General features: G+C 39.0%; 1 protein-coding gene and 1 long non-coding RNA gene across 3 annotated transcripts; both read left to right on the forward strand.

Moving 5' to 3' along the window:
- Nucleotides 1-4,190: 4,190 nt before the first annotated feature.
- SLC36A4 (solute carrier family 36 member 4) lies at nucleotides 4,191-99,198 on the forward strand. Of its 2 annotated transcripts, none has more exons than XM_027677446.1 (11): nucleotides 4,191-4,269; nucleotides 13,660-13,783; nucleotides 14,542-14,632; nucleotides 15,670-15,758; nucleotides 17,067-17,162; nucleotides 18,712-18,796; nucleotides 29,373-29,600; nucleotides 30,360-30,458; nucleotides 46,335-46,504; nucleotides 52,097-52,266; nucleotides 97,366-99,198. In XM_027677446.1, the coding sequence occupies exons 1-11, from the start codon at nucleotides 4,242-4,244 to the stop codon at nucleotides 97,671-97,673; spliced, it is 1,488 nt and encodes a 495-aa protein (XP_027533247.1). In that variant the 5' UTR covers nucleotides 4,191-4,241; the 3' UTR covers nucleotides 97,674-99,198. The 2 variants fall into 2 exon arrangements, with proteins under 2 accessions (XP_027533247.1, XP_027533248.1); XM_027677447.1 differs by lacking the exon at nucleotides 4,191-4,269 and adding an exon at nucleotides 4,573-4,686.
- A 33,890-nt stretch (nucleotides 99,199-133,088) lies between these two features.
- Nucleotides 133,089-134,115, forward strand: LOC113964948. Its single transcript, XR_003533352.1, has 3 exons — nucleotides 133,089-133,585; nucleotides 133,704-133,765; nucleotides 133,886-134,115. It is a non-coding gene; the product is annotated as an uncharacterized LOC113964948 (long non-coding RNA).
- The last annotated feature ends 10,064 nt before the right edge of the window (nucleotides 134,116-144,179 follow it).

Here is a 144,179-nt window from a genome sequence, read left to right on the forward strand (position 1 = left end):
AGATATATACATGTTTTACATCACAGAATCATGGAATCACAGAATGGTTTGGGTTGGAAGGAGCCTTAAAGATCATTTTGTTCCAATCTCACTGCCATGGGCAGGGAAGTCACTCTGAACCACATTGCTGAGAGTCTTATCCAACCTGGCCTTGAACACTGCCAGGGACTGGGCATCCGTAGCTTCACTGGGCAACATGTTCCAGTGCCTCACCGCTCTCACAGTATATCTAACCTAAATATTCCCCCTTTCAGTTTGATCCCATGATGTTGAGTGATGAATTAACAGGAGGTATTGCTTTTTAATACCTAGATGAGCAATATGCTATCCAGGATCTAATGAAATGTGGATGCCATATTCATATTCAAGGTGATTTCAAAATGTGCTCTTAGAAATAAATTAGTGGTATAAATCTTAGAGGAATGCCAATAATTTGCCAGTCAGACAGAATTATAGTCTACAGGCAGATGGATGGCAACATAATTGAGGCCTACCAATGGCTCATTAAAACACTATGCAAAGTAGTACCTGAGTAAAAGTTAAAATACAAACTGTTATAAAAAGGAAGAGTGAAAAACACTCAGATGCAGGCAGAAGGGTTTTTAGTGGCTTTGTATGGCTGCAGGTCTGGTGCCCTTATATTGCCCTTATATGCAACTGAACATAGGAGATCTAGAAATTGCAGAGGAAGGGGAGAGAAATTATGAAAAGCAGGAAATGACATCCCTGTGAGGGGAGATTAAATAGACTAGGACTCTTCAGCCTGTGAAAGACATAGGAGAGAGAGTATGACAGTGATCTGGCAAGAATGACTTAGAGAAGATAAATGGAATAATTATTTTTATGTTACAAAACTAGAGGTTATCAGATGAATATCAGGTAGAATGCTCAAATGGCACAATTTTTTTTTTGTACAATGCATAATTAAAGTGTGGGACTCGCTGCCACTGGATGTTCTGGAAGCCAAATATAAAGCATTGCGAAAAAAAAAAAAAGATTCCATGAAGAAATGGAAGAAAAGTTCCTCAAGATGTGAGCAGCCCCCAAACTAAAGCTAGCTGGCATTTGTATGGAGGAATTGTATATTGAAACAGTAATTCTGTAAATTTACTCTGTTATTGTTTTTTTTCCCCAAAACAGTGTGGAAATAGATCTAGCAGAGCATCTATTCTAATAAGGGGGGTTTAGGTAGAAAAAAAAAAAATTCCAAAAATGGCCCTTAAAGATTTCAGGGTTAGCTTTTAATTAAAAAAGATTTAAAATGGAAGAAGCTATGTATTTTGCTCCATCTGGCCTTGTTCTGAATCAACAGAAACAACATGAGTTGAATCCATGATTTCTAAGAGGCAAGCTGTATATGCTATTCAGAATATGAAGCCTAGGGCAAATAGGCATTTGGTGTCTGCAATATTCATATCACGAAGTAATTTTGCATTGATGGATGGGTGTCTAGAATTTAACCAGATGTTTGCAGTAAAGCAAATCCTTCTATTCTTACCAAAGGAGAACAAAATGTATATTACAAAATCATTAATCTCTATCACATTATAGAATCTCCTATGTTTTTTGAATATTAATTGATCACCACTGGTTAGTCACATACTAGATATAATTTTTGGAGCATATTAGAAAAATATGTTTAAACACATAATAAACCTTCTCCTGGAGGAAGGAATTTTGATGCTAATAATGGCAAGTAGTAGAAACAAGTAGTTTTCCATTGAGTAGGATGTGAAATAAAGATGTATCACATCCTTAATGTCTCTTCAATGTCTATGTCTATCCTGAGATGCAATGACAAGGTGGAAGGAATGAACACTGTTAACTGAATACAAATTTTGAACATACACTAGTGTTCTTATATATTTTCCCGAACGAAGTTTGGCATTGCTAGAAACAATGTAGAATACACAATATGCACGAATACAAAGAAAATACATACACACTGCATAAAGGCTTGACACAAGCATTGTAATTAGTGAATCAGTTCCTTAAATCAATAACCTGCACTAACAGATTGCCTACTGAGAAGCCTTTTCCAAAATAAATTTGAGGAAACCACATAATAGCTCACTCACATGGCTCATTTTTTTAATGAAAGTCTGGAGGAGTATTGTATCCAGAATAAACATGAATTGGACAATTGAAAATTAATGTTTTCCACATTGGAATTTCTTCACTGTAGATAAACTAATTAATGATGTTTGTTTAAAGATGACTGAAGTTTCTGAAAAGTTTCAGATGATTCTTGCATTTCTCTTGTGTAGAAAAAAATTTTATCATACGTTCTTATTGCAAAAAAGAAAAGTTCTGTTTTAGGAAACCAGCAGTGGGAAACTTTATTACTTAAGTCAAATCAATCATATATATGGGCAGAATATTGATAGTTTTGATGCAGAAATACTGATACGCTATTCTGGGAGGAACTAGCATGAAAGATACATTAAAGGATGGGTGTCAGGTTAGTGGAAGTTCAGCCTCCAGATATTTGGAAATCACAATAGACTAAGCCTGCTAGGAGAAGGTTCTATCAAAAGGTGATCCTTTTAGGCTAGACAGTATATCTTCAGTTAAAAATCCTTCAGAGCACTGTGTCTTTCATTAAGATAGGACATCATCCCCCCTTCCAACAGCCCTGCTTTAGCGTCCTCAAACCATGAAATAAAAGCTTATGGAATTGTACAAGCTTTTGTTTTACAAGTCTAAAATGTTTAATTTCAGAGGAAAGGTTTAGAGAGTAAGAATTCCGAGTATCACTGCAGTGACCTGAAGCTCTGATTGTAGCTTTTATTACAGACTATGATTGAAATCTCTTTTAGCATCTTGATATATTTGATTTCCAAAGATTAAAAAAAATAATCTAAGAAATTACAAGAAATACTGCTTTCTTTTATTATGGATAGAAACACTTAATTATGAGAAAAGGATTTCTAAATCCACAGTGTTTTGAATTGTTTCACTATCTGCGTTTCCTTGATGTTTATTTTGCTTATTGGTGAAGCTGTTAAGAAATATTCTTATCTACAAGAGTGTGCAGAGGAGATGCAGTATTGCTGTGGAATCCACAAAAAGTGGAACGCCAGTTTCAGGGAGTGAGTAATTTGATATGAAATGATTAGTTAGAGATAACACTTCATATCATCCATCATTAACTATGATTCTCACAAATTTCATTTTGTGTCTGAAGCACTGCCCCTGCAAAGGCTGAGACAGCTGAGGCTGTTCATCCTGGAGAAGAGAAGGTTGCATGGAGACCTCATAGCAACCTTCCAGTATCTGAAAGAGGCCTACAGGGAGGCTGGAGAGGGACTCTTCGTCAGGAACTGTGGTGACAGGTCAAGGAGTAATGGGCACAAATTGAAAGAGGGGAAATTTAGGTTAGATATACAGGAGAAATTCTTTGCTGTGAAGGTGATGAGGCACTGGAAAACATTGCTCGGGGAGGTTTCGTGTGCCCTGTTCAAGGCCAGGTTGGATAAGGCCTTGAGCAACCTAGTCTAATGGGAGGTGTCCCTGCACATGGCAGTGGGGTTGGAAACGGATATCTTTAAGGTCTGTTTCAACTCCTTAACATTCTATGATTCTATGAGTCATTTCTTGTTTCGCAAAGGGAAAATAATTTTAACTTTTGAAGGTGATTGACCTTCAGGAGGTCAAACTGCAAATCATAGGCAAGCTGAGCTGTCGAGTTCTGCTCCACTCTTTGTTCCCACCCGATTTTAGTCTCTGCTGATTAATTATGGCTCTGTGCTTGCAGTGCCCCATGCAAAGCTGCTCTCCCCAGTCCTGCCGAGGGCGGCAGATGTGGCCAGCGTTTTATGGGGCTATCACACCTGGGGCTGCAGCAGAGCCAAGGAGCAATGCTAACTAACGATGCTGATAATATCAGAGTTCAAGAAGTGTCTGGACAGTGCTCTTAGTCATACGGGTTAGTTTTAGGTGGTCCCGCATGGAGCAGGGAGTTGCACTTGATGATCCTTATGGGTCCCTTCCAAACTGAGACACTCTGTATTTCTATGGGCACGTGCTGAAGTGGACACCGAGTCGCGGGGCTACTGCGGGATCAGGGCACCGAGAACAGACACAACCCGCACCGGGAGCCGGCACCTCCTGGCACCGCCTCCTTAGCCCCCGGCAGGCCCCGCCTGCCCGCTGCTCTCTTTGGTTCGCTCCCACGAGGCGCATGCGCCGCGCCGGTCGGCTCCACATCGGCGGAAGGGCGAGCGGAGCCCGGCGAGGCGATGGCCGGCGCGGGCAGGGACGAGCTGGGTGAGGCGAGGCTGGGCTGTGCGGACCGGCGGCGGCCGGAGCGGCTGAGGGGCGGCGGGATGGCGGCTGGCTGCGGGGCGTGGGGAGGGGGCGTGAGCGCCAAGATTGGCCGGCCAGCTCCCACCCCTCTCCACTCCAGCCGGGATGGTTCGGCCCACGGGGGATGCGCTGCGGCGCTCAGCGCACCGAGGCGGGCGGGGTGAACCATCCCACCTGGGGGAGGGGTGCGCTCTGTGCTGCCGCGTTTCCGCGGCGCCGGGGCCGGGGGAGCGGTGGTGAGGATGAGCACCCCGGAGCCGGATCGGCGGCACCTGGGGCCGGGCGGGCTGAGGGGGGTCTGCAGGGGTCGCTCCCTGAGGGCGTTAGTCGCACCTGGCTGGCGCTCGGTTTCTTTGGGAAGTCACAGCCTCCATAGAAGTACATGAAAACACGTTCTCTTTCATCTGTGATGGAGGATTGTGGGTTGCTTTAAGTCTGGGTGTGGGAGGGTACATCGATGTTTATCTCTTAGTTTTTCTCTCCGCAGATGGACGAGATAGCTCGTAGCAGGTGTAGCTATAAAGTGTAGCTGGGGCTGGACTGGGGTGGTTGAAAATCTCATCTCAGAGCTGTGTCCACAGAATCACAGAATAGGTGAGGTTGGGAACGACCACAGTAGGTCTCGTGGTCCAACCTCCCTGCTCAGGCAGGGTCGTCCTAGAGCACATGGCATAGAATTGCGTCCAGATGGTTCTGGAATATCTTAAGTAAGGAGACTCCGCAACCTCTCTGGGCAGTCTGCTCCAGTGATTGGTCACCTACACGGTGGAGAAGTTCTTCCTCACTTTCAGGTGGAACTTCCTGTGCATCAGTTTCTGCCCGCGGCCTCTTCCCCTATTGCTTGGAACCACCAAGAAGAGCCTGCCCTTATCTTGGCACCCCCCTTCACACCTTCAGATATTTATGCACATTAAGGAGGTCCCTTCTCAGTTGTCTCTTCTCAAGGCTGAACAGGCTCAGCTCCCTCAGCCTTTCCTCCTTAGAGAGATGTTCCAGTACCCTAATCATCCTTATTGCCCTCTGCTGGAAACCTGAAGATTACAGTTTCACTGTAATCTGAGGAATTCGTCCTGTCCAGTGGTAATGGTGGGAATTGGAAGACATGCTTCAAATTTTATTGTCCCCAAGGCTGCTCCATCTTGCATCGAGGGACTGCCACCTCCCAAGGAAAGGTGGCTGAAAGATATTTAAGCCTTTTTTTTCCCCCTAAGGTTACAGGTCTGGCAGTAGAAGCAGAATTTGTTTATGGGATTAACTGTTTAAAAATGCAGATCAACACCTGCTAAGAATTCTGAAGATTTTTACATAGTTTTGTCCTATTGAATACTTAATAAAGCGAAAGTCTTGCCAGTGTGTCTTCACTTGAGAGTGTGTTAATCGTAGAAATGTGTGGCTTGGTCTAGACAGGATAGAGGATTATTTAAGACTAGCATCTTTCCATATAAATGATCCATTGTGGGTTGGGGTTAAAGTGTGTAATAACTATGGAGACCTGTGCTTGTGTACACTTGGTTTAATAACTCTGTCCCATTTTATGAGCCTTCTGGATTTGACAGTTGTGATGCAAAAGCAAACAGTTCTTCATGCTTTTTGAGGGGCATTATTGACTTTCAACATTTACTTAGAAATAACGATTCTCATGATTAATAAATTCTACCACGAAGCTGAATAAATCTACTTTATTAAATTACAGTATGTAATGGAGACAGATAAATGACACAAGATAAATTTTCCAAAGAAAAATAAAGAGGGATTTAAATAACAGCATGAAGCATAAAGTTCTTGACAAGCAAACACAACAAAAACTAATGCTGTCTTTTACTATTCTGGAAAATATAATTATTAGTATTTAACAGGAACTTTTAAACCAGATGAGTTTTCCTTTTTAATTTTCAAACTGGAAAATGTGTTTTAGTTTGAGGGTTTTGTTTGTCTTTATGTCTCTCATATTCAATAAGAGTTGCTGTAGTGAAAGATAAAAAGGGAGCTGGCTTGTGTGTGGTGTATTGGGGTTATCTGTTGTTTCCTCCTTTAAGTAGGAAAATTTACAAATGTTTATTGCTCTGGACCAGTGTACCCCTGGCACTACCATCCATAGTCACTTTGTGTTGCTCCATAATTTCTTTGGAGGTTGTGGAAGCATGTGACTGAGTAATGTGGGAGATGATGTGTGCTTCATGGATAATGGTGGACTATACAGTTAGATGTCTTCTGGAGAAATGCTGGGAAGTTTGTTTGTAGGCTAAAGCTTGGGTAGTGGAGAAACAGGTACTTGTTTCTGTGGTTGAGGGAGTAACGGAGTGTTATTCTGAAAATAATTAGGGGCAATGTTTTCTTTGTAACTAAATTTGTCTTAAGAGTCCTGGTTCTGAATGCTGAATTAAAAAGCTTCTCCACAGTGTTGAGACAATAAATGGATCATTTGTGAACTGCAGTAGTTGCTGGGAACACCAAGCCTCTCCAGTTGTCACAGACGTGGTTGCTGCCGGACCTAAATGTGTTTTCTGTGTTACACTGTAGTGAAGTCTCCTTGGCTGTGTTTGCTGTTCACAGACTCAAGCACTAACCTTGTCCCATAAGGGCAGCTGGCCTTGGTTGGTGACACAAGCTCTGGGTATGCCCTCTGGATCATGAATATGGCTTTCTATAGCCTGTGGGAAAATATTAGCATAAAACCACATTTTAGGCTAGCATAAAGATGACGTGGTTCTGATTTTCTTTTATTCAACAGTCAAACCAGCTGCTTGTTAACTGGAATCTTTATCCCAGTTATGGAGGCCCTGGGTCACCCTCTATTTAATAAACAGATTTCACAGGACTGTGAATCTTGTACAGTGTTTCTGGCCCTGTGGGCATGTTCTTGTGTAGAAGCTGACCGTGCAGTGAAGTTATCTATGAGACGTCCTTTGCCTACTGCTTTTTGCCGAGCACTTAATACACATGTGAAGTGTTGCTCCAACAAGGTCTGTGTGTTCCTTCTTCCGTAAATGAGTAAAATCAGCTGATGTAAACAATGGTGGGCTATATTCTCTCCCCCAAATCTTTTTATGCTTATATATCAAATCAAGTTTATTGTTTGCTGACACTGACTTCAAAAACCTGAAGGAAAAATAACTAAGCTAACAAAAACCAGATCATATTGTTAAATTGGATTTGTAAAGGGGGTTTTAGATATGATTTGGCTGGGGCATGACCTTCTCCAAAGGAACAATAGAAGATTGTACTTGGCTTTGTTTTTAATATCTCCTCAATCTTTAACTTCTTGTGCAGCCCTGGCAAACTTTCATCCTTTTGGCACTGTTTCTTCTGTAAAATGAAAATGATGATCAGTTTTATCACTTGTGGTGCTGCATGGTTCAGTTAAATTTGAAAGTGTTAATTGCTTGAGCTGTATAGAAAAATTAACTAAAGTTCTTGGTGAAAAATTTGTTTCTTTACAGAATTTTGGAACCAAAGGATTGCTTCATTATGCTGTAAAAGCTTTAGAATTAAGTCCATTTAATAACAGTTCAAAATTTTTCTTGGTAATATGTCCATAAATGTTGTCAAGATGCTGGCAAATTCTAGGGGATAGAAAAGTACACTTGAAGATTCAAATCTGGAAATACTGGTCATAATGATTTAAACACTATAGGTTTAATTTCACTGTGTAACTGGTGGCTGATTAGTGATTGAAATTTGTCAGAGGTCTTTGAGGATACAGTGTTGACATTTATGCATGATTATAGTGTGAGGTGTAGCTGTAATGAATAAGTGAATTTATCTCTCCAGTGGTTTAAGGAATCAATTTAAACATTGCAGTGGTTAACTCTGGGAGAAGTTGAAATGCACTCTGTGTTGCCTTGCTTGATAGTAGCAGTACTTGCAGAGCTTTTTGGCACCCTGCTTGCATGGGTGTTCAAAGAAGAAAGCAGAAACAATGACAGATATTTAAATAATTGTTAAAGACAATCAGAAGGCAGCATTTGATCTGAAAAGATTTTTGTGGTGGTACAAGGAGAAAAGAAATTCGTATTAGCTGATTGAAATTAGCTGAAAATTGGCTGGTACTTAGGCTAAGTAAAAACAAAAGGGTGTGTAGAAGTGAATTTCCTCATTCTTAGTTGTGCTGAGTAATGATAATGCAGAATTTTCAGTGTCCGAGCACTGGATTGGATCATTCGTAGTGTGTTTGGATGCTGCCAGAACAGCTTGGAGGAGCATGGACCTAAGATTGGCTGAGGTATGCTCTGCACCAGGTGCTTTGTGAGAGCAGCTATACAACTTCATCTTTGATGCAAGTATGACATGTATATGCTGTTCTTGTAGCTGGAGTTTGAGATCTGATTTAAACTGCACATATTGGACCTTTGTAGGAAGGAATCAAAGTAAATGTGGGTATTCTGTACCAATTTTCTGGCAGTGACTGTGGACTTTCCAGAATAATTCATTTCAGGCTAGGTCCAAGTATGCAAAGCACCCATTCTTTGACCTTGTGAGCTCAAACTCTTGCTTAGTGTGCTCTGGGTCCATTAAATCTGGATGTTACACAAACCTGTATGTCACTGTGAGTATGGACTGTGCAGTGGGACACAGCCACAGTATTCCTTCCAGCAGCAGAGATCTCATCAAATAAAAACCCATGCTTAGAAAGTCTCATGACCCAAACCTCATTTTATGTCCCAGGACCTTTACTCTTAATGGATTCACATATTTTAGGCCAAAACTATTGATGCCTGCTCTGCTGGTGCTACGAAAAAAATCTAGGAGCCGTTTAGCTGGGGTGAGATAAGAAAGGGTTTAATTATGCCAAGGCAAATAGATGTTACACGGCGCGCGTGCCGGGCTGTGCCCGAGATGTTACATTTATAACAATATCTGGCCAATCCCAAGTGTGTCCATCCTCTAACTTTTGGTCTAGTCCACCCCCTGGCCCGCCTCCTGGAATTGGGTCGGGGGGCTTTTTGGGACCCCCTCTTCATCATTCTTCCTCATCTTCGGGGTACAGAGAGCAGTGTCACCCAGTTCCTTGACTCTGTCCTGCGGTTTAGGCCAAGGTACAGGCGTTCTCCAAACAAGACAGGCTTGCCTTGACAAGAGACAAAACATTTTCTACTGGATATGGGGGTAGGGTGATAGGGGGGTATGGAATGGGGTGAGATGATTAAGGAATGTATAAACTAAAGGGTACTATGGGGAGGAGGGAGAAAGGGTTTCTAAAATCTACTTCTATTACCTATAAAACTTATAAGGTAGAAAAATAAGAAAATCATTATGGGCTTAAGGCATCACTATACACCAGTCATGGGATGAAGAAGGAATAACAAGGAGAAGGGGGCAATTCAAAAGCATTTCTATGGCTAGAATAGAGACTAGATAGCTTTGTTGGAATATTTTATGTAATGCAGTATTTCAGGAGAACCTGTAGTAAGTATAGTTATCACAATGCGAGTTGATGCAGATTGCTGTTGCCTGTGTTTGAAAACTTGTCATAGAATTTATTCTCAAATGTGTTATTACATTAGAACAGGATCAGCAAATTGCCAACCTTAGTGTACAAACTGGAAACAGATATTCTGAGGTCTAGTTTAAGCAATTTCTGAGAACATGGGTGAATAGTTAACAGTAAGTTAGGTGATTATCGGAGCTGGGATAGTGATGACAATAACCCTCAGATGACTTGACAGCTTTAAGCATGGGCAGATGACTTTTCAGAAGAAAAATAGCTTGTCTTAGAAAAATTCTTTCTATTTAAAAGATGAGGGGAATGCTTGAGTATGTCTAAATCCATTCTTAAAGGACTACCTTTGTGATCAGAAGATGGGTCAGGAAGTTGGGAGAAAAGTAAAATGGGGTGTCTAAAAACTTCAGAGTCTTCTGAGTGTCATCTGGTTGCATGGTAAACAATGTAGATGTATGTATATATCAAATGTTCCAGTCTCAGGCTGTAATGGAAGAAGAAAATTTTACTTTTCTCCTTTGACTGAGCAGTTGCTGATAGTCACCAGAGCTATTGGTCCTAAGGGTCGTGCTGGTTCCCTCACACTGCTAAATAGGAATCTTAGTTGCTGCATGTTGTCATTGTTGTTTAGATTACAAAGAGGATCCTACAAAATGTGATGGAGACAAAACTGGAAAATATTTTTATTATTATTTCTTTTATATGTAGTTGAATCTCATGTGATCACAGACTTTGCACGCTTGTAGTTTGGCTTGTTCCTAATGAAAACACTTCAGATCCTAAGTTTAGAATCAATATTTTAAAGAATGAAAATGAGCCTAATCAATTGCCCACTGGGTGAAACTTCCAGGTCCCTCTGACCCCTGAGGGGACAAACTTTTACTCCAGAACTAGAGTGTGCAGATCTTTGTGAGCATCAAATGAACCCAGTAGGGACTCAGAGCTGAGAAAGGATGGTCATGGCATCCTCAAGAACTAGTCAGCACAATGTTGTGGGAGCAGAGGGAAGGAACTTTGCTGTCCTTCTTTTGATCAATTTATAGACTATATGCCATGTAGTGAAACATGTTTAAGTCTGTCTTGACTTCTATAATTAGAATATCACTGAGTATAAATTTGCTCTACAGTGTACTTGCTGGCTGAGTCTCTGACCTCTGATTTTTGCTCTTGACTAGTCATCTTTGCTTCTGTCAAGTGCTTTCATTACTGGCTTTCAACTTTACTGACATGAAATTCGGATGACCCTTTGGTTTTTTCAGGAGAGTTTGAGCTCTGCTTTTAATTTTAACGACTTGGATAAGCTGCCTTCTGCTTTGTAGGATTTTTACACTTGTTCTACAGTTTTTCTTTAGAAGTTCTTCTTACTTAGCATTGGCTTCAGTGCCCTGCTGGTGGGTTAGACATCTTTAAAGTTTCATAGAAACCTTAATGATTTGTTGAATGGCTGTGGTGGGTTGGCCCTGGCTGGATGCTGGGTGCCCAGAGAAGCCACTCTATCACTCCACTCCTCAGCAGGACTGGGGAGAGAAAATATAACAAAAGGCTCATGGGTTGAGATAAGGACAGGAGAGATCACTCACCAATTACTGTCATGGGCAAAACAGACTTGACTCGGGGAAATTAATTTAATTTCTTATCAGTCAAATCAGATAGGGTAATGAAAAATAAGAATAAATCTAAAAAAACCCGTTTTCCCCACCTTTCCCTTCTTCCCAGGTTCAACTTTACTCACAATTTCTCTACTTCCTTCCATCCAGCAGTGCAGGGAGATAGGGAGTGGGGACTGTGATCCATTCATCACGTTATCTCTCCTACTCCTTTCTCCTCAGGGGGAGGACTCCTCACACTCTTCCTCTGCTCCAATGGGGGTCCCTTCCCATGGGAGACAGTCTTCTGCAAACCTCTCCAGTGTGGATCCCCCATGGGATCCACAAGTTCTACCGGCAAACCTACTCCACCGTGGGCTCCTCTTTCCAAAAGGCCAGGAGCCTACTCCAGCACAGGCTTCCCCTGAGGTCACAGCCTCCTCCACTGTTGGGTCCTGCAGGGGCTGCAGGTCGATCTCTGCATCCCCATTGACCTCCCTGGGCTGCAGGGGCACAGCTGCCTCACCATGGTCTGCACCACAGGCTGCAGGGGAATCTCTGCTCCAGTGTCTGGAACACCTCCTCCCCCTCCTTCTTCACTGACCTTGGGGTCTGCAGGGCTGCTTCTCTCACATATTCTCACTCCTCTCTCCAGCTGTTGTTGCTCAGTAGTGTTTTCCCCTTCTTAACTGTTATTCCAGAGGTCCACTGTCACTGTTAGGCTCGGCCTTGGCCGTGGCGGGTCCATCTTGGAGCCGGCTGGCATTGGCTCTATTGACATCCAGCAGCTTCTCATAGAAGCCACCACTGCAGCCCCTTGCTACCAAAACCTTGCTACACAAACCCAATTCAGTGGCTACTTTTCAGTGCATTTTATATTTCCTGTTTGGTTTTGTGCACATATCTTGTTTTAATTAATTAAGTCTTAATTTTTATCAGATTGACCATAATGACTCCCCAAAATAAAACTTGTATTTGGCAAGTTCATATGCATTTAGGTACTTTAAAGATGTCAGTTGCCTGTACATTCTTTTAAATGTATCTGCAGGCTCACAGGTGTTGCAGATTTCACAGGTATTTCGTTAGAATCCATGTTTTTCTTACATCATAAGTAAGCTTAATATAGTTAAGGTATTTAGTGTTCATTCAATTTATGAAATATTTTTGCTTGCTGAATAGTGTTTTAATGTAGCTAATGTTTTAATGTATGTTTTAATGTAGCTAATGAATTTCATGGTATTCTTCAGTGTTTTCAGAGTTCTGTAAGCTACGTGGTAATTCGTTGTGCTCTTGCATACTTAGAATTCATTAAGCTTGGAAAAGACCTCTGAGATCACTGAGTCCATCTGTTACCCTAGCATCACTATGTTACTACTAAACCATATCCCTAAGTGTCACATTCACATGTCTTTTAAATACCTTCAGGGATGGTGACTCCACCACTTTCTTGGACAGCCTGTTCCAATGCCTGATAATGCTTTTAGTAGAAATATTCACTAATGTTTAAGTCACAGGGATTTCTCTCTTTTTTTGGTGGAAGTTATGAAAGTTGAGACTTATTTAACGTAGTTTATGAATGGATACTGTGGTAGGCAAGTGTAGGGTAAATGATCTTTTTGCTCTTGGCAGGATTTGCTTTACTTAACTGTAGTAATTTAAAAATGGTTATAATTTACTCAACATTAAACTGACATAAGCTGTTAGTTTTGCCTGAAAGGCGATTTTGTTCGCTGCTGACAGCTTGCTGTTGCTAGGTGGTGTTACTGGAAATTTATGTGAGTTTAAAAGGTTCATGAAATTGCATCTTTCAAAGCATGGAGCCTGATTCCTTTGTTTTGGTTCTTTCTCTATTGAATAGAGATATCTTCTGCGGTACCTGCCTTACCTATCCGTTTTAGGATGGGATGACTCTGGGGTGTGCTGTTGTTTACCACTGATAAGCATAGACTAAATGCTTAGTTTTGCAGTAGCTAACAGCGGGTAAGATAAATATCTTTTGTAACAATAGGTGACGTTTCTGTTTTGCTTTTTGTTGTATTAGCTTGCAAAAGGATCTAAACTATTGACATTTTCATGATAAAAAGTTGGTTTTCTTAATGAAAACCTGTGGTGTTTGGCCATAATAATAATGATAATAATGAGATGGTGTACCACTTTAAAGAGAGAGATTATCCTGTGCAAACTTGTCCTCTATGTATCTGCTTAAATCAGCATTATGGTTAGGAACACACGTAAACCTCATGGCATGGGAAGTTTGAGTCACGTTTTATGTCTGAACTCTAAGTTTGTTTCTAATGCTAATGTAGTGTTAATTCTGTTGTACAGGCATGGAAGTAATGAAGCCTTTAATTGATGAAGAAGACTCAGATGGCATCTCAGAAGAAGAGCATGAAAATAATTTCCTGCCAGTTAAAACACATTACCAGCTTGGCAATGAAGAAGGCATTACGTATGTGTTACTCTTAAGTATCAGCTTGTTTAAATTTGTTGTCTCTGTCTAATTTCTTATGAGCAGTTTACTGAACTGTGTATGGGTTTTCTTGCACCTGCAGAACAGTTTTGTGGTTTTGTGGTTGTACATCAGGACTTTACATAGTTCTGCCAAAAAGCAGCCCATTTTGAATAGTTTTTTTTGTTCTTTGGAAGCTAAGGATGTGGCCATAAAATATTCCGAGGTGCCTATTTGTAAAGTGACTGGATTACTCAAAATCCAAGCACTGTTTAAAAAAGATTTTGAGAAAACTCTGGAGATAATCTGTTTGTGAAAGTTTAATTAGAAGAGATGGCAAAGGTTTGGGTTTTGGTTTTCTTTTTTAATTTGTATAAAACTTTGGCTGTCAAACTTGTGATTTGCAGCTGGTAATTGTTTTGAATGTTATTGATTCTAAAATAGCGATAAACAGTGATAAAACTTGGTAATTTTGACTCTGAGGCAAAAGAATAATAGAATTGCACAGAAAATAACATTTCACAAACTGGAGTAAAGAACTGAATATCAGACTTGTATGTTCTATTTGAGAGTGCTCACATATAAAGATGAATAGGAATATTATTTGAATGTGCTGCACATACTTTAAAATAACTAGACCACCACAGTGAGTTGAAGCTCAAAATTTATCACTTTATTATTAAATGACAGAGGATGTGGTTTTACTTTTGTCCCCTGCCCTATCTCAGTCTACTTCTAATGTGATGTTTTATCCTCAGGTTTATACAAACACTTACCCACCTCCTCAAGGGAAACATTGGAACTGGGCTTCTTGGTCTTCCACTTGCAATAAAAAATGCTGGTATTGTGGTAAGAATTCAATTCTTTTTTCATACACTAGGAGAAATATCTAGACTGATTTACAGATATATATCCTGAAAAAGTAAAATCCCTATACTTCTTATTTGTTACTGCAATCTTAATAGAGTTGTGTTGATTTTCCTCTTTAGTCTGGTGAAATTAGTACTGAAGATTAAGATTTTTATTTTTTTTGAAAAAGGTACTACTTCACTCTGAGGACTTCATTGCAAGAGTTGTGTTTTTGCATAGCCGAAGTGTTTTTCTGGTCAAAACACAAACTTTGTAAAAAAAAAAAAAAGATATTTTGATTTACTCAGACTCCTATGGTCCTATGGTGTCTCATAGGAATTGTTACTATGTGGTTGTCTTTGTACACACTTCTCTAGAGGCAGATTGTATGTCCTAGGATGCATCATCAGCTTGTTAAATCAATCTCGTGTTTCTGCAGCAACAGGCTATAGCACAGGTTGTTTATACCGGGTAATTAACAATGCATTTCCTAGGGCAGGGTAAATTTACCCAAGTGAAATTTTCACCGTACAACTAAATAATCCTGTAATTCTATAGTACAGGATGTTCAGTTTAAGAGTGACAGTTACATGTGAAAAGCAGATTCCTTCTGTGAAAATTTCTGGTTAAACTTCTACTCTGAAACAAATGATTTAATTTGATAATTATCTATAGTTTGTAACTTTTGCTGTCATTACCACTTTAAACCGGTTCAAACCACTGTTTTGAATTGGACACTATATGCAGTCTACTCTCTTCACAAATTTTTTTTGGCAAATGAAGCGCTTAGAGGAGTGCAGTTCTTTGTGCCCATTTGGTACTTATAGCCATCTCTCAAGTAGTGAACGTAAAGTAAGGAATGCCATGAAACATCAGCAGTAACCCCCCCTCTGAGAGAGGGAAAAAATGCAGTTGCACAAAATTTTTTTTTTTGCTACAATGTGAATTTTTTTCATTTAGAGATTTTTCCCCAGAATATTTTTATGAGAAATTCTGTATATTTCCTATGTCCTCCCTCCTTTTTTTCTCCATACTAGGTTGGACCAATCAGCCTTGTGTTCATAGGAGTTATATCGGTTCACTGTATGCACATCTTGGTACGTTGCAGCCACTGTCTATGTCAGAGGTAAATGTGGAACTACTCGTTCAGTTGCTGAGTTTCAGTATTTTTTTCCTTAATTCACCTGTTCTGTTTGTGATTTTTGACCTACAGAATGTCCTGATGCTATAGCAGTTCCTTCTCTCAGTTTAGAATCTTCTAATTGTTGGAAACAACACTCAAATTTGTAGTGTGTACCTATAAATGATCGGTATGCTTTGTGCAACTCACTGAAAAAAAAAAATTGTTCTCTGTTCATATTCAAAATGAAATTGGTTTAGCGAGTTGCCCAGTACCCTGCTCCTTGCTAGCAAATAATAGGATCTTTCTCATTGCAGTTTTAATTGCTTATTTTCAGTCCATTGGTCCTTCTTTATATTCATAGCTTTCTTCATAGCTTCTGAATCTTCATAGCTTTGGAAAGTGTATAATTTATAAATAGCCACTTTATAAGTACTCTATAGGAATAAAAGATAAACTAAGATGTGTTGTCAATGCCTTCCATGATTATATGTGAGTTCTGTCTCTTTGAATTGTGACAACTTGATTCTTTGAACTTGTAGTGCTGAAAGACTGAGTTAAAATGAGCTAGTGAGCAGATAAACACTAAATACTCCTCCAAGTGAGTTGTACAATACTGGGGGGAAGCAGTTATTCAGAGTGATAGAGCTATTCAGACTGACAGAGTATTTTGATTAATAGTGACTTTTATTAAACATTTTTATCTTACTGTCAGGTGTTAAAAGAAAAGCAGTGAGAGAGTCTCATGTTTAAAAAGTGCAGTAAAGGTTTTAAACTGAATAGAATTGCAAAACTATTCATGCCCCCGTAGCTGGAAAATCTCTTACCAGATTCATATGACATTGTACTGTGAATGGACCCTGTCATTCGTGAATTCTTCACTTCTTCCACTGTAGTTTTGAATGATCTTTGAAGATGATCACTGAAATAAGATCATTGAATCAGTTGTCACTGCTTGTGCAGGAAGAGTTTTTGAAACCTGTTCAAATTCTTTGTGACTTTTAGATTTGAGATCAGTTTCTTAAGCTCATCTTATAAGTATCTGATTTTGGATTAATTTATAAAAGAACTTTGTTCTGTAAGGAACTTATTTAGTACTGTTGAAGTGGGGGAAGCAACATTGTGTTTAACGTGCTTGTTGAGTGCTAAATAATAACCTTTCCTGGAGTAAGGAAGCCTGAGCCATACCTCTGAAATTCAGCAGCAGTGGCATGTTGCCACTGGTGATAACTTGTTATAATTGTGGGAAACCAACAGCATTTTCAAGGTAGGGCATAGATTTTAGTAACTCCATTCTTAATTTTTTGATTTCAGGATGAAAAAGTCCTCACTGGGGTATAGTGATACAGTTAGTTATGCCATGGAATTGGGGCCTCTTGCTGCTCTTCAGAAACGAGCTTCTTGGGGCAGGTAAGTTTGAATTAGAATTTAATTGAATAAATTCATTATTAAAAATTAATGGTTTGACTTGGAATGATAGGAGAATTTCTTTTTACTAAGATGTTGCCTTCCTTAAGAATGATTTTTTGCAGTGTCATTTGTTATTTCCTGCTACCATCTAGTAGTGGTGACATGGGAGGATGTCTGTCTCTCTTAGGCATTTCAATTTTCAGGTCTGCAAGAGCTGTCAAGAAAAAGAATTCTGTTTAGTAATATAGGAAGAGATGTGTTATAACCAGAAATGCATTCTGTATTGTCTAATGTAGTGAAGTAGTTTAGGTTTTCATTCTCTTTTACCGGCATTCCCTGCATCAGAGTTCACTCTTTAAGCAGGTTGACACTGTAGATGTTAATTACTTTAATGCATTTATTCAGAAAGGAAGAAAAGAACTGCTTGGCTTCCTGTTTAAATATAACATACAAATAATGGATAAAATAGGTACTATTTTTGCAATAATGGCATGAAGATGTTAATAGCTTGTTGTCTCTGTTAAATACTTTATCCCTTTTTTAAAAAAGACCATTATATTTTTCTTTGCCATTTTTTGCTGTACAGCTGTTTGTGGAGTAGTGAAATTGTGAATAGTGGAATAAACATATTGCTCAACGTTAATTTAAAGTGGCTTTTACCTCACTTGTGGAAGAATTTTTTTTGTTCCTGTTACTTTCAAGGATGCAGCATCTTGCATCAGGGGTTTTGGCTATTACTTTGTTTCAAGTAAGCAAAAGGTGAGCTAGTTCTTTTAAGATCTTTTGTGATGACTTCATAGGAATGGAGAAGAACTCAATTAGAGGGAAAATTGAATTGTACTGATATATAATGACAATTCTCTATTGCACCTAAGAGTTACAAGCCACAAATGGCAATTGGATCTCCAGAGACACTGTACTGCAGCAAATCCATTCTCTGGGGCAGATCTCTGCTGTATGCTTAACTCTAGCAGAGCTTCATTACAGCATGTCTTCAGGCCACCATTGTGTATTACTTTTTTTCAAAAACAATCTGAACCATAGTTTAGTGTTTTTTCAGTAATATACAGTGTCTGAATGTGTATTTGGATACATTGACATAGACCTGCCTGGTAAGATGTGAAAATGTTATCTTGAATTGAGGCAACTTTCATGTCTTAGACTGCATATGAGACATTTCATCTCTGGACCTGGTGGAAAACTGCTGTGTTGGGGGCTAAAGGGTGCATCAAATATGTATGTCTATTGTTAACATTTGTACCACATTAAGTCCTTGAATTTCATTTTATGCCACTTTAAAATATGTTGAGTATCTTCTTTTTTTTTTGAGAAACTGATGCCTTCTTAGTGTTACTTTAAAAACCACACACACAAAACCCACCCTGTTTTGCCATAAGAGGAGCATGTATTGCAGTACTTGTGAAATTAATGTGGCATTTGAGTGTTGCATTTTGATTACTGTAAAAAGGAGCAGTAATTGCATGTTAGGTAGCAATGGGTTAATTATTTGGATCTTAAGTATAATGTATGTTTGTTTTTTCTTCCTCAGGTGTATTGTGGACTTTTTCTTAGTGATAACACAACTGGGATTTTGTGGTGTTTATGTTGTGTTCTTGGCAGAAAATGTGAAACAAGTGAGTAATGTTGCCATATGGAAGCAGTTATGGGTTTAGATTAATTTTTCCTCGCTTTTATTTCCTGTCCCGATAAAGCTTTTGGTAAATAGGAGCAATGTCCGAAGTGAACGGAATTCAGACCTTGTGAAAGTGTTTATTGCCTTCTGAATTGTTTGTTGAATTTAAAACTTAATTGTGGACATGAGAAAAAATAAGGATGAAACTGAATGAGGAGCCAGTTGTCCCTGAATTTTTTTTTCCCTTAGGCCTTCTGCTGACAGCCTTTTTTTCCCCCCAACTTCCTGGGCATATTTTACCCTTTTCATGTCACCGGAATATTTCTTTTGTTCCTGTTTAGTCACTTCCCTTCTCAGAATCCACTGTATGTAAACCAATCCTGATTTTTTATTCCTAAAAATGCCTGACATTGAAATTTCCGCTGCCTCCTCAGTAGTCAGTTCCAATGCTTTCTTATCTGTCAGACAGCTGCTTCTTTGTAGAAGCTTAAAATTTCTTATCAATGTTGCAAGTCCTTTATTTCATGTTCTAGCTCTAAGTAATTTATTCTTTTCAATTCGTGGATGCTGTTTATATTTTCGAATATTATTATCCTGTCTCCCCTCTATCTAATATCTAATAGAGGGGAGACGTGATAGAATCTGGTAACTGTTGTTGCTTTTCTGTGAACGCTTTGCAGTTGGTCACGTAGTTTACTTCAAGTTTTATCCCTGAAGTTGGTTAAATCAACTAAAAATTGCAAATTAGTCACTACAACTACAAATACCTATACACTTCTCCAGCAATCCCAAACCTTTCAGTAAAACTCATCTGTCCCTTTTCTTCCCCTCAACCATCCATCACTGACAAAAGGAAACAAAACCATGCCTATCACTTTCATGACAGCTGCTCCTGCTTTCATTCATGTGTTTTGTCTCTTGTTTTCCAGTCCTTCTAAGCTCTTTCTCTTAGGTGGAGATTCTTCTGTTGACAGGGTCCCTTGTGTATGTTGGTCATTCCCCTTTGCGCACTCAGCAGTTGCAGGCAGAAGTTTGTGTGTCTAAGCAGGTGGTCCATGGAAGGAAGGAAGGTTGGATGCTCAAACACAGGCACATTGAGCTTGTGATGCTCACTCCTCCACGGACTTTTTAAGACGCCTGGACTCCACCAATATGCTCTGCTGTGTTTCCTGCTTATGAGATGATGGTTAGTCACTTGACATAAAGCCAATGAGGATGAATCTGGGCCTAAGTCTGTACAAGCAGTGGTGAGGCTGCATCTTGAGTACTGGGCCTCTCACTTCAGGAAAGACATTGAAGTGCTGGAGCTTGTCCAGGGAAGGGCGACAGAGCTGGTGAAAGGTCTGGAGCACAAGTCTGATGAGGAGCAACTGAGGGAGATGGAGGTGTTTAGTCTGGAGAAAAGGAGGCTGAGGGTGAATCTTACCATTCTCTACAACTACCTGAAATGAGGTTGTAGTGAGGTGGGGGTTGGCTTCTTTTCACGGGCAGTTAATGACGGGATGAGTGGACATAGCCTCAAGCTTCACCAAGGGAGGTTCAGGTTGGACAACAGGAAGAATTTTTTTCATGGAAAGGATTGTTAAGCATTGAAATGGACTGCCCATGGAGGTGTTGGAGTTACCATCCCTGGAGTGTTCAAGAAGCGATCAGACGTGGCACTTAGTCCCGTGGTCTAGTTGACAAGGTGTGATTGGTCACAGATTGGACTTGATGATCTTGGCGGTCTTTTCCAACCCAAATAATTCTGTGATTCTGTGATTCTTTGTATGCTCCTATATTTAGAGGAGTGTGTGAGGAATAAGGTATGGCAGGTTACTGAGCATTAATCATCCATGTAGATTCTTATTCTGCCAGCAATGGAGAGCAGAGTAATACCACGGTAATTTGAACAGTCTGATTTAACTCCTTTCTTCTTATACAAAGTGATGATGACTACATCACAAAGGTCTGATGGTAGTTGGCCTAGTTCCCAACAGCACACCACAAACTCGTGAAATTTAGCATAGAGTGCTTGACCCCCATGCTTCCAGACTTCAGGTGGAATTCCATCAACCGCAGCTGCCTTGCCAATTTTCACCTGCTGTATGGCCTTAAGGGTTTCTCCTAAAGTGGGGGCAATATCTAATTCATTCTTCACTGATTGTTGTGTGATGTACTGAATTGCTGAGTCTTGAACTACACGGCTGGTACTGAAAACAGTCTGAAAGTGTTCAGACCATCGATTCAGAATGGAGGTTTTATTTGTCAGAAGTGTTTGACCATCAGCGCTGAGTAGAGGGCTTTGGACCTGGTATGTAGGCCCGTATGCTGTTTTCAAGGCCTCATAGAATCCTCTGTGATCACCCGTATCTGCGCATAATTGAGTTTTTTCGGCTAGATTGATCCACCACTTGTTCTGGATGGGAAGGCCCATACTAAGACCTTAAATCATCTTGTCCGGGAACTGCTTTATACTGACGTCGCCGCCCTCGTTGCCCACACAGAAGTAGCTCTGCAGCGTTTAACATCCTGCTTTGCAGATGCTGCTGAGCTTTTTGGGCTGGAAATCAGCTTAAAGACAGAAGTTCTCTATCAACCTGCACCTCAGGAAGTCTTCCATCATCCCCGTATCACCATTGGAGAATCAGTGCTCAAATCAGTCCAGCAGTTTAATTACCTAGGCAGCCTCATCTCCTCAGATGGTAAGACTGACGGAGAGATACACAACAGGTTAGCAAAGGCATATAGTGCCTTCGGAAAACTGCATAAAAGAGTTTGGCGAAATAAACACCTGAAGAAAAGTACAAAGATCAGTGTTTACAGAGCCATTGTGCTGTTTACTCTTTTATATGGATCTGAATCATAGGTCATCTACCACCATCACCTGCGACTCCTAGAACGCTTCCATCAACGCTGTCTCTGTACAATCCTTAACATCCACTGATCAGATTATGTGACCAATACATCTGTTCTAGAACAGGCAGCAGTTACGAGTATTGAGGCCATGTTGCTGAAAACACAGCTGCGCTGGGCAGGACATGTCTCAAGGATGAAGGACCACCGCCTCCCTAAGATCTTGCTTTATGGTGAACTTGCCACCGGCTGCCGCAAGAGAGGAGCCTCAAAGAGAAGATACAAGGACTCCCCGAAACATCTCAACCTTGGCCATGTTGATCAACATAACTGGTCTACTCTGGCCTCCAATCGGGAGGTCTGGAGACACACCATCTATAACGCTGCTGATGCTTTTGAGTATGCACACAGGATCACTCTTGAGGAGAAAAGACAACGCAGAAAGAATCGTGTCTTGCAGAATATGCCGCCTGAGGAGTCCTTCTGCTGTGCCTTTTGCAACTGGACTTGTCTATCTCGTATTGACCTTTTTAGCCACCAGCGCACTTGTAGCAAATGTGGGTAGAGCCCTTCCCAATTCTTCGTTTGCGAAGCCTAGCCATGATGATGAGATTCTTATTCTACTCAAAAGCTAGACTACAGGTGTCTTGACATAGCTTACCTTTAATTAGGAAAAAGACTGTCCCCTTGGGCAGTTAGTACATAGAAGATAGTATGGGTTTTGTTCATTCTCTTGGAGATGAGTATTTATATTGTGTCTAAAAAGTATTCCAAGTTCTCTGGATGAAGATCCTGTCAAGATAGGGTATATTTGTGTATTTGGAAGCTGGATACTCTGTAATTTGTGTCTTGGGAGGAAAAAAAAATCAAGCCTTTTAAACTACAGTTCTACTGTCAGAATCTGTCTCAATACCTAAAAATCCTCTCTGATGTCCTTTTCCTGGCCTTCCAAAGTGAGATTTTTATTGCATTCCTTGCAATGTAAGTTCAAATTAAGCCTTTCCTATCAAATATGTATCTCATTAACCAGTTGTCACGTGTGTGTTGTGACCTTAAGTAGAAGATGAGACTAAACACTTACTGACCTTGGCTTTTGTAGGTTTGGGAAAAAAACCCTGAAACCTTTTTCAGGAAACTTGTTGCTGCTTTATTGAGGAAGAGTTGAAAACTCTTACAGAAAAGCAAGTGCTGCTGAAGCAGTAGCTGCAGAGACCCATAACATGGACACTATGAATGAATTAAAGTCATTAGCAATTCAGAAGTTCCGCTTCCAAATGTACTTAATTTAGATTGCCCTGTTCTTTCTCTTCTGAGAGGTAAAGTCCTGGCAACTTTTGATTGCAGAAATCTGTCCCGTAGAGGGCACCAAAGAACACAAATTGTTACAGCCTGAAATCTGTAACGATTTGGGGTAGTGAGAGAATGGAAGGGTGTGGGGGATGAGAAGGCGAGAACTGAGATAAAGGCAGAACACGGTAAAAATGTTACTAATGACACTCCTTTACCAATACCTCTGCATTATAATTTGTATGACAGAAAGAGCAGGTTTTGGGATACAGGTCAGGAAACAGTGGTCTCAGTTGAAGAGACTAAGGAAATGGAATTATTTTTTGCTTCTGAAATAGTTCTTGTAAGAAGTGTATTCATGGGTTGAACTGAATTTTTTGCAAACACCAGATATGCATTAGTTGTTTTCTGAGCGGAAGAGGAACCTGATAATCAGATTTGCGCAAGTGTTTGATCTTCCTGGATACAGCTGGAGTTGGTGGATGCTGTGATTGGGCTATGTAAATGAGACATAAGGTGAAGAAAACTGTTTCAGACATCACACTAGCATGTAAGTTAATGCTTGAATAACTGAAGTAACTCCTGATGAAGTCTTGTGTCTGTGGATATCACCATGCCTAGTGATTTCAGCGGCCATGTGCTTCCTTTCTAAAACCATAATGGTATTTCCTCATGTAGTTTAGAGAAATGTTTGACACTTCAGATCACCTTGCTTTGTTTAGGACAGAGACAGTTAGAGTCAGTGTGTGCTGTTCTTGGCTCAGCATGACTGCCATATGCAGTAATGCACTAGCAGAGAGCAGTGAGAGATTGAAAGTGATTGTTGTCCAAAATAGGAATCTGAGGTTATATTAATTCTAATATTTAGGAGATGAGGTTAGATAGAAAGTGAGTCATAGTCCATCCTAACGCAATCAGCAGTAAACTTGCACTGAGCTAAAGAGCATATGAGAAAGTTTAAAACTCAAAAATTCCTCCTGCAGCTTTGTATTTTGTTGCTTTTGGAACAGTTTTAAGTGTTATCTGATTAATTTTTAAAAGGAAGACACTTTCTAGGAAAACACTTTCAAAGTGATGGTGATGTTAGTCCACACCTGAACAAATTAGTATAATCTCATCTTCATGAGAGGGTTTTTTTGCTGCTCTCTATTGTCAACTCTCCCACAGCCTATTGCTCCACTGTAAGAGGAAGAGTGGAGTGATCCTTACTTTCTGTAAGTTTTGTGTTTACTTTCCTACTCAGCTTTCTTCTACCTGTCAGTAACTCTTGCCAGTTTTTTTAGCTCTTGCACAAGATTAACCCTTGCTGGGTCTTATCTGGTGTGCCTCTTCTGAGGCTATGTGCAAGATCACTATTCTTTCATGTCTCAAAATCCACCTTTGAGGGGTATTTCCTGTGGCCATGTCTAAACCCATAAGTGGTACTGCTCTGACTGATGCTGTTAAAGCTGCTCTGTTGATACAAAGTTGGTTTAAAGGTATATATGTCCACAAAAGGGAATAAACTGTCCTCCTGTGCATTTATATCAGTATAACTGTGTCCATAATATGAGTTACAGAGTATATATGTGTGTGTGTGTATACGTAAAATTCACCTATGTATAATGGACATAATTAAAACAGTTTGGCAGTCAACAGTTGAAACTTTTTAAAGTTTCTTTTTTTTGGCAAGCAAATTGAAATATTAATTTTGAAGTCATGGGCTTTGCATTTTGATGCATGCAAGTAATAGCCAGTGCAGAGTAAATTTCAGGAACCTCCTGCTTACCCAAGCCAATAGGGCTGGTTTTAGCAGTGTTTCAGTTCACAGTTACCTCTTCATCCAATGGCAAGCTGATCTCTAAAATACTCTGTGTGGGATAAGTGTGTGCACTTTCAGCAGTTATTAGGGAGTAAGTGGAACTTAACTAACCATTTCACGTGTTCTTTTCTCTATCCCAGTCCATAGTCCTCCATAGGATAGACATTGGTAAACAGGGCTGTTTCAGATAGGGCTCCGCTTTTCTTTGTTTTGAAATATATTTCTAAAGACTTACAGCAGAGTAATCCTCAGGGATTGGTCCGATCTCATTAGGGTGAAGGCTATCACAAATGAAAAGAGTTTCTTCCATTTGAGTTACAAAATACATTTATACATTGACAGCTGTGACCACACAGAACAAAGATGGGAAGAGAGTAAGAAATTACCTGCTTTATACTGTCAAAATCTGGTTAAAGCAGTGTCACTGCTGTCCTCTGAAGACAAAAAGAGGGAAACTGGGATGTATCTGAGAGTGCTGGGAGAAACCTGAAGTCTTTGAAAGACCTTACAGACTGGAGAGGTTCTTGAGAACTAGGGAGAGGCAAATGTTGAGTTTATCTTCATTAAAAGCCAGAAGAATAATTTGGAGAATTACAAGCCAATCAGCCTCTTCAATCCCTTTGAAAATCAGGAACTGAGTCTTCTTGACGTACGTTTCTGTGCACATGAGGGAGAATAAAGTGACTGGAACCTGTCAGCATGGATTTACCAAGAGACTGACCAACTTGATTGCCTTCTGTAAGAAAAAAAGTCTGAATTTGTACATGATGAGAAATCACTAGATGCTACTTTATAAACATTTATAGCAAGGTTTTTCATGCTGTCTCTGACAATAAATTTGTGTCTAAGTAAGGTTGTTATGATCTGGATAGATGGATGGACAGACAGACAACTGGCTGGGGGGAAAAAAAACACTGGTTATGTGGTCAGACTCGAAGAGTAGCGTTCATGATCATGAGCCAGCAGTGTGGCGTGACAGCAAAGCAAACAAACAGCATCCTGGGTTGTATGAAAAGAAGAATTGCTGGTAGATAAAGGCAAGTGATTGTCATCCTTTACTTCACATTTGTTAGACCATATCTAAAATACTCTATCGAGTTTTGGATATTCCTAGTACTGGGAAGTCATTGACAAACTGAAGTGAGTTCAAGGGAGCCTGCTGAAATTACTGGGGCTGAAGCATTTGTCTTGTGAGGACTGGGGAAAACTGGGCTTGTTCAGGTTGGAGAAGAACTGGCTTTTGGAGGACCTAAAAGCCGCAAAGGCTTTGCAGGACTGCAAAGATGTTGTCTAGAAAATGGAATGAAGTTCTTTACTGAGGTAAAATGACAAGACAAGAGAAGCTGTTCACAAAACAGCACAGGAATTTCTGTTCTGAGGGAAAGAAAAACTTCCATACAGTCAAGCACTGGAACCAGTTGTCCAGACAGGTTGTGCAGTTTCCATCTATCCTTAGAAGTTTTCAAGACCCAGGTGGAGAATGGGGAGAGGAACAATCTGGTATGATGCTGTAGCTCACGGAACTGTGAGAAAGCTCTTGGACTATAGACTTCCTGAGGTCCTATCTGACCTAAGTTATTCTATGATTCAGTGGCTCCAGATCCCTGGTTTTGGATGAGGTAATGGAGAAGATTGTTGAGAATATGGTGTTTTGTGTACTTGGTAGGAGACTTGACAAGGTAAAGTGACTCAAATGAGAGATGGTGTAGAAGAGAGGAAGGGGCAGAGGAACACTTTGTGTGTTTTGTGGAACTGGCATTTATTCCCCTAGAATTGCACCTTTTGCCTTAAAAACATCCAAGAAGCATGTGCTTTTCATAGCTCGGACTAAAGACAGCTGTAATTGCAAATCTGGTTTATGCAAAACAATAATCTGTGCTGTTCAGGTTCAGAATTTCATTTTTCTTTTTTTTTCCCCTCCCAGTTAGGATGTCTTTGATGCCCTGACTTCTTTCCTTAAACTGTATTGCAAGGAACAGGATCTGCAGCAGACTCCTACAAGTCATGACATTCTTGAGAATCCATTTGACCCCATTTCCTTCCTCCAGTGAATGCTGTGCCAGGGAACAGTGCGGGACAAGGGGGTACCATGCTTGCCGTATTGTAAAGCAGAATACAGTGTTGTGATTTGTTGCAGGAATACATCTCGTATCTTAGGCATGCAAGGGGGAGTTGGTAAGCAAGTGCAAGTTGGGGTCAGGGAGGCAGTTTTATTGCCCTTTCTGCATCAATATTCAGTCATCTGATGAAGGTTGTGGAGAGTTTGTGTGCAGCTGTAGTATGTTCTTTCTCTGTGCTGTCCTCAGTATTTTTGTGAAAGTAAGATAATTGTTAAGGCTATTTTGTATGACCACACTTACCTAACACAACATGGACATGTGATCACCCGCTTCATCAGGGTAGCTGATCACAGTAGAGCAAAACTTGAATAAAATTTTATATCGTACCTTGCATTTTCCGACTGTATTAGCCAGTAAACTCCAGTTGAATATCTAATTGGAATTTGGTGATGCTAATAGAAAAAAAGGTAAAATTTCTGACTTCAGGCACTTTTTATTAGGGTTTGTGTACACTAAGGGAATGCCTGTGTCTTAAGAAAAAAATTAAAATGTGTGAATGATTAAAATTATTTGAGTAGAAGCTGGTTTATACTGTGGTATTTTACAGATGTATTTTAGAGCCTGAACTGTATCTTGCCAGGTGTTTTTTTGTTTGGTTTGGTTTGGTTTTTTTAAGGAATAAATATTTTATTAATTTTTTTCTAATAGCTTATTGGGCTACAGGTATTTGTATAAATTGAAGGCATGCTGGGTTAAATATTTATTGTAGAGGAGGTTTTCAATTGACTTTCTGTGCTCAAATCACTCTGTGATTCTTAGAAAACTTTTACATGTCCTTATGTGCAGAGCAACTCTGGCTGTCTGCAAATGCATGCAAGCAAGTAAACACACGAGGCTTGTTAAAGTGAAAGGCTTAAAGTGCTTGTTCTGTATTTCTGTTTTAAGTCTGGTGGGAATGCTGTAAACTTCTACTGAGAGCTTATGTGGCATTAGGGAAGTAATTTGGTTAAGTGTTTGAATTATTGCTTGGCAAAGTAGAGTTATTGTAGCTCTGTGAATTCAATTGTAAATGTAATTAGCACTTCTTTGTAGCTTTCTAAAAATGTTATCTTAATGAAAACTAACAGATGTTACATGTCATACAAGGGACACTTAAGATCCTTGCAAGGTGGAAACCATCAGTGTTTCCATAATGTCCAGTGTCTGTTTTCATTTAAAGTGAGATGTCTGGAAAACATGTGGTTGCAGAGATATATCTTTTATCTTTCCCTTTTTCATAATGGGAAAAAAAGTGCATGATGCTTTTTGTTACAGAGAAAATGATCTTAAGTTCATTCTGTCTTCCTAAGTTTTTGGATTGTTCGAAACAGTGGAAATAAGGTGAATTGTGCAAAATTTTTTTTCTGCTAGACTTGTAAAGTCTGAGTTTTGGTGAACTTGCCAGGTTGAATGACTTGGTTTACATACACTTGGTTTTCCATTAGCAACTAACTCATTATACCTCATGATAGTCTCATAGTGCCCACAATACCTTGATTACCTGCCATTTCACCAGCCTGTCCTCATTTCTCCATTTCACCCTCTTCTTCAAAATAAAAAATTAATAACCCTGAGTTACTCTGACCTATAAAAAGATGTCATTAAGTACTGGTAATTGTGGCGTTTGCTTAGCAGTGCTGTGGCTAAATAAAAACTTCACATTTTAATGGTAGTGCTTGCCCCTTTCCTTTAACAGCTTGATGTGTTTGGATTTTTGAAGCAGGATCTATGATCTTATTATTTCACTGTCACAGAGAATAACTGATATTTTAAAGAACAAACCATATTGAAAGAATTGTCCTTAAATTAATCAGTCTTGGGACCATGCCTGTGAACTATGTACCAAAAAACCTAATACACTTTCACATTGTGTGCTACTGTTAATTTATATCAATATAATGAGTACAGGACTCTGAGCTCTCCTAGAACTCATGGTTTTTAAAGCTGAGTTAATGTTCATAAATAAAAGAGTAAAGAGTGAAAAAAAATAATTTGAAATAAATGAAAGACGGACGTGTTCGTATTCTTACATTTTGTATGTATGCTGCTATCATGTGCATGGCGAATGCATAAGGTTATTAGGCACTGAACTTGGGTGCAATAGCAGTTTGTCATCTAACCCCCTTACTTTCCTTAGGAAGATTCACACTCTTAAGATTAAGGCCCAGTTCTGTCTTGCTTGCTTTCAGTTTACCAAACTCAACCTTTCTGAAAGGAATCTGATCAAAACTGTGCATGTGGATTTCCACTTTAGTCTGTGGTGGGATAATGATGCTTTGAAGTCCTGATTTCATCATTTGCCTTAAGGATGAAATGCTTGCTAGAAGTGCCTTGTCTTCCCCTCTGCACCGGATCTCAAAATTCCTGTCATTCACCATGTGAAGCAGAAAGACAAATTTCCCAATAGGAAAGCAGTAGTATGACTATATACTCGCTACTACCACTGTCTAACACGGATTTTTTTTTTTTGTTTGTTTTTTGTTTGTTTGTTTGTTTTTGTTTTGTTTGGGGTTTTTTGTGTGTTTTGTTGTGGGTTTTTTTATTTTTAAATAAAGGTCCATGAAGGATTCTTGGAAACTAAGATTACTCCCGTGAATGTTAGTGCCACTAGCAGTTGGTCTGAGAAGAGGAATATTGATTTACGAATATACATGCTGTGTTTCCTGCCGTTCCTGGTCCTCCTGGTCTTTATTCGTGACCTTAAGAGCCTGTCCTTGCTTTCATTGCTTGCCAATCTGTCCATGGCTGTCAGCCTGGTGATCATTTACCAGTATATTGTTAGAGTGAGTATAAAAAGTTTATTATCTGTTTTTTGCAGTGTAGCAAGTTGTGTTTGTTACATGTGGCAGTTGGTCTCTGATAGATATATACTGACTGACAGTTTCTGAAAGGCAGCATTATCTTGTATTTAATTGAGGCATCTTAATTTAAGGAGGTGCCTCGAAATCTGTGATATGCTCTAAATACAGACTTTTACAGTGCTTTTGAAAGAAAGAATAATATTGCTGCATTTAAGATAATAAAAATATATATTTTGGTGAGTGGGAAGTAGAAAATGGGGAGGAAGGCAATAAGAGATATTGGCGAGGAGGCAGGAGAAGTTATGTAGAAAAAATTGGGGAAGATAGTAATTAATTATTCTGGAGGAACTCAGCTTGTAATAAAGATATTTTCTTTTAGTGAAGAATATCTGTGCAGTATGAAAGCAGATTAGAAAATGCAATATACTGAGAAGTTTGCAGAAGATCAAGCTTTATATGTGCACTTTCCTGTGTGCTTTAATTGATGCTCCCTCAGTGTGATACTTTAAATGTGAAATTTTTTCATGACGATAATAGAAACCTAGAATAAATATATCTGCAAGTGTCTATGTAGGAAGGTGGCTATAAATGTGTGTAAAGGACTAAGTTTGGGAGGAAAACCAGGGATTATAAATAGCAATGTCAACATTTACTGAGTTTTCTTTCCTCTAACATAATGCATCAATCAAAATTTTAGAGAGAACTAATGTACTTTACAGTGTTTTGCTTTGTTTTCTTCAGGATATAGTAGATCCTCGAAAACTGCCTCCAGTGGTCGGCTGGAAGAAATACCCACTGTTTTTTGGAACTGCAGTGTTTGCTTTTGAAGGAATTGGTGTGGTAAGTGCTTTTTACTGACTCTTCAAAATCACTGGTTCTATGCTAGATGATGGGATACAGGCAATTTTACTCCTGTTGTTATTTTGCTGTTTTTATTGAAGCACTAATCTCCCACATTGGTATGAAGAGGTTTAATTTGTCTGGTCAAAAAAGGCAAAAAGTTGAGAACACAACATCTCCATCACAGGGAGTTTGGTGGATACTGACTGCTACTTGGACACTTAGCCCTTTCCCAAATTACAAGAATGCCTTTAGTTCCAAATAAATTGAGACAATACTGTAATAATAACTGGTATCATATGTTCAATAGTAGTATAGAACTAAGTTAATAAAATGATTGTATTGTAATTACAGTGATTCGACAGCTCAGTTTTATGTGATGAGTGTGTAAAAATAGAAGTGCATTCAGCATTCTTCTTTTCCTTTAGGGTCAAAAAGGACTAAGTGATTTACTAGAAATGTATTATTCTTCCTGCTTCAGACTTGTCTATAGATCTGACTTGATAGAGATGAAGGTGATGAGGAAAAGGATAGAAATTTCTAAATATTTTTTTTGATTGATGACCTTCTGACAATGAACCTCAAGTTCTCATTGTTTCCTGAAATATGTCAGTTATATAGATTTATCACTTAGAAAATTGGGTTTTCAAAAGTTGTTCTTTTTCTGTCTCTTACTCAGTCAAACATCTCAAACTGGCAAAGTCTGCAGGTTAGTCAGCCATTTTTGTTCCCTACGATATATTTTAAAAAATAGCTAAAGAGACTTCAGGGAATGGTAGGTCATAATGTCTTTAAAGTGTTGGGAAATTACTCTATGTGCTTTGTTTGGTATATAATTACATACTTCAGCAAGTGTTACTGTATGCTTAAAACTGAAAAACAACCAACTGCTTCCTCCTCCCCCCCAAAGAAAAACCAAAAAAAAAACTCCACAAACTAAAGCAATCCCAAACCGGGATGCAATTAATCTGAAATGATTGTCTGTCATTTACATAACATAGGAGATTTTCAAGTCTGTTTTCTTTTCTCGAATTGTCAGCTCTGACTTAAACTAGATTATTTTACCTCGATGCTGTGTTATCAGTGGCAGAAGAGCTGGATAGGAAAACCTTTTAACTCCTATTGTGTTGCAAAAGAGTGTTTTCAAAGTGTTCTCGACTGTTTCTCAGGTGTGAACTGACAGATGCGGAGCTTTGGCTACCCTATATCTGACTGTGTCTGGATATCTTTCATTTTGTCATCCAGAACTTTCATCATAAGAAATCAACTGTTTGTCTGAGATTATTTGATGCCTACGGATCTTGGGTAACAAACCCCATGCTCAATGAAACAGACAGATTGGACTATGCAAGGTAGTTATATAGTCTGTCTGTGATCGACTTCACTTACTGTGTGTGTTATGAACAGTAGGTCTGATACATGTCCCAGTTGTATTTGATTTGCCTATGTGTTGCATAGCACACAGGTGTGTATTTGTAGCCAGGGAATCCCAAATGAGAGTCCTGTGAGCCTCAGGAAAGTGGGGAAGGCTTATCATTTGGTAGCAGTAGTTTACTGAATTATAGATAGGGAATTGATTTATGTTGATGATTTTCTAGCACATTAGATCGCACATTAGAGAGCTCCTTAAATTTACATCAGCAGCAGACTTCCAAAACTTCTGAAGAACTGCCCAGAGCATTTGCTTGATTGAATCCCTGATTGTTACTAATGACATCTTTAGAACTCCTGATTTTTTTATATCTTTTATTCAAGAGGATTCATTCTATTTGTACCTTTAAAGCACAAAAATACTCCTGTTTACAAACTAATTAAATGTTTATGTTCATTATGGTTTGATACACATTGTATGTGTGTGGTTACATTACACAGGACTGTTAAAAAAAACACAGCTACCTTTACAAATTAAAATTAGTGTAGAGTGAAGATCTAGAGCTTAATGTTTCTTCCTTATATGCAGAATGATATTAAGATGTCTCTGCTTCGCGGGGATATTTTGGACATGTGGAATATTTGTTGTGCATGCTTATGCTCTGCTTGCAGGCATCATAGAGAAGATTTGAAGAAAAATATTATTGTATGGGTTTGGATAATAGGAACTAAACAAAGTTGTTGAAGCATGAAATAAAAAAAGATGAGTGAAGTAAAGCAAGACAGACATTTCTTCTTTACATAATTAATATTTCATACAATTCTTGGTGATTGATTTAATTGATAAGTAGTTATTACAGCTCCCTAAGTTACCATCATAAACCTGTTGTATGTAGCTAATGTGTGACAACTTGTTACCCTGTGTCTTATTTATTGTCATTCCTATATATGTAGTTAAGTTGTTCTGGTAAGGAAAAAAAACCCCCGCCATTTAATTAGATGGGCTCCTTAGTCTACTTTCTCTGACTGCAGGCACTCAAAATGAATTTTTATGATCTTGGTTAGAGACCTGATTTTAGATTTTGTTCTGGAATATCTTGCAAATAACAGATATTACTGGGAAGCTGTGTGATCATGGCATTATGAACAGAAGCCTTAAGTCTTAATTTTATCAGAAGATGATTATGATTGATTAATTTTATGCAATAGGTTGGCCTGAAGCAGTTATGAGGTCTCATTTTCCCATTCCTTGATTCTGAACATGCGTTATGCTAATTCACATCTGAGAGCTACAAGATTATTGGATGTTATGAAAAGGGACAGTAAATGAAATTCTGAATTTTTTGAGCTGGTTGAGTCATCTAAAACAGAACCTGACAAGAGAGGAAAAGTTCCCTCAGTGTGGGTTTTTTACCGCCATTGTTATGTTTAAAATAGTCTTTCCTGCTAAGAGTATTTAATGATGAACAACTCAAGTAGAAGAATAAATGATCTATAAAGACACAGTACAAAGCAAGGCGCTTAAGCCATAGCGGTTGGGAAGATTTATTTTCAAAGATACATAATTGATTTTGGTTTTATTAGCAGAAGAGAGGGTAGTGTTGCCAGAAAGCAAGTGGCAGTCATAATGCATGTTCAGTGTGGAAACATGTCTGTCTGCTTTCTTTGAAGCAAATAACAGGGGAAGTACTCTAGCACAGATTATTTTTCCATCCCATTGTTCCAAAAAGCTTCTTGTATACTGATCTTTTTTCTTTTAGTTTAGCACTTGTCATCACTTCAAATATGACTGTAGTTCATTAGTAACTAATAAAATTAGTGAGACTAATAAAACAGAGGAGACTAAAGTCCTGTTCACTGTGGGGAACATGTTTTGGGAAGCTGCAGTGATTCAGCAGATTCGTAGTAAAGTTTTCTTCTTGATCTTGTGAGACTATATTTCTCTTATAGATGATGAGTGTATGAACATGGGTTTTGGTTAAACTTTGTCATTAGCTTAGGACTGATTAACTGTCCCTGTATAATAAGGAAATCAGCAGTATGGAAGCAATTTGGAATATTGTTGCTTTAGCTATTGTTGATCCCTAGATAAATAAACTTTAAGAACCTCAAGTTTACGGATTTGAGTCTGTAATAACTCAAAGGAGGAAAGGTAGACTATTTAAAATTGAAATATAGAATCTCAAAGAAACCAAGGCAGTGCCTAGAAACTAGTACTTGTGAAATACTAAAAGCTAGTTAAACATTTCATCAGCCAGTGTTATAAAACTATTTTGAGATATTTTTCATTAAAATAAAAGCAACTGATATAATGAATTGATGGTATTATGATGATGAATTGAGCTGTTCATGTCTGCCTGTGAGATCAGTTTAAACTCTTATTTGATGGCAGATTTGAACAATTTTGTCATTTTGCTAAAGTCCAAGCAAGTTGTTTGCTTGTTGCTACAACTGCTGGAATAAGGAATAAGGTTAGTGCTATCAAAGAGCTGATTAATGTTAATTCATGCTAAACTCTGAGTGATACTTGTAACAGGATTAAAGAATTCTACAGTCGGTTTTTTGTGCTATTTATTTCTTTGCTCCCTTTTTGAGTTGTCTGTAAAAATAGGGTCACTGCACATTGGTAAAAGGTTGCCGCTGCAAATTGTGAATGTCTTGGCAACTGGGTGGTAGTCATTACTGTGTGGAAAGAGGACAAATTGGCAGCAGGGGCACCCAGTGATCCCTTGATACTGAGTTAGCAAACAGCAGCTGAAAGCTCAGTACTGTCAGTCTGGTGGTTATCATTCACAGTGTTGAGAACTGTTTTGGAATTCCAACACTTTTAAGACTGTAAGATCATCAGAGTGACCTTGTGAAAATCATATGGACTTCTGACATCAGTTCAGTTTGTGGAACCGTAGTGGCAACAGAAATGCAGTACTCTAAAATGGACAACAAACTGCTTAAGATACTTGGGTTTTTTTAAACTTTTAAGTGAAGATTTTGATTCAGAAGGCAGTATGTTGATTAGGAGATGGAGAAAATGTATATTTAGCCCTGAGTGGACCTTTTTGAATGCAGGACTCTGCTGGGGATGAGAGGTTCTGTGGCTGCTTCTTTCCCTCTGTGCTTTTGCTTCTCTCTGACTGTGAGTTCTCTGTGCCAGATGATGCTGCCTGGCAGATCGTGGGGCTGGTGTTCAGGCCACAGAATAGAATACCAATGATACTTACTGAATACAGGAGCTGCAGGTGATGTAATGTAGTGAATGTGTCTTTCATGGAACGTGTAACATTATTTTGTAAGAACCATGTTAGAGTGCCTCTTTCATATTCCAAAGGTGAGTAGGCCTGGTTTTATAACAAATATGAGATTTTTGTTACTGAACTAAAAGTAACTTCAGACTGAGTGTGCCCTAAATGTAGTTAAGCCTCTTGAACACACTTTTTAGAAGTGTAAAACCAAAACATTCAGGCTTGAATCTGTCTGTAGCATTACCATGTGGGGGTAATAGCTTTGCATAATGTTGTGCTTATGTAATAGCAGTTACACTCAATAAATATTTTGCAGCAAAAGTCTGACTAGCTTTTTTGTCCTAGATTTAAAAAATCAAATCCAAATGTGGAAGTCATATTTTATACTAAGCTTCAGAGGGGAGGAGGATGAAATAGATTCATAACATTTACACAGGAAATATGATTTTCTTTCTCCATTACATATAAATATGCTAAGTTAACTACTGTTTGTACAATTGAGTATGACTTTTTTTTCCCCCTTGTACTGCAGTACTGTTGAGTACTGCAGACAGATTAGCTTAGTGAAGAGAAAACATTACCTCCCAACATTCATTTCAGGTTTGGAAAATAAGAGTTCTTATATTTTAGCCTATTACTTGAAAACGTCTATTCAAACTGCTTTTGAACTTGGATATCAGAGCTTTGCAGTAGAAGATATGGTGGTATTTGTATACCAAAAGACAGGCTCTGGAATCACATTAGGCAGCAGCTAACCAATTCCAGAAGATTTAAGAAGAGAAAACTAAGTGGATTATAATTTTAAAATGTCATTATTTGGATTTTGAAAGTAATGCAGATGAGCTTGTTAGGCCTGTGGCTTTGAGATAAAAGCCTCTCATTGTCAAAAACTCTTTTGCCAGATTAATATTATCCTTTAAAAATAAAAAAAGAAACCCAATGGCAGGCTTCTGTAGTCCTTAAGACCAGACTGGATTTGATAGAAGCAAACATTTAACAGGTAACATGACATCATCTAAATTTTCTTGGGCCTTCATCTACTTGGCCCAGGATGTATCATTTCATTGTTCTTTTGAGATGATGCAAAGGCTTGTATCCTCAAAATGTAAAAGGTGGGAGTTCTCTGAGGATATTCCTATATTTGGACAATCAAGTGTAGGTGACTGGATTTCATGACTGTGGGAGATGACCTGCTCCTAAATGTGCGTTGGAAAAAGTGGACTCTAAATGTTGTGTTAGCAAGAAATGTGTTATAGCTATACCCAATCAGTTGGATTGGATGTCTTCTGAAGATGATTAATGTAAGAAAGGAGGGAAAAGTTATGATCAAATGTGTAGAGAATGTTGTTAGATGTAGCAGATAAAAAGATGTTGTATCAGAAACTATAAAAAAATGTGTCATCTGCCCTATTCAGCTGGTTGTTTATAAAATATCAGACAACTTGGTATCACCTCTTTATCAAATTAAATATTCCTTACCAATATCCTGCACTTCCTGATTATGGAGAAAATTACTTTCACCCTGGAGAACCACTTGTTTGTGCATATTCTACCTTTAGTACTTCCTGTTTTAATGGCAAATCTTAATAACGCGAGCAGAAGAATCCAGAGTATAACTTTCTTTCAGGCAGCATCCCATCCCTTATTCTTGCAACATCCACAAGTTTCTTTTTCCTTAGAAAACCTATGATACACATGCCTTTTCACAAATAGGACAACAAAGGCATTTAAGTTTACTGCTTACTCGCCTGAAACATTTCTTAATCATTATGTGGTTGGTGACTTTGAGAAAGGGAGCAAAGGGCAAGAGTGACAGTGTGCCAAGCTGTTGTGTTCTGCCTTGCCAGCCTGTGGCAGTTGGGTTTTGGGATCTGAGACTTGGCTTCAGTGAGGCACAGAAGCTAATTCTTTTTAGATGTTACCCTGTCTTAGATCGAAAACTTGTCTATCTTAAGTACACATGCAGTAGAGGCAGAGTGAGGCATGTACTGTTTATGCTAATATTACATATAATTAAGAAGCAGAGTTATAAAATCACAGAATCGAAGAATATGCTGAGTTTGAAGGGACCCACAAGTATCATCAAGTCCAGCCCTTAGCCTTGCACACGACCATCCCCAAGAGCCACACCATGTGCCTGAGAGTATTGTCCAAATGCTTCTTGAACTCTGGCAGGCTTGGTGCTGTGACCATTTCCCTGGGGAGCCTATTTCAGTGCCCAACTGCCCTCTGGGTAAAGAAAAAATGTCCTAATCCTAAACCTAATCCTCTCCTGACACAACTTCAGGTCATTCCCTTGAGTCCTGTTACTGGTCACCACAGAGAAGAGATCAGTGCCTGCCCCTCTTCTTCCCCTCATGAGGAAGTTGTAGACTGCAATGAGGTCTCCCCTCAGTCTCCTCTTCTTCAGGCTGAACAAACCAAGTGACCTCAACTGTACCTCACACGGCTCCCCCTCCAGGTCCTTCAACCATCTTCGTTGCCCTTCTTTGGACACTCTATAATAGCTTAATATGTTTCTTATATTGTGATGCCCAAAACTGCACACAATATTCAAGGTGAGGCCACACCAGAGCAGAGCAGAGTGGGCCAATCACCTCCCTCGACCGGCTGGCTATGCTCTGCCTGATGCCCTCCAGGACATGGTTGGCCCTCCTGGCTGCCAGGGCACTGCTGACTCATATTCAACTTGCCGTTGACCTGAAATTATTTGTAGTTTATTTTGCTTTTTTGGAGTCAGAATTTTTGTTCCCCCGGCCCATCATTCTGTAATTCTTCTAAATGGCTGCTATGTTGAACTTACTTGTAATGGTCTGAGGCAAGATTTCCTTTCTGATATGTTCTGACTGAGTACTTCTCTACAGTGTATGGAATTGTCTAAGTAATATGGAAATAAGAGTCTTCAGTATGTGACAAACCTTTTGAATATAGCTCTGAAGATGCAGGAACATTAGTAACTTTTCCTGGAGAGAGCAACTAGCTAGAATAAAGACTTGCATCCTTGGGTTTAGATTTTCATATCTGCCATTTAATTGGCAGCATCTTTACCATCTATAACAGATTCTATGCAGCCTTTTCAGTGATGAAGGTAGCATTGCAGCATATGTGCATGTGTGTGTCTAAACATAACAATAAATAAAGTTTAAGTTCTAGTTCACCTCTGAAATATTTTGCCTACATATTTATTTTTTAAGTTAAGTCTACTGTAAGTCATAGAATAATTTACATTTAATGGATCAAGCATGATGGAGACAGTTGAAAAATATTTATTTTATGGCTGGAAATACTAATTTTTAACTCTTGAGCCAGAAGGAGTCCAGAAATACATGATCATATACTATACCTTTATTTATTATTGCAGTAGATTGAAACATACCCTCCAGCAATGTTTGTGTTTCTAAGTAATATTGTCTTTTAGCACTTAACTGGTAGAAATTTTGAGAGAAGCATAATTTATAGTGGACATATTAGAATATAGTATTGTGTGGTCTGTAGGCTGATTAATATTTTCTATTGACATATCTTTTGCTGGATAAAATTGCATACTATTGTAAAGGGCAGCAAAGCAAATAACACTTCAGTGATTTTGACAGGACAAATACTTTAAAAGTATTAGTGACTGAAAAAAGATGCTGCTTCTTCGTTTTCAGTTTGCATTGGAGAGGAGTATTTTTGATTTCATGCACGAATAAAGTCAAATAGGACATGATAGTACACAAACTTGCAGAGCTTCTGTTAAATTTCAGAGGAAGCTAAAGATTAACGAAATGTCACAATGAAGTGGTAAACAGGCTCTTAAGCATAAAAAGGGGAAAAGAAAAAAGAACCTCTGTAGAAAATACGAGGTTTAGATGACAAGCGAAGTAGGATTTATACAATTCCTGCAAGCATTGTTAAATCAAGGCCATCAGAAGAGGCAAATAGAATGGGTTTTGGTTTTTCGTGTATATGAGTAATTCTTTTTCCTAGTGAAACAGGTAGGAAGCTGCTTTGCTGGAATCTGAGGAGATTGATTTTTGGAGAGATTGAAATTGCTCAGCAGATTTCAGAAGGTAGTGTTCTGTAGTGAGAACTTGTCTTCTGGATTTATTTATTTCATATAAAACTTTTACTATAAAAATTGATGTATGGTCACCATTTGGCTTGCATCTTTCCTTGGGTAATAGTAGTTGCCTTTTTATTTGCAGTCATGAGAGAACCGTTAAGGAAAATTAGATTGTTTATTGTACATCTTCCAAATAGTGATGTTCTGTATCTTCCTAAAGAGAGTGAGCTTTAAAAACATATCCAAAAGTGCATAAAAGCCTGTTGCTCACAATAGTGCATGAGACTTTTTCTGTGCGGTACAAGAGGACATGAGCAAGGACAGGCAAGCAAAGCATAGCAATGTAATATTGGTGTATGTTATGATTATTATTTTACTTGGAGAAACCATACTTCTGCTGCAGACAGTCCCCTGGTACGTTGTACGGTTGTAAATCCACCTTTCAGTGAACAGATGAATTCATTGGTACCTTCTGCAGACAAGAAGGAATGGGCCAGGCCTGGACTCCATTGGTTTGCTGAGGATTTTGTCTTTGGAGGTTAGATAGTAGAATTAATGTTTACATACTTTGAATACCTTCAGTATCAGCTTCCTCAGCTTTTTTGCTTTGACTGAATAGAGCTTTATTTTGTTGCTGTAGGACATGATTATAGATGGTTTTTTTTCTCATGAGTAAATTGATAAATATATTGGTTTTAATTTTCCAAAATTCTCGAGTTGTCTCTAGCTTAAACTAATCAAATCTTTTGTATAGTTGTCTCTTCTGCCTGAAATACATCTTTTAAAAGTGGCAGGGGTGGAGGATTGCTTAATTCTTGCCGTTTTAGTGGTATTTCCTGAGAAAGGGAAAGATAACCATATGTATTTAAACACTAAGTGTGTCTGCTGTTAAATTATCCATTACGAGATTGGCCATGAGAATTAAATCACAGTTTACCTGATTACCTGCAGGTTGAATTCTCTTGTGAGTTTTTTTTTCTCCAGTCATATAAAACATACAGTAGAGATTTCTAATCAGAATTAGGCAGTCCCCTGCAGCTTAGTTGCAGAAAAGACTGAGTGTAGCAGGATATTCAAGGCAAGGGATGGGGAGACAGTGGTATTATTGGGGATGTTTATACCTACTTCATGGAGCTTGAAATGAAAGGGAAAACAGTTTGCATAATGGATGATAGCATATTAGCCAGGTTATTTCAAAGATTCAGTTGTGCTTCTTTGCCAGTAAATGATGGGTACTTTTGAATTTATTTGTGGATGAAAGCAAGATGGATTATGCTTGTTTTGTAATTTTAAGAAACCAAAGGTTGATTGTAACTAAACAAACCAAGTATTAAGTTCCAAAGAAGATAATGGTAGTGACATGTGCAAATGTCTCAAAAATTATAGGAAAAGCTCTGTGAAGCAAGTGACAGAGAAAAATGATACAGAATTTATTCAGTGAGGAGGGAAAAAATGATAGAAAATGAGAAATTATGAAAAGGATTGGTTTTGTCTAAAATACTTGATTTCATAGGTATTTGGGGCTATGACAGGGACTAGTGTGAAATGAGGGAGAAAGAGCTTGAAGGAAGCAGAGCATGGAAATAAGAAGCATGGAAGTGACCCATTTAAAAAAGAAAAGGTTAAAAAAATAATATTTGAAACTCTGAATCTCAACTCATCTTCCGGTTCTCTTGCCTGCATCGTTCTGCCTCCGGTGACCTTGCTTGGGATGGAAGACTATTCCCCAAAGTTTCCCCTGGCGTTAGTATCTCCCATCACTAGGTTGTGTAGTGGTTGTGTATGTGCTTATAGATCTGAAGAGTGTGGGAGGTATTGGACTAGATGAATGATACTGCCTGTTGTAGCAGAAATGGGTGTTTGAACAAGCACAGAGCAACAGCAAAGCCTTAGTGTGTCGTACTGAGTTGATGCAATATCCCTTTTGAGAGGTGTTATGATGCAATACTGGACAGAGAGAAAGAATCAGAGGTGTGGATGTTTTTTTTCCAAAGCTATTCAGTTGTCTAGGTAGGGTGTTACCTTTTTAAGAAAATAATTTAAAAGAATTGAAGAGTGAAATTAATTTCTGGCTCTAGAAAAAAGGGCAAGAAAGCATGTTCAGCGTCGGTGTTCCAGAAGGGAAGTAATCAAACCAAAACTAAAAAGCATTTGTGAAAAGAACCTTATCTCTTTTGCATTCAGATAAAATGTTAGGTTTTCTGAAGTCATCACAAGAATGATTGTGCAGGGACTGGAAAGAAATTTTACATGAAAACAGTGACACAGTGTCAGAACAAGTACTGGCTCACACCATATCTCCTGTCAGCCTCTGTCTCCTTGTGAACACTTCACTAATCTTTTGGATCCTGATGGAATTTAACAGCTTAGGGAGCAGAGAGTTTGTGTAATATACAATATATATAAATATACAGTATATATAAATTGATTGTTACTTGGCTTCATGTTAATTCAGCGAGGTACAGAATTTTTCATCTTGTCTGGAATAGGTGATACTGAATACTGTATAAAACATGGCTCAAATTCTTCACATAATTACTTTGGGCATCATTTCTACCAAGGGAAGCACCTCCTGCAGTGACAGCAACTGTCTTGAAATGTCTACTGCTATGCAGAGAGAGTACCTGAATCTGGGAAGGCTTGTGCTGAGGCTGGGAAGGGATACTCTTGCTTGTACTAAGTGATGCAGAAAAGGCTACATTAGCATCCTTATCTGTTCACTTTGGAGGCAGATCTAGTGTTGATAATAATTCAGAGATAAGCAGGGATAAATTAGTATCTTTAAATATAATTTCAAGATCTAAATATGTTAATGTGTCTCACTAGTGATATTATGCTATATTTTTTTAGTGTGTCTTTTCCTTAAATTCAGAATAAATAAAGGTTGTAATGCTAAAGTGAGGTTGGTGATATGAGAACACACATTTAGATGAGTAAGTTGTATTCTTACCTACTTATTAGTGTGCAGGAAATGATATTGTGTTTAATGACTAAACTTGATTTAATGGTTAGTTAAAAAACGAGAGTCAGTACGCTTAAGACAATTGTCCAATAATGGTTTTAAATTGTTTTTTAATTTTCTTTTAATAAAGTCTTTTTTTCTTGGAGAAATGCAAGTGTTCAAATTGACTACGTTGAAATGCTAATAAAAAATTGCAGTATAGCTAGAAATTAAAAAAAAATTGAATGCTGCCTTTGGAGTCAAAACACATTGAGCATAGTATGTGTCACTGGTTCTTTATTTTCATTTATGAACTAAGTTTCAGATAGACAATTGTGTTATAATCTTGTCAGCCTGTAAAAAGAAGTTTGTTAAAACGTAAAAAGATTAAAAAGGCAGATATCCTGTTTGGAGTCTGTTATCTGCCACTCAACCCAGATAAAGAGGCAGGTGAAATATTCTATAAGCATCTGGGAGAAGTCTCATGGTCACTGGCCCTTGTTCTCATGGGGGATTTCAACTTATCAGATGTCTGTTGGAAATACAATATAGCAGACAAGAAACTGTCTAGGAGGTTCCTGGAGTGTGTGGAAGAGAACTTTCTGGCACAGCTGTTGAGTGAGCCAACCAGGGGAGGTGCCTGCTGGACCTGCTGTTTATGAACTGAGAAGGACTGGTGGGTGATGTGACGGTTGGAGGCCGTGGTGATCAGGACAGGGGGATCGAGTCCACCCTCAGCAAATTCACAGATGACACTGAGCTGGGTGGGAGTGTTGGTCTGCTGGAGGGTAGGAAGGCTTTGCAGAGGCTGGATTGATGGGCTGAGGCCAGCTGTATGAGGTTCAACAAGGCCAAGTGTCAGGTTGTGCATTTGGGTCACAACGATCCCAGGCAGTGCTACAGGCTGGGGGAAGGGTGATGGAAGCTGCCCAGTGGAAAAGAACCTGGGGGTGCTGGTCAACAGTGGGTGAATGTGAGCAAGCAGTGTGGCCAGGTGGCCAAGAAAGCCAACGGCATCCTGACCTGTATCAGCAATAGTGTGGCCAGCAGGACCAGGGCAGTGATCGTCCCCCCTGTACTTGGCACTGGTGAGGCCACACCTTGAATCTTGTGTTTGGTTTTGGGCCTGACACAACAAGAAAGACATGGAGGTGCTGGACCATGTCCAGAGAAGGGCAATGGAGCTGGGGAAGGGCATGGAGCACAAGTCTTATGAAAACCATCTGAAGTAGCTGGGGCTCGTTAGCCTGGAAAAAGAGGAGCTCAAGGGAGACCTTCTGGCTCTCTACAACTACCTGAAAGGACATTGTAGGCAGGTGGGGGTCAGCCTCTGCTCCCAGGTAATAAGGGTCAGGACAAGGGGAAGCAGTCTCAAGTTGATCCAGGGGAGTTTTGGATTGATATTGGGACAAATTTCTTCGCAGGAAGGGTTGTCAAGCACTGAAACAGGTTTCCCGTGGAAGTGGTGGAGTCACCATCCCTGGAGATATTGAAAAGACATGCAAATGTGGCACTTGGGGACATGATATAGTGGTGGACTTGGCAGCGGTGGGTAAATGCTTGGACTGATAAAAAGTCTATCCCTATCTTTCTCATAGACCCCCTATAAGTATTGAAAGGCTGCAATAAGGTCACCCTTGTGTGCTCCGCGCTGAACAGCCTTAGCTCTCTCAGCCTCTCTTTGTAGGAGAGGTACTCCATCCATCTGATAATTTTTGTGGCCCTCTTCTGGACCTGTTCCAACAGGTCCATTATAATGATCATTCTTATAGTCTTTGAGTTTAGCTCCCTCTGGCTGTGAAACCACAGGAAATTTTTTCCCCTATTAATTAGTCACCCATGGATTACTTTGTAAGTTCAGAGAGGCAGGCAGTCTCAAGGATCCCTTTCTGGCCAGCAGTCATGGTGGAAAAACGTGAGATTTTTTCCATGATTGGCATGTGTATCTGAGTTCACAGATCTGCTAAGAGTGTATGAAATGAATACCGGAGTCTCTGGAAATCAAACCTGTGAGCCAGTGAACTTACTAAGAGACTCCTGATATCTGCTGGGTGAGCAGTTGCCATTACACCTCTGCAGAGATAATGTAGCTTGGAATAAGATGTTAGAGTAGCAATTCATGCTTGTTAAGGTTCCCAGAAGCTGTAAAACATGGCAGAACTTATGCAGAAAATATATTCCGTTTATAATAACCAGAGAATTAACAGATACACACTGAATGACTTTCTGTTACTGGTTCAGACTCAAATGCTGTCTTTTAGTAGGAAGTCAAGAATGGGAGAACTCCAATGTAGGAAAAAATTGCTGTTAATTTTCATCCTTCAAAGCTCTTAATAAAGCAGTGTATTAAAACTTTCTAATTGCAACTGAGGACAAAAGAATCTGAGGTGCGCTCTGCTCTAACTGGCAGTTGTTGATGTTAAATATCAAAAGATGGCTTGATAAGCACTACACGGGCACAGAGGCTTAATTAATTCAGAGAAATCAGCAAGTTTTGTCTATGTCACACTGAAGTAATACTTGTAGCCACATTATTTCCTTTTGTATTTTTCCTGCTGCTCATCAGTCATTTAAAAATTGATTTAATTTTTGAAACTTCTTGGTTTAAATTTTGCATTCCCCACCAGATCAAGTTACAGTCCAAGCTCAGGTTTTTTTTCTGGAGGAAAAACATCAGCAGTGGAGGCTCCAAATTATGTAAAGAAGTTAAGATGTATAATGTATTTTAATTGAATAGGAAAGAAAATTGCCTCTAAATGTGCACTTTTTTAGGGACCTCTTTGTTCCCAAGTGTAAAATTACTTCTTTGGGATTTCTAATGTAGGAGAAATAGAATAATATGGGATGGATTGACAGTAGTGCTACTCAGTGATAAGTCAGGAAGTGAATGTCAGTGGGTGACTAGGAGGAAAGGAATGATTGCCCTATAGAAAATAATATGCTAGTACTCCAAATATATAAATTATTTGCTAATTAGTTGATGAAATATCCTTTTTTTCATAACTCACATTGCTTAAATTGAATAGCAGATATTGAGTCATTTAAAAGGCAATTTTGTGTGACAAACAGGAGCTTTTACAGGGCAAACTTGTTGCACTGAGGCTGTTTTGTCTGTATTAGATTAATGTAAGTGCGAACTAGAGATGACAAGCTTGTTTAATTAACAGTGCCATACTGTTAATCAAATATAACCAGCATGTCTACTGAAAGACAGGCTGAACTGGGGACTTTATTCCACTGACTGTATTGACTAGATCTTCATTACCTAACTTCATTATAGAAGCTTAGATGTTTTATTTAGATGTAACTATATGAGGTGTTTTAATCTTGAACTATGTCCCATATTGAGTATCCGAGTGTACAGTTCTCTGAAAGAGATAGGGAAGGTATGGTTATCTAAGAGCATGCATGTGCCTTCAGCTTGTGTTTTAATGATGTAATAGGATCTGTTAATGCTGGTGAAATTCAAGCTGGAAAGAACAGCATGTGAACCTGTTACTTGGTTTTACTGCCTTGCCTAGAAATTTTATCTGGGTGCCTAAAAACTTAAGTTGGAACTTACCAAGTGTATTTTCTTGAATGTTATATAGTACCTGTAAAAGGCAGTCTCTCCAGCAAACTTCATGCAGTAATGGTTGCAACATCTCTATCTTCACTTTGAAGTGATGGCAAGCTCAGCAAGGTAGGTTGACTATAGTTCTGGCACGGGGCACGTACACTATGTTTAGAGAAAGCAGTGCTTAGTGTGCCTGGCCCCCCCCGTTTCTTGTCAGAAAAATGAAAAAGAGTGTGGGACTATATTCTGGTTGTCATGGACTCAAGCTTCCCTGCTGGGAGAGCTGAGGCTGAGCGCTGACCATGAGCTTGGGTGTCAGTAGGTTTGTCTGTGGTGGGATACTGACAATGCGGGCATACCTAAGAGAAGTAGGAGAAATATCCTTGGATTCTGAACGATTCTCTTACAAAAAAATTCATGTTACTCATATTGCCTACGTGTTTGCATCTGGACACCATAAGTTTCTCAACAGTTTTTCTAACCTATAAATATTGCTTTATATTCCCACACTGATGCTGTTTTTCAACCAAGATAAGTGCTTTTCAGTAATTGAACGTTTCTGTTGGGTACCTAAAACACTGTGACTGTTCAGGGTGTAAAACGTTATTGTAGAATAATCTTATTTATTTATAAAACCAGCAAAATTTTGGAAATTGGCTTTGAAATAGGGGAGAAACGTAGTTTTTAGGACATAAAATGTAATTGATTCTCCCTCTATTTCCAGGTACTGCCATTGGAAAACAGAATGAAGGACACAACACGTTTCCCACAGGCATTGAACATTGGGATGGGAATAGTCATGACCTTGTATATCTCACTAGCCACTCTGGGATATCTGCGGTTTGGGGATGAAGTCAAAGGCAGCATAACTTTAAACCTGCCACAAGATAAATGGTGTGTATGTGACTTAAAAGCAGTAATCTAGAAAGCATGAATGTTGCAAAGATTGTTCTATGCCTCAATGCTGTCAGGCTTATAATTGATAGATGCTCAGACTTTTAATGTATGTACTGTGTCTGTGCCTTCTACATTAGAGCTATGGTCCTAGCCAGCAATTTCTTACATATTAAAAGGACTTGGATATGGAGACAGATCAATGATCTTTATTATAAATTATTCCATCTCTAGCAGAAGCTAGTTCCTGGACTGTTCAAGAGGAGAATATGCAGTTTGCAATCAGCTATAACACAGTTCTAAAAACAGCTACTTTTACCTTGGATATCCTGGTAATATCGTGCTCTTTTTTACTGTAATCACTGAGTTTAGCAGGTAAACAACTGGGATGTAAGACACCAAAGCTGAATGATTTGTAGTTCAAGTGCAAGTTCATGGATAACATGTAATAATGGCTTCCTATCAGGAAAGTGAAGCTTATGCTTGCCAGTGTCTCAAGGATATTATAATTTTTCTTTAGCTTTTTTTTTTATGCTTTGAGAGCTCCACGTGTCACATGCTAAAGAAGCACTGAAGACAATTTCAGCTGGTGCAGTGTTAGTTCTGTATCTGTCTGTGGATGGATATATATACTCTAACTATTAATTTAAAGATAACTCTAAATTTTTTTAGTACTTTTATGTCTGATGGACCTAAACTTAGACATCAATGCACAAGTATTAAAACTGAAAAGTATTTTAATGTTTTCATTCTAATCAAATAATGTGTTACAGGTTATGTGCTTGCATCTACTTGTTCAGTGTCTGTTGTGGCAGCTTATTGAAGTAGTGAAATCTCACATTATGTGGGAAAAGAACCCTGCTTTAATGAACTGAGTGCTGACTCGATTTTTACTCTTTGAAAAAGAGGAGAACGTGTGTAAAGAATGTTCTTAATTTTTAGGTGTTACTTTTTCACTTTTTCTTCCTTTTCATTCCTTGGAGTCAGTATGAGCCATGCATTTTTAATATTTTTGTTTAATTGCCTGACTGATTGCAGTGTTTAATACATGAAAATATATAATAAAATGGGTCTTGAAGGATGAAATTTTTTTGGTTACTAGAATTTCCATCTGTTGCTTGTTTACTTGTTTTGTTTTTATACTGCTGTTGTAAAAACTGAGATTTGTCCCTCAGTTTTTTTCCATTTTATGGGAAGTTTTTTTGTTTGTTTGTTTTTTTTTTTAGCTTTGGGGAGTTTTGTTTTCCTGTTTTGCCTGTGGTTCTGGTTTTTGGGGATATTGCTCACAATATATATTTGTATTCTTTCATTGTACATAGATACACGAGAAGTTTAGCAAGACCAAGTGCAAGGCAGGGCAATCCCAAGCATGAATACAAGCTGGTCAGAGAATGAATTGAGACTAGCCCTGGGGAGAAAGTCTTGAGGGTGTTAATGGAGAAAAAGCTTAATGTGACCTGGCAATGTGTGCTCACAGCCCAGAAAGCCAGCTGTGTCCTGGGCTGCCCCAAAAGCAGTGTGGCTTGCAGGTTGAGGGAGGTGATCCTCCCCCTCTACGCTGCTCTTTTGAGACCCCACCAGGAGTGCTGCATCCAGCTCTGGGGTCCTTAGCACAAAAAAGATGCTGACCTGTTGGAACAAGGCCAGAGGAGAACCTAAAATAATCATAGGGCTGGAGCACCTCTCCTATGACATGCTTAGGAAGCTGGGGCTGTTCAGTCTGGAGAAGGCACTGGGGAGACCTTAGACCACCTTCCAGTACCTAAAGAGGGCTTACAAGAGCGCTGGAGAGGGAGATTTTGCAAGGGCATGTAGAGATAAGACAAGGGGGAATGGCTTTAAATTAAAGGAGGGCAGGTTTAGATTAGATATTAGGAAGAAATTATTTGCTATAGGGGTGGTGAGATACTGGAACAGGTTGCTCAGAGAGTTTGTGGATTCCCCATCCCTGGAGGTGTTGATGACCAGGCTGGATGGGACTCTGAGTAACATGATCTAGTGGAAGGTGACCCTACCCATGGCAGCGGGTTTGGAAGTAGATGATCTTTGAGGTTCCTTCCAATCCAAACCATTCTCTGATTCTGTGACATTAGAAAAACCCAGGAATATTCAAATGTTCAATGCATCCATTCTGTCTGTGTGATGCATCTGAAAGGGAAAATACTTCTATTTCAAATATTACATGGCAGTGCTTGTTGTTTGTAAGATTAGTGAAAAGTTTGTTTTAAATGGTAGCTCTGGGTTTATTTGTGCCTTAAGAGAAGTGCTCTTAAAAAACAAGGAGTGAGAGGAATGTGGAATACTTACTGTTGCTTTTTATTGCACTCGTGCAAGCAACACAATGAACTTTATTCTGCATCCCTGCTGTCTAACAGAGCTATTCACATGAGTTTTCAAGTAGCTCTTGGCTACAGTGCAGATGTGATGATGATGTTTATCCTGATGGCTTTGCAGGACTAATGCATAGAAAGAGATAATAAAAGAGATGGAAACTGGTGCTCTAAAGGGTAGGAAATTGGCATTCTAAGTGTAATAACCTCAAAGCTACTCAGGGCACATATCTACAGTTAACAAAGTCATCTGTTTTTGTCTTACCCTGGATAGTACCCCAGAGCAGCAAACAAAATTTGGAGAAGCGGCTCATTGGTACACCCAGGGGTTGTGATGTACGATGCTGTTGCTGTGCAATACTGTGGGTCTGCCCGATACAGTACTGAGGGGCAAGAGATTGCAATCACTGTGCTAACAAAACAAATTTCCAGTGAACAGTATTTTGGTATTTGGTCCTCACATAAAAAGCCAGTAAGTTGCCAGTTTGTACTAGAGAAATGCAAGGAGCAGGGGAGGTTTTTATAAGAAGATGGTCATGCAAAAGAGCCTGGAATGTACCTAAGCAGTGAGACTTGGCTTATGTGTTCCATTCCAGCTGGACAACCCCTGCTTGAAAATAAGCCTTTCCTAGTAAAGAAAGTTAAATTAGAATTCTGCTGCTTTCTGAGTTTTATTTGATGTCCTTGCAGATGAATTTTACTGGAAAACATGCACAGACCCTGGACTGGTTAAGTGCTTAAGTTTCATTTAAATAGAAGACTGCTCATGTTCTTAAAAACATCCTGCTAGATTAGTGTTTTTGGAGGAACCACTTAGTGCAGTTCTAGTTTAGATGCTGTTTGATAGTACAAATTGTCACTCAGCATAATATATTACTTAGAATATGTTGAAAATGGACTTTAAGAGTAGTTTTCATCTTGTTTTTGCTGATCTTTTACAACTTTTTTGTGGAATCAAAGAATTCTGATTTATTTCATTAAGTAGCATTTCTCTTTTTACATACAGTTAGCTGCTTGGAAAATTAGTAATTATTGTCATGTGACCATCAGTTTGAAATAAGTCCTGCAGTATTTGCAAATGTAGATTATGGAAAATTGTGCTTCAGTACTTGGTAGCGTCCTTGGTTCAGGTCTCATAAAATCATAGAATGGTTTGGGTTGGAGAGGACCTTTAAAGATCATGTGTTCCAACTGCCCTGCCATGAGCAGAGACATCTTTCACAAGACCAGGTTGCTCCAAGCTCTGTCCAACCTGGCCTTGAATGCTTCCAGGGATGGGGCATCCATAGCTTCTCTGGGCAACCTGTGCCAGTGGCTCACCACTACCATACAAACACTATAGTATATTGAAGTTTGACGAGGCTTTACATGGTACTAATTAAAATGAAAGCTTAGTGTAATTAATTCCCTATTTGGTCTAACTGTATTGTTATGCAAGTTTTGTTACAGTACTTGCCAACGTTTCTACCCTTAAAAGAGGTACAATGAAATGTCAAATGTAGAACTGAAAAGAGGTTTAGCACACATGAATGATTTACATTTTTATTAAAAGGTAGCCTAAGGAGCTGTCTTTATCTGACTGGATTATAATAGTAAATTACTAGTAAAATCACCTCAATAATATAAAAATTGTTTTCTAATTTGGAAGGTTTTAATCCTTGTAGAGCTATAGAAAATTAGTGTAAGGGAGACGCTTACTTTGAACAAGTTTTGTATTTAAAGTTTTGAATCCTGTTTTTGAGGATTTTTAAAAATTGTTTTTGTAAAGGTTTGGGATGGTCTGAAGCCTGAGGATTAGAGGTGAATTGTGGGTAGCTGGTCAATTTTTCTATTTTTAATTGGCTAAAATCCATCTAAACTTCTGGAATAAGGACAGTCATGCAGAATTGATAGAAAAGTGACTTTTTTCCTTGAAATTTCTAAAAAGAAGTGTGTCACAAAAGCTGTGGCTTCTAAACTAGCTACACCATTATGTCACCACAGAAATTGATATAATTGTTTTTTTGTCCATTTGAATATGCCTTTGGGGCTTCACTGAGTTGTGTACAGTGATGGTCAAACCTTTGTTACAGATATTTTAGAACCTATTCGTCAAAATGTATTTTTAGTTGAAGCGTATTTTTCTTTTTTCCCTCATATCATAGAATCATAGAATGTGTATATATATAAAATATATATATACATACATATATATAAAATAATTACTTCTGTGTATGTGTTCATCTAAAAAAAAAACCAACTTATTGGTTTGTTAGCAGTCTTTTAGTATCATAAAAAATTGAAAACTTGCTGACCTTCTTTGTAGCTGTGAGATGAGAAACACCTAAGACTGAGCTGAAAGGGCTATTCAAGTTCACCAGCGGTTCACCACTCCAGTGTTCAAAACCATTACTGTCTGTGTGTTCTACACATCCTTCAAAATGTTGAAGGAAGGATGATGGAGGCATCCTGTTGTGGTGAGAAGAGCTGAGCTGTATGGATACAAATTTTGCCATGTTGTGCCATTTGGCCACAGGACAAGGGGGCAAAAGCAGTCCTGGCTGGACTTTATTTACTTGTACAGATGCAGACTGTGACATTCAAAGAGGAAACACTTTGAGTGACCCCTGCCAGGCTTTGAGAGATACAGAGATGAAGATTCTACTTGTTCTTTCCCTACCTTTGCTGCTGTTTTTTCTTTTCTTATGCATGTTGCCTTTGCTTCAGTTCAATCTCTCTTTAAGGGCTGAAGCAAAAAAGAAAAATGTTTTTTATGAGAAATATTCCCTTACTCATTTGTGAACACACAATACCCCATGGCAAATGAACTAAACCCTTACCCAAAGTTTTAATAATGTCCTTAGTTGCATTCTTAGAAAGAAAATCGTATGAAGAGACTCATAATTTCTATCAGTTGACTGCAAGCAGACCTACGACAAATGCTTTTAGTTTATGCAGCATGGATTTAAACTGCATCTAAATTTAAAACTGTTGGTAGTGTGAATAATTCTTTGTCACTTGTTTACTCAGCCACACGTAGCAGTGATAAGGTGTCTGCACTTCCCGTTTCTTGGAAGGTTTACTCTAGATGGCTTATCTTCTGCTGGTTGGCTTATCTTCTGCAATTTCTTAGGCCGTTTTAATGTAACATTCGTGTTTGCTGGGGGAAAAATATATTTTTCACATATATATATATATATATTTAGGCTTAGTGCCATTGCCAAGCTGATTTTTTAATGAAGAGTTTACAACTTACGTGAATGTGTGTAAATGTTTCCAATAGGTTATATCAGGCCGTAAAAGTGCTGTACTCCTTTGGGATTTTTGTGACCTATTCGATTCAATTCTATGTCCCTGCGGAGATTCTCATTCCAGTTGTCACTTCCAGCGTGAAGCAGAAGTGGAAGTTATTCAGTGAGCTTGTGGTGAGAGCACTATTAGTCTGCTCAACTTGTAAGTATGTGCACAACATCCATAAAAAATCTTGCTGTTACATTTTGTTGGGACTTGCTTATTTAAATATGTGTTTTGTTGTTTATTTTTCCAGAGGCTAGCAATCCTGAAATTTTGCTTCAACAATTCACTATATTTTGACTTACATGAAAAAAGGAATCTAATGCTATATTTGTATTTTAACCACACTCGGTTTATAGGTGTGACAAATTATTTGACAACCATATCTTTTGCCAGTAATACCCTAAAGCTGCCAATTTGAACTTTTATTTGGAAAAAAATTATTTTTTTAAAGTGAGACACACATTGCTGATACATGTCCACATTTATCTATTGATCTGCAGTACCTACTTGTCATGGAGAAATCCTTTCTCTGTTTTGTTGATCTGAGGATGAAGCCTAAAGGTGTGTTGGTCTGTATCCATTAAATTGCACTGACAGACATGGATGCCTGGTCACAAGAGTTCATGAAGGGACACTTATTTTAGGTGATAATGCTCCAAAGTAGTTTTGCATCTCTGTCCTCACTGCCTGTTGCTCCTGTTGTTTTTGTCGCTTGTCCCCTAATCTTCCCATCCCTCCTACTAGCTCGTTGAGATATCACAGATGCTAGTAGAAGTCAGCAGTGCTTATGGAATAGTGAGTATGGTCTCATCTAGGAATCGATACTTCTGAAGATAATAAACTGTGGAGGAAGTTAACTTTGTCTTTACAGCTCCCACCTGAAGTGCTGAATAACATAGGATGCTTTTCTCAAGGATGTTATAAAAAAATTGCTTCTAGTACAAAGTTGGCCTCTCCACCATGTGTACTGAAACGAGCTGTTATTACCTTAAAAACAATCAAAACTGCTAAACAAGCAAAAAAATGCTAAACCTTGTTTTTTAGGGAAAATGTTGATTAAAGAGAAGAGTTTTGGTTTGTTGTCTCAGTTCTCTCAGTGAATGCTGACCAGTAGCTCATGTGCTGGATGACAGCTAAGAATTGTTGTCCAAGAAAACTTGAACATCTAGTGAGACCTTCTTAAGGTCAAGCCAGTTGAGAAAAACTGGCTTGTTTTTGTCAGTGCGATTTAATTGCTACAGTAAGCAAAGGCAAATACCATCAATCTAATAAATTGCTGCTCTGAAAATACATCTGCTTTGTAGAATTAAAAAAAAACAACAAACAAACCCCAAAGGTTTTCTTGAGTAATGAAGTGCATATCTCCTGAAGCACCATATAATCTGTGTTCTGCTTCAAGTGATCAAGGTGTTTAGATTTTAGATTGAAGATATATGAATAGCTCTTGTAATACCTGTGAGTCATCTATATCAGAATGCTTCAAGGTCCAAAATGCTTTTTTATTGTCTCTCTGGGACACTGAGAGATGATTAGTAAGATCTCCAGTCCTCACTGCACCTTGCTGTTATAAGGGCTTCAACTTCCACTCACTCTCTATTGCCCTTTGTGTGCCTCTTATCACCTGCCCTGGTAATGGTACCACAAGAGATTTGAAAAGGTAAGAATCTTGTTAGATCCAAACTGTTGTTTACAGCCAAAGGTTTTAGGAGTTTATCGGTGAAAGATATTTTCATGTATGTGTGTAATGAGAAGAGCCACTGGTGAACAGGCTTAAACGTTTCCCTGTTGGACTTAGGAAAATTATAAATGACTTCATGATATTCAGCCATAGGTTTTTGTGGGGTTTTTGGCCTTTTTAATTACTGAGTAGCCTGGAAAGAGAAAACGGGGGAAGTATCCAAGAAAAGAAAGTAGAAAAACAAAGAAAATTTGCTATATATATGTAAAGATATATTTATATAAAATATACAACTATCCGTATAAAGATATAACATTAGAATCCTATGTATTTGTTTCTTTGAAAAAAATGTGTAATAAAATTGGACCTGTTTTATACCATTGAAACTTACCTGTGATATGAATCTCTAAAATGGACCTGCTGAAGTGCTACAGGTTACTGGGATATTTGAGGATATTAAATTGTTTGCTGCAAGACACAGAAAAGTAAAATTAAAAGTTTGCTCTTAAATGTTTGATATTTGCCAGGCTGTTCTGTGATATATTTTTCCTAGTTGTTGTTTCAGGATTTTTTCAAGGGGTTTCTACAAATTGTAGATTCTACAGTATCTATAATACCTTTTCACCAACATTTGTATAAGCTCCCATGCTTACATTCATCTTCTATTCATCATTTCTCATCAAAGTACTGGTTTTATACAAAATTGATTTAAATAGCTTCACTTTTCACTTAGCTTCACTTTGTCTAAGTGCAGAACACAGTTCCTAAAATGATTCAGAAAGTGTTTCTTTAATGGAAAGTAAAAATCCAAAACCTTTTAAATTGAATTTTAGAAATTAAGTGGTTTTGATATTGGTGATGGAATATGTTGTAATGTCTGGACCATTCAGAGGTCATACACTGATTAAAGGGACTCTGCTTGCTTGAAAATAATTTTCTGAGAATAGAAGCTTAAGCTGTGTTGCTAGTAATGCATTAGCTTTTTAAGAGAAGACTTGAAAAATCAGTTATTACTGATTTTTTGGGCTTTTGCATTACTCATATTATATAATGATTTTATCGTTGCAGTTTATGAGAAACTTTGTTGGGGAAAAAGCCTTCAGGCTTCAGACTTGGGACGGAGAGAAATGTACCCATCCCTTGGAAAGTTCATGTTTGGGCTGAGTGGTTGTTGCTCTGCAAGTAGGTCAGTCTTGGCTCGCTGAGCCATTCTCAAAGAGCACTGAGATCATGTGGAGTCTTTCTAGGCAGAATTGGTAGTTAAAAGTATTCACAGGACTGCTTTTACCATATTGGAAAGGAAGTTACAAAAGGTTTAAGAACAATGTTCACAGTAGCTGTCTGAATTTTCACATCTGTTCTTAGCATCTTCTTCCAGACTGTGACACACTCTGTTATTCAAAGTAAAAGCAAATATTTTTGCTGGGACCGTACTAGATTGGCAAAACCATGCTTTTCCTTTGGTTATAGCTCCTTGCCAGTACTTTTTGGGCAAGGACACAGTGAGTGCAAATGATTTGGCAGACTTTGTTCCTACTGCTTTTTTCCCATCCTCCAGTTTACTGTTAAAATAGCATGTTAGTATTGCGTGGGTCAGATGCTTTTGAATTTTAAGGAAAAGATGGGAAACTGAGAGTTTCCACATTGTTTGATACTGAAGACTTCTTTCTATTCCATTTGCAAGAGACATACTGTATTTTGGATTTCGGGTTTCACTGTATAGGGTGTAGCAAGTTAGAAGATCCCACCATACTGCATAAATCTTGACACTAAGCCATTGTTTTACAAACTGAGATGAGCACCTTTGCACTGAGTGGAGGGATGCACTAGGCTTGTGTTAAAAGTCCAACCTAGAGCTGGAGACTGGGTTTCGTAGTTGTTGAAAGCAGGTGGGAGCTAGACTTGTAGCTAGCTAGGCAATAATAGGATTGAAAGTTGGACTAAGCATCACTGTGGTGGGCAAAGTTAGAAATTAGAAACACATACAAATAGAAGGAATAGGGCAAGAGCCACCATAGGATTTGGGAAGTGCTGAGAACAGATATGCAAGTGCAGTATTTTGTGGATACTCACGAGCTGCCTTTGGATTGTGCTTAGAAGTTCATCACTATAGGATTGCTCCATGTAGGCAACTGTCTGTATTTTGGTCTCTGCCTGGTGACTTACCAGCTTTGTCCTGTGGTGTGTCAGTTCAGCTCACTGTGTTAGTTACAGACACTCCTTTTAATACATAAGAGGACAGAAAATCTATCTGATTGTGCTCAGATAGTACAACCACATCCTTGTGGTTGCTGTAGGTTCTGTTACTGTTGCATATGCATTTTTATATGAACTGTAAGTGCTTTACATTTATTTTTCTCACAGGTTTTTGCTTAGTGTTTGTGGTATTTGAATGTCAAATAACTTCAGTACTTTGAAATATTTATCAGGAGGGAATTTTTGTAATGTTAAAAGTATTTACCCTGATTTTACATATTTAAAACACATGTCACAAAAGTACTTTGGATCTGTGTTTGCTGCATCTACTTTGGTAAAGATTGGGCATCAAACACATGGTTCAGCCCTTAGCCTGTTACGTCGTAGAATTGTGGCTCCAGCACACTGGGATAAACTATTAAAGTGTGAAGCTTTTTTAGTTTGCTTCTAAAGGAACTGGACCATCCTGGATGAATTTATTAAAGATTTGTAAATATCATTACACAGAATGATATGTTTTGAGAGGCCAGCTTGCCTGGGTGACCAAGAAAAAAAACCCTTTTACTCAAATAAGTTCTGTTTAGCGCATAGCTTGAAATAAACTGCCATTGTATCATGAGAGCTTTTTACTCTCCCTTGCTTATCTAGTACTGAGGTCATGGTGACTCCAGGAGGGTAGAGTTTGGAGAAGTTTTGTTTAGCTTAAGCAATTAATTCTCCTGGGTTACCAACTTCAAAATACGCTGAGCACTTGGAGATCAAGAGAAGATCTTCCAAGCATTACTCAGTATTGATGCTAAATGGCATCAAACATTCACTTCTGTTGAAGTGAAATGTTGCAGTAAAAATTGTGATTAAACAGTTTAGGATGGGGCAAGACTGCAAGTGTCCAGTAGAATGAAAATGTAAATATCTCACTTACTGTCTGGCAAAGGCTTACTCATGTCTTCTGACCAAAGGGCACTGAAATTAAATGTTCTTGCTGGATGTGTTGGAAGCAGTATGGAAAAAAAAAAGGCAGTATTGAGAAAATATTTCATCTGAAATGGTGGCAGCAAATCCTTGAAGAAGTAAAGGAATAAAATAGAAAAGAACAATTTAAGCATTACTTTCATTTTTAAACAGTAAGTTGTGTTTGATTTATTAAAGATAGTAGTGAAAGAATTTTTTTTTTTGGTGGATTGGTAAAATCTGCTGAAGAACATCAGAAAATATAATGAAGAAAGCCGGAGTCGAGCATTAATTGTATCTTTCATCCACATGAGAAGTATAGATTATTATTTTTAATAGCTTAATTTAAGGAATGGAGCTGTTAGTGAGCTGCTTGCGATTAACTCTGAGCTTAGTGTGTAATTTTACCAAGAAAAGAATAAATGCATTATTCAGTTGAATTATCAATTACACTTTTCTAAATATTTCCCCATTTTAACTGTACCTGGTTTTAGGAAAGAACAGTTCTTCATGCTGAACAATTAGACACAAGATAAGATGATATTTACCAGATGTCTTACAGTGATTAATGACATTGTGCCAATAAAATACCTGCTTAGAGGAGCTGCAGGAGAGGTAACATGAAGGAGTTTTAAGATCTATATAGATAGGATAAAGCGATAATCATTTATGCAGAAGTGGCTTTTGTATCAGTTGTTAGACACAGATTTTTTTTTTAATAAGAGTTTGTTCATTTTAAAGGGTAGTATTAATGACAGAAAAATTGAATAGATAAATTGGTGAATTAAGAAACTTCCAGATGGGATTTAAAATAATTATGTGAACTGCTAACAGGCCCCTCAAAGTGGGCTTAAACACAAAGTATTTGTTTATGAATTGTCCAAGGAATAAAATGAAATGTTTGATTACTTCAGTTAATTTTTTCCAGTACGTAGTGTTTTTTTGGTTGGTTTTTTCCTTTTTTTTTTTTCAATGCAGGTAGCTGGTGAGCATAATTCTTACTTCCCAGTAGAAGATCCTGTGCTGTGGTTTTGAGACATGAGAATAGGTGTCATTGTGTGGTTTTTGGACATATCCTGAGGTATGAGAAATAGATTTGTGAAATCAGTTTCTTTCAACCTTAAATCTCTTAACTTCAGAGTTATATCCTGATTATGATTCCTTTCTTTTGATGTGCCATATGAGTTATGTCACATCTTATGAGTAGCTGTTGGTGTAGGCATTGATTTATGTACATATAATAGCTAATGTTCTTTTTAATAGTCCAAATATTATTTTTTAACCTGATTTTTATATATGGATGCCAGATGTCTATGGTTTATAATTAATGGTTAGATGTTATGGATTATTTGAATGGCGCTAGAAGTGTTTCTTATTGCTGGTTGTTCTAGAGATGTTAACTTGTGAATATATTTCCTAGGTATAACCCTAGTGACCAGCAGAATGGTCTAATGTTAGTATTCATCATTACAAATTCTTATATTTTAAAAGCCTTATATAGAAAGTTAAGCTGTGAAGCAAATTCCTGAAAAGTTAAAGCAATTCCTACTTTATCTGTTTTGGGTTTTTTAATTACTTCGGTGTAGGTTGGATTTCTGTCTGCTCAGGTGTTAATTAGGATTTTGTGAGTAAATTTAGATTTTGAAATGCAGCTCTTTTGCAAAAAAAATTTGTAGGTATGGGACAGGAAAAAAAGTATGGGCTTGAATACCTCACTGGAGATATTCAAGAACTGTCTGGATGCAATCCTGTGCAATGTGCTCTAGAATGGCCCTTCTTGAGCAGGGAGGTTGGATCAGATAACCTACTGTGGTCCCTTCCAACCTGACCCATTCTGTGACTCTGATTCTGTGATTTGTGATTAAGGTGAAAAATGGAAAATTTTGAAAGATTTGTAATAAGAAAATTTAAAATATCTGTAATAACTTCGTCATCAAATTTGTTTGGTTTTTCTTTTTGAGGCATTTGTTTCATTATTTACAAAAAAAAAATAATTCAAGAACAAAGTTTTGCAGTGCATTTATGTATTCTGAAGCAGTTAATCCTATTCTGGGGCAATACTTATTTTTAGATTTTTAAAAATTATTTTAATTATTAATATTTTTAAAAACAATGTATGATTCCTTTTTGCAGTCTCCTTTGCAAATTGTATTCACTTATGGTGCAGTGCAAGTTGGAGATTCATAATACCACTTACATGTCAGTCCGTGCTCTGAAGATCTGAAGTCATGCATGGCATATGTTACAAAGTATTGTGTGGGTTTAGACTCATCTAGTTTAGCTTGCAGGACTCTGTTCTCCATATCTCTACACCTGCAATGGTCATGCTAACTAGACTCCTTGTAAGGAGCAGAGAGGAACACATGCTTGGAAGGGCACAATTTGTCAGGTCTAGTTTACATATTTGCTTCAGGACAAGTTGAACTGAGCCAAAGAAGTGCTTATTTTCTTCTCTGGCGTGTTTGAAGGAATAGATGTGAGAAACATATCCAGCATTTAATATGATGAATCATTCGCAGGAAGAGTGAGGTGACGCTGAATATGATGCTCAGTTGCCTGCAGTTCAATCCCATTTTCCCTTCCTAACAATAATTTTAAGACTAATCAAGCCTGCTTTTATTTTTTTGTTCCACTTTGTTTTCCATCTGTGCGCTTACAAATATAATGAAGGATGATATGAAAATTCTTTGTCCAAATAACAGATAAATATATATATTTATATATATCTATTCTCTAGCTCATGGAAAGCGAACTTTATATTTGTAATATTTCAATAATTCTTGCATTTGTGTCTCTCCATTATTTTAGCCCATTATATCTCTATGCATGAACTGGCTTAGAAGAGGAAGTTATTATTGGGTTTCTTCTTAAATGCCGTACATGAGCCAGTGATTTTCTGTCATGCTTATTGAGTGGAGCAGCTATTTTTGTATGTCCCCCTTATACATTTTGCATCTATCCAGTACTCCATGACTTGAAATTTCCTTTAAGATCCAAAGATTCCTAAGGGGAAAGTAAAGGATTTGGCAGATGGAAAACACCAGTTTCTTAGTGCACAGTTAAGAGGAAATAGATAACAATGGTTGGCATTTTAAAAAATCTCCCCATTTTTTCCAGGGGATTGGCATATGTCTTCCTTCCTCCTTTTTGATATGCAACAACACAGAGGGGAAAAGGTATATTGAGTTAATGGGAATACCAAAAGTAATAGCATGCCATGCTTTGCTTAGTTGGTTAATCTGAGTTGATTATTGAATATATATCTGTACTTTTTCACTTGATAAAGTGCACAGTGTAGACATTACAATAATGAACAACATTGATTTACAATTACAGAAGGTCTAAAGAACCTGTGCCACAGGAGACATCCCATTCTCTTTTTAGTTTTTATGTTTTCGTAGACCTGCACTGTGGACCCAGACCTTTGTCCTGGCACAACCAGAAGAGCTGTGTTCTAGAGTTTAGGAGATAGAGCTAGAAAGAGGAATATCTTTACAGTATGTTTTTATGATACATGAGTCAAATTAACATCTCACTGCTTACAAATGTAGAATATCTTTCTCTTCTCTGTGGTTTTCTTTATCCCACCATAGCATAGCAAGTGAATGGAATATATTGTTTTTTGACTTGAAGTAATTGCTCACTGATAAAGCTGTTCTGTAATGCATCAAAATAAAAATTCTGTGTCTTGATCTTTGAAGTTAAATTATGGTCTTTATTTCACATGGGGTGTTGTGGCAAGGTTATCTGGACTGTAGTTCTTCCTTTGGTTAAAAATATCTTGAATCACGTTGCTGTCCTAATAAACTGGTATGAACCCCCTAACTACTTTAAAGTCAGGTTTCCAAAGGAATTAAGTGTATACAATTGTTCCATCAACATACACTCCGTAAGTAGCTCTGTCTTTGCTGGATTAACATCAACACATTTTTGTTCTTCAGCACAACTCAACTCTATTTCTGTGAATGGCTGCTTTTTCACTCCACTCACTGGTACATGCCCATGATCTTGCTAGTTGCATCCTCCTTTCAGATCTCAACTATTTTTTCTGAAAAACCACTCAGTCTCTTATTCTGTGTTTATCCACTGTTTATCCAGTAACCAGAAACTTTTTATTTTGTAATTTTGCTGCATTTATTTTATTTTTTCCTTTTTTATTTGTCTGCCTTTCCCTTTATTTTATGGTTTAATTGTCGGACATTATTAATCTGTAATATCAGACAACAAACCAGAGGATTATTAGTATGAATGCGTAAAATGAGCCATTACTATTATGACAAGTAATCCACTTGACACAATATATTCCAGATCTAAAGTATAAGTGGTTTGGTCAAGAGAGCTGCAATTATGTGGTTTATGTTTCCTTTCATTATCCCTATTTGATAGCTACAGACTATATTTCTTTCTGGAATGTGGAGGCAAAATTATTGCAAATGGTTGCTGCAAAGTGCACCACTGAGAATATGGCAGGAGTTTAATTTTAAGACCTGGTACTTAGACATGTAGACTAAGCTATAAGAATTTATTGTTCAGTTAAATGTACATTCTAAGTGTATGTGGAGTGTGTTTTAACATTTTGATCTTGTTTCAAGGTTGCTACCTAGATTTACTTATTTTGTGGAAGCATCCAGTAGAGTTTTGGTTGCAGGAGCACAGATTCTAGATTTATTACTCTTGGCAAAACAGGGTAATAATTTTGGAACTCATTGCATAAATTAAAGCTCTGTCTGTACAGTGAACTAATTTTTTAACATTCAATTCAAAATATTTAATAAGATAAAAAGAAATTGCAAACCAGCTAGCTGAGGTTAAGGGAAGGTTCAAGTATCATGAATGAAAACTAAAATTTTTCATTTTTGTGGCTGTTGAGCTGGATATCTAAGATCTAATTATTATTCAGTTTTGTGCCAAATAAACTGTGGATTAGTGATAAATTAGTCTACCTTTTGAGGATACAACAGTCTGATGTGGTAGTATGAGAAACTGTGAATTACTTGGCAACGTTAACATTTGTTCAGTAGGAGAAAAAGGACCAGAATCCTTTGTGGTTTGGGTCTTGCTAGGTATATTTCCATGAGTCACTGTTTTAGAAATGGCTCTTTATAGCTTTTTTAAATTGCTAGAAGGAACTACTGTCCCGTGTAGCTCTGGTGGTGTCTGCTTCCAACTGGAGAAAAATACTTGAAGTGTCAGGCATATCCATCTGGATTACAAAGATAAATCTAGTGAGTAACTATCCTTGATCTTTTGTTTATGTATTTAAAAATTTTCCTTTTTTTGTCTTGTTGTTTAGCTTTTAGCTGCCATTCTTGCTTACTTTTTGTCCACTAGGTTTAAGGATTCTTTCTTAGCATGTGTTTTGTTTCATATGTTAATGCAAGCAGGCTATAATTAAATTACAGTTGATGTATTCTTTTATAAACTAAAAAAGTCTGAGTGTAGGAAGCATTTTCCAATACTTCATGTTAAAGATAATATTTTTTTAATATAGAGTATAAAGGAGTGCTAACAATCATACAATCTCTTTCACATCTGTCAAAAAACCCAATTTTCAATACAGAGCAATAACTTTCCTACTTTTATATCTATTCTTTTATGTTTATGACCAGGTTATTACCATCTGTTGGTGACAATTACTGAAGAGCATTGTAGAATCATAGAATGGTTTGGCTTGGAAGGGACCTTAAGGATCATCTAGTTCCAACCCCCCTGCCACGGCAGGGAAACCTTCCACTAGACCAAGTTGCTCCAAGTCCCGTCCAGCCTGGCCTTGAACACTTCCAGGGATGGAACATTCACAGCTTCTCTGGGCAACCTGTTCAGTACTTCACCACCCTCACAGTGAATAGTTGCTTCCTAATCTAAATCTAGCTTGTTTTAGTTTAAAACCATCACCTCATTCTGTTACTCCAGGCCCTTGAAAAAAAGTCCCTCTCCAGCTTTCTTGTAAGCCCCTTTTAAGTACTGGAAGGTGCTCTAATATCTCCCTTCTCCTCTCCGTCAAGAGGAAAGTAGTCTAAATTGTGCTTACAGTAGTGCTGGGCTTAGAAGTATGCATTAGAACTTGGTAAGGGATCTTGGAGTCATTGTCAAGAGATTTCTGAAACCATGAGCTCAGTATCCACTGGCAGAGAAGAGGCCATTGAAGTTGTCAGAAAGCAAGACAAAGGGCGTTGTTTTGTTGACATATAAAACTTGACTTTCTATGGCTTTAAGTGTCAGTGTAGTTCTGGTCTCTGTGTTTTGACCAGGATGTAGTGGGTTGAGAGAGTATGTGGAGAAAAACAAATGTTCTCTGACTTCAGCCGACATTCAGCTCTGTGGGATTCAGTTCCTTATTAACATATGCTGGTAAATATATCTGACTTTAAATCTTGGCAAAAAAACCAACCAAACAAAAAATCCCCCAACCAACCAACCAAACAAAAAACCCCACCAAAAAAACCCAGTAGCTAATTTCTCGTGGTACTCTTACAATCTTTACTGGCAATTATCAGAGGAGTAAGTAGATAACTTATTATTTTCATTTATGTTTCCATTCTGTGCATAGTTGTTGTGTTTTGTTTTTTCTTTAGTAGATGGTTGAACCCCGAGGAAAAGAACAGCATAGTTATTAAATGGTCTGTATATGCGTAACTTTTGAGTGCTCTGCTCTTGCAGTGAGAGAGCTGGAATGACAATAATCACAATAAAAATAAACACACAAATTATTATGAGCAATTGTTTTAGCTCAATTAACTGTCATTCTATATAACATAAAATTACAGGGGGTAAGCACAATAGAAATAATTGCTATGATTAAATACGAACAAAGTGCTTGATAGCAAAATAAAGCAGGAATACATTATTACTGATTTGATTACCAAGTGCAGGGTAGCATTTTAAATTCACCAGAGATGATCAGTCTTCAACTTCATTGTGACAAAGGACTGAGTATAATAAATATTGTGATACATTTTCTCAAAAACATCTTGGGTCCTGTGTGTCTTGATTTTGCAACTTACATCTAAAAGCCGTGAACCTAATAGCATTCATGGAGCGAGTTCAAGATCGGTTCTCAATGCTGTTTATTGCCCATCTCATCCTTAGCCTTGCAGGCAAGGTTATACTTCTACTTGTTATTGAAAGTCCTCTCTTAGATAAAAAGTAATAGGAGAAGTTATTGCTAACTTTTTTGTAACTTACTTATTCAGCTGTCACTTGGAATAGCTACACTTTGCAAGTGAATATCCTAGAAAAACTTGTATGTTTATATTCAGCATAGTTCACCTGAAGTTGATTTTCTGTGTGTTGTGTTAGCAAACACTAGACACTCTGAATCTCTTTCGATGCTTCAGAGAAAACTGGAGAAGGAGTTTCTGTTTAGGATATCATTAATATTTGCTGTTTTATGTTTTGAAAAGGCTTAGCATTTCCATAAAGCTGCCTGCTGGTTTATGTACAGCTATAAAGTTATCCCACAAGCTGAGAATCAAAATAATTTTCTCTAATAATATCCCTGTGAAAAAAAATTGCAAAATGCATTATGCAACAAAACAGACTATTACATATATTCAGATATATGCCTGTGTATTTCTTAGGCAGACCACAAAACTTTAGAGAGAGAAGATCTATGAATCAGACCCAACCACTCTGGTATAAAGTCAGGTTCATTGAGTCTCACACAGCAGTAAGAGTAGGTGATCATTCATTATACTATAGGCTATAGTGTATACAGTAAGACTAGAAATCACCGAAATAATGGCTGGAATCAAAAGCATACATAATAGCTAAAATCCTGGTTAACCTTTTCCCTTAATTGCTGGCAAGTTGCATATCAGTGTTTCATGCACTAAAGTGCCAAGGCACTTCATGCAGTAAATGTATTTCTCCTACCTTCAGACCACTTTTCTGTGACCTGCTTAAAATATCTATCGTATTTATACTAATAAATTTCAATAAAACTTCTTGCTGAGATACCTATAACAATCTCTTTATCTGACACTGGAGAATTTGGATGATGCATGTATTAATATTTATACGTTTGTATATATACAGGCATGTATAAAAGAGAAAAAAAAAGTTAGATAATAGGGAGTAAAGATGTCTAACATATTTGAAGTTGTGAAAAAAAACACATGTAATTTCAGTTTCATTATTGCCATCTAAATGAATACCCATGGCTTTTTTTTTTGTCAGCCAAAGACAATTTATGATACCTCTCTCCTTTCACAAATTCATTGTACTTGAAAATGGTACAATGTTAGTAGATATTGTACAATGGATACTGGAAAGATTATTTTAATTTAAAGAAAAAATTGTAAATAGTAAAAATAAGTGAATATTCTATATTAATAACTGGGGGAGTTGTGCCATCTGAAAGATGCAGCCAGAGTTGGTAGGTACGTTAAGCTGTAAAGTGTGAGGAAGGGTAAAGTATGTACCATTATAAATGGTAATTTATGTATGAATGAACTATATGTTTTCTGCACAGAAAAAAATACGAATCTCTGTTAATAAAGACCTTTGGTCTCAACAGAAAACAAAAAGAACAGGCAAGGAAACACATGTTTAAGTAACTACCCCACAGTTGTTCATCAAAGACCGGAATTTCTCTGCGTACTGTTAGCATAATCAGTTCATGGAGAAATTCCCAGCTATTGTGGATGTGGATAATGCAGGAAATACTTTGAGGAAAATGGATTGTCAAGTGTATGTTCTGCTTCTTTAGTCTTCACAATTCAGAGTGCAGCTCTGCTGCATGCCACTGGCCCGTGACAGAGCTTCTTCAAAGGTGGTGTATGAGGTTAAAGTGGAATTCTAAAATTTACTTTAAAAAATCTGCACGTAACACAGTCCTGATACTAGAAATCTCTGCTTATGGGTAGAGTCCATAAGATATGTCCTTTGTTGGTGGCAGTTCCTTGGTTGAATCAGGAATCATTAAAAATCCTGATACTGTGTCTCTCATGTTTGCACTTCAGGTAACTCTGAAAGTAGAGGATCTTGAAGAGACTTTGTAGAAACTGGTAGTTGAAAATAGAAGCAAAGAAAGATAGTGCATATTTTGGAGAGCTGGATAAGACACATGAGGTGTCAGTACGTACTTGAAGAATCACTTCACTTTTCTGTGACTGTGAAGGAGTAACTCCTGCATGGGGTTATTGAACACTAGGAAAGTATTATCTGGGTTTTGATGCAATTCAGTGTACCATAGGAAACAGAAAGATAAGAATTCTACCATTGCTCTTCTTTTCTGCATGAAAACACCTGCTCTTTTAAAAAACCTGTTGCACTTTGATTGTCCTCTCCTTGGAACTCATGCTGTGATCTCTAGTGTTACCTGGGCTATTAAACGTTTCAACTGGCTGCTTGTATGTATTGAGAGGGCTTGGGAGATATTGTGTTTGTATGTCCTTTCAAGGTCTCTTTTATTACCAATTTCTCTGTTTGTTTTGCCTTTTTCTCATCACAAAGTTCATTTGTTTGAAATCCCTACACTGTGTGACAGTGTTAAATATTTAATTTCCTTCTTGTGCATAGGACCACGGAAAATTGGAGTTTCACGTAAGTGAAATAGTTTCCTAATATAAAATTTGAGTTTCCTAATATAAAAATTCAATGTTTTCTAAAATATTCCACCATAAATACTGTTAAAATAAAGAAGCATGGGGAAAAGTAATTTTGAAGGATAGAGACTGTTTTATTATTTGTAGGTGTTTTTCTTGCAGAAATATTGACTGAATCATTCATAATAACAACATGTTTTGAGCGCATGAGAATTTAAAAACTAGGCATTTTCAGTTTTTTTTATCTGAACAATTGTTCCATCTTTAGTACCTGCAAGTTTACAAAATGTAGCTTAACTCTTTTTTGCCTTTCTCCATTTTGATAGAAGTCCTTCTGTGTTGATTTACTCTTGTATTGGGGTATTTTTGAGCAGGGGGTACTGTTAAATTTTGGAGTAAGGGAATTGACTAAAGTGTTTAAGCTTTTGCTTATAGATGAATGGGAACTTTTTGACATTGATAATTTCATTATGTAGTTAGTTATTTTTGAACTCTGAGGTTGCACTAGAATCTAGGGACTTGCTCAAAGTGAAAGACCAATGGATTACTTAAAATGTAATTTAGTTTGACCTTAAATTGATCTAGTATGTACAATGAAGTAATTTACTGGAGCTCATTATTTAGAATTGAGTTTCTTACCACACAGTAGCTTTTTTAAATAACAAAACTGGATAATTGAGTATATAATTGTAGTTCCATTAATTTTGTAATTCCATAGCCCTTTCAGAAGGGTAACATTTCGTTTTCATCGCAGCCTTTTTAATCAGTATAGAGCTATAATGGCACAAACTGTGATGCAAAGGAGCAAGATATTATTTGCTCTCACGTGTTAGGTGCTGGTATTGGCTGCAGCACCACTGCAGAGAACTGCAGAGGAGGTGATATATTTGCCTGACCTCTAACTCAGTGAAAGAGGAGAGATGATAGCAAAGCTTAAAAAAATCTGTTGGGGATTTGGGAACTGGAGCTCATTCAGGGAAGGAACGTTTTGCAAGGAAAGGTTACACATGGAGAAGTAGGGCCAAACATCTGAATGGCAGGAGAAAGAAGGTAGCATCATTTTTTCCTGGAGACCTGTTTTCTTCAGGAATGAGGGAGTGATGATGGTGCTGGAAATATTTCTTTCTGATCCCAATGAACTTTCAATCAACTGTATTCACACAGACTAAGATACTAAAGCAGTTTAAAGTAGCTGTTAGTGTTTTTTTGTGCTAAGATGGTCAATTCACGCACTGATTATCTCAGATGGAATTTAGCTTCTTTACAGGTTCAAATCTGTTGTTGTTCTGAACAAAAATGATGTGTGTGTGTGCGTGCTTCTACAGTCCAAATTTTAATTGCATTGTCTGCTGTGTGTATTTGGAAATTGAGACAAATGGCACAATACTTCAGTGTTGTACTTCTGCTTTTGAGAACAAAAAAATTTGGACCTTAAATTTTGCGACTGGATATCTCATTTATGTAAGATTCAGGGTCTGAGCTTTCCATAAGTGGGAAACAAGCATTGTGCAGTAGCATAAACGATGGTTAAACTTCTCTGATTGCTTGCTCTTTTCAGCAGAGAATTCCAAACTAAGCAAAAAATTTCCTACAATAGGCATTTGAATTGATTTTTCAATTGTTCACGTTGCGAATGTGATTAAATTTCCTTTCCAAAGCACATAATGCAGAGGCTTTCTGCCATCAGAGCCAGCAAGTACCATCCATTCCAGGTTTTTCATAGGGTATGTATGTAGGTATGGATGGTGGTTTTCAACCTTCGTTCACTTCAACCTTCATTCTGAAAGGTCAAGCACTGTAGTTAGTGTTGTACTAAAACCACTCCATGTACTTCTTGGGAGTGACTTCCAACCTTCATGGTCCTCCACAGTACTGTTTGCATCTCCATCCTTTTAGTGCAGGACTTTGCTCTCTCCTGATTGTCTGTAAGTGGTTCGGTACTCCTACAATCCAGGACATGTGAGAATATTTCAATATAAAATACAGTCTTGTTAAAGACAGTGCCTTCACAGTACAAAAATGAAGGCGGAAAACCAGTCTAAACCAGGCTAACACTGCACAGTGCTGGCAGTGGTAGACTTGCTGCTACGTCTGAATTAAGTCTAGTTTAATTACGCTGTATTTATACTGAAATGCTGTATAACCAGGTATTAATTCTGTTTTAGGGATCAAGTTGCAATATGTTTCCATTTCACTCCAATGATTTTCATATATGAGAAATCTGAAAACTATAATGTAATTGTAGGGTTTTTCTGTTCCATAAATGCTGATGCTTATAAACGGATAGTATAAAACTTTAAATAAATAAATGAAAATGTTAATTAGTCGTTTAGAGAAAAAAAAAATTCCTAGCCATTGACCTGTTCCCAAGCCAATGAACTGAGTAAAACATTTGAGACTGAGCCTTCATATGTGTTTTTTATAGATCCTGAGGCATAAAATGGGTGAATAAATGTGGGAGCTGTAGCAACTTCCTGCAGAGGAATGGGAAAAAATGAGTCCTTATTTTAGAGGAGAGAAAGATATTCATGATTATGAAGAGAAAAGAAACAGTGCATGTGAGATGGTATATCAGAAAGAAAAACATTTAACAGCTAAAATTACAGGTGTGGAAGTAGAGTAGTGCAAATGGAAATATGCTGTTGGTTGGAATTAAGTTATCTGACAGTTTCTTCTGAAAATTCTGAAACTGTCTTGTTTTTTCTTATGAGACTGTCAGTATTTTAACTTTGTTAAACCAACATACAGCATATTAAGTCTGAAGTTCTGTGTTCAGTATCATCTTTATTGTGATACAGTAACAGAGCCTATTAGAATATGTTTGACTCAAGTTTCAATTACAATTTATTCCTAAATTTGTTGTGGAGTTTTTTTTATGCTCAGAATTTTACTATGGGCTAAGAGAGAACACATTACACAGATGCAAGGTTTTATTAATTAAGTCTAATATTTTATGAGTATGATTAAAACACAATGCAGTTGTTATTAGTCCAGTTATAATGACACTCATAATCCAAATTATGATAGAAAAGCTATATGCAGTATGAAAATATTGTTCATGATGTAGGGTTGCTCAGTGGGTACATGAGTTTACTGATTGTTTACATATACTGTAGTCACAGAACTAAGCTAGAGCAAGGTAGACAAAAGTCAATTTGACTGATGGCTAGAGAATTGCTCTTACAGTTAAACCAAGCTGAAATCAGGTCAGGTCCAGACAAGTTCAAAGACCCTGCACTTTAGGAATGTACAAAGCCCGAGGACTTTTTCTGATTATAGCAAAATCACATTTAACAGGTTACATGTTTAATTGTTGTATTTTAAAATATCGCTATGAATGCTGGCAAATTCCATGCAAAACTGTTGAAAAAAGTTACTTTAAATGTGTCAGATATTTTAAATGTATCAGATTTTAAAGACTAAATGTTCTATTTACAACACAATTCTGTACCAAATTTTTGTAGCAACAGAATCTTGGACAACGCTCTCAGGCCCATGTTGTGATTATTGAGGTGTCCTGCACAGGGCGAGGAGTTGGACTTGATGATCCTGATAGGTCCCTTCCCATCTGCATATTCTATGATTCTATCATTCTCTTTCCTTGGATGAAAAATCTTCACTTTGTCAATTCCTCACTTGTAAAATGTTCTCTCATATTACAATATTCTGTTGGGATATGATGTCTTCACGGAAGAACTGAATATTACATTCCACTGCTGGAAACCAGATGGCTTCATCAATGTTAAATTTCATTTTCTTTTCTTTTCTTTTTTTTTTTTAATGTGGATAAAGAGTTATTTCTGTTTTCCTCATTCTACATGAACAGCATGTTTCCTCCCTGAAATAGCAATGCTAGTTTGTATGGTTTTGTCTAGTGGAGATGTAAAACATGGTACTTATACTGTCTTCGTTGTGCTTTATCTGCTCTGTAGGGGATGGCCACTGAGCTGGTGATGCATATACATACTGGGAAAATTAGATGTTCCTTCATTACCATCTTATGTTCTTGCCACCTACTTGCTTGTCCAAGTGCTCTCAAGAGATATCCTAATCATTAGGTATTTTGGAGTTCTAGAGAACTGGTGCCATTTATGACTCATCACAAATACTTTGGTTTTGCTTGGTGTTCTTACAGTGCAGTTAATCCCCTTTTTCCCTGTTGTAGTTGAAAGGTTCAGGCTCTAGAGACACAGGGACACTCTGGTCATTTACAAAGAATCTTTGTATTGAGATAATTAGACACAGGGTATCTAGGCTAGTATAAAATACAGATTTTTATGTTGTTAATAATACTGGTATTCACAATGCATGTCTTTGAGGATTGAACATAATTTACTATTATACAAGTTTTGAAAGACTTCGAGTGTGGTGTAAAATCCATGATTCCAGTAGGTTAAATTGTTTCACTCGGTTTATTTTATAAGTACACAAAGATCAGATTGGTTAAAACATGTAGTCCCTTAAAACTTCATTAGCTATAATGTCACACTGAAAAAGGTAAATGCTTTTATTGCCAAGTTATTGCGAGTACTTCTTCATTTTAGACTTTATGAAGTTAACTTTTATTCTCTTACTTTGTGTTCAGTATTACCATGTAAATCACTCATGTTCTTCTAATCTGTCTGTGCAACTCTGTGTACTTCATGTAGCCAAATTATTTTTATTCTAAGCTGACATGAGTTTCTTTTGCTTTTGAAAAATACTAAATTTTTAAATTGCTTTTGTATCTGTATGTGTATACAGTGTGTATGTTATTTTATGCTCCTTTCCAGGCATTATTTCCAACAACAACAAAAAAAGAAAAATCTGGAAAAAATTAGGTGTATAGCACCTGTATATAAGCAGTTCCATTATATAAGTAAACAACAAAATGATCTTTGAAAACATGAAAGCAAATCTGGAATCATAGAACAGTGGAGGTAGGAAGGTACCAGAGGAGCTTGTCAGCCCTCGTCCCATGCTCAGAGCGGGGCCAGTGAGAGCAGCTGCTCTGGCCTGTGTCCAGGTGGGTTTTGAATACCTCCAGGGATGGAGACTGCAGAGTCCCTCTGAGAGACTGGTTTTGGTGTTGAACACTCTAATAGTGAAGATGTTTTTTCTCATTTTCAGAAAGAAATTCTTGTATTTCATTTTGTGGTTACTGCCTCTTGTCCTCTCACTGGGCACCACTGTGAGGATTCTGACTCAATATTCTTTGTTTCCTCCCATCAGGTATGTGTACACATTGACAAGGTCTCCCTGAGACATCTTATCTCCAGGCTGAAGAGTCCCTGCTCTCTCAGCCTCTCCTCTCATGAATAATATTCAATCCCTTAGTCATCTTTATGGCCCTTTGTCAAACGTGCACCAGTATGTTCGTGTACTATGCAGATGTACGTCCTTTGGGTCTAAAAAACAATTTTAAAATGCACTAAAGTGTTTTAAGAGCAAATTTTTGTTAGATCTCAGTTCTACTTATTTTCAAAGCTAATTCAGCACTTTGAAAATCCAGCCTAACACTTGGAGACATTTGAAATAAAGAAGAAGATAGGGACAGAAGGGTAAAGATGAGGTTTAGTTGAGAAAGGGGTACTTTTTTAAATCCCAGTGTTTCCTGTATAAGATTATGAGCCACAACTCAGTGGAACATTGGATAGATATATAAGCCCTTAAGATATCTTTATAGGTGAAAGAGGTGTGGGACACAGGGTAGCCAGTTACCAAAAGTCATATAAAGATAAAAAGTTTTTGTATTTATGGCCAGCCAAACAGTAAGCTGTATGTGGTAGAATCTGTCTAAGTTCTCCTTTTTATTTCTTCATTTATTGCCTAGGTTTATAAGATGGCAGTGTTCTAAGGAATGAAAGCCTACAACTGATGCAGCCTAGATCTAGACAATTACCTCATTTTCTGAAGAACTGAACCACCCAATATATGTAACTGAAGAAAAGTGGTGATTGTTTGGTGATTGACATTTCTGACATCCAGTAGATATTGGAATATTGTTTTCATAGTTTAGTTCCTGGTATCTGTCAGAGAAGAATATTACTATTATTACTGTGAGGTTATTCAGCAAATTTGGAGCATCCAGTCAAAGCCAACAAGATAGATTTAATCCTTCAGCTTTGCAGTCGTTTGGAAATGTTTTTAAAATCAATACGCACACTGAACAACAGAGGTGATAAAATGACTTAGCTCTCACAGAGTGGTTGCAGGCGTTGGACTCATGTCTGTCATGCTCTACAAATGCTTCTAGTTTCTGAATAGTTCCTAGTAATGCAGAGTGGGCGCATGCTGTTTGTATCTTCCTGTGCCATTAAACGTGATCTGGAGCTCCATCTCGCTGGGCTGGGCTGGGCTGCTCCTTCTGTTTCTCCCAGCCTCTCAAAAAGGGTAAGGCTTTCCCCTTTCCGTAGCATTTTTTTTCTTTAACTGCTGGTTTCTATTGCCTTGAGACCTACATTGGCAAAAATCATTCCTAGAGCTGAATCCACTATTGCCTATTCATGTAGGCAATCGGAATGGTGTTGCAAGAGTGAACTGGGAATATTTGCTACCAAAAAAAGTTACAAGTTCCTGATGAGTTGCTTGTTATCACTCAGAAAAGGCTCAAAATTGCATACATCAAAACTTCTCAAAATGTGCTGTTTTGGTGTGTGTTAGAACTCCAAAACATTTTAGCTTACTTTTTTTCTGAGTCACACAGATCTACCCTATTGAGCTTTAATCACAAGACCAGACTCATTCAGATCAACACTAGGCACTTATCTATCATACTAAAATCAGGAGCATCACTGCCATCAGCATCTTTTGGAGGGGAAAAATACAATTTCAAATCCTAAAGGGGCTCAATTCTGCTTTGGGGGTTGTGATCTCTCACTCAGGCAAAGTAGTTGTTGCTGCAAAAAGTTTGAGAAAGAGGATAATTAGTAAAGTGAAATATGTGACTGCAGACAGAAAAATACAAACATTTAATTTTAAAAGGACATGTAAAACATTCTTAAGGTTGTTTTGTCTACAAAAGCATGTTTCATGACATATTGGATGATGGGGCAGATGGTGTGTATGGGTGCTTCTTGTGAGTGATTCAGTCTTCCAAATTCAACCCACTTGAACTTGGTATGGGAATGTACTCTCAGGCATGTGAAAACTTCTTTCCTTTCATTTTATGCTGATGGTGGAACTAGATCTTAATGTGGTCAACTTTTCATTGCATAAAGAGTCAGTTCTGCTATTTTCTGTTTTTCAGTAGTGTTCCCATTTTGTTCTTGTAACAATTACTGGGTTTTGTCAGATGGTCCTGACAAACAATGGGAGTATAGTTGGTCTTGTTAAAATGGTGCATGTTGGAGTGCCTCAGTCACAGATTACTGAGTTCTCTCTAATTATTTCTGCAACGTGATGAAATTACATTACAATTACAATTTTCCAAAGACCTTTCCAATGTGAAATATTGATCCTGGTGCTTCACATGCATCGTGATTGTAGAGCACCTTGCAAACATGAGTTATGCAAACATCACAATAGGTTAATGTCACAATAGGTAAAGCATTTGTAAAATACTATTGGTTTTGCAATAGAAAAAAGCAGAAAATAGCATCAGTTGAAATATATAGTGATGTTCATTACTCAGTGACCACAAACTTGCCCTAAAATGTCATGCTGTACTCAACAATTTTTTTTGCATCCACAGTCATGCATGTGTCTGAAATTAATGTTGAGATTGAATATACAGAATGAAAATACCCATGATTATATTCTACAAATTTTTCTAGCAAAAAGGAAAAAAGTGTGATGTATGAACTCTCTGTAGAGGAAACTTTATGCCAAAATAACTTACAGTACATTGTTTAATAGGAGAACAAAACTTGACACAAAATTTTAAGTACAGTCATGGTTTATATCTGCTCGATTTATAGGAACTCAAGAGAAGGAAATGTAGAGGAGAGATTTCTAGTAGAGTGCTGGAGCAGAGCTGTATTGTGAGTTTCAGAAGCAGAAAGGATTATCAGGGGATCAGAGTTCTCTGGGGAGAGCTTCTCAGCAGTATTGTAAAACTGTTCACTTCAAAACCTTGTTCTCTAAATGGTTTTGTAGTATTTCATGTTGTGATTTTTCTGTTTTTCATGTCATGAAAGTCTTTATTGGCATCCCTTATGCCATACACAAATTGGAAAAGACATTTTGTATTAGAAAGTATTTGTGAGATGTTTCATTGCACTCAAGTTAGAAATTACTATGTTACAGGAAATATATTATGAGATAAGAGCCATGGCATCATTGCTGCATTTTTGAATTCAGGCTTCTTAAACTAATAAATGAAACTGAAAATCTTGCCCAGGAATTTTTTATTCGTAATTAATCATGATTCTTAAGCAAATCTACTTTAGCTAATAAAGGACATCTGTGACATTGAAGAAATCATGGACAGGTCTTCTTCCCTGCACAAAAAGAAATATTCACAAATGAAATAAAATAATCAAAACTAAAACATTTTCATACCATATCCTACTCTAAATGAGCTAAAAAACTGATTCTTTGGAGTTCTGTGACTTGGTACATGAAATGATCAAATTAAGGGATGAAAGATGAACACATGATATGTATCTACACTAGCCCTTGCTAATTATAATGCTTCTGAAAGCAGAGTAATTTCTTGGGTTGCTTTTATAGAAAAACTTAATGATAAATGGAAATAGAGTTAGTATGCTTTGTATCCAGCACACTCCTATTGAGAGAAAAACCCAGAACTGTGACATCCGGAGGGAACAGATGTGTATCATTTGCGTATTATTTATCACTGCATTGATTTAAATCGAGTTCCTCCGGAGGCTTCTGTTTACACTGGAAAGTGTGGTGAAAACTTCGTTGTTATTATTCTTAGAAGGTAATCTGTGGTTGCCCTTAGCACTGGCTTTTCAAGGTACTCATGGAAGGGAAAACCTATTGCAAACACCTGGTGGAACGGTGGAGAATTTTTTTGTGTTTCTGGTGCTCTTGGAAATCCTGTGGGACAAAGTGTGTTGGGGAGTAGGATTGAATGGTAGCAGTTCATGCTTAATTGCACCTGTGAGCTTACCTGTGGCCCTTAGAAATGGAATACAAGCTATGACATTTTCTTGATTGAGTTTAAAACACTATGTGATGCCTTGATTGCTGTTTGTGGTGGCTAGCTTATGAAAATAGAAATGGAGAAAGGAAACTGGCTGCGTGAAGGACAGACCCTGTCTGTAGTTAGCTATGATTCTTACTCTTCCTGGAGGAAATCAGAAAATTGCGATGCAGAGAAAAGGACTCTGGTGTCATGGATAGCATTTTTCAGTCTGAAAGTTTGTTTCAAAGCACAGTTGGCCATTCCTTCTAGGCTTCAGATCTTAATTTTTTTTGATGAATGGTGAGGATGCCAGTATTTTTAAAAAGTCAAGCATATTCAATATGCAGCATGCAGTTTTGTGTTCAAGTCTGGTCTCAATTTGTGTTATTCTGTATTCCTGAGTTTTAGTATGAAGCTTTGACATCAAGAAATCATGAAATCAAGGTTGCCTGTGCAGTCTTGATCTTTCCTAATATCTAAAGAGCAAATTATACTCTATATATACAAATATATATATTGCCTACATACTTTTTTGTTTGCCAAAGATTTGTGTAAGCATTTATATTAAAGATTTAAAGTAAGAGTTCCCACTCTCACAAATAGACCACTAGAGCAGTGAATGGCACTAATTTGTCCATATTACACTTTTCAAGACTAGGCCCTTAAACATGCATCTGTACAATGAGGATATACAACATAGTCCTTGCTTTATTTTGAACTTCTGCAGTTTAGAGTCCCTTCATCTGTCCCTGGTATAGCTAACATAGGTAGGGGGTTTGTCTTCCTATAAAGTATTTCATTTATTGAAATATCTTTCATTGAATGGGATTGATACCTTAATCCAAATCAAACTCACAAAAGTCTATTGGAGTAAAAAGCAATATTCTTTCATTTTAAGCAAATGCTTATGAGCCAAAATAAATAGGCTTGTCAAACTTAATTTTTCATTTCCTGTCCAATTCTGTCTGGCTTTTAGTCATTGAATTTTTGAAACATCATCCTCCACAAAGTATAACTGTATTTCCACATTTTCTTTTCTTCCACTGCAGACTAATCAGATCACTTTTCATAATGTTCTTATCACCTGTTTTTCCTTCTGAGCTGCATGTTAATCAACTCTGTTGTTTGAGTGTTCGCTATCTCTACTTCAGCATTGAAGTGTTGACTTCATTAATGCTAAATGAGATGCAGTTCCTTCATTTAGCTACTCGCTTCTTGGCAGTCAGAGATTGAAATCTGTAGATTTGGGAAAATATAACTTAAAATTTGATCTCCACAAGTAGGCCAAGTCTAAAAATTTCAAATATTAAAAACACATTTGAGAAAGTTGAGATATTTACAAGACAGTTTTTTTCCCTAGTACTTTCCAATAGTTACTATCCTTGGATATTGCAGTTCCCAGAAGTTTTATTTTTGTTCTTCAAGTCATGCTGCTCTGTGTCTAACACTTAGGTTAAATGCTGTCATTCAGATACTTGTCTTGAATTATCCTTGTGCTAATACATGTAAGTAATTTTAAATTTCAGTTTATCTATAGGAAACAATTCAGGCTTTGATGAGGTGCCTAACGTGGCACGTTAGCTTTGACTGCATGAAAACATTCAGATGTTTGGATTTACGCAGCCTGATACTTTTGTGCGGTGTGCCAACAGGATTTATGTCATTAGTTGTCTTACGCAACTGCAGGTGATCAGACTGTGAGGAAAGCAGTCAGCTTATTTAGATGCCATAATACAACACCGAAGAGATTTAATATTGGCTATTTTTGATGACCTGAGTTTGAAAATTTGGCCACAGCAAATCTGTAGGATAGAATTGTGTTGCATTGATTTCAGTTACTCTTTCCGCAGTTTAGTGCACATCTAGGCCAATTGTGAAGTAGTAATTTTAGTCTGATTCTTCAAAAGTTCGTAGTATTTGAATATTTGTATTTAAATGATCCATTCAATTATCAGTGCAAACTGCTATGTGTTCTAAGATCATAATGTATTGCTTTTGATTTTATCCCATACTTTGGGTTTTTTTGGTTAGCAAAACTGAGTTCAACCATAAATAGTCCAATCTGTACAAGAATGTGGTAACATGAAACTAGTTGAAATGTAGAGTATTTAATATCCAGTAACATAAAGTATTTGGTTAATTCCAGAACATCCACAGAGTATAATGTGCATACGTGGTTATGAAGGACTGTGACCTTTAAGTTTATTTACATTATTTTTATTCATTTGACATAATAAACACAGTTACAAAGCTTTTGGAAGTTTTGAATACCTGTTGAGAAAACAAACAGATTGTATCTCATCTCTTAATGTACAGAAGCAAATCTCTATTGGACGTGTATGACACTGTATTAAGTGTATTGGCAGTTGTGCTTAGGCAAACTTCCTGTAGGTTCAGACTTGGCAGGTACCTGAGTTGAAATTCATTGTAGTCAATGGAGAGCCAGAAGAAGCATGTTCACTCTCATCCCCAAAGTAATTCTCAAACTGATGACTAAATATTGAATTAAATTCTAGAAGAAAAACAAAGTTATTGGGCTTTACTTTGATAGCGATTATTCTTTTTCTCTGTCTTTAACGTGGTAGAAGCTTGAAAGATGGCCAAAACTTCAAAGTTCTATTCCACTGTTTTTACAAGAAGTTACTGTGTCAACACTTATGATGTAAGAAGTGTGCTTATATGGAGAGTTTTTGATTGTGACCATTCTGCAGCTGCTACAGCACGCATTGCAGTTTAGTCACAACTAAGCAGTGCTACAATGTTGATTACAGCTTGTCAAACACTTCAGGCTGCTCCCCTATACTTAACTGAAATAGATATTTTCTAAAAGTATGGGTTTCCAGCTACACCACTAAATTTCAGAAGTTTCTATTAAATATAATTTTAAACTGAAGTATTATACAGGAAAAGATTTTCTTTAAATTGAATTTTGTTTTCTCGAATGGAGAAATGAAATAATTTTGGATCTTTTTGAATTTCATTTCTGAAAGGCTTCATTATTAATGTACAATTTTACAGGCAGTTGAACAATAATGTAGAGTAGACTACTTTTTATTTCTGACACTATATGTTGTTAGACTTGTGTTATAAAACCAGTTAGTGTTGAAGTAGACAGCTACTTTTGTCCTGATGTGCAACTACTGCATCTTGTATGTAGCTTTTTGTTTGATTATAAATTCTGCATGGCAGGGACTTTTAGGTATAAATAAGCTTGTAAAAACTGGCATGATTTTGCATCAATTTTATTCTGAAGATAAAATTACCTCCTCCTTAAAGTCATTCCATTTTTCTCTGTTGATAACTATTTACGACAAAATTGTGCTGAAGTCAAAAGTGAGATTCTTGTTCACAAGAAGGCATGAGAAATTTTCTGGAAGGAAATAGAGCTGTATGAAATAAATTTGATAGTATTTTTATTTGGCATTTAGCACAATGAACTCCTTCCACAGCTATATTATAGAGGTCCAAATATTTACCATCACAGTATCTTATCTTCTTCCATTCATTATCACTCTGGCATTTTCTTTCCTTGAGAATCATTACTTTTTCTTTTGTTTCACCTCTTTCCATCTCCATTTCTTTTAGTGTAGCTAATTCAGGGCTTCCAGAAGAGCATTAGTATGGCAGCAACCAGAATCAGTTGATGCTCTATTTTCAGCTGCTCATCCTGATGCAGCTTTGTAACTGTTTGACAGTCTGTACATTGGATTGAAAGTGATGAGACTGCTAGTAATAAAAATGGTGTCTGTTGAGATCAAAAAGTGAACTATATTCTCTAAGGAAGTCATTTAAACAGCAGTAAGACTACATGATCCAGTGCTCCTGATGGGCTACCCCTGGGTGCATTGTCTTGAATCATAGAATGTTTGGATTGGAAAGGACCTTAAGGATCATCTAGTTCCAACCCTCCTGCCATAAGCAGGAATACCTTTCACTAGATCAGGTTGCTCTGAGCCCCATCCAACCTGGCCTTGAACACTTCCAGGGATGGGGCACCCACAACTTCTCTGGGTAACTTGTTCCAGTGCCTCACCACTCCCACAGTAAAGACTTTATTTCTAATATCTAATCTAAACCCACCCTCATTCAGTTTAAAGCCATTTCTCTTTGTTCTGCCACTCCATGCCCTTGAAAATAATCCCTCTCCAGCTTTCCTGTGAGCCCCCTCTAGGTAATGGAAGGTGCTAGAAGGTCCCCTCAGAGCCTTCTCTTCTCCAGGCTGAACAACCCCAACTCTCTCACCACTGTCTTAGTCTTTCGTCATGGGAGAGCTGTTCCACCTCTCTAATCATCATCAGGGCTGCTCTCATTCTGTTCATCCCCCAGCCTGTATTGATACTGGGGTTTGCCCTGACACAAGTACAGCACCTTGTATCTGACCTTGTTAAAACTCATGAGGTTCCCATGGACCCACTTCTCTAGTTTGTCCAGATCTCTCTGGATGGCATCCTGTCCTTCAGGTGTGTCAATCACACCACTCAGCTTGGTGTCATCTGCAGACTTCCTGAGGGTGCACTTGATCCCTTTGTCAATGTTGTCATTAATTAGGAAAAACATCTTAAACGTTGTAGCAAAGGTTAAAGCCATTCTGGGGCAAAACTTTTTTGTGGTGTTTAGCAGAGCTAAAGCACATAGCTCAGGAAGAAGTTGTGCTGAACCGATTTGATATGGAAGTTAAGATGAAAACAAAAAACTTCAGTTTTCTCATGGAGAGGTTTTGAAGAAAATTAAACTAGCATAAGTAAGGATAAAATGATGATAATAACAAAGGTAAAATCAATAAAATAATAAAAGAACTCTTTTTTACAGAGAAAGATATTATAGTTGTAATATAATTTACCTAGTGATCTCTTAGTAATCTCTTAGTGTTGGAGCAGCCAGCTGAAGTCATCACTTTTATCATAGCTGAAGCTCTCCTTTAGGTTGGGTTTGGTTTTGCATTGTTACTAATTTTCAGTGTATTGCTATTCCATTGTCCTTTCAGTGGTAGGTTACAGTTTACATTTTAGAAATTTTTTAAAAATCATTTACACTTCCTGATCTCTTGCTTTTCTAGCTTAATCCTAGCCTTCACAGCCCATGATAATCTATAAGCAACAGTGAATTACTGACAGAAAAATTAAACTGAACTAGTTTCAGGGTAGGGGTGAAACACAAAACAAATTTCTCCTAAGTGTTATGCAGATGGTGTCTCATGGCCTAGGGAAATGAAGACTTCTTGTGCCTGACATTTGAAAACCAGATTAGATTGCTTCTGTGAGGAGCAGGGAGTTGGGACTTGATGATCCTTATGGATCCTTTCCAGCTTGACGTACTCTGTGATTATGTAACTCAAAAGAGATTTTCCCAGAATGTGCCTGTGTCTTTGCGGAAGCCACTTCACAGCAAAAGAACAAATGGGTCCGTTACCCAGGGGATGACTTCTCTGGTTGAGAGCACTAAATAAATAAACCTACTTCTGTGAGCTGTCTCATTAAAGAAAACATACGTTTCTGATGTTTGTATTTATTTCTTTATATTTCTCTGGATAGCAGAAAATGAAGTCTGAAGAATTTACTTGATAAAGTCCTGGGAATTTTAGGCATAAGAACTCTGCCTCGGGCTGTTGTGTCTTGCAATCTTTACCCTGTCCCGTGGTTGTGTTGCTGAATTGAGCTTTATTTCTTAGAACATGCGTAAGGAAAGGCAAGCCCAATTTTCATACTTCTCCCTCATTTCATTGGTATTTAGCACAAATTGTTTTCCCTTTCTTACAAAGTTGTATCTGTATCTTCAGCGGCATCCACTGAAGCTAAAGTGATGTAGGTGTTTGTTCAAATGGCTGTGGCTTAAACAAAGGGTGAGATAGTCAGTAAATCCCTGGATTAATTTTTCTCTTTGAAGACAGGACATTACGTTGCCAGTAGAGATATGCAGGCTAATTAGCTGGAAGTTGCCAAACACTGTCCTCTTCTGAGGAACTAGCTCAGTAAAGGAGAGGTGTTCAGCTTTGGGGAAAAATAGATACAAAAACATTGAGCAAAACAAGCTAAGCAATATTTGCTCAGTAAAATTCCTCTGACTAATTGACAGTGAAGTCTATCAAATACTTAATGGGAGCCTTATGATCTTAAAATACTTTTGAAGGTCATTTAGGTATAATTCCAAGTTGTATTCAAATGCATGCTATAAAAAAGACCTATCAAGCATGCTCCTGAGCAAGGGAATTAATATGACTGGGGAGCAAAATAATTCTGTGGGGAAAAGAAACTGAAAATTATTGTCAAATACATTGAAAGTGTTTCTTTCCCTTCAGGGATGTATGTAAAATGTGGAGCAAAATGCTAAGACATGTTACCAGTCAAAATTTTACCAATCTTTGCAATTTACAGGCAGAAACCATTTCTCCTTTGAAATATTGCTTTCTAACTCATTCAAGGAAACAAGATTGAAAGAGTACCATATCCCAGCTATGGTCTATGGTATTTAATTTCTCTTTGGATATGCTGTCCTCACAATAAGCTGGTAGAAGAAAATAGTCTAACTAGTAAAGCTAACTGATTAGGAAAGTGTTTCAAGCAATGATGTGCATATGTTTTAGTGTCTTAGCCACAAATGCAGCACATGGAAAGATTTGACTACTGAGCGAGAAGGAAATAATTAAGCTAAACATCTCTGGGTGCATTTTATGTTTACAAATTGTTGGCATTTTGTTTTTACTTTCTAGTGGTAATTATTTTTCTATCTATAAGTAGACTAGCAAAATACTGCACTGTGGCTCTAGTAGAGGCAGACTTGGTCCAGTGAATTCCCTGCTGTGGATTCCATCCATGTGGAGAGTTCACTGGACACATGACACATACTTCTGTGTGCTGTGTGTGGCATTCTGGATATCACTCAAATGACAAGGGGCATTTAGGTAGGATTTTAACTGAACTTAAGAGTGACAGGAAGCCGGTGATTGCATTTCTATAGCAGCACTGCTTGTTAAAGAGCAATCTGCTTTCCCAGGGGAGGTGGGGCAAGTGCAGTCAGCATCTCTGATTGACTGCAGTTTCGTGTAAGCTTATGTAAAAATGAGTGAAAACTGTTCTTACCCATCTGTATCTCTAGGTTAGCATGAAAGAGCATTTAAAATTTGAATAGCAATTTAATGTATACTGTGTAAAAAAAAATCAGAAATTGATTGGAAGTCTCTTGAAATGAACCCCAGCAGGACACTGCTGCTGAAGTTGGGTTGCAACTTATTTTCAAAATAATTTCCTTATTTACTGATGAGGAAATATATTTTTCCTCAAGCACAGATAGATTGCTGTGCAAAGAGCAAAATGTACAGAATTCTTCTTTCAAGATGCTAGACATGATAAGCAGGTTTCAAGTAAACCTTTTGAAAATTGCAAGGTAGTGAAAACATTCCTTGAAAATACTTGAGAGCTTTTTCACTGTATATTGAAAGCAATTAGCAATAAAGAAAATACTCAGGACCATCAAAGTATAATTTTTCTGCTTGTTTTCTTATACCAGCACCCTATTGTTTTTTTATCTTTTTGATAAGGGTGAAACATTGCTTTCCTTTCAGCTGTCTTTTAAAAAATTACTTCATAGCTGGAGTTAGTCACTCCAGGCATTTTCTTTGCTGGTGCTTCAAATAAGCATAAAAGCTAAAATATTAATGATGCCTGAGCATTATTCATGATTTGTGGCTTGATAAGCTGATCCTCACAAAGGCTTTCAAATACCTACCCTATTTTTAAAGGATTGGAGAGCAGTTGCTGGGTGGTAGTAGCTTGGTGTGCCTTCTGAACTGCCGCTGGTCAAAATTAGGAATTTTTTAATCTTTATTTTGTTTCCTCTGCCCTTCTGTGTGTAATGGGCAGCAAAGTTAACTCTAAGTCTTGAGGTACAGATGGAACTGTATGAGAATTAAGTCCTCTGTGACTTGTTTATGAAGACTTCACCAACCTGTTGCAGAGCCAGGACTTTAAAGATCGCTTGTCATAATAAAGGTATACAGCTTTAAAATTTTAGAGCAAAATTAGGAAAAAACCCATATAGCATATTTAGATGAATTCAATCCTCATGATGTTACATTTTTTGCATTTCTGCTTTATTTTCTTTTTATGCGATTTTCCTTTCCCTGTTCTATTGACATATTGCAACTCACTCTGAAGAGATAGATGGTTATGAATGGTGGTATAACGTGCTTGTGTGGGTATATTTGCTAAATTTGTGCCGTAAGAGGAAGAGATGAATAAGAACGTGTCATTTACTCTTTCTCCTCATTGAAGGACTGTATTCTTGATTCTTTTTCTCTCATCCGAAAAAGAATCACTTATCTTGAGAGTGTATGAGATACCTTGTGATAACAAAAGAGAGGGATAAAATCTGAACGTTCCTTAGTACAAAAACTGTTCTTCATTTCATTTGTAATAGATTCTTCAAGGTCTTTAGGGACGATCTCATAGACCTATGCCTAATCTGTCCACATCTGGTGCTATTTAGTACAGATTTTTTTCCTGTACCTTTTTGTTTTTCATTCAGTATCTGAAGTTATTATTTTTATAATGAACTATGATCAATATTATACAATGTATGAAAATTACGCAAACCACATTCTGAAAAACAAGCAAAAAAATTATTTTGCTAATTAAATATAATTATCTAGTAAATATATGGAATAATTCTGTCCATGGGGTAAACACTAAACTTTCATTTAAACAAATACAGAGCATTACCACGGAGGTGGGGATATTTGCTTGTGTCACTGCGAGCAAAATTTTGACCTGTTGTGTTTTCTGACCATATTAACAGTATTCCACAGTTCTCTGTGGTGTTCAGCCATGCCTAACCTATAAAATATGATTTTCTCTGACATGATGTTTGCATTCAAGATTGATTCAACCATCAGTTCTTGTTTATCCCCCAAAACAAACAGTCAATACTGATCTACTTTACCATAAGCCCCTTTTACTTAAATCCACACCTACTATAGCTTTTTGTCCTTTTAGTTTTGTGGAAATCCTCTTAGTCCATTCTGATACAGTTTGATGATAACATTTTCCTGTGAGTATTTTCATTGTTCCTTTTTCTTGTTTCTTTCATGACTTTTTCTCCAGAGGGAAACTAGTGAAATTCTTGCTCATCTGATTTATAAGCAGTATTATCTCTTCTAATTGAAAAAAATTGTGGCAATTTTGTGTTTCACTTGTTTTCTAAATTGATTCTTATACTGACAATGGGTAGATCAATAGTCTAATTCCGTGGTTATAATTCACATCCTTAAATCAATATTTACAAAGCTTTTGGCAAGGAATAAACTACTCCCTCAGTTTAGGTTGAGAGTAAAGCAATTCTCCAACATCCAGATCAATGTTTTGGGAACAAAAAACAGTATAAGATCTTTCCCATACTTGCCCCTCAAGGTTAATTAGATTTAACAAAAGTACTCCAGATTTTAATATTGTGTTATAAATAACAGTGGAATCCAGAGCTAATGATGAAGTCATTACAGCAATTTTCTGGACAGTAAAAAGTTAGGGGTTTGATGAATTTTAAACATCCTGGAATTCACTTTTTTTCCTGCTAGTTTACAACTAATTCCAGCTTATTCTATTAGTAATATGATGACCATAGACAGCAAATATACATAATAATTTCCACAAGAATATTCCAGTTAATTTTAATTAAATGAGTATTTTTATCAAAGTATGAAGGTAGTATTAAATACTCTGAAGATTTTTTGGTTGGCTTTATTAGTTGATGTAGTGGTTGTAATGCCTGCTAGTTAAAAAATGACACTGTAATACAGCAATATCTTGCGCTTGATATTTAGTATTGCCTTTCATCCTGTGGGAGTTCATACTGTTTTATAAATTGTATTTACACATAATCATTTCACTGTCCACTTAACAGCATTACCAAAGGTAGAGTTTGGTATGGGAAGAAAACCATCCCTAAAACAGAATGCAAAGCATTTGAGGATAGCCAGAAAAAGGCTTCCGATCAACACAACACAAGCTCAGTTCTTATTTAGAAAAAAATAATTGAAAGGTAGTTTTGTACGTGGAAACCCAGTGTTTGGGACACTTGAAGTGGGATTTAAACCTCAGTTCCTCGAAGAGTGCATCCAACCTGAGTTCCCCCATTCCCATGAAACTGCTGTGAGCACTAGATCATTATTTCCCCTCTCCCATCAAGTGGAAAAGATGGTGGTGAGCCCTTTGAAAATTACAGGTAAAGGACAGTCTATGGCAGTACAGGCTTCTGATATGCAATCATGTTTGTGTTGGGTATTGATTTACTTGGGTCATAAAACGCTAAGAAAGAATGCCAAGGAGGGTGATCTGTTCCCTTGGGCATGCATAGTGTGCAGTGCGTGTTCCCAGACACCTGGCAGAGTGACCTGTGCAGGAAGCCCCAGCCTGCAGCGAGCACAGCTGACTGGATGCAGGGAGAGGACGATGCTGCAGACAGTGTGCCTGAATTCTACTGTGCTGAGCTGTAGGCAAGTTTGCCTGTGTGATGAAGCAAGCTGCTCTCTTTGAACTTCATTTTGTGAGGTGAAATACCAACAAATGAAGACTAGAAACATCTGCAGATGACTGCATTTTTTGATGGATTTGGACTGCAGGCCATAATTCAGTACTTAATCTGCCTAAGCCTGCCAATGCAGGGAGTTGAACCTCAACTAGCTACTGCACATGATTCTCTCCAGGAAGCCAAGGCACTTGGCAGCTTGTTTCTATATCATCAATCAACTCAGCAGGCTTTAACTAACCTGTTACTGTGACACCAGCTGTTGCAAAGTACTATTTTGGAAATGCATTGATCATCCCACTGCAGCATGATTGTTAGTGATTGTTATCTTTTTAAGGGTAGCATTTTTTCAATTAACTTTTGATCTGTTGCAGCAAATTCACAAGGTATTTATTACTGTGTCAGTAATAATATAGTATGTACCATATGCAATAGCTACTAATCATACCCAAAACCTCTGCATTTTCACACTGCAAAAGGAGAGGCTAATTCAGGTACTTAAAACCAACTTGAGAATCCAAGCATTTGCTTTTTGTGAAAAACTTTTAGCATTGTGTGAAATCAGAGTGTGGCTTCCCATTTGGAAATGACCAAAATTTCTCAGGGGACTAAAGTATTTGCTTTGTAAGATACTTAGCACAGCTATTATTTAAATAATATCATGTGTCATCTGAAGTTATCAATAAAATTTTTAAGCCATTTTACATAAGAAATCAAAATACAGTGAAGCGTCACTTTAAATATCAAGTATAATCCAGCTTTGAATGAGGATTAAAAATTAATGATTTAAATTAATGTTTACTTAAATGTGATATCAGCCCACTTTCAGCACTGGTACTTTGTGCTACAGGGACGTTTTTGTGAGACACTAGTATTGTAGTGAGTGCATTATCATTTTCTAGGCTTAAAGAACATAATTCATGTGATTGTTTCATTTTTTTGTCAGTTACAGGAAGCTTTTACTTTCCCTGCCAGCTGTAGGATTTTTACTAGCCTCCAGGTAGAACATGACCTCTTAACCACTATTCTTTTGTCCAGTGAGGTTTCTTACCAATCTGTTTTCCCTCCATCCAGATACAAGAGTATTATGGCAGACAGTGTCAAAGACCTTTCTAAAGTTGAGGCAAATGACATCTACTGCTCTCCCCTCATCCATAAATCCAGACATAGTATCAGAGAAGGCTATCAGGAGGGTCAGACATGATTTATCCTACGTAAATCCATTACTTTTTTGTTCCCAGACACCCTTTTCTCCTTCATGTGCCCAGAAACATGCTCCAAGATGACTTGCTCCGTGATTTTTCCAGGGACCAAAGTAAGTCTGACTTGCCTTTATTTCCCTGTATTAATCTTTTGGCTTTTCTTGATGGCATTTAATTTCCCCAGTTACCAGAGATCTGCCTCGAATTCCATGACTTTTCAAAGACAGTATAGAGTGGTGTTAGGACATTGGCTATTTCTCTTCAACACTTCTGAATGCAACCCTTCATGTCCTGTATACCTTTATGGTTTGAGTTCTCTCAAATACACCCTGATGCAATCTTCATCCCCTGATGGTAATTCTTCCTGTTGAGCTCTTTCGCTGATACTGGGGGCCAGGAGACTGCCTGAAGCAAAGGCAGCACTGAATACCTCAGCCTTTCCTGTGTGTACTGTCACTAAATCCCACATCCCATTCAGCAGCAGGCTCACATTTCCATCTTCAGTCTTTTGTTACCAAAGTGGTTGTAAAAGCTTTTCTTATTGCCCTTGGGATCCCTTGAATATCTCTGTTTAGTAGAATTTTGCCTTTCCTGAGACCATCCAGACATGTCCACGTGATGTTTCTAAATTTCTCTTTTATAGCATGTCCTTGCTTCACCTCCTCTGTGCTGTTTTTTTTAAGGATAGAACTCTGTCATGAGTTCCCTCCTTAGGGAAGCTGGTCTGATATGTCTTCTTGTTTGCAAATTCCATTTGCAAAGTAATGTGTTCCTGCTGATGGAAGCTGTAGCACAAATAACCCCCTCCCCAAAAATACAGGTTAGAGACTCAGAAGTTTTATTAAGGTTACAGAAGAGAATCTGCTTGTTCTGTAGGTTTTTTTAATACTTGGGGAGAGGAGGGAGAGCTAACTTAATCTGCTATTTAAGAAATAGAATTCCACAATAACATAGATCATATTAATCAGCTGTTTCTTTAATCATCTTTATTAAGAAATATAAAATTTTATTATGAAATAGGAAAGAAACCCAAAGAATAAAGAGAAGTAATAGTTACTATTCCTAAAGGTGTCTTTGGCAATTTTTCTCCTTCATATATATGTATTTATGGAGCAAAGCATATTAGCTTAAGATTAAAGCTACGTATGTTCAGTTTCATCTTCATGACATTATTTCTTGCTCACTTTATGTAGTAATCAAAAGGTATATAATGAAAATTTTATTTTCAAGGTTAACGGCAAGACAAGTTTTTTTAATATAAAGTTATTTTAATTTATTGTTTTTGTTATGAGACAAAAAATAGCAGCCATGGATCCCTGCCTACTTTCCTGTGGCATATCTTGATATATACAGTGTATCCAAGAGAAAGACTGGGGAGTATGGAGTGGTGACAGTGAGTAGAGGAAAATATGACTTTTAAGCATCATTCGAAGCATCATGGCTGGCTCTTCAAGGCTTAACCACTCCTCTTAACTCTTCTGTTCCCTGTACCAAAAACAGTCTTGTCCTTGGATAAGCAAACATTAATTTTTTCTTGCGCTGTTGGAAGCCTTTCAGCTGTCTCAGAGTCAAAGATTATTTTGAGAGACTGAGGAAAAAAGAGGAAAGAAGTTCAATTGAGGACTCATTTCTGGTGGGTCCTTAGAATCAGAAGGGGAGTGACTGACAGTGGGAAGTGTCAGTACTGAAATGGTCTAGGATCATCCATTTAGAGCACAGTATTAATAAATTTTGCTGCATGCTTTGCATTCATTTGTAGAATCTAGGTGCATGTAACAGCTGTTTGCATTATTTCACTGAAGTATGCCTAGAAAGATTTGTATGATAAACTACCAGCAGCAAAGCTCAAATAAATTTACTGCAGAGACAAATGAATAAATAAAATGCTTCAGATCTAACAGTCTAACCAAATGCACTTGTGTGCTATCGACGGTAGTTAATTAAATGGTCAAATACATTTTCACCTAATCCAGTGTGTGCTGTGCCAGGCACCTCTGCTTGCTGGTTTTATGAAGATCACTTGGTGTTGCAGCTCTGGACAAAGTGCAGCATGAGGAGTTTCCTTAGCCTCTCACTGCCTGGTTTGCTTAGTAAAAATACACTAATTCTGGAGATCTGATGGGGGCGGACAGAACAGGATGAGGAGGTCAAGCAGTTGATTAACTACCATTTGGACATTTGGCTAGGAGAGAGAAGTCACTTTGAGTGGTCCTGAGGAGGTGAGTGGGGGAAGAATTGCCTCATAGCTGTGTCGCTGCTGTTCCATCCCTGTCCCTGTAAAGCTGTACGTTCTCATGCAGCTTCTGGTGCATAGGATTGTTGTGACACTGGGTTCTGCTTAAAATGGGTGCAGGTCTTGGAAGTTGAAATCTGAACGAATTACACTGCCTAAATTTTGGGGTTGTATAAAGCACAGACAACTAGAGGGAAGCAATTTTATTAGTAGAGCATGAGGGGAATACTGTCCTGTAATGGGTGTCTTGTGCCAGTCATACGTGCCAGTCCTTCACCCTGGCTTATAGGTATTTTAGGTAACCTGGTAGGGAGGCTAGACTTAATGCTGCTGTTAAATCACTGGTCTGATGTAATTCTTTATGTGTTTTTCTGCATAAGGAATAAAAATAATGTAAACCCTTTTGTAAACAGCTTTGAAATCTCTGCAAAGTGCTGTAAAAACTGAATTTATTTACGTGTCTGAGAAAGTGGTGTGGAGGGGGGAAGGGATGGATCTGCCCATTCCCTGAACAGGGCTCTGCTGTGTATCAAGGCAGCATCCTGGGTCATCTCTCTTTGTGAAGGGTAAGGATATTGAAACCATCTTCTCCTGTATGAGTCTGGTCTTTCCTACTAACACAGGACAAAGCAATCATAAACATTGAGTTGTAATATGAGGGCAGGTGATGTGAAGTACTTTCTGTCTCTGTCTCTCATACTCTGTGTTGCAGGAAGATAGTGATGAAAGAGTTTTTCATTCCAAAGGCCAAGCCAAACTATATGATACATGTGGTTATCCTGTGTGCAAGCTATATCTCTTTATCTTGCTAATGTGCAAGTAGCGTTTGTCACCTTATAGTATAACTGCAGTCTATCTACTGCTTTGTTCCTTTTTCTGTTTAGTTCTCGTTTTGAGATTGAGCTGGTATTTAAAAACATGGTTTTTAGGAAATTGGGTTAGGAAAATTACTTCTGTTGAAGAAGTTTTTAAAGAAATTATCTTCTGTATGTATCTTATAGTATTCTGATGTCTCAAGGAACAGCTCAAACACCACCTCAAACTCTATGTTAAATAGCATTTCTAACCAGAAAAAAAAATAATTCTAATTCGTAATTATATAATACCAGAATCTTTATCTAAAATCCTTTTTTAAACTGGGTCTTTCAATATGTAAATTATTCACAAATGCTCTTAAGTTATTATTTGCATTAGTTTGTCTGCAGATTAGTACATATATATCAAAACACAGTTTGGTTTCCGCTGTGGAACTCTCAGGGAAGGCTTTTTTTTATTAGTAATTTAAATACATATTTTCTTGAAATACTAAATTTTCTTAGATTTTGTCATTTATTTTTAAAATGTGAATAGTTTTAATTGCAATGTAGTAGGTTACTGTTTTATAAAGGAGAGATAAATGATTTATTGTGGTTCTCTAAATAAGTTTGCAATGTCCAGCTGATGTTTGAGGGGCAGCACCCACTGCTTTGCCTGCCTACAAACCAAGGTGGAAGTTACAACTCATAGACAGAGCATAGAAATACACATGTGCAGAAAAGACAACGTGGCTTCCCTGGTCAAACAGTTACTTGAGAAGATGTAGATATCTTGACCTTCTAGTTGTCCAGCCTGCACATGTAAACTCCTTGCAGTCAAACTGGCTAAGCCTTCTGGGGTAGTCTGTAGCAGAGAAATGTTTTTCTACTCTCTTAGAAGGTAAAGGAAAAACACTTGGGCAGTGTGGAGGAGAATGTTGCAGAAAAGGAGGAAGGAGTTGGAAGAAAATACAAAGGTGCTGCATTAGGGAAGGGGATCCAGGAAACACTGCAGTAGGGGAAAGGGAAGAAGAGAATGCCAGATTGACTGGCTGAGCACTGCTGCTGTAAAGAAAGATGGACACAGAGCGCAGCCTGGGATGTTTGATTAGGAAGGAGGTTTCAGGCTGATATTTTGACTTGCCATTTTACCTCCAAGCAGAATTCTTTGCCAGATGTTTAATTTAGGCAATTTTAACTCCTGGAAGGGACCCTTTCTTTGTCATACCATAGGCATCTGTCTGTTAAACATACGATTTTCTTTTGTGTTTTTGGAAAGTTGTATGTATGTCAGACATCCATCTTTAATACATCAATGCTGTAGTCTTCTGGTTTGGTCCTGGAAAAGTAGTACAAATGGAGAGTGGGGTGTGCTGTCTTCCTGCAGAACAGGAACCTCTTCAGCACTGTCACTGACTTTGAAGAGAACTGGTTGTATGTCACTTGAGACAATTATTTTGCTTTTCAGCTGTGTGAAGTTACCGTCCCCTAGTAATATCCAATATTTTTAGTATTTTAAAAGCCCTCAGTCTTTTTGACTATGCCTATTTATGAAATCTGCTGTAAGGATAATTTGCTTGGGCTGTACTACTGATCTGATAACACACTTCTTTTGTTTAGGTGCAATGTTTAAATACCACTGACCTGTTTTTTGTCAGAATTATGTTTAAATACTAGATAAAATCTAAAATCTGGTACTATGTGAGAAGTAATTTCTTTTAATGATTTTAGTAAAGAGATATTAAACAGCTTTATTACTGACCAAAAGGAAAATATAGTGGAAATTATTGTTGTTATTATTAGCCTTTTAAGTTTCAAAATTGTTTTCTGGCTTCCTAAAGATGCTTATTAATAAATTAAGTCGTACTAGAAACATGGAAAAAAGGCTTTCTGAGTGACCTGTGTTATTAAAGTTTCCTGATGACATCATAATATGCTTTGCTTTTGAACTGTGTATGGACAGAACCAAAATGTTATTCAATCTTTACTTAGATCCATAGATCCTAATTACAGCTCTACCAATCTTGCTCAAGGATTTAGCATGGCATATGCATTACGTTCTGATAGAAATAAAGTAGCTCAATATTTGATTACTGGAGGAAGTATTGGAATATGGTAATCACGTGTTTGACTTCATCTGCAGCTGTAATGCACTTAGGTTGGGTGAAGATGGCAAAACATTTTTTGCCCCCAGCAATCTCATTGGAATTAACCTCCCAGCAAGCAAGTCCAGCAAGTAGTCTCCTGATTCTGTAATGAGGAGAAAAAGTTGTAAAAGAAACAGCACTACAAAATAAACCAAGTAAAATTAAGGGCATCTTTCCACTGGGGTGTTATGTCCCTTCAGAAAATAGAATAATTTTACTACAGTATTCCTCCCACCAAAAAGCCTCAGCTGACACAAGTAAGTGACTACGTAACTGAGAGAGGCTGGAGAATTCATTAGTAGTAGTTTCTGAGATTAGACTGCAGAGTTTAAGATAGAAGCACTAGGATGCTATCTCTCGTTATTTCTGCTGGTTGCTTTGTTCATCTGGCCCTCATGCTTTTATTCAAGCCTAAGGACAATTTAAATGGTGATCAAAAAAAAGGTGTCTTATTAATTTATCATTTACCAACAGTCCTGGCTCACTGGGGGGGTCCCAGATGATTGGAAGCTGGCGAATGTCATGCTGATCCACAAAAAGGGCTGCAAGGAGGACCTGGGAAACCACACACCTGTCAGCCTGACCTCAGTGCCTGGCAAGGTCATGGAGCAGATCATCCTAAGTGCAATTGCACAGCACTTACAGGATGGACAAGGGACCAGACCCAGCCAACACAGGTTTAGGAAGGGCAGGTCCTACCTGACCAACCTGGTCTCCTTTTATGACCAGGTGACCCGCCTGGTGGATGAGGGGAAGGCTGTGGATGTGTCTACCTGGACTTAAGCAAAGCCTTTGACACCATCTCCCATCGCATTCTCCTGAAAAAACTGGCAGCCCATGGCTTGGACAGGGGCACTCTGTGCTGGGTTAGGAACTGGCTGGAGGGCCAGGCCCACAGAGAGTGGTGGTGAACGGTGCTGCATCCAGATGGCAGGCAGTCTTTAGTGGTGACCCCCAGGGATCAGTGCTAGGCCCAGTTCTGTTTAATATCTTTATTGATGATCTGGATGAAGGGATTGAGTGTACCATTAGCAAATTTGCAGATATTGGTACAAATTCAGAATTTCTTCTTAGCATTGTATTTTTAAAACCTACACATGGCTGGGAAAATCAGGCTCCATACCTGTAAGAATGCCCCTTGTTTACTTCTTCTGGAAAATGGACCCCTTTCTTAACTCTTGGGTACATTCTTTGGTAGGTAATAAACATGAGTTGTATTTCTCTTCAATTATTAGAGAATAAATAAGACACTAATTAAAATCTTGAAACAAATTTCCAAACTTCCTCCCACAGCAGTATCCAGATCCATACAAATTCGTATGAGTCAGACAAGTGCTTGATGAGATTCCAACCAACACACAGCATTTTGTTTTTCTGTAACCTAAAGCAACTATAAACTACAGTTGGGGTTTTTTTCCAATTAAAAAATATGAAACATACTCTCATTATTTTAATAAAGCAGAGTGTTTCAATCAAAACTATGAACTATAAATTAATGAGTGCCTTTTAAACTCTGGACACGTGGAACTGAAAGGCCTATAACAGAAGTTGAAAATCTGTATTAAATGAATACACCCACCACATCTATTGAATTGGCAAGATAATAATTGTGCAGCCCTCTCTTTTACTGCTGAACAACACATTGTTCATATCAATAACATAGTAATTAGCTGAGAGTTTTATGAGACATTGTAAATATACTTCAGCTACACTTTTCAGTTACTTTTGGACCGTGTTTGATGGTGCAAGTATCATGTTGCCAGTCTGGTCTGGGCGCTCATCCTGTATGGTTTAGGCATTCGTGGCATTTACTTTTGTGGCTTGAACAGGGTTATGGCTGCAAAAGTTACAGAGGTGGGTACTTTGTGACTTTTACTAACTTTGGCATAATTCCTTTCTCATTTCATTAAGCTCTGTGCTGGATAATGCATAAACATATGACATTTCCAGTCTTTAAATGTTATATCAAGAAATGGAAGAAATTGGTTGGCATGGAGTAGGTCCATCCTAGCACTGAGATAAAGAAACATTGTCTTGCCTATTTTTGAGTGTCAGGGTGTTTTTAAGGTTTCCACCTTTGTCTCTACCCAAGCTTCCTGTGGCCAAGTGGTGTCTCTCATGTCTCTGTAGAATCACAAAGTGTTACTAAACTATAGTCATGACAAGTAGAAACCAGTTAATTGATTTTTCTTGGCAGATCTGTGCCGTCTATGTTCCTTTCAAATAGGATGGGCTGGAGAATCCTTTATCCCTCTGCAGGCTTGTACCGTTAGTCTTACCTCCTTTTTATGTGAGATCTCTGTAGTTACAAGTTTTATTAAAATGTATAACAAACAATTAGCTGGTAGCAGTGGATACCTGTTGTGTTCTGTAAGTGAATTTTGAGTGTTTTTTTCCAATGCAGTTTCCCCAGGTTAGATATTCTCAATGGAGAAGGTCAACACAAACATCAGTTGAGTATGTTTGCCTTTCATAATCAACGTTATGTCAGAATTTGAGGCAGCTGGTGGCATTCAGCCCACAGCAAAGATGCTCTGCAAGTAGAAAGCATGGTTTTATTGATTATAAAGCTGATTCACACCTTGTGTTTTTGATCCTCATATGTCATGTGGGGATCTCCTCCCTCCTTGTTCCATAAGCTATTACAGAGTGTCCAAAGAAGGGCAACGAAGATGGTGACGAGCCTTGAGGGGAAGCCATATGAGGAGCGGCTGAGGTCACTTGGTCTGCTCAGCCTGGAGAAGAGGAGACTGAGGGGAGTCTCCATTGCAGTCTACAACTTCCTCATGAGGGGAAGAGGAGGGGCAGACACTGATCTCTTCTCTGTGGTGACCAGTGACAAAACCCGAGGGAATGGCCTGAAGTTGTGTCAGGAGAGGATTAGGTTGGGTATTAGAAAAAGGTTCTTCACTCAGAGGGTGGTTGGGCACTGGAACAGGCTCCCCAGAGTACCAAGCCTGAGAGAATTCAAGAAGCATTTGCATGAGACTCTCAGGCACATAGTGTGACTCTTGGGGATGGTCCTGTGCAGGGTTAAGAGTTGGACTCAATGGTCTTTATGGGTCCCTTCCAACTCAGCATATTCTGTGATTGTATGATTCTGTGATTTGTTTATTACCATAAGGGGACCCCTGGTGGCCTAGTGGTTAGCATGCAGGACTCTCACCTCTGCGACCCAGGTTCGAATCCAGCCAGTCCCCCGGGCAGATGGAACCCGTTAGCCCTGTGAGGCCATCCATCTATGAGAAGGTCACTCTAAACAAACCTACGTCCTGAGGACCTCACTGCCATTGTCCAAGCTTGCTTGGCCCCGGCAGATGAACCTTAGGATTAAAGGGTGGGCTCAGTTCAGCGCAGGCTGTGTCTCACCTAAAAAATCCATTGCGCAGGCTCGAAAGGTAAAAAGACCTTTCCCCAAATCTTCGTTCGCGAAGACTGCCCATTATTATTATTATTATTACCATAAACACTGTCTACATTGTATTTGATTGGTAAAGTTTTTCTAAAGCCAAACATGCTTTTATTATGGCTTAAGAGTTAAGAGAAGAGGTATGGAAGAACCAAAACATATTATGTTGTATTTTTTATGTGCTAGTGGCTTTTACACTTGTTTTCCCCATTCCCTTTCTTCCTGATTGCTTCTTCTGATAAGAAGTGACAGAAAGTGGCAAGCAGGCCAGTGCTGTGCATGTTTACACTAATGTCTGATAGCTACAAAGCTATATATTCATGGAAGGGAAAAAGGACATTTCCACCACATACAGGGGTCATATAGAGGCCTTTGAAAGCTGTTTTCTAATACAGGACTGAAAACATTACATGACAGACAACTGGTGTATCTGAGTTAATACTAGGGTACTTGCTGAGGCTTGCCAGCCAAAGGGGTTAAAACCAGAAGTTTCTGGTCCAACATGATGGATTCTGTTTCTATAAATGTTGTAGGTTCAGTAAGTGAGACTGGCCATGCTTAAAAGGCTGTGTTGGTCTTGTGTTCAGACTCCTCTTGGCAGAGCCAAGTTCTCATTTATTGTCATCGATGTACTGGATGTGTTCGGGAGCCTTACCCTTCTCTAGTGTGGCCTGAATCAGTCCATGGCAGATGGTTGGACTGTGCTTCCACCCCTGGGGCAGTCAATTCCAGGTGTATTGAACACCCCTCCATGTGAAAGCAAACTGTGGCCTGCACTCCGCCGCTAAGGGAATGGAGAAAAATGCGTTGGCAATGTCGATGGTAGCGTACCACTTTCTTGTATTCTCGGCATGGACTTGATGTCTTTCTCACCTCATGTGGGCAACTATTACAGCAACATTTTACAAATTAAATGCAATTGTATAAACCAAGATTTTTCCAGAGGCAAGTTTGTAGGGAAAAGTGATTTAAATGACTGTGACTGCCAAGTCACAAGCAGGTTTTGTTAATTTTGAATAATTTTATGTCACTTTTAGATTTTCAGTTGTATTTATTAGTTGATGGTAGTATTTTTTTGTCCACTGTCTCCTAGGCAGCCTGCAACAGCCCTTTCCCTTCATCTTCCTCAACTTTTATTCTTTCATCTTATGAACCAATCAACCACCAAAAATGGAAAACATCTCCATACAATTTCATATTGCTCATTTCTCTCTTATTTGCAGGCCAAATCTACTTACCCTGTAAGTACAAGAACACTTTAACTTGAAGCTCTGCCAGCTCATGCAGAAATTCAAAATTGAAACCGAATATCTCAGATGAGCATCGGGGTGAGGCTTACTGACAAATACAGGCATTAATCTATATTGTGCATACCACTTGGAGCTGGAAAAAACAGTGAATGATAGAGCTCTGTAAAAAGCCTGAACCACTAGACTATGTATATTTTGCAGTTTTGTTTTTCATGAGGATATTGAATCTAAAGCCAATGTTTCTCTTCTTATGTTTTAGGTGCTGTAGCAGTTCTGATCCCTCGCCTAGACCTGGTGATTTCTTTCGTTGGAGCCGTCAGCAGCAGCACTCTGGGACTGATTCTGCCACCTCTGGTTGAAATCCTCACTTTCTACAAGGAAAACTTAAGTTTATGGACGGTATTTAAGGATGTTTTTATAGCTGTTATTGGATTTGTTGGATTTTTAACAGGGACATATGTGACGGTTGAAGAAATCATTTATCCCGCATCCGCAGTTCTAGCTAACGCAACAGAGAGCTTCCCTACAGATTTAAATGCTACAAACTTGGTGGTTGGTTTAAAGTAATAACGAGGAACTGTGAGCTATTTTGTTCCTTAACAAGAAATTCTTGACTCAGGACCTGCTTTCAACTACTGGTACTGTGTAGAGAGGTAGTTTGTTAGAGATGTAGGGTATACATGTGAAAATACATTATTTTTTTAGAAAATAATTATATATCCCTTCTGGACTCTTAATGAAAAGCTGCAGGATGTTGTTTATCAGAGCAATATTAGTTTCATGATGCAAAAACATTCAACACCACAGATGATAAACAGTTTATTTTTGTACATTTTTTGGTAACTGTTATCCTGACCCATTTTTTACACCATTTCTTTATCCTTGATTTCAACTATACAAATGTATAAAATATTGTATTTTTTGTTACCTATTGCTAGAAGTCTGTAGACTGCATATCTTTATTTCTGTTGGAACATATAATAATTGGCTTTACATTCTTATGTTCTGCCTTAAATAGTATCTAACATGCCCTTTATATATTTTTACTTCTTTTGTCTATTTTAGAAGAAAAAAAGAACATGTTGATAAGTTGGTAAATGGGCAGAAATTAGTTTTGTTATCAAGCCTGTGTGCTGAGTCCCCAGGTGCAATCCGGATTTTCAGGGTTCATATTTGACTTTCTGTCTCACACTTCATAGATGACTTTCCCTCCAAATGTTGAAGCTCTATTTTTGGTCTTGTTTTCTAAAACCACCTGTATTTTGTACAATAATAGAACTATTTATCATACTCATTTCTGTTCTGAAGAAAGTTATTTTTAATTATAACATTCCTCCAAGAAATATGGTATGCCAAAACCTCTCCAATGTAGTCATACAAATTAAGATAGAAATATATGTAATATTTTGCTTGCTTTAGTATATTCCTCAGAAATCTACCATTTGGTAATCTACCATTTGGCATTACAGTGCTAGAGTAATATACTAGTAAATATATCTATATTTATATTTTCTTTTCAGAATATTTCCCTTGTCATCTACCATCTGGTGACTGTAATGAGCACTTTCATCTCCGTGTTGATGAGGGCATTTCTGATAGGGATTCATTATAGCATGTAGTTTAAACTGCATGTATTTGTTCAAGCAATAGTTTTGAGTAACGCTCTGATTTTCATTTTAGCATGGACAAAGTTAAATACTTGGCAGGCACTTTAAAAGGAGGAGTCTCTGCAGGTGTGATACCATAGAGTCAGCCTTTCTTATGAAAGTGCCACAGAGGAGCAAATACAGGTAGTTAGCAGACACAAAAGGTAACTTCAGCTTTTCATCTTAAAGGGTTTTTAGTCTTCAAGCTGTTTTGAAAGACTTTGAATCTAAGTATTTCCATCAGTTTCATAATGAATCTGTTGTTTACCAAAACCATACACTACACGCCGATAATATATTTCTGTGCAGCATATTTTACTTGACATTAAATACTTGTACATGGAACATTTCTAGTAGACTGAGAGGATTTAAACACAAGTTATTTTTCCTGCGAGTTTTTCATCTTTCTCCTTATGTGTTTGGAGAATAAAGGACTTTCGAATCCATTCACGTTGTTTGTTCTGCATCGATTGTGTTGTAGTGAGCAGCTCTGAGAAAGTGCTTCTACCAGGGTGCAGAAGGACTTGAGCAGTTCAGAGTTGGCTGATGAATTTGGCAGGTGCAAGTGAATACTGCCATGGTACTATCAATGAAGATTTGCTGACCTGGGTACCTGCAACTTAAAGAGGTGGCCTTGGTGCCCAGTGAAAGTACCATATCTTTTTGAAAGGCTGTAACTTCTTTAGAAGCTTGATAGATTTGAGGGGTCTAAACTTAACCATCAGACTTCGGATAACCTGGCCCAAATACAAAGCCATACACATCTTACTGCCATGTCTGACAGCAGTGCAACCTGTCGGGGCACAGATTTTCAGACAAGTGTGTTGCCACTGACTGACCAGGTATGAAGTAGTGTCATATGAAGTATGCAGTGGGCCAGTGTTGCCACGTCTAACAATGTTGTGTCATTTGAATCTTGAAAATGTTTATTAAGATATTTTGCACAATGTCAATTTTCTCCTACAGTGTAGGATTTTGTTATTTTAACACTCATACAATGCATTTGCATAGCCCGCTCTTTCAAATAGAAGGAGTCAGGCTTCAGAGTATCTTGCTTTGGATAAGATTAAAATGTTACGTTGTAAAAAACTAAGTCTGACTAATGAGACTGTCCTGTGAAGCATTGCCAAAGATTTAAAAGATAGGAAATTCTGACAGAAACACCTCTTCTGAATAAGAGTGTTCATTCAGCTTTTATAGTACTGTAGTAATAGCTGCAAGTTAAGAGGCAGGGAGTGAAATTGAGAGATTTCATAGGTATGGTTTACATTAATATATATTTAAGATGGAAATGTACTTTAGCACAAGCTAAATTAAACTGAAAAATGTATGTGATTGGCTTATGTTCCTGACAAGGAACAGAAAGCTATTGTATTTATATACTGTACATGAACTTATATTTTACAATATCATATTGTTAATACAGTTTTAATGTAATTTAATAATTAGCTGCACTACAAGTAACTGGATCATTTTCTTGTCTGTAACTGTTCATCCTCAAGTACTGGGCAAGTAAGAGGGTGGGTTTGCCTAATGTTCTGTAAAACTTAAATCTTCTGTATCAATAAAGACTACAAATTACCATGCAAACTCACTGTTATCCTGCCTGTCGCCAGTACTGCGTCACTAGAAGAAGTAGGTGTCCTAATGCAGAATTTGCCTTTGAAGTTATCCATGGACTGGCAAGTGAGTGACTTGAGACTGTCAGACAAGCTCTAGAGCTGACTTTTCATTGATAATAAATCTCATCTCAAAGTCACATAAGCATTCATGAAAAATCCCACCTCCACTCCAAGGTTTTTCATGAGAGCACAGTTGAAGTTAGGCTTCTGCCTAACTTTATCTTTTTAGAGGTGCTTTAGTAAATAAGTTAACATTGTAAAATTTACAATCTACAATTTACATTGTAAAATGTAAAAAGGGATGCAGGTGTCCCCACTGAAATTCCTGTTCCTATTTGGAAAACCACAAAGAAATATCAGTCCTTTTTTTAAAAAATTGGACAAGCCCTCACATATTTGCTTTGGAGTTGGCCTTATCTGTAAGTATGGAGTGCTGTGTCAACATGTTGATAGATGTGGGAAAGTGTAACTTGGAAAACTATCAACTGGAAGTGAGGAATGAGATTAGTTGATGAAAACCTTGAAGGATTCCACTCAGTTCATTTTAGGTAGAGTCGGAGGTAAGAAAGGCATAGTGGAAAAGTGATTATTTTATTCATTTTATATTAAAATGTTTCCAGATGATCTGGAGAAGCAGTAAATATCACTACCATTCTATAATTGCTGGAATGTATTATAAGCCTTGTCAGACCTCCCATTCTTCTGCTTTAATTTATTCTGTTCTGTATGGAATAATCGGTATTTCTGCTCCTTATGGGTTTCTCAAGTGTCAAAGTATCCTCTGGTAGAAAACTAAGCGATGTAGCTAACATCTGTTAAAGTTCATTTTTCACATGCTGTCCACAGGAGAAACCACAGCAAAGTTTTGGTTCTCCATGGTTTTTTGTGTTATCTACAGGTCTTGTACAGATGTCTTGGTTATCCTGGACCATCTTAACATGGCATGAGAAGTCTGAATCTTGCCCAAAGTTAGCTGAGTTACCCTCCAGACTCCAGCATGGTATTGATTAGTATTATAGGTCTGTGAGCTGACTACACCCCTGGACATATGTACTGAGACCAGTTTAAATATTAGTTTATAATCACTAGTAACTCAGTGGTTTGATCCTCAAGTTCTCCTAGAACATTTAGATGAGTAGCATCTGGTAGTGGTAATTTTCTTAATTTAATTTGTTTTTCCTAAAATGCTTTTATTAACAATTAAGAATTTATGTCAATTTACAATTCCATAGATTCACCCCTTGCAGATAATAGCTGGGGTGAAAGTAGCATCTAAATAGACCTTCAGTCTGAGTTCAGCAGAAGTTTCAGTGCATGCAAAAGGAGATGTCTCTCAAATTACAGAAGAAGAATCTACAAGGTTAAATGGCAAAGTGCTCATCTCCAGAGACACAAAGGAGCACAGAGGCATAATCATGAGTGGATGAACCCCACTTTAGATAAGTTTACCTTGGTTTACATTCTTACAAGTAAGACCTTATTAAGGGTTTATCTCAAAGGAATGAATTTCACAGGTTGCACCAAGTGATTGAGGAGCCCATCTTGTAGAACAGCAAGGAAAGGGAAGAGGGGCCAGTGGTGTGGCTGAAGGCCAGTCTCCGTCAATACAAAAGGAATGGGGTAATCCCAATAACCTCAACAGAGAAGTGGAGCCCCTGACCTGGCTGCTTCCAGGGCTTTCACAGGACAGAAATCAGCCCATGGTCCAGGTGAGAAAACCATCAAATGGGTTGACTGCGGAGACTCTCAGGATCACCTCATGAACTGAGAGCTGTACTACTTACAGGGGATGGGCACACCCTGGGGGACATATGGGTAGTGTATTTTGGGTTTCTACAGGACTTGCAATGAACATTTTGGATAGGAATCAAAGGTGGAAAAAGTCAGAAATCAAAGCGTATTGGGAAAAACATAATTTATGATTATATGAATGTAGAGATAAAAGGGGCCAGTGAATCCGAAAAATCCAGAATATTGAACTGCCCAGAGGCTTTTGGTTTTTGAGCAGCAAAGGTATTTATTGACAGTGCTGGGAGCAAGCCAGCTATTGCTGGAAAAACTTGTTCAAAAGCTTCACACAAAATCAGCAGTTTTTATACAATTTTCGAATATGATTAAATGCATATTCAAGTGATTACAACATCTATCTATACATATTAATAACAGGCGGAGTATAGGTGGAGCTCAGGCGGGGCTTGGGGCGGTACTTCTCTTGGCCCTCAATGTTGGGGGCAGTTCTGTTCTTCCTCCCTGGGTCTGGGGGCTTAATCTCATCTTCCTCAGCTTGACCTCTCTTCTTTTCTGTTGTTCTCAGCCCGCTCACTGAAGCTTGGAAAAAGCCTTGGCTCCTAGCCTGTTTCTTCTATTCAAATGTCTACCTTACCCTACTGCATCTTAATTTATTACCTCTAGGCCTATTATATGTTCTTTTACCATTCTCTTTAGTTTTGGTCCAGTAAGTAGAACAGAACAAGCACAGATCGTTTTGGATGTTAGTAGCTTGTTAGCAGGCCCAAATCTCTTAGTGAACTCTTTTGGGCCTGGCCTCCTGTTTCACCGGTCAACCACATGTGAGCAGGAGATGGTCAGTTCAGGTGTCTGTCTGTCCATGCCTCATGCCTGAAAAATATAGTCTCTCCTGTCTTCTCACTAAACTCCATTTATAGCTGTTTTCTTTGGTGTCAGCAACTGGAGACCATGTCTAAAACCAGAAACTGGAGAGGTCCTTATTGTTTTTCTTTATTTATATATGTATATGCTTACATATATGTTTGTTTGTGTATTTTTCCTACTAACAGCCTTTCATCCTCATCAGCCAGAGAGGGGAAGAGGATCAGACCATTGGTGCTGCTTGGGAGTGTGAGACCACTGTGTTTTCTGTCTGTGTTGATCTTTGCTGCTGGATGTGTGTATGTCTGGGGTGTGTTTATACACATGTGCTTGTTGGGAATTTGTGCTCAGCCTCACTATAGGCTGAATGTGGGGCTGTGGCAGCCTCATCTGCTCTTTGCTACCAGCTTTGGTAGCTCCTAACAGGCCCTACTTGTATTCCCTGAGAAAACTAGATTCTCTGGAACACAATATCATTGCATCATACTGCTGAGCTTTGGCCTTTCTTCCGTTTTGCAGTAGAAGATACATGTGTCCCCCAACACTCCTTTTCTTTAGATAATAGCTTCTTTAGTGTTTTTTAAACAGTTCAATGGTTTCTTTAAATTTGTGGATGTGGAATTTTGTGAAGTGCTTTTCTTACCTTCTCTGGATAATCTATTTGACTTTGAATGAGTGAACTCAAACTACCGAAGCCAGTGAAGTCCTTTCAGTTCTGTTGTAACTTATGCACATAGTTTTATTTTGGGAGTAGTCCCATATGTATCTTATATACTTAGGGAGAATTGATTGTTCTGTGTTTTAGTTTTCAGCAACTTTCCAAAATTCAAATAAATCATATCTTTAATGTATCCAGTCTTCTAAATGTTGAAATAAAAATGCCATTGGAAAGTTCAGAGTTTATTGATTTTTTTTGGAGCATTTTCATATCTAATACAATCACTTACTTTGCAGAACAGAACATTTGCGTTGTTGGTTTCAACTGCCAGCCCTGAGAAATCAGAGTCCTGGGAAACCAAGCCCAGTGCTCTTTTTTCATACTTCTTCAGGGTTAATAAAATCATTGTGAGAATTAGTCTCTTAGCATCATCTGTGCTACACCATCTTCTTCAAAGCCCATGACACTATTGCTGTTAATGGATTCATATTGACGTAAAGTATTGGAGCAATTCTGGCACACGACGAGAGGATCTGTTCGTTTCACAGCTGGGTAGGCTCCAGAGTGTGTCAGTCTAAGGCTCAGCAAACTAATTATCACCAAAATGACTAAATTACTCAACTGTACATAGAAATAAGTCTATCAGTGAGAACTTGGACTCTTTCACCTTGTCAGCCTAACAAATCACCTTTGACAGAGTACGTAGTGTGTTGGTTTTCCTGCACATGTGTTAGTTTTTACAACACAGGTACTAATTTAGTCTACTCTAATCTCCAAAACTTTAATCAGACTATTCCAAATTTTTGCATGGATAGTTGGATCAGATTCATCTCCTTGCTTTCCCCTCTGCATTGTCTCGTCTTAAGTTTCTGTTAGAACCCATGGAGCATATGCTGCCTCTGCAGAGTTATTGCATCTGAATACTCTCCTGAGTCTGATGAGTCCACGGATAATTTTGTGTCTTCCCAAACTAGTGCTTCACCCTACCTGTCACTTGGGGTGACAGGTACTTCGCTACGTTGTAGTGAGTTCTGTATTTTTGTTATAATTGCTGAACTCATGTCAGCGTGGTTGGAAGGATCCTATTTTTAATATATAAAAATAAATACATTTCATACATATGTTTATTAAAATTACCCATTCTCTTACAAAGGTATTTTCTTTCAAGTCACTGCAATGCCTTGCATCCAGTGATCTTTTCTGGCTCAGGATGCAAAGCTTGCTCTGTCCCTGGCTCTCAGTTTTAGTCATGCTGCTCGTCATCGTGCTGTGGGCTGTTTGTTTATGCTCTGCCTTGTTCATTCAAAACCCCTGTATATCTTAAATGCATATCTGAATTAAATTTATTCCAGTATCTCAAATTTCTGCTTGTTTTGTTGGACCCAGGTGGCACAGTTGATTTAAAAGATGAGAGTCAGGGGGAGTTTAAGGACTCAGTTGGCAGTGATGCTAATAAGCGAACGTGCCCATGTTCAGTGGAGTTATCTAAGAAATGAAACAAGGTATTTTCAATTGCCGTTGTGTTTGTTGCTGTAGGTGGGAAGCAGAAAAATTCTTTGGAAGGCTTCCTGAGCCCTCTGAACCCTTTCTGTTACAGTGGTGCCAAAGATCACACTAAGAATGGTGCCAAAAGATCACATCCAACAGTGGCACAATAGTCCCCAGCCCACCTGTGGACCTGGTTCTTTCTGAACATAGGCATAGTGGTTACAGGCACAGTAAATCCCTGGTGAGGTCCCTATTATCTTGATAGACCCCAACCAACCAAGAGACCATGGACCTGCTGCTCACAAGCTTAATGGTTGTAGCGACAACTCATAGTGGATCTGGGTACGGGGGTTTATTTGCCAACATGATAAGAAGCTTTTATCCTATTCAGTTAATTTCTCTCACTACCATGCACACAGCCCAGTCCTGTGTTCAGCAGGTTCTGAACTCCCAGCAGGAAGGCAAAGTACAAAGTTTTGTTGCTGGATGCTGCAGTTCCTAGTTATGGGCATTACTGGCTTAGGTACCTGGGCATCTCCAGGGTTGGTGTCCATGCATTTCTCCCATCTCCAGGATCTTCCCAACTTCCAGGATCCTTCTTTCTGCCAAGTTCTTTCTTCTTCATAGAATCATAAAATCATATAGTGGTTTGGGTTGGAAGAAATTTTAAAGATCATCCAGTCCAAACCCCATGCCATGGGCATAGACATCTTGCCCTGAAATAACCTGAGACAATAGGAGAAAAATTTGGCTTAGAAAGCGTGGAGCTCTTCAGATGAGAGTTCCATGCAAGAAGCCTCTCAGATGCACCCTTGATAAAATCTTCATAAAATAACCATGCTCTTGTAACTGCAACACAGACAGCTCAAGGAAAGGCTTCCTTCATTGTGCTCCCTCTGGTGAGCCACAAAGCTTGGTTTTTGGGGCACTCAGGCTGTATCTCAAATATCTGTAGGTGCTCCAGGATCTGATTCTCCAGTCACCCAGGTCAAAGACCTGGTCAGGGTGGGCCATGGCTCTTTTCTGGAAAACCCACCATTTGGGCTGGGGTGGTAGGAGGAGAGCAGGACCAGTATGGACCATGTCTCAGTAGAAATGCAGCTGAAAAAGCTCAGATGAAGATGCAGGCTGGAAGCTGGAAAACCTTTCCGGATGAGGTCCAAGTACTTGGGGACAATCCAGGAAGATTGTAGCTAACAAGACCTGATCTGCTGTTGAGAAAATCCCATACCAATAAGCAGTGGCCTCAGCTCTTCCCTGAGGCCTTTATGAGCTATTTCTGGACTCACCATCTGTCCCACCTATTTTTTGCAGCCTCAGACTACACGCTATAGGTTGTGCTTCATTCACAGAAACCTGCATCAGTCAAGCTCTTGTTCTTCCTGAGATTTCCCTTCCTCTCTGTTCAGCAAACAGCTTCTGTTTCCATCAGGTTCAGCCACCTCAGCAGCTCATCTTTCCTCTTTACAATTTCATTTCTGCCATGTTACATTTTATTTCAGTAACATGCCTCACCTTGAACTGTCACATGGAGTGCCAGTTGTTATTACAATTTCTATGATTTTGTCCTGTAAATGTTGGCATTTTCTTGTTTTGGAGGCAATGCTACGGTTTGTAAGAAACTTGTCAAACATCTAATTACAGAACTTTTTTCTTTTGTTAAATTGTGCTACATTTCTTAATTAAAATGTAGCAGAATGACCCCTCTCACTGCCCTAAATTGTAATGCTCTTTTTTTTATATTTATATTTATATTTATATTTTTTATATTTATATTTTTATATTTATATATATGTAGAAGGGGCTATGAATCCTGGACAGTCAGAGGCCAGGCTGGCTTCACAATTGTCCTAGAACAGCCATGTTGTTCAATTCAAAGCTAATTGGTTCCGTACAGACATTTCAATGCCAGCAAAATTTGTTGCTATAACAGTATTTTCCTGATGCATTTTTTTGGGGGGGGGGACTTAGATGAAGAAATGTGCGGTTTTTCCTGTAGTGAGGGGAAACTACCCTGTGGCTTGCCTAGAGACTTTGCTTCCAACTATGTAGCTTCTGGTTTTGCAGTGGTTTTTGACTGCCATATTTCAGTCCTTACTCTTTCTCTGTGAGGGAAATAGTTTCTTTTTTTTAGGTTGGGACTGTGTGGTTTATCTCTCCCTCTTGATGTTATTTTAGAGTTATATGGCAAGAGTAATGGCGATGCTCAATTAAAAAAAAAGGAATCGAAAAAGAAAATTGTATAAAGCTGTCACAGTATTCTGAAATTAGACAGCAAGTTCTTACTAGCACTGAAGACCAGGTGCTGGGCTTGACAAGCAAACTTAGCAAATAAATCCATTTACCTCAAGAGTGTACCTGCTCTAAATTCTTCAGTGTTCTCACTTATAGACAGCTCTAGTTCACTGTGAATTGTCTCGGAAGCACCTCTATAAAATAGATCTGCAGTGTGCTATGCCTTGAGGAAATAATTCAGATTTGTATCATCTTCAGCAAAGATTTGGCTCACCGTGGCAGTTAATCAGGTGAGAATAACTGATACCTTTCTTCCTGTTTTCTTTTTTTCTTCTTTGCTGCTGAAGGAAGACACTTCAAGAGCAATAGTATACAATGTATTCCTATCAAAAGATCAAAACTGGAGGGGCAGTTACCCAGAACTGTCTGCGATGCAAGTTCTTGTTTGCAATATCTCAAGTCAGGCATGCAAGTGAGATCCCCAGGTCTGACAGTTACTTCTGAGAATCTTGGCTCATATCAACATATTCATACTTAGGAAGGGACTATCCATCAGACAGTTACGGCAGATGTTCAGTGCTCTGCACACATAAATATGGATATGAGTGGCTCACTTCAGGCAATGTTTGTTACAAGCTGCAGGTATCTATTAGCTTCTGCCTTCCTCATGCAACATATCCTCCCCTGCAAAATAGTACATAGTTTGATTCATCCATATCATGAACAAATGTCATTGCTGTGTGTTACAAAACACCACCCTAGCATTTATTTTTATTTTTCTATTTGGTTGTTTGGGGTTTTTTTTAACAGAAAGTTGCAACATCATAGAAACTTTTGGTAAGACTCTCCTAAATTTTTCCTAAACTCTGTTACTGATATGAAGTCACAGTGCCACGAGCAGCCTGAAGGATTTGTAACCAGCAAAGCACGATGTGCATCTCAAGCCCCTATGCCTCTTTGTCTGTCTCATCTGCAAGTGTAGCTTCACTCTTCATTTGCTTAATTCATGAATAATCACAGAATCATAGAATCAGTTAGGTTGGAAAAGACCTTTGAGATCAAGTCTAACCTATGGTCCAACACCACCTTGTCAACTAGACCATGACACTAAGTGGCAAAATGAGTCTCTTCTGCTCCCTGCAGTCATGTGAGGAGTTCTTGGATTAACTGTAGTTTTGAAATATCGAGGCATGCTTCAACTTGTGCAGCAAAACCAGTGCCATGCAACACCAGGGGCTCCAAGCACAGCCCTCAGCATTTATTGGACTAACACCTGCAGCTCTTGTCCTTTTCTCTTTCTTTCTTGCTGATGTACAAAATACATGGTGGTACACATACATGCATTAGGAAACCAATCTTTCTGACAGATTGTCTTGAGGCACCATGACCTGATGTTTGCTTGTCTCAAACATCTCATTCCAGTGGCTCTGTTGCTTTTTATAACCCAGCTATGGGTCTCAGAACTTTTATCCTTGTTTTATTGCACTGAATGGACATAATGGAAGAAGGTGCCTACTTCTTTCTAGCTGTTGGGTACACGAGTATGGGTACACTTCTTTCTAGCTATGGGCACTTTATAGGACATATGCTTTTAAAGCATTTTAAATCAGGAAAGTTCTCCTTTAGCACATGGCCGAACACGCCAGATCTTGAAGTACTCTCCAAATACTAAAAGACTTAAAAATGTAGACTTTGTAATTTCTTATTTCTTGGTCTTTCTCTTCTGGGGAGACATGGAGAGAAGACTCTGGAACTGAAAGGCAGTATCTAATGACAGAAAAGACTAAATTTCACAGTCAGACAGTTGTAGTGACTATCCAACACTTCAAAGGAACAAATTATGAGTTCTACCTGGCTTTTTTCTACTTTTTCCTTCTTTTTCATAAACATTTATGGTCTCCTAAGCTATTAATTTTGAGAAAGGTAGATTTATTACCTAGGAGTGAGTTTAATTTTCATTTATTTTGCAGTTATCTATGAGCAATATCTGTATATGCCGGGTTTTCAAAGGCTGGTTTTCCATGAGGCTGCTCCTGTCAAGCAACAAACACCGTTTGTTGTACAGTTGTACGGTTGTTGTACGGTTTGTGTTACTGTAATGGGTTAGGATGTGGCTGCTTCAGAACTGCAGTATTTTCATCTTAGTCTCTAGATAGGCTGTTACAAATTCCTTAGTAGGTTCCCGTTACACACTGAGGTCCCTTTTGCACTGAGTCCTGCCAAGAAAACAAATAGAGGACAAAGAACTGGCACATGAAAAACAGTATACCCAAGAAGTACAGTCCCAGGGCATGGATCATGCAGGGGAATATTAGGCTTGGGTACAGACTCCTGATAGTGTGACTAGTATGCTGTCCTCCATCTGTGCTTTGTGCTTTCCAGAGACCTTGAGTTCTTCTGTTTTCTCTATCTAGGTAGAATTTCCTCCTGTTTCAGATCTGATGCAAATCCTAAACACTGGTGAAATCTTATTTTTAGGGCTCAGTACTTACACAGTAGGAATACAGGCTGCTTCAGGGAATAGCATGGCAGTGAATTTCATTTTGGCAAAACCTCACCTTTCTTCCTTCTCCATGGATATGTCCTTTCTGTTTCACTGGATCATTTTTTGTGGGTTCTGCTTTTTACTTTGGAGAGACTTGAGGCTTTTGTGGAGTTTTTTCCTGCCCCACCCATGGAGAATATTAGAGATAGGCCTATGATCCTATGCCATCAAGTGCCTTCAAAAAGATCTGCACAGCTCTGCTCCTGAGATACTGGATTTTTTTCTGCTCTGATCTTTCTTGTCCTATTTTCACCAAATGGACTGTTGATGTGCTCATCTGTCGCACAACCCACTACAGGCTCTCTGGGAATGTTGTGCTGTTTTCTTCCCTACTCCTGCAGCAGCAGCTCTACTAGCTCTTGCTTTTGGTGGGATTGCTCAGTGTTAGTGTTAAGAAAATCCATGCTCAGAACTAGTTTGATGAGTTTATTTTTCTGTATCCAAATGTAGTTTGAAAGCAGAAACAGAAGATGCATAACACGTCCAGCTCTTCCCTGCCAGCAGTTAACTGTTGCTTGAAAATATATGATTCCACAATATTTATCCTTGAGTAGTTCAGTCAAAAATATCTGGAAGTTGGAAGTTTGGAATCATTATAGAATCACAGAATAACTTGGATTGGAAGGGATCTTTAAAATCATCTAGTTCCAAACCCCTTCTGTGGGCAAGGACACTAGACCAGGTTGCTCAAAGCCCCATCCAGCCTCATCTTGGACACTTGCAGGGATGGGTCATCCACAACTTCTCTGGGCAACCTGTGCCAGTGCTTCACGACTCTCACAATGAAGAATTTCTTCCTCATATCTAACCTAAACCCACCCTCTTTCTGTTTAAGGTCTTGTCCTGTCACTACAGATGCTGCTAAAATGTTTGTCCCCATCTTTCCTGTATGCCCCCTTTAAGTCATGTAAGGTGCTATGTGGTCTGCCTGGAGCCTCTTCTTTTCCAGGCTTGGAAGCTGTTATCCAGTCCAATATCTCTTTCTGTCAGCAAATCCTGATTAAGTCTGGTTGAGTTGTTCATCAGGAATACATTTCTCTTTTGAACTGAACTTGTTTGCCCCCTCTCGTCTTGTGAATCTCCCGCAGCCTTACTGAACATTGCAGTTATCATCTGCCTTTTAAATGGTGTCTTTAATTGGAGCCTGATAAAGGTAAATGCATTCAAACTTTCCTGTAACAACTGTATTACTTATAGCTCACAAATCTGAGAATTTTGTATTTTTTTCCTATTAAATCAGTTTTTATTGGACCTATAAAACATATAGAGACAAAATAAATATCTACAAGAAATCATGCAGTTTGGGATAATGGCATGCTGCTGAAAAGCCTCCCTGGTAATAGAAGAAATTTGCAGAATATATTTAGCAAAATTTATATATATAAATGCACAGAAAATACGCTTCTGCTTTGCTGGTTTCACTTCATACTTCACAGTGTTTAACTGGCATTTGGAAAACATATGAAAACATATATAGCCCAGGAGTCTGAGTATGGGACTAAGACCTCTTCTCTGCTCATTCTACTGTTGGAGCAGAAATGGATATGTATTAATAAAACATGGACTGCTTTTAGTAAGGCTGGGCCAAAAGTGTTTGATTCCTTCTCAATTTGACTAGAGACTGAAACAAGAAAAGGAGCAGCTGTGAAAGTGTAAAGACAATATTCACATATATTTATAGAGCTTAAAAATAAAAAAGGTATGAGGAGATCACCAAACCTGAGCCCAGTGCATTCCAGACTGTTACTTTACATCCAGAATCTCAGCCCTGAAAAAAAAGGCATCAGGTCCTTATGCAGGAACATCAAGACGCTGAAAATCCAACACTTTCTCTGATATTTTACTCAAGAGTCTAGTCTCCCTCACTGTTAGAATTTTGTTTGTACTTTCTAATTTAGATTTATTTCCTTTTTGCTTCCAGGTATCTTTTAAAATTTATTTATTTTTTTACTCTCCACCAGGTTAAAGCCCCATTCCAGACTTAGAACACTGTGTTTTTTCCCATAAAGGTATTCAAGCATTTGAAGATAATTTATTGATTATCTTTGAAAACAGATTGAACAGTATTGATTCCCAGCTCTGACAGCTAAAGCATTTTCAGGCTGACAAGGCAGCTCTGAATGGTTTGGATGAAGGCCTAGGCCAGGAGGCTTTTGGGGTGCATGTGAAGATGCCGGCGGGAGGCAGCCTGGGGCAGTGTGACAGGGCGATACTGCTGCCAAAAGCAGAGTGCATTGCTGCATCGACCCGTGCTGCATAAACACACTGTGCTCATCAGTGGTCTCACAAAGCCACTGCAGGGACAGAAGGTCCAAAGGCTTTTCAGCAGCAAGGGGCCAGCAAAAGAGTCCAAAGAGTGCAGTTCAGCCCTCAAGTCTCCTACTGATCTACTGGGGGTGTGGGGTAAATTCCCCACGTCCCTTGTGCCTCAAGTGCCCTGGTAGGAGAAGTAAGAGGGTATTTACCCACATTCTCAATCTGTTTGGAGATCATTAGACTATTGCTACTGTAGGTAATTCTGAACCACTGTAAGGTCAAACAATGGTAACTCAACTCTGTGTTGGACCTACTTTATGTCCTGAATATTGGCACAGAATCCATTGTGGATAATAGCTCTTTGAGGAAAATACTATGTAATTTCTAGTTTGGGTATTTCTAGATGCTAAGGCCAAAATATAGTCTTATGGTAGTCAAAATGAACTTTTAGAATAACTTGGAAGGTCTTGAGTATGCAATACTTCCTGCAGTTGGCTTTGGGGTAGAATGTGAAGTATCTTTGTAACATTACTTATTATTTTAATCATATTATAGAGGGTTTGCCTTCTTAGCACTCCATCTACTCTGATTGCCACATGAATTGCTGTTTTAAAGTTGTTTCTCACTTCTTAAATACTACATTTTATTTTCAGTCTTATAGACCTAGCTTCAGTCTATAATCTTGGTGCCTTGTTATGGCACGTATCTATTACGGAGGGAATCCTTTGCATCCATTCCCCAAGAAGGTGTGTGACAATCACACCTGAATTATCGTTTCATTTTCCCTTTGGTAGAAAAATATGTCAAGTTCCTGTTTTCTCTTTGCAAAGCAGATTGCATATGGATTGCACTATTTTCTCCTTGGTGACATTTTATTCTGGCAAATTTGAGGGTTTTAGCCTGATATACCAAGGCAAGGAATTATGTAGTTGCATATCTGGATCTTTGTCTGTCATATCACTTCTAATGACCTTGACATGTTCTGGCCAATTCACCAGTCTGGCAGAGGGCATCTTTAAAACTATCATCTTTAAAATTTTGTCAGAGATACTTTTTAAAGTTTTCTCAGAACTGTGACTCTGGGAAATGCATTCAAATAAACCCTGTGTTACTGTCATCTGACTATTGTGCTTGCCCATGGAGCGTGCTGCTCCAGCAGCAGTGGTCCCAAACTTTGCAAGCAACCCCAGCTTGCACCAACTTTTGTCCCTTCAGTGTCTAGGAGATGGATGGGGAGTTTTGCTACAGAAGGAAAAGAAACAAGAGGCTGTAAGCATCATTAAGCACAAATCTGTGTGATGCCAGGCTTCATTAGATTTATTCTTCATGGAGGAACCTGTTTACACAGTCAACATCAACTGTGATAACTGGTGAGATGAGATGGATGAAGTTGGTTTACTCAGTATTTTTTATTGTTCTCAGACCTCACTCCAAAATCTGTTTGCATTTACAGTCTTTCATCTGGAAAGAGAGAGAACAGATAGTCTATAAAATAGAAAAAACATATTTTCAGAGAAGAAGAAAAGACTAAAAGAACATTGGGCAAGATGTATATGGCACTGTATTGTGCTTAACTTGGTTTTGAAAATAAAAGGACTGTTTTGTATTGATAGTGTCCCTTCAACAGGGCTTGAATCTTATTACCACAAAATCAGAAGAGAAATGTGGAGAACCTTGACAGAGAATTCTCTGGCCTGTAGATGTGAAGTAAAAATAATCAGTTTATGCAGTTGGTTTTGCACAGGCAGAACAGAGCATTGGTGGTCTTTCTTCTACTAAATGATATAAAGTTCAGAAAGTATTTTGCAAGAGTGGTGATCTTGGCACACAAAGTGCTGGAGCGCCTTTGATATGTCACCTTTGATGGAAGGCCAGAGACCAGCAAGTCTTGAAGGCTAATCATTAGCTTGTTACAAAGCAGTCTTCATGTTAATTGATTGGTTTTCTGAGGATTAGGGTTATTTTTCCAAATGATATGTGGACATAAGGTATATTCCACACAGTGACTTGACAGCAAGAAGTATTAACTCATAGATGTAAACTGTGTCACATATTATTGATACTTAATACGGAGACAAAATTTTACATTTTTTTAAACTCTTTTTTAGTGGTTTAAAAGTTGACCTATCTTGGTAGCTGTGCCTGTCATCTCCTTTCCTCAACAGGCTGGAAACAACTGTCCTCTTTGGAAGGGGTTGGTAAGGCTCCATATAGTTTCCTTCTCCTGAGCTCAGGTCATCTGTCTAGCCACCTTTTGAAGTAATTGTGCAAATACTGGGTGAAGAAGCGAGTTTTTCTTCCGAGATTAATGTGCACCTCCCAAATGTGTCTTACATAAAAGCAAGTATGGTTTCATTTACTGTATTTGATTAAAGTTTGGAAGATTTTTTTATAATTTTGAAGTCTAAGTGCTATTCACAATTTGAGGAGAGGGATTCAGAAGACCTGCGATGGCTGGTTGAAATGGAAGAAAAAGTACCGGATGTAGTATCAACTTCTGATCCTACTGAGTAAAAACTAAAAATCACAGCTATTACAGCATATATTTTGTCCTCCTACATGACCTACATGGCACCAAAGTATAGATCATGTTTTGAGTCACGTTTGTATTGCAGAAACCTGATCTTGCTCACGTTCCTTATTTCAGTGATTTCCCCTGGGACAGCAACCCATCCTGAGTCTGTGAAGGAGAAAGTACAAAAGGATGAAAAATGCTATTTTATGTGTTAGCACAAGTAATATAACCACAGCTGAAGTTTAAATACTATCAATAATATAAGGAAAAGGAGGTAAAAATCAGTTCATGTCTATGGAGATGTCTGCCTGTATCTGCTTCATTAGCACAGCATCTGAGACCTTAAGTTACAGTAACATATTTTTTCTCATAATATGCCTGTAAGATGGAGAAGCTGTACTTGCATTTCTTGGACAGTGAGAATGGGGGAAAGTTAGTGTTTTTAAATTTGCTTGTACTTCTGTGTATCTAACAAAGATGTCTGTATACTTTCAAATGAGATCCAAGATATGTCATGGTGAACAGGCAAACACCAAAATAAGAAAAAGTCAAGATGTTCTCTTTGAAAATACTGGTTAAGGTCAGTATCCAGAACTTCTTGCCTCTAAAGAAGAGGAATAAACTTTGATAAAATGCCTAGTACAAAGTTAGCATAATGTTATTTACTTTTATGGAGGTTTTCCAACTTAGCAGAGAAAAAGGTAACCAGCCTAGCACAGAAAAAGATTTGGTCCTCAGAAGCACAAGGAAAAGAAATGAGTATGTTTATAAAAAATAAATCTCTTGCCAGATTTTTTTCATAGAATGGCAAAGATGGTCATTGAAAGCAAAGCAGTTGATCTAGTTTATTATGCTTTTGAATTGCAACCCATTTCCTTAAGCAGTGAGCATGAAATGCAGTGGCTGAAAAACTCACATTCAAAGAGAATTCAGATGAACCTGAATATGAGCTCTCCTGAGACTGAAAATGAAATTAAGAACATGTAAGATTAGGACTAAAGGTAATATTTTTAGCAGAGCAAGGTGGTATATCAAAGATCTTTGTAATTACTGTTGTCAAGTAGTTTCTACAGTAATGATGCAGAAGGAAAAGAAGATTGTGTATTAATGCAATTGAATGCCCTACACTAAGAGGAGTTGGGCAAAGACAGAGATGCTGGAGGTGGGATTGAGAGCAGTAGTAGAACTAGGGGCATACTTTGGAGGAGAAGGAAAGGGAGAAAACATGACATTGTAAAAAAAACTAATGAATGTTAAAGATTCAGTGTGAGGTTGTTTGGGGCAGTTTGAGGCTGACACACTCCATGAATCAGGGCTCCACTAACTGTTGTGAGAACTCGGGCAATGAAAGGCTGGTCCCTGTCCTCTAAATCCAACTGAAAAAATATACAGAAAACACAAAGAGTGGAACTAGAGAGACAGAAAAAGGAAATATTTTGCTTAAGTTTGCTAGCTGCAGAGGTCATCTGTCTGCCAGACTGGAGAAGCTCTTGAGTATCCTTGAGGCATAAAGTAGCAAGTTGCAGTGTTTTGGGAAAATCCATTGGGAAAATAAGGATTTAAGGGTACTGGAGTTTCTCTTGAACTTATAGGGGAAAAGTATCCAGTAAGTACCCAGGGAGGCACTCCAGTTAAGATATATATGATACGAAGTAAAACTTTCAGAAGGCTCTTCAGTTAAAAATAGTCTCAAATCAAATTATAACTGAAATTAATAGTAAATTGTGAATCTTTCCTGTTTGCTCTCAATGTTCAGTTTTGGGTTCTTTTTTTTACAGATCTTAATAAAATTAATGTTTACATAAGGGAATTTTAAATATGAGCTCTTACCTGCAGGAATTCTGACCTATCATCTCTGAATGTTACTGATCTGTAATCTGAATACAGGAAAAAAGAAACAGGGTACCATGACATGAGTACCAGCTGCACTAAGTTTCCAAGGAAAAACATGAAATATGCACTCCCAAAACTGCAGAGTGCCTTCTGGAGGGGTAAAATATTTTACTAGAAATGAGTACAGAATCTGGAAGAGTAAATACATTTGATCCTTTTATGACCTTCTCATGAATCACTCGAAAAAAAAGGAGAGTGAAATATAAGTAAGATATAACCTAGCATGGTTGCCTGAGCTCCACTCTTCCGTGTGTGAGCAGAGCAGTATGTGAGGACATTTATTCTGCTATTCAGTCTAGGGTCAGTGTTACGGTTAGAATACTACACAAATTAGAAGATGGAGACCTTTGGTAGGCAACAGAGGGCCATATGAAACCCATCTCAAGTTTATTTATTGTCTCTGTCTTTTGGAATTAATACCATATTGTGTTTGCACTGCAAGGTTTTGGTAGTGGGGGGCTACGAAGGTGGCATCTCTGAGGAGCTGCTGGAAGCTTCCTCCTCAGAGGAGAGCTCCATGATGGACCAACTGGCTCCATGATGGACCTGCCACTGGCCAAGGCTGAGCCCCTCAGTGATGGTGGCAGCACCTCTGGGACAACAGAGTTAAAAAGAGGGAAAATACCTGCTGGGGAACAGCAGCCAGAAGAGAGGAGTGAGAATATGTGAGAGAAAAAGCCCTCCAGTCCCCAAGGTCAGGAGGGGTAGGAGGTGCTCCAGGTTCTTGAGCAGAGATTCCCCTGCAGCCCGTGGTGCAGCCCATGGTGAGGCAGCTGTGCCTCTGCAGCCCAGGAGGTCCACGATGGAGCAGAGATCCACCTGCAGCCCCTGGAGGACCCCACACCACAGCAGGTGGATGCCTGAAGCAGGCTGTGATCACATGGGAAGGCTGTGCTGGAGCAGACTCCTGGGAGAATCTGTGGTCCCATGGATAGAGAAACCCACGCTGGAGCATGTTTGCTGGCAGGACTTGTCACCCCACAGGGCACCCACACTAGAGCAGCCTGTTCCTGAAGAACTGCACCTCATGGAAGGGACCCACACTGCAGCAGTTCCTGGAGAACTGTGTCCCATGGGAGGGATCTCATGCCAAAGTAGGAGAAGAGTGTGAGGAGTCCAACCCCTGAGGCAGAAGGGGTGGCAGAGACAGCGTGTGATGAACTGACCACAGTCCCCATTCCCCATTCCCCTGTGCCACCATGGGGGAGGAGGTGGAGAAATATGGGGTGAAATTGAACCCAGGAAGAAGGGAGGGGTGAGGGGAACATGGTTTTTAGCTTTGTTCTTGTTTCTTATTACCCTATTCTGATTTGATTTGTAATAAATTAAACTAATTTTCCCAAGCTGAGTCTGTTTCACCCCTGTGGTAATTGGTGAGTGATCTCTCCCTGTCCTCATCTCGACCAACAAGCCTTTTGTTATGTTTTCTCTCCCCTGTCCAGCTAAGGAGGGGAGTGACAGAGCAGCTTTAGTGGGCACCTGGCATCCAGCCAGGGCAAATTCATCTCATACACACCCACACACTTTCCAGTGTGCCCCGTACCCTTTTGCAAAAGAGTTCTCCTAAAACTCCCCAAAGGCTTCTTTCCTTACTTTTCCTTATTTTTTCAATTTTTTCCTTTTTGTTTTCCTTTTTGCCTTTGCATAGTGGAGTGCCCCTTAAAGCCTTTCAGAAGTAACACAGACAAACAAACAAAACAAAACCAAAAAACCTTGGAACCTGCCTTGCCCTTGGAAAAGCATCATTAGATACACACAGCACCTTCCCATGACCAGAGCTGAGATGACTTTGGGCTGCTCTACATCCAGTTCTGGTGGTTTCTCAGAAAAACTGCCCTTTTGGCAGCAATGTGGTCCAGCTTTGTGCATTTCCTAAGCTTTTCTGACATCCTTTCTTAAAGAATTACTTTCAGTGGACTGCATTCTCATTCAGATGTTGTAGAGGTGTAATTTCTCATTACCTAAGAAATGGTAATTCTTTATTACCTGGAGGCTTATGGCCAAGTAATATTGTTTCTTTTAAGTAAAATAATTAATCATTTCCTGTCTGTCCTCTTTGTATCCTTTCTAGCTGGACTACCTTGATCTCCATCTGTTATGATCCGGTTATTAAAATTATTAGAAATGCCTCTGCCCAAATTAAGGTACAAATGAGACCAAATGCCGAAGTCAATAGTATGGGTTTTATTTAATGGTACATGTGAGACAAAGAAAGAGATAGAAAGAAATAGAGAAAAGGGGGTGGGGGGTAGAAGAGAGTGACAGAGAGAGATTAAAATAGAAAAAGTATCACCACTCCATGGAACCCATTGGTGTCCAGTCGGTCCGGTTCTTCTGGTCTTCTTGGTGGTGAGGGTTTCCCAAAAAACATGGAATCCAATGGATTGACATATGTTCAGGAGATGCCAGGCACCTCCCCTTGGAGGGGGGAAGCTTTGCAGTCTCTTGTAACAGATTTGTTGCCTCACCTGGATCACGTGCAGTCTTCTGGTGGCGGAAGGCCTCAGGAACGAATTAGGGGGGTGCTTTGGGGGTCTTTGGTGGTTTATGACCCCTTCTCAGCTGCGTCTCTTGTGAATGTCCCCCATGTTTGTAGTCTTCCGGGGGGGCAGGGGATTACTCCTCTGGTTTGGTGTGGAGAGATTTCACCATCACACACCCAAAACCCTTCTCCCCCACCACCTTCTGAGCCCAGCTAGGGCTGACTCTTAATACAGATACATTCTTCTCTCCTGAGCCTTTTTTACTTCTCCTCAGACTTGAGATGATTAGACAGCGGTCTTATCTCAAGTCCCTGTCACAGTCCAAATTCCAATCGAGAGGCATTGGGAGGAGGGGGGTGCTTTGGTGGCCACAGACAGACTGCTGTTACCTTGCAGTTTGACAAAAAGTCTAGCTATGATTTTGACAATGTTTAAGGCATTACCAGCATTTCAGTCCATCACACTGTCTCAAGTATGATATTTGTTGTAGCAAGGAGAAGCAAGATCAGCTGATCAGACCCACTCCTTCCTGTACTGCCTACACCTTTCTCCACACTGAAACCTTCTTGTCAAATACCTTCAATACAAAGGTATTTGCGAATAAATTATCTTCAGTGTTATTCTGAAAGAAGTACTGTATACTTCGATCTTTTTCAGCATGATGCTCCAAAGGGCCACGGCAGACCTCGATGATGAAGATGGTATCTACATTCAATATCGTACTGATGGTAGCCTATTCAACCTAAGGTGACTGAAGGCCCATACTAAGATCTTAAACCATCTCGTCCAGGAGCTGCTTTACGCTGCCGCTGCCGCCCTTGTCGCCCACACAGAAGCAGCTCTGCAGCGTTTAACATCCTGCTTTGCTGAGGCTGCTGAGCTTTTTGGGCTGGAAGTCAGCTTAAAGAAGGTAGAAGTTCTCTATCAACCTGCACCTCAGGAAGTCTTCCATCATCCCCATATCACCATTGGAGAATCAGAGCTCAAATCAGTCCAGCAGTTTAATTACCTAGGTAGCCTCATCTCCTTGGATGGTAAGATTGACGGAGAGATACACAACAGGTTAGCAAAGGCATACAGTGCTTTCGGAAAGCTTCATAAAAGAGTTTGGCGAAATAAACACCTGAAGAAAAGTACAAAGATCAGTGTTTACAGAGCCATTGTGCTGTTTACTCTCTTATATGGATCTGAATCATGGGTCATCTACCGCCACCACCTGCGTCTCTTAGAACGCTTCCATCAACGCTGCCTCCGTACAATCCTAAACATCCACTGATCAGATTATGTGACCAATACGTCTGTTCTAGAACAGGCAGCAGTTATGAGTATTGAGGCCATGTTGCTGAGAACACAACTGCGTTGGGCAGGGCACATCTCAAGGATGAAACATCACCGCCTCCCTAAGATCATGCTCTATGGTGAACTTGCCACTGGCTGCCGCAAGAGAGGAGCCTCAAGGAGAAGATACAAGGACTCCCTGAAACAACATCTCAGCCTCGGCCATATTGATCAACATAACTGGTCTACTCTGGCCTCCAATCGGGAGGTCTGGAGACACACTGCTGCTTCCTTTGAGAACACATGCAGGATCACTCTTGAGGAGAAAAGACAACGCAGAAAGAATCATGTCTTGCCGAAAATATCACCTAAGGAGTCCTTCTGCTATGCCTTTTGCAATCGGATATGTCTATCTCGTATTGGCCTTTTTAGCCACCAGCGCGCTTGTAGCAAATGTGGGTAGAGCCCTTCCCAAATCTTTGTTCGTGAAGCCTAGCCATGATGATGACTGTGTGCTTGGGTATTAACACCTCAGCAAATCTCTCCAAACCCTTCAGAAGATGAGGAGAAGAAGTACAATGAGACGTGTAGTGCATTGTGGCAGAATCTTAAAAGTCACAATCTTGAGCCTAAATTGAGAAGAACTTTCTCAACAGCAGCACGTGTTCATGTGACAGAGCAAAGATTTCATCTGTTTCCCAAAGCACATCCTGGCATGTGGCACATTGAGACAGCCCTAGAGGTACTGGGAGCAGAGTAAGAGCAGAGAATAACTCAGAGAAATAAATCACTTGGCACCAGGTCAGTGAGCTGAAGTGACCTGGCTGTACTGAGCTCTGTAGCATAAGTGAAGGGGCTGAACAAAAGGCACAAGTTATCAACTGGAGAGTGCAGAGGGGTTTGTGAGTAATATTTTTTCCCATTAAACTCCAACCAATATTTGTGCAAAGAATTTGCATGTCCTTCCGATTGTCGCAGTGAAATGGCAAGGTAATCTGTTGTGGAATTACTGCACTGAGCAGTAAGAATCAGGAGGGGAAACAAGATGTGGGAATCTGATCCTGGCCTCGTGGTGGGAGCACTCAGCCTAGGGGCTGCCCTCAGCACTGTTCTTGGAGATCAGCCTCGTGCAAAGGGAAATGGTCCTGGGGTGCCCTGCATGTTTGACATACCTGAATTTCAACATAGGCATGGCTTATGTAACCCAGAGCTGTGTACCACTGCAAAGACTGGACAATTTGGGGATTTTATTTTTTTTCTTAGATGTTCCACATGCCTATTTTGAGCCCCACAAATGAGAAAGAAATCCTGAAAGTTTTCACAGAATTGTAGATTTTGCAACATTACACCTAATTCCATATATTGACTCAGATCAGGTGCTAGGAAAGGTTTCAGTAAGGAATAGTGGAGGAGTTGATATGAAGAAGCCCGAGGAGCCCAAGTCGCAACCCTCTCTGGTGGGAACAGCCCTTTAGACACCAGGCAAAAGCAGAGATACTGACAGCACCAAGGGTAAATAAACTGCACATGAAAACTGGAGTGTGCCTGTAAGTAGTGTCACTTTTCATGTCTGGATTAAGCCCTTCATTTTGGCTTCTCTGGCACAATATTAAACGTATTTTTTTTCTGACTTTGACATGAATAAATATGTTTGCCAATCTTTGCTTATGGAATAAAGGGTATTCCTAGGCAGAGAGAAATGGAAGATGCAATCCTGGAAAAAAAAGTCAGGTGATACTGGGCAGTTGTTTTCTGTTACAAACTTGCATAAAAACCCAGTGTGACAGTCAGTCCTGTGTAACATGCAGATTATACTAGTTAGTTCTAATTTAAAAAAGCCTGGTATCCCTGAAGAAGAGATTTTTCTAGAGCATTCCTTAGTCCTTTTTCAAAGAGTAATCTTGATAATATAACCACAGCCTTTGAAACAAAAAAAAGAAAAGTACCTATAATTAACTACAATTTTAACAGATAAACTATGTCTTCACTAAAAGTTTGTCATCCTGATCTCAGGAGATCTTGCACTCTCCTTGTGTTCACTTATTTACAGTCTTAGACAATTGGGCTGTGCGCTGCTAACAGCAAGAGTTTGGCTCCAGTTGTGCAACTGTGTGGTAATTGGATGCAAATCAGAATTAGATGGGAAAATGTCAATAAATTCCCTTCCAGGAAAAAAAAAATTAATAAGAGTCATTCTCTTTCCCCCCAAAATTATTGTCATTCAATTTGACTGAAATATTCCCTCCTTCACCATGCATTGTGCCCAACCAAGCAGGAGTTAATAGCATTCCACTGATATAGCAAATTAGTTTTTACTGGTGATGACACAGCATGCTCAAAAAATTTTGCCCCCACTTTCATTTTTTCCTATTCTTTCAATGTGATTCACCCTCCTACACCTTTCTTTCCATTGCCTCATGAGTAATTTCTTTTTATCTGCATCAAGCTAATGTAATGCTGTATAAAAGCTGGAAATGGCTGCTTTTGTATTGTAGTTACTATTAATAAGTCTCTGGTGTTAACAGTTTCCTGATCAACACATCCTGATTTTTCCCTTGGGAAATGCAATGTTCAATTTGTAAAAAAAAATGGAAAAAGATACAGATCAGACATTTTTAGTTTCTCGTAACTTAAGCAAGATCTCAGATATACCCGTTCCTTTAGGCCATCATTAGTAAAAGTAGATTGCACGTGCATACCCTTTTCAAGGTAAATATTATTTTTGCTTTTAAGTGATATTTTTGTGCATGTAGTAGAAGCAGTATGAGAAGACACAGCAGCTGACATGGCATATACATTGTCAGCTTTCTCCCCACTTCAGGACATGGAAGGGATGTTCCATGAAACAAGGAGGTGCAGCAGCCTGGGACTGTCACAAGGACAAGATAATTGAGATATGTTCAACAAAGCCTGGCAATGTGGTAGCTGTGGTAAAGAGGGAAGCCACTTATGGGCTGTTTTCACTTCATTTAATGGCAGCCATCTAAAAATAAACCAGTAGTCTCCCTTTGTTGTCAGTGGAAAGACACCAGTGCCTCAGAAAGCAAATCATGTAACCTGCGGGTAAGACAATGCTGTGGAGGTGCCTGTTTTGCTCCCTTCAGTGTAAGAAGAGTGTGGACAACTGTGGGAACATGCACAGAAATGGTCAAAGGCAATTCTACCTTGCACTGTACAAAACTGAGAAACGTCTGTGGGACTTTGTAGACCCTCAGTTCTGACAGAGAGCAGCCAGTGCGTATAAATCCTCTACCTTTGCTTGACTGAATGAATGAACTTGTGTGCTTCAACAGCTCTGAGAGGAGCACTATCCCTCTGAATTTTCCCTTTTTACCAATGCCAATGGGAAAGAGGGAAAGCTGGAAAGCATATGCAGCTCACACTACAAAGCTTTTTACACAATAGCCAAGTGCCTGGAGTGATACACATGTATATGCCTCAGATTGAAGGCCTTCAGTGACACAAGTTGAAAAGGAACATAAAATTACTCTGTGTAAAAATGACAAAATAACTACCTTTAAATTTGTGATTCTAAGACTTTTATTCTGAGAGAACAATGTGGAAGAACAGTCAAATCGAAGAGCAAGTCAACAGTTGCTATCCCCTCTTTTTGCTGCATGCTTGTACTGAGCCATTCCTGCAAGATATTGAACAACTTCTGTAGTACATAAGTTATCCCAGCTACTGCCACAGTTCCTAACACTGCTCTTCAACCTTATTCAGAAAGAGTCAAATTCTTGGAAGTTTGGCCAATCATTTGTTAGCAGAAGTCAACTGAAAGACTACTGTTGACTCTGGTGTTTCTAGAGCAGGTCTGGCATTCACCCTGATTGGCTATCTGAAAATAACTCAAGTTTGAGGCCCAGTTTACAGCCATTGGTGAGGGAAAATGAAACCATGGGGGATGAGGAATTCATCTCACCTGTCTTACCTACCATGTCTTAGAATACAAGACAATGCCCTCCAGAAGTCTTTCCACACTTGTTTATTTGGCAAGTCAGGGAGGTAAAGAGGTGCTATGTGCACTGTTTTCACTGACTTGCAGATGACTATCTTCAAAAACAGCTCGATGTTTCCTCTCTGGAATAGAGGACTAGTCAGCAGGGAAGCAGTAGTCTTTGAGAAAAGTCAACAATGGCTTGTGAAACTGCACCAATTACATCAGCACTCAAAAACACACATTGTGTGGGTGGGAGAGGAGAGTAGCTCCAGCACACTTATAATTCAGGTCCTTTGCAGCAAGTGGGTAAATTGTTATGCTGCTCCTATAAAGTCCTTGGAAGCAATAATAAAGTTGGACAAGAAAAGATTACTACCTCATTGTTGAAAATAACAGAAGGTTTCTAAATGTCATAAGATTGGGTTATTAAGAGGATTATTAAGCTTCTTCATGAGCCTTAAGTTTTTTTCTGATTCACACTTAACTGGCTTACTGAAACAACTTCAGAAAGGTCAAAGGTTCACCAAGAAACTATGAAGGTGTGAAAGGGCCATCTGCTGCTGGAAGTTCCAGATTCTCCTTCCAAAGTAAAGCAGCAGGTGTTGCAAGAAAAAATCCTTTTATTTATTGCTTTGGGTAGTTTTCAAAAGAACTCAGGCTTGTGGCTTCCAGACTGAATATGAGATGTATGAAATCACCACTGTGCCACAATGCTGCTTCTGCTCCACGTAGAATCATAGAATGGTTTGGGTTGGAAGGGACTTAAAATCATCTAGTTCCAACACCCTCTGCCATGGGCAGGGACACCTTCCACTAGACTGAGTTGCTCAAAGCCTCATTCAACCTGGCCTTGAACACTTCCAGGAATGGGGCATCCACAACGTCTCTGGGCAACCTGTTCCAGTGTCTCACCATTCCCACAGCGAAGAATTTCTTCCTAATATCTAATCTAAACCTGCCCTCTTTCAGTTTAATGCCATTTCCCCTTGTCCCATCACTACATGCCCTTGTCAAAAATCCCTCTTCAGCTTTCTTATATGCCCCCTCTAGGTACTGGAAAGTGCTATAAGGTCTCCCCAGAGCCTTCTCTTCTCCAGGCTGAACAACCCCAACTCTCTCAGCCTGTCTCCATAGGCCCTCCATAGGGCCTCTTCTGGATGCTCTCCAACATATCCAGGTCCTTCCTATGCTGGGGGATCACAGACATGCATGCAGTACTCCAGGTGGAGTTTCACCAGAGCAGAGCAGAGGGGCAGAATCACTTCCATTTACCTGCTGGCCACGCTGCTTTTGATGCAGCCCAGGGCATGGCTGGTGTCTGGGTTGCAAATGCACATTGCTGAGTCATGTTGAACTTCTTGTCAACTAACATGCCTAAGTCCTTCTCTTCAGGTCTGCTCTCAATCCATTCTCCATCTAGCCTATATCTGTTCTTGGGATTGCCCCTATCCATATGAGGGACCTTGTTATGTAATTATAGGGTGAATACACAACTGTTGGCATTAAGAAGTTCAGCAAGAAACTGAAATATTTTCATAATTTTGATCGCCTTTTTCAAGGATCTAAGAAGATAGTTTAAATTTGCAGGTGGCACTTGCCCAGGAATGGCTGTAGGCACTCTTACAGATTTCCTACATCTTTTAATTAGAAAAATGGTCTGAAATCAATCATATGAAATTAAATTTAATAAAGGGAGATGTTCAGGGAGTATATGGACAAATAGGGAATAAAATAAAATTCAGAGAATAGAATTGGGAAAATAATGAAGTCCTAAGCCAGAAGAAAAGGATCTGGGGGCAGCATGAGACAATTAATGAGAGTAGCAGATATGACAGGTTTGTAGAGAGCACATGTCCTGCAACGATTCAGTCTTTTTCTTATTTTATCTTTACCAAGGTTGTTTTGGTCTCAGACAGGGTAGTCCTGTTTGCATCATGTTTTTAATATACTGGTGGGCATTTTAGAAAGAAACATACATAACCAAAAGGCAGTAGGAAAACAATATCAATAACAGCAGATGTGAAAAACAGAAGAGAAGGTTGAGGCAGTCTGTCCTGCTTGTTCCAGAAAACAAAACACACACAAGTATATTTGTTACAAGGAAGGCAGTATTTTGCTGTTAACTATGCCCACTGTGGGACAGAGTGAGAAAGAATTGGTTCAATATGGAGTTGGATAAATTGAGGTGAGATATTGCGAAAAGATTTCCAACTGTAAGGGGATTAAAACAACAGCACAAGTTATGTGGGGAAATGTTGGCATAATTGAATTGGGGTCATTAAAAAACTTCATTAAAAGACAATAAAATGATTGGATATTAATATGTCAGGGGTTGCCTAAGTACATTTGGGCTAGGATGCAGTAACTAAATTTTAGAAGAAGAAAAGCCTGCAGCTGCAGACTTATCTGGAAGCTTACGAATCCAACGGGAAGGTACCACAGGGTAGTCTGAGCTGTTCCAGGCACCAAATAGGGATTAAATCCACTTGACCTGTTTCTAGCAGTGATCCATGGTCTTATTTTTGAATTAAAGGTATTTTGCAATACTGTCATGCTTTGTGCAGGATTGAAGGCCTTCAGTGTGAACTTTAAACTTCTAAGAAAATGCACTGGTTAAAATTCGATGCAGGTTATTAAGATTGCATCCTTGAATTTTGGTGCCTGCCTACCTTCTACCATGGGTTTAAACAAAGTGTCTCAATGTTTAAAGTCAGAGACTGAGTTTTACTATTTATACACCCAGTGTCCACAAACAATAGTATTCCAGTTAAAGCTTGGGCAGTGCTGCACATATAGATGCAATAGGGAGATGCTGGTCACTATGGAAGTGGGTTTTCTTGCTTCCCTCCCCTCTAATTCCACTGTTTCTTCCAAACTGTGGCAAACAGCTTGATGTTCTGGTACCTGTTTGTTTGCAGGCTGTGTGCTGCCAGGGCTGAGCCCTGCGGCCAAATTACAGGGTTTCAGGGAAACAGACTGGCAAGAGCAGCAAGCACCCAGGGTTGGACCTCAGAGTACTGTCAGCCTGGATCGCATGGGTGCTCAAATGGTCATGAGGTGAAGTGTGTTGGAAATCAGATGGGAGATTTATGAACAAACCTTCCTCTAGCCAGCTCCCTGTTCTGTTTGGAGGCAGTTGCATGAAATGAAGGACAGGTATTTTTCTGGAGGTTTTTAGGTGAGGGTAGGTTGTCTTGGTTGGGTAGGTGTTTTCGAGAATGCCCACAAGAAGAGGATACCCTGGGTAAGAGGACCAAACAGACCATCTGCGCTGAGTGGAGCTTGAGCTTATAGTATCTGAGGGTTCTTAGTATTTTGGGTTTTGCATATCCTCACACTGAAAAGGAGCTGAAGGAGGCTGCAGCCAGCAGCAGGGGATCACCCTTGCCGAGAGGGATTTTTCACATACTGAGTGCTTTTCTGTATTAGGCTCCAAGCACATAAATGCCCAAATGATAATAAATTCCTTGATCTACTTTAGCAATGACCTAAAAGAACACTTGAGATATTGTTTTGGTATTTTAGAAAATACCTGAGCCCACATTTGACAGATGTCCAATTGTAGGAAATTTACGAGGTTCTCTACTCTTGTCACATTAGTGCAAAGGACAGAGCTTAGGGTTGGTTAGAGAGCTGAGCTGGCACTGAGTTAGCTCCCATATCTTCATGGGAAAACCCAGCATATGCATTTGCTCCAGAAGCAGGAGAGCTCTGCTGACTTGTTCATGCACCTTTCTGAAATTAGCTTGGGGTTCTTCTACAGTGTGTGATGTGGAGAGCTCCCCAGAGTCCCTGTGTCCCAGTCCCTAGTTTTAACTATCCAGGAACAATCTTGTCCTGCATTCTATACTGCATACAGAAACCTAAACATTGCTTCTAACCACCCCTTGGAGATGAAACATATTTCCAAATTTTATAGTCTTGCAGCTGTTTTGTAAGCATTGGATAAGAGGTAAGGAACAATTAAGATGCCATATGGACTTTTATTAGTTGTGTTTAGGGTTGATATGCAAAATTCTGAAGAGTGAAAAGCAATTTTTGAGGCTCATTCTTCATTTGAATTTGTGTTCCTTAAGCAAGACTGAGATTAAACAAGGTGGGTGTGATTTCTAAGAGCTTTGAGTGACTGAGCTGAGCTGTATTACAAAAAGAATTGAGGAAAGTGTGAACATTAGTAAGGAAATAAAAGTTAAGTAATATAAGTGATACGGGGTAATAATTTATTTTCCGTTAAGTGTGTGTAGTTTTTTGAAAGATTTTATCTTTACATGCAAAATAGTCTGAATGTAAAGTTTTTTCTGCTGTAAATGTTTGCGTTTATCTATTATACTGTTTAGAAGTATAACATATATTAACACATTTAATAGATGTTTTGCAGAGGAAGAAGAATGGAACTTATTTTCTATTCCAAAGTTTTTGGAAAGTAAAAGTGTAAGAAATGTATTAAAGAGAAGGATTGTTTATAGAAAACAATAAATAATGATATTACGTAAAAGCAGTAAGAAAAGAGAAAGAGAAAGATGATGTCAATGAAGATAAGAGTGAAAAATGTAGAGGGAAACACAGAGAAAAATGAGGAGGAGGCAAAGGGAAATGAGAAAAATAAAAAAGGGAAAGTTCAGGAAAAACATAACATGTAGAAACTAGCAGTGAATTTTATACTGTTGTAGGGAGTATAGTAAGGAGATAATGTCTTCCAGCAGAATGGCTTGTGGTTTGACTACAGGACACTGCTTATTTCAAGGGTGGAATACTGTGATGCAGTGCCTACTTTCAGGAGTGAAGTCTCCAAAACTGGTTAACCCCACTAGAACATAATGCTGACCTCTCAGCCAGAGCCTGCTTAGCCAATGCAAAGACTGAGAGAGTGGAGCACATTTGACCACATCTGGCTGGTCATATGAGACTGCCTCTATTAGGCGTAGAGAGAAATGGGTCCTGCCTGTTGTAGTGATGCATCTTGTACTAGAGCATGTGGGGCCAGGAAAACTCAGAGTAAAGCAGGGTGCAGAGCAGATGAGAGCCCTGTGCTATGCTGAAGTTATCAAACCCTTGTTCTCATCCACACACCAGTTTATCATCTGTCCCATGTGAGCTAAGTCAGGGTTTTAGTAACCCAGACTTCCCCATAATACCAGCTTAATAGTTAGCAAAGACCAACTGGAGGCGTCTGCTTGTAGCCTCTGCTGTGCTGACACTCTTTGGAGTGTTCCTACACCACTGAGCATCTGAAAATCACAAAGCTGAGGGAGGTGCAATGCAGAAAAGAAAAATGTGCTTGCAATCCCACTTACATCCTGAATATTAGGCAACTATCAACCTTTTAATTATGCATAATATACCATTTCCTTCCTTTCAGGAAGATGAGAGCAGAATTTGCATTACCAACTTTTTATGTAATATTTCAGTGAGTAAAACACATAACCAGACATGAGGGATTTTTACTTAATAACAGCTGGTCCTAGCAAGCCCCCATTTTTCTAATGAATAAACTGTTATCTGGATGGAGGAAGAAGGAAAAAGAAAATGAAATTATAATCGCATTGGCTTAGCTCTAGTATTTGAACCAAATTACTTTTTTTTCTTAATTAGTCTGCCCAATTTCCTCATTAGAGTTTCACAGATTTTCAGACAGCATTAGTTTTGTCCCAGAACTTATCTCACATTTATTTGCAAGTATCACACTAATGCATTAAGGGAATTGTTTCGTTTTGTACTTGCATGGTGAAAAAAATTTAACAGCTTTGTATTTCCCTCTGCAGTCCTTTATAATGAGAAATACTTCAGGAATAGGCAATTTTAAAGAACATAAATTGCTTCTCCCTTTAGCAAAAGTCTGCAATCACTGATGGAAGGGCCCTTCTCTTCTGTACTGTTAATGAACAGTCAGCTGTACAAGCTTCTCTAGCCATCCAGTGTAGAGGCCATTGACTCATGCCAAATATTCTGGTACTCTAATCTACCTGTTGGGAGAGGAACAGCCTTCAGAAACAGCCACTGTCTCCATTCCAGAAGCTTTGAGTTATTGCAATGTGCTTTCTCACATTAGGTTAAGTCCCCTTGTATTGGGTTTGCATGGTAAGGTTTTGGTAGCAGGGGTGGCTTCTGGCTTCTGTGATAAGCTGGTAGAAGCTTCCCCCAATGCCAGCCAGCTCCAAGACAGACCCACTGCAGGCCAAGGCTGAGCCCATCAGCAATGGTGGTAGTGCCTCTGGGATAATGTATTTAAGAAGGTGTGTGGGGGGGAAATTGTGCAGAAGTAATTGTGCTCAGAGAGCAGAGAAGTGAGAATATGTGAGAAAAACAGTCCTGCAGACACCCAGGTCAGTGCAGAAGGAAGGGGAGGAGGTGCTCCAGGCACTGAAGCAGAGATTCCCCTGCAGCCCATGGTGCAGACCCTGATGAGGCAGGATGTGTCTCTGCAGTCCATGGAGGTCTACAGTGGAGCAGAGATCCACCTGCAGCCCATACCAGAGCAGGTAGATGCCCGAAGAAGGCTGTGACCTTGTGGAAAACCTGCACTGGAGCAGACTTCTGTCCAGAACTGTGGCCCCGTGGAGAGAGGAGCCCATGCTGGAGCAGGATTGCTGGCAGGACTTGTGATCCCACAGGGGACCCACACTGGAATAGTCTGTGCCTGAAGGACTGCTCCATGCTGGAGCAATTCATGAAGAACTGAAGTCCATGGGGAGGACTCACATTTGAGAAGTTCATGGAGGACTCTCCTGTGGGAGGGACCCAAACTGGAGCACGTGAAGAGTGTGAGGAGTTCTCCCCCTGAGGAGGAAGCAGTGGCAGAAATGACGTGTTGAACTGACCGCAGTCCCCCTTCCCCGTCCTCCTGCGCTGCTCTCGAGGAGGAAGTAGAGAATAGGGAATAGAGTTAAACCTGGGAAGGAGGGAGGAGTGGGGAAAAGGTGTTTTTAAGATTTGATTTTGTCTGTCCTTATCTTGACCCATGAGCCTTTCATTATATTTTCTCTCCCCCATCCAGCTGAGGAGGGGACTGATAGAGTGGTTTTGGTGGGCCCCTGGTGTCCAGCCAGGGTCAACCCTCCACAGCCATCTTCACCAGGAGAAACTCCTTCTCCCAGAGGAGTTGACATTGCAGTCAGCCAGATGCTGGGGCTAGTTCCAAACTTCATACATGGGAATGGGAAAGAGGAGAGATCCTCCTGTTGGAGTGGAACAAGAATGATCAGCCCATATATACCCAGGGATGTAACAGGGAGGTGGTACCTTTGTTTTGTTGTTAGATTGGGTTACTTTATGCTGCTTCTTAAGGGAATAAGGGAAGGAAAAACTTAAAGAAAATTATCACAGGATGTTTTTTGCTCATTTCAGCTGGAGCAGAGTCATACTGGGTATGACACCAGACATGAATCAATAATCTCCTGAAAAGAGATGTCAAAAAAAGCTTCCAAAATCCTTCTCAATCTTCCACATATAGCTGTGACTTAGACCCATCATGACAATATTCGTAAATAAGCATTTTATTAGTGTGAAGTTTACAAGAATCTGTGTATTTTCTTTACTAAAAACAGGTGCTGCATCCTTTATTTTATTATCAGCCTTTCTGAGCCACCAAGAATTCACTACATTAAGTTTTCAGACCCTTCTTCAGCTCTTTCACTGCAGCCCAGTGAAATAGGGTGCCTTGCTGCTCTAAATTATCTTGGACTGTACTCCAACCTTTTTGTGAAATTTGCATCCCTCTGAGCAGCGTTCAGTTGCGAGCCTGTTAACTCCTTTCTCTAGACCAATTAATTTTGAGGTGGATCAATTTAATCCTTGAATAGTTTGAACAGATTCTTGCCTCCTTCCAGATTGTGTCCATCTTTCTCTGAAAGCCTCCCTGTTGGTGATACCGACTGTGTGTCAGCCCTCTGGAAGAATGAAAGTTCATGGAATGGAAGAAGAGTTCATGACAGCATCTCAGACATCAAATAAGGGTTTTCTTCATTCATGCAAACTTAAGCCAGGGTTAAATTGAACCTGTCCCTTAGGATTGACAGAGGACTTGTACAAAACCAAAGCAACAGGATTCACTTTGCTTTAATATTTTGTTTACAGAATGGCTTTTCACACATCTTGCTACATATTCATGTGGCTGGGGAATCACTGGGGAGAGAGGAGAGGAGCCAAGACAGTTTTTTTCCTTGAGTCACTAAAAAAACTATGAGGCATTTCATCAAGGAAAGTTGGTGAGTTTCTGTGCTCTGCAGCCATGATTTTGTAAGTATGAACCTACTGTCACTACTTAAATGAATAGTGTTCTCAAGCTGAACCTTTCAAAAGTAATTTTAAAGAAGGAATTGCTCCAGAGGCAGCGGCAGAGCAGAAAAAAGGAAAAGAGCCACAGATTAAAAAAGCATCATGAGGCTCAGCAGTAGGTAAGTTTTGTAGATGGAATTGGAACTGGTGACATTTATACTGCAATAGCGTTGAAAGGCCGTAGTCAAAGGAAAGGACACTTTAGAAAGGCCTTGTGAATATGTGAATGGCTGAGTGGCTGACAAGGCGTGATAGAAGAAAGCAGAATCATACACATGGACTACGAAGGAAGATTACAATTCGCTGAACTATCTGGTCATAGTCCACCCAACCTTTACCCTTCCACCATCAGTACATAGGTGAAAACTGTTGAACAAAACAACAGCAATCCCAAAGCAGTGCTTGTGTTTTAGTAGCTGGTTGGGTACTTGATGGGTTACTGCAGCCCCTGTCCTATGCTTGAATCCCATCCTCTGAAATCCTGCTCAGTTAATGCTGAGACAAAGTGAGGTCAACCTAACGTTCTGGATCTCCTTGCAGCTGATTTCCAAGCTGGATTTCTAGAACAAAGCAGTAAAGCTTTCTGCTGCTTACAGTTCTCTGAAATCCTACAAGACTGGCATTGTAAGGATTGCTGTTTTCCACCTGCTTCCCGGGATCCATTAATGTCAAATGGTTCCCTTATGACCTACAGTCTGGAGATGTATTTCTTCTGCCTAGGTTCTCTCTGGATTGGGCAGGGGTACTTCATCCCCTTTTGAAAGCCCTGCTCAAGAGAGATGCCTAACATGCTGGCTGTGTTTGCCCACTTTGTTCCTTCCTTCACCTGATCCCACTTGTTAGGCCTGTTGGCTGAAGCAGAAGTGTTGTGCGTGGAAGTGGGTTGAGCAGGAGCCAGTGCCAGTTCTCAGACGTGTCTTTTAAATTACACAGACTGATTCCAAAGGTCAAGGGAAAGTGTTGGCTGACTTGACTCTTCCTGCTGCAGTCGGCAAGAGTTTGGATGCGCGCTCTGTTGCAGTGGAGCACTGCAAAGGTAATTTCAGAGGGACTAAGTGGTCACCTTTGTGAACTTCTCTGGGGTGACATGGCTGAGGAGAAGCAGAGTGAAACAAGCACTCAGAGTAACAACACACTTTTTACCTTTTTTCTAGGTACCCTGCCAGCAGCAGGAGCAGAGCAGAAGGAATATTTTGTCCCTTCTTCTAAGAATAAGGTACTTAGCTCTGTTCCAGAGGAATTGCATTGCCTTTGGCTGAAGACAGATGTAGTGTGATGCTGCAGTCTTGATGAGGATTTGTTTCTCCACTGTGTCTCTGTTTTCTTGCTCACTTAGCTTTCTACACTGGAGGCAGAAGATCTTCAGCTAAGACCTGATTCTTCAAGTCAAACCGATTCTCAGGTGGACAGACAGGTGACTCTAATTGAGGCAGAAGCACATATCCCTAAATAGAGCCTGTCAGTGTAAGCAGAGGTGTTCTTACTATGGAATTCATTTCGAAATACTGCTGAGAGGAGGTGATTGAGTCTGGACCTGTGCTATACTTCAGACCTCATTTTGTTTGCATTCTGAAGCAGCAGGGCTGGAATAAGCCTTGCTCCAAGTCCCATCCAGCTTCACTTTGAACACTTCCGCAACCTGGTCCAGTGTCCCACCACAGTCCTTGCAAACAATTTATCCCTTTTGTCCCATCTAAATCTACCCTCTTTTCATTTTAAACCATTGCCTCTTGTTCTGTTGTTACAGGCCTTGGTAAAAATATCTCTCTGTCTATTTACATTGAAAGACAGTAGCAAGTTCTGCCCAGGCTTAGAAACCCCATGTCTCTCAGCCTTTTTCATGGGAGGAGTATTCTAACCCTCTGAACATCTTTGTGCTTTGTGAAATCCTGGCCACTCATAGTGTCACTGTTCAAGATATGGACAGAGAGATCACATCAATTAACTTCACATCCAAAATAGATTGGACTTGGGGAAATGAATTAATGTACTGCTAGTTAGTAGAGAGAAGGATAATGAGGAATAAGACCTTTAAACACCTTCTCGCTACCTCTTCCTTCTTCCCAGGCTCAACTTCAGTCCTGATTTCTCTTCCTCCTCCCCCACAGTGGCACAGGAGGATGGGGAATAAGGGCTGCAACCAGTTCATCACACTGTTCTTCATTATCATGCCTCTGCTCCTTCCTCCTCAGGCAGCATTCCTCACACTCCTCCCTGCTCCTGCATGGGATCCCTCCCATGGGAGACAGTCCTCCATGAGTTTCTCCAACCTGAGTCCTTCCCATGGGTTGCAGTTCTTCATGAAGTGCTCCAGCATGGATCCCTTCCACACAGTGCTGTCCTTCAGGAACAGACAGCTCCAGAGTGGGTCCCCCCATGTGGTCATAAGTCCTGCCAGCAAATCTGCTCCAGTGTGGGCTTAATCTTTTCATGGGGTCACAAGTCCTCCCAGAAGCCTGCTCCAGTGTAGGCTTCCCACAGGGTCACAGCCTCCTTCGGGCATCCCCCTGCTCCGGTGTGGGGTCCTCCAGGGGCTGCAGGTGGATCTCTGCTTCACAGTGGACCTCATGGGCTGTAGGGGGGTCACCATGGGCTGCAGGAGAATCTCTGTTCTGATGCCTGGATTGCCTCCTCCATCTCCTTCTTCACTGACCTGCAGTGCTGTTCCTCTCATATGTTCTTACTCCTCTCTTCTGCCTGCTGTTCAGCGTTTATTAACTTTTCTTCAGTACATTATCACCACCATTGCTCAGCTTGCCCAGTGCTGGGTCTATCTTGAAGCCAGCTGGCATCAGCTCTGTCAGACGTGGGGGAAGTTTCTGGCATATTCTCACAGAAACCACCTCTGTACATCCCCTGCTACCAAAACCTTGCCACACAAACCCAGTATACTCATACAGATACAAATAGGTGCATGCCTCTTTGATTAGTTCCTGGGGAAGTTCTTTGGACTGTATCTTTGCTCTCACATCTGATTTTGTTGTAGGACTCTATTTTTGGTATTGCATCTTCATTCACTCATTGCACTCACTCACATCTACACTTACTCTGAGTAAATGAAAACTGCTGCATTCACTGGCCTAAGTAAAATTCAGTGCAACTTATATAATTTCTTAGGTCTAATAATAAAAAGCTTGTGCCTGATACAGTGAGGCACTCAAAAAATGTTTAATACTCTTCTTGCATCCTAATAGGGACCAGGAACAAAAAAGTGCTCTAATCTAAAGAGATGGGCCACTTAACATATGTGAATCAGAAGAGCTGAGAAAGATATAGCACTAGGGGGCAGAGACTAATGGCTGAATTTTCAGAAGATTATAAATTCTCTCTTTGGGACCTGAAGGAAGTGGCAGAACTATTTCAAACTATTGAGAACTAACTGCCTTAAAAATTAACCTTTAAGTGACATACTAACATCTATCCAGAAATCAATAGTTAACTAAAAAGCTGAATTCAGATTTTCTGACTCCTACAAATCCTCTGGGCAGAATCTCAGTCTCTGGCAAAACTCCTATTATCTGCAGTGGGAAAGTGTTCATTCTCAGCTTTTCCACATCTCTCATACAATAAGCCAAATCACAAATATCCCAGGTATAGTGTATACAAGATAGGAAAAAGAATCATTCTTGGAAGTCATCCTGTGCCTTACAGTGCAAAATCCCTCACACTGAGAGGACTGTTGTGAACAACTCATTCATATTAATGGAATATTAACTTTGAAGTTTCTTTCTTCCCCCTTGCCTGTGTTTCTCCTTCCTGTGCATCCATCAGGAAGTCAGAGTAAGCACACAGGTGGCATTCTCAACAAAAGCAATGTACCAAATAGTATTTAATACTATAACTTTTGCTTATCTCCATTGTGGAATATGGTTTGTTCTGGGTAGTGCACAATAGCTTTGTTGTCTGTCAGAAAGCTGAGAAATTTCTTTTGATAAAAACCCAAAATTGATTCACTGGCAAAAAGCAGTTTTACTTCTCCAGCCCAGAAAACTTCAAAATGTCATATTTTGCTGAGAGAAGAAGAACACGAGAAAGGGGAAAACTGAATAAAAAACAAATATAGGACATCTTTGTCATGAAGATTAGAAAGAAAAAGAAGGAAAAAAGGAAGAAAAGAACCTTCCACTTCTTTCCCAAAAGCATCTAACATTTGGGAAAAAAATGAAAGCAGCAGCCCAGGAACCCTGAGCCTGACAGCCCTGTTGCTGTCAGATGAGACAGACAGAAAAGAGCTGCAGCCTATGCTGAGGGTTTGATGGGGATTTGCTCTGGTTCAGCCCATGTCATCACTTTCGCAGCAGTTACAGATGATGTGGGCAATGACAAAAATGTCTCTGAGTGTTTCAGAGAGGGTTTATGCATTTATGAGTAATTCAGGACATGTGTCTTGGGGCCAAGTCACTGGTTATGTCTAGCTCCTTGAGTGGGTATAGGCAGGAGGGGGTGGGGGAGTTAAAATCCCTCTCGTTCTAGCTGTGATTAAATCCATGCTGTTGGGATATTTTGGTGATTCAAATGCCATTAAAATATCTCAGAGCATCTATAAACTAAACCAATCCCCATATTTGTTGTCTTCTTCAAGGTGAGACTGACAGCGTCTGTGGGGTTTTTTGCCTTTACTCATAGTCTAGGATGCGCTGCCCTTTCCCACCAGCGTCCACTAACATCACCTAATTATTCCCTGATGCTGGACAGATTGTGTTTTCAATCTTGCCTGCTCTTTCTGTTGGACATCATAGTTGGTGGCTTTTGGGATTAGATGGTGGGTTCACTGGAGGTGCTGGGGAGTGCTTCGCAAGCAGCCGTACTCAGGGACACAGAAGGTGCTGTGTGGATCACCCTTGCTTAGACATCCCTATCAAGGCTGCCAGTGAAGGTAAGGTGGGCAGCTTTGGTGATCCTATCCTCCACATCCCTCACTGCTGTAGGGACGAGCAAAGTAACATTTGCTCGTGACTGAAAAAGGCTTATAGGTAAAATAGCAGGTGAAACATGGCTGCAACCTGGAGATGAGAAGGATAATACCATCTGTGTAGCCAATGTGCTGAGCACAGGCTGAACAAAACAGTTTCTTGATAGTTTGTAATAATCTTTTAAAATACCTTTTTTTGGTAGGGGGAATATTCTTATCAACCAATTCTTTCAGGGAAGACTTTGCTAGTCTTGCCCAGCCTACCATTACCTTGAAACAAAGTGTTGCACACACTTCCATACTAGGTTAAGCATTGTACATGCTTCAAAACAACCTCTCTGCACCTCTGGACTTCAGCCCTTTTTTATTCTTCCTCAAATTACCATTGCTGTCAAAATTTGTTATGATTTCATCAGAAGATGTCAGATAAACCTCAAGTGGGATTCTTCAATGAGGTGGATTCGTGGTATTTAGTGAACTGAGGGTAATAATTTAAACTCACAGTCTCTAAAATTTTAGCTCTCATTGTGCACAATTTTCTTCCTGGCATTCTGCAATGGCCAGCACAACCTTCACCATCATTCCAGTCAGCAATAAGAAAAATTTGAACATCATTATTTCATTGGCCTCTGGTATCTTATGTTTTATTTCTGCGGGTTTATTGATGTCTTCAGATTGTAGTCATGTCTCCTAGACAATCCACACTGCCAAATCAAATGACACTATACTCACGGCAAAGTGATAATCACAACATTTTTACTGGTCTTTGGATTCAAAATCTTCATCATCATGGCTAAGCTTCGCGAACGAAGATTTGGGAAAGGCTCTATCCACATTTGTTACAAGCATGCTGGTGGCTAATAAGGCCAATATGAGACAGACATATCCGATTGCAAAAGGCACAGCAGAAGGACTCCTTAGGTGGTATATTCTCCAAGACACGGTTCTTTCTGTGCTGTCTTTTCTCCTCGAGAGTGATCCTGCGTGCGTTCTCAAAGTAGCAGCATTATAGATGGTGTGCCTCCAGCCCTCCTGATTTGAGGCCAGAGTAGATCAGTTATGATGATCAATATGGCCGAGGCTGAGATGTTGTTTCAGGGAGTCCTTGTATCTTTTCTTCAGGGCTCCTCTCATGCGGCAGCCGGTGGCAAGTTCACCATAGAGCAAGATCTTAGGGAGGTGGTGATGTTTCATCCTTGAGATGTGCCCTGCCCATCGCAACTGTGTTCTCAGCAACATGGCCTCAATACTTGTGATTGCTGCCTGTTCTAGAACAGGTGTATCGGTCACATAATCTGACCAGTGGATGTTAAGGATTGTGCGGAGGCAGCGTTGATGGAAGCGTTCTAAGAGTCGCAGGTGGTGGCGGTAGATAACCCGTGATTCGGAACCATATAAAAAAGTGGACAGCACTATGGCTCTGTAAACACTGATCTTGATACTTTTCTTCAAGTGTTTATTTCGCCATAAACTTTTATGCAGTTTTCCGAAAGCACTATATGCCTTTGCTAACCTGTTGTCTATCTCTCCATTGATCTTACCATCCGCGGAGAGAGGCTGCCTAGGTAATTAAACTGCATTATAATGTCATGTTAAAGTCTATTATATGTTCCTCTGATAAATTATTCTTAAATTTCAAATAAATTAATCTGCAAGTAAAATTAATTTAGCTGTGCCTAAAATTGAAAGGAAACATTAAAAGGGAATTTAAAAAACCCCAACAATTATCCATTTAACTGTGTTTGTTTTACAGTTCATCAGTCGTGACATGATCTTTGCTCTCTCTTGAAACATTTCAGATCTGACTAGTGCATTCTGAGAGATTTTTCTGTTTTAAGATAACTATCTGGAGCAAACAGGAGAGACAATTGCCAGAGGAAAGCTTCTACTACTTTCTACATGGAAGTTCATAAAAATAAGCTCCACCTTTGTCCTTCCACTGAGATTAGCTGAAATGGTACCCCAGAGAATCTGCACCATCCTGGGCATCCTCAGGCTGTCTTTGGGCCAGGGATCAAGCTCACTTGTAGAGGACAAACACAAGTGGACAAGTTTTGTACTGTGAACTAGAACTAGCAAGAAGTGGTTGGGTGAATTTCTACTCTCTCTTGAGTGTCAAAGTCCTCCTTTTTGTAGGACATCTGACACAGCAGGTTTTGTCCATGGAAGAACCAGGGCTGCAACTGCCAATCCAGCTTGCACTGGCATCCCCAGGTGCTGAAAAACACTGGTTTCAGTGAGGTGGGACACGTTGGTGTACTGTTTGGTGCCAGTGCACATAACGCTGACTGCTGTGTTCTTCCACAAACAGCTTTTGCTGTGCATTCTCCATGCTGCTGCTTCCTTTTGTCTCTGCCTCCTTTTTTTTGCAGCAGGGCTTGTATTCAGCTGCCACTGGAGAAATTACCACAGACACTAAAGCTCTTGAAACCTCAAGAGTCTCTAGTAAATTTTTATTGTCTTACATGATATATACTTAATTATACATGATGATATAGATGTTCTATATAGATATAGAACAATTTAATTACACCTTACTACATTGATTTGCCATGTAAACCTGAACTATAGTATAACACAAATTAAATAGGCAAAAATATTTGCTTTCCAATATTTTAAAGGGGATTTCAAGACAAACAAACAAAAAATCCCCCAAGCATACAGAAGGGTGCAATGCATCTCACTTATTGGCAGTGCAGATATCTACACTTCAGTTGTCCCCTTAGGCCCTCTTTTTAACTGTGATGAGTACAAGATACTTTTTAATCAGGATTCCTCTTTACTGTTTTAAAGGTCTCTTCATCAGCTATAATGGGATTCCAAGGTGATCTGTTCAAATATAAGCACCTTTAGTTTCAGGTGACCCTCAACTCTAAACTTTTCCAGCCAGATGTAAGCATTAATGACCAAAAAACCCATCAAATTACCATTAAAAAACCAACCAAACAAACAAAGGGTCTGGAAAGATGGGGCTGGCATTTGATTCTCTTGCTTAGCCCAGCCCAATTTCATATTACTAGACAATGCCTTTTTTAAAGATTTTTTTTTTCAGTCACAAACACCAGGTGTTATAGGTTAGAAATTGAGGAGAATTTTTCTTCTCCCTGCCCCCACAGTAGGAAAGACAGAGTTTGAATGGAAAGGGAGGCGATTAGCATTACAAAAGGTATAGCCAGCCAAGCTGCATTCCTAACAAATGGCCCATCGGAGGTTGGGGGAAGGCAGGGAGGAGTTTTTTGAGGTTTCCGTAGCTGGCCCAGGCTTACGGGGGAAAGTTGCTGGCCGCCCTGACACAGGACAGGTCAGTTTTGCTGGGTGCTGTCTCTCTGGAACGGAGACGGGGTTTGTGTGGGCATTTTTGGAGAAAAAGCCTGGAAGCCGGGCTTTTCTGGCTTCTCGTCCTGGTGAAGCCGGACCACTGGTCTTGGCTGGCTTTGCACACTGCCTCGTGACTCCAGCCGGAGCCTACTGTGTTTTCATTGGAGAGCTCTGTGCTCACTGACAGAGAGAGAAGAGGAGCCTTGAGACACCATCATCTGGGAACAACAGTGAGTTCCATTGTGGGTGGTTTGCTTTCCTTTCCCCCTTTCTTCCATTGGGGGAAGGTTCCCCCATTTTCTTTTTCAGCTTCTCCCACGACCCGAGACCACCCCCCAAACCCTCATCCTGTGTGGAACCACCAGAGCCCAACAGCGCCCCCTGCAGGTCAACACAGAGCACTGCAGGCTCTGCACCTCCAGCGATCCAACAGCGCCCCCTGCCCACCGTGGTTAGAACTGCGCTAAAGGACAGAGAAGTACTCAGACTTTTTTTTTGTCTTTTGTTTGAAGGGAACTTCTGGGTACAGGACTATTGTTCAGTTGTTTTTATGTTCTGTTACTGTTCTTGCCAATATACATGTATCTTTTAATAAAGGGTTGTTATTTCTTCTTTCTTTTCCACACTTCCTCGATTAAAGCCCCTTAATTTTTGAATTTACAATCGCTGAGAGAGAGGAGTTTGGTCTGTCTCATAACTCATCCTCTTTAGCAAACATTCCAGTCTCTTCAGATTGAGACACCAGGTTATGAGGCTGTTTCCATTCTCTTTCTCCCTGTCAGAGGTCTCCTCTCACTTATGTCTCATGAGTGGGATATGTGAACTGCTGATGGTGGCTCACCCCATGGACAGATGCTTGGACAAAGATAACAAGAATGGCTTTCTGCTGGTATGCATGAGTGTCTGACTGAAAGCCACGTGACATATGAAAGGAAATCCTCCTAAAATTATCACTGAGATTTAAATTAGGCTCACTGTCTTGCTGACCTGCAGGAGGCTGAAAGTGATGATTGTTTATCAATTTTGTCTTGAGCCATGCTGACTATATGCATGACTCTCCATAATATATAGAGAAAATGTGTGTATCATTATGGAAGAGACAATGTGAGTGGCTAATTCACCAACCATGTCTTTCCAGAAATCTGGGTTCAAATACTACCTTTTCACAGGGAGGCAGAGGATATGTGTTACAAAACACTCCTGGCTGCTTAGCATTGTGACAGATACTTGGTATATATTTAAAAAGGAGATTGGGAACATGATTCAGTGATTAGAAAAGTGAATTATAATGAGATTTAATAGTTCTATACTCAGAATTCCCAAGGGATGCTCTAGCAAGATCTAAGTGTCAACTCTATACCCACAGTGAAGAGGACATCACTGAAAACTAGGCATTATTCCCTTCTTTTCATCACAGTTACTGGGCAACTGCAAGTGTTGTCATAAAAGTGAAAATACGGGTAAGGAAATAAATTTCATTTTTAATTGCATTTTCTCGAGACAGATACTTACATTTACTTCACTTTATTAATAACATTACTAAAAATGTATGTCCTGCAATATCTTTTCATGTGAGGAGGATCAACCTAATACATACTTTTCCACTCTAAATTCTCTCCTGCATTGGAACCAACATCAGGGGGGTTTATTTACATTTCTATGACTTTTTTATTTTAAAATCTTGCTCACTAACTTAGGCAATTAGTGCATGCCATTGTCCATCAAGGCCAAGGAGATGTTTTTTTTAAAATGCAATGTACAAAATCATGAACCCTCTTATCTTCTTGTTGCAGTTTAAATATGCACGTATTTTCACTGCACATTTAGTTAGACAACAGCAAGTTTCCCAAGGAAAAGTTTAAAAATGGCATGTTGCCAAAATAATTGTTTGGCCAAGTACAGAAACAAGATGGACAAGCCAAGTAATCATCCTAGAACACAGTGGTCCCAAAGAGAGCTCTGTGTTTACAGGGCCCTGCATCTTCCAAAGTTAATTTGGAAAGGTTTCCTACTGTGTATTTCAATAAAAAGCAAAATGTAGTTTCTAATTTACTTTCCCCAAATAAGACTCTTAATTGTTGACAAATGCTGTAAATGTCATCTGCTTGGGATGTGCCCTGTATACAGTGATAATATGGGAAACTTCTTGCAGAAAATCCTAAAATCTTAAACATTAATCCAAAATAAATGAAGCTACCTTTTGCAGAACTGGGTGGTTTGGTTCTTTTTTTTTTTTTTGTCTCCCAAAATGTGCTATTGTGTCCAATTTTTTTTTCTTTTAAACAATACTGGAGAGAATACACAAGTAACAAGAAAATTGGCACAGACTTCAGTGGAGCAGAATAGGGATTCAATCCACTAACTAGCCCATCACACTTAGCGCTTAGGAAATAACTCATTATTTCCAAAAAAGTTCTTTTTTTTCTTCTTCGTATCTTAGCTCTGGAAAATCTGCATGAAAGGTCCACAACATTATCTAGCTAAGCACATGGAAAACAGATAACTTTTCTACACCACTTTCTCTTGATAGATAGGGCTGGGCTTCTAGCCTGGTACCCAGGGTGATGGGCCAAACTTTGTCTCTGAAGCCTTCTTAAGTATTTCTGGCTCTTCCTATTCTTATAACACTACATCACTGATAAAGCCAAAAAACTTCTTGCAATTATCTTCACTCCCTTACAAGCACTCCAAATCCCTGACACACTCATCTCTCTTTTCTGTGGTGTTTTTGTGGTGTCTTTTTGTCACTCTGTGCTTATTCCACATATTTATGGCATTCTGATTTCAAGTTTGGGTAGCTTTCATTCTGCAGAATATACATTTTATATAAATATATATATATATAAAATATATATAAATTTTTATATAGAAAGTATAAACACACCGCTTGCCTTTTTCCCATGCTCATTACTTATTTGTAGTAATCTCTATGATACCTCTAAGCATTACCAAGTACACTTGGGTACAACCGTACAGAGTATTATACGACATAAGTAGATGGTACTATTTCTGTACCACCAGATCTTACCATGTAAGCAGAACATTGGAAAGACATAAAAATGATTAAGTGGAGCAAAGAGATGAAGTGGCACGTCTTATAATGCCTATGGTACCAGAAAGGGAAACAATTTCCAGAAGCTGTTGTTCCTGCTCTGCTTCACTTCCCATGTCTGGCTCCTCCTGCTTTAATTCCTTGAATATCAATATTTTCATCTATTATCTCCTGTTGTGTCACTTTTATACATAGAAAATGTGTCACAGGTGCAGGGGATGATATTTACTTTAAACCAGGCCAAGCAATGCGTTAGGTGAATGTAGCTCAACTTTTGTCACTAATAGTTTTTTTGTTTTTTCTTAAAGATTTCGAAACCGGTCTGAATTTTAATAGTAATCCTGTACA

This window comes from Neopelma chrysocephalum, unplaced genomic scaffold (genome assembly GCF_003984885.1).
Source record: "Neopelma chrysocephalum unplaced genomic scaffold, ASM398488v2 Primary Assembly neopelma1_43, whole genome shotgun sequence".
Taxonomy (NCBI): Eukaryota; Metazoa; Chordata; class Aves; order Passeriformes; family Pipridae; genus Neopelma; species Neopelma chrysocephalum.

Excerpts from the sequence above, each read along its gene's own strand:
- SLC36A4 (XM_027677446.1), top strand. The coding sequence starts at position 4,242 with ATGGCCGGCGCGGGCAGGGACGAGCTGG. Across the intron at positions 13,784-14,541 it reads GGCAATGAAGAAGGCATTAC|GTTTATACAAACACTTACCC; the intron begins GTATGTGTTACT and ends TTTTATCCTCAG. Across the intron at positions 15,759-17,066 it reads AGCCACTGTCTATGTCAGAG|GATGAAAAAGTCCTCACTGG; the intron begins GTAAATGTGGAA and ends TTTTGATTTCAG.